The 144179-nt window shown below is 42.6% G+C and overlaps 1 pseudogene; it reads left to right on the top strand.

Annotated features, from left to right (window-relative positions):
• The first annotated feature begins 47093 nt into the window (after positions 1-47093).
• On the top strand, positions 47094-117120 carry LOC127044684 (cadherin-9-like; annotated as a pseudogene).
• The last annotated feature ends 27059 nt before the right edge of the window (positions 117121-144179 follow it).

The raw sequence follows: 144179 nt of genomic DNA, 5'->3' as shown, positions 1-144179 counted from the left end.
ATAATCCACTGGCATGACAAAATCCCTATGGAATATATCGTAGGCAGGATCAGACTATGCTGAGATGGCGAGATATTTTGGGCTAAGGGAAAAATCTGCTGGCTACCTCAGGTGTGCAGCCTTGAGCAGCAAGCCCAGACTAATAAATATCAAAGAGGAAATCCCAGGGGAACAGCTGCTTTGCACACACTATCAGTGCAAAAGGAGAAAGTTTAAAAGATTAATAACACAATTTGTTAGTAATAATACCTAGCTCTTATATAGCACTTTTAATCAGTAAATCTCAAAGCCCTTTACAAAGAAGGTCAGGATTATGATCCCCCATTTCATACATGAGGAAATTGTGTCCCTAAGAGCACCTCAATGCCAGATGATACTGTTGTCATGATATTTACCTCAAAGATGGTATGTAATATATCATGTATAAACTAATAAATCACTGATTATTAATATTCTTGTGTGATGTATGTATGGTTAACCCACAAAAATCTTTACAGATGTGCTGGAAATATGAGACTAAAATGTTTTTAAACCTGGCACTTTGCAGGGGGAAGGGGGGTGATAATCAGATTTTCTCCAGCCAAATAAAAGAGGCCAATACCGCAGAAGAATACATTTTAAAGGTTTACTGGACTAGAGAGAGAGTGTGCAAGCCCTAGAACAGGGATTCCCAAATTTGGTTCATGGCTTGTTCAAGGTAAGCCCCTGTCAAGCTGCGAAACGCTTTGTTTAACTGAGCGCCCGCAGGTACGGCCGCTCGCATCTCCCAGTGGCGTGCAGTTTGCTGTTCCCGGCTAGTGGGAGCTGCAGGAAGTGGCGTGGGCTAGGCCACTGCTTCCCGCAGCTCCTATTGGCCAGGAATGGTGAACTGCAGCCACTGGGAGCCACAAGCAGCCATACCTGCGGGCGCTCAGTTAAACAAAGCCTTTCGCAGCTTGACAGGGGCTTACCCTGAATAAGCCATGAACCAAGTTTGGGAACCGCTACCCTAGAGTTAGCTACCTCTTGAGAAAACAAAGAAACCAGCACTATCATTCTGTAAGGGTGGATCCCTGCTGGAATAGCCAGCCATGCTGGAGAAGTTGCTGTAAGTAGGGAAGCCATCTTGAACAAGAACTATAGCCGATAAAGTTAAGTTTTAATCTTAGAAGCGCATTTTAGTTTCATTTGTTTGTAACCATTTTTATTTTTATTCTTTCTACATGGTATCACTTAGTCCTATGCCCTTTTGTTAATAAACTTATTTTACTTTTACGATAAACAAGCTCGGTGTTTTGTTTGAAGTGGAGGGTTTGTGAATCCCAGCTAATAAACTGCTGTATACTGTCTCTTTAAGGGTGCTGCAAATTTGATAAAGGTTTGTGAGAGAGGCTGAGTATTGCAAACTGATCTCTGGGAAATTTGTGAATTGGAGTTCCCTGACTGTTATCTGCTAGGCAAGGTTTGGATGGGCAGAGTCCTGAAGAGTTTGCTGGCAAGGCAGACAAGATGGTGTCTCAGGAAACTGATACATAGTTTAGCAACAGCAAAGCTGGCACTTGCTGGGGTGGTAACACAGTGGCTCACAGGTCTGGGAATCACTATCACAGAAACTGAGGCACAGAAAGGCAACTTGCCCCCAAAAATATAGTAGACCAAGTGCTAGAGATAGGAATAGAACCCAGTCTTCTGCCAGTCCAGTGCTGTATCCATTATGCCATACTGCTTGGTCAATAACTGAATTGAATATACCCTGACTCATCACAGCCAGCACATCATCTACTCCAACCAATAGGTTAGTTCTGAATCTTCTGTTTCTTAGAGAGGTACCAGTGACTCAAGCTCACTCTAAAGAACAATGATGCAGTATGGATATACCTGAAAAGTTTCAGAGATAAGCATCCATTAATTCTCCAATCTCATATCATCTCTGCCAAACAACAGGTGTTTGCTAACCCCTATCTGAAGAAGAGTGATTTCCTTCCACTTCATTTCCTCGAGGGGCCAGTCAGGCAATCTGGTCTTTCCTGTGATGAATGACAAATCTACTGCCTTCACCTGGGTGCATCCAGAGCCAGAAATGTCTGTGTTATTTTCTACTGAAATGCCCTTTTAAAATTTGAATGCAAGTGTTACCAAGACAATCTCTAATATTTTGTTGGTCCTGGGAAAAAAGGAGGGAGTATAGTAACCCATGCAAAGTTGTTGTTTTTTTTAATAATGTATTTTATTTTTCTCTGACTCCTCCCAATTAATTGCAATTAGATTTTTCCGTGTAATAAAAACAAGGCAGGTGACATTAATTGTGTTCCTATTTGGCAAATGTTTCCATCACAAAACACACCACTGGACTATGGGAATATCAGCAGAGATCAATACACAAATAGATCTGCTAAAACTGGTCCACAGAGGTCAAGACTGAGACATGATGAATAGTGTAGGAAGCTATTACAGCTGGTATCTGTGTTACACTATATCTTGTTCCCTGGGTAAATAGAGGATTATAGGCATTAATAATAAAAAGCTATCCACTACCATCTGCATTTACCAGTCATTTTCTTATGTGCAGCTAAAAGACAATCACACATTCCTCAGTCAACAATACAAAAAATATTTGAATGAATACAGAAGGCAGAAAACCCCCAGAAAATGAGAATCCTTCATAAGTGGTAATTAGAATTGTGCACGTATATGCACCCACCTCACAAGTCCTCAAAGCCCCTTCTTTCTTGCACACATGGCAAAACCAAAAGGGATGTCTTCAGTAGTTTCACAGAAAGTAAATTTGTTTATGATTCCACCCCAATTTTTCAGTCTTCTACATAAAAGAAGATTGTCATTTCTATAAGCAAATAAAAAGGAACAATTTTTGCTTTGAAAACCAGTGACAATTCTGTAACTATGGCAAAAATTCTCTTTGGGGGAACTGTAGCACATATAAAACTTCATAATATTTCAAAGGTAGAATCTCATTATTTCTTACTGTAAATCACCGTGCCTGATAATAGAAATGATTTCACCTATTACCATATTCATGAAATCTAGCAAAAGCTCCTGAAGCCCTCTGCTTATGTCTTTTAAAATTCAGTGAACAACAATTGTTGGTTTTCATTGCTCCATTGCTCATCACCTTTTTGTGAGCAGATGTTCATTGTTCATCTGCTTAATATTCTCTAAAACTACTTGTAAAACTAATCCAAACAAAACTCATACAAAAAATACGCACAGGTTAAACAGAAGTGCATCTGTCATGGTCTAATTCCCCACTCTGAACCTTAGCGTCTAAAAGATAGGGTACCAGCATGAATTCCTCTAAGCTCAGTTACCAGCTTGGTACTTGTAGCGCTGCCACCAACCAGGAATTCCAGTGCCTGGTACACTCCGGTCCCCCCTAAAAACCTGGCCCGGGGACCCCCAAGACCCAGTCCCTCTGGGTCTTAACACAAGGAAAGTAAACCCTTTCCCTCACTGTTGCCTCTCCCAGACTTCCCCTCCCTGGGTTACCCTGGAAGATCACTGTGATTCAAACTCCTTGAATCTTCAAACAGAGAGGAAAATTCACCTTCCTCCTCTTTCCCCCTCCCAGACTATCCCTGAGAGAGAAAGTAATCCTAACACAGAGAGAAATTAACCTCTCTCTCCCCCTTCCCTCCTTTCTCCCCACCAAGTCCCTGGTTAATCCAGACCCAGTCCCCTGGGGTCTCACCAGAATAAAATAAAAAAAAAAGAACAATCAGGTTCTTAAGAAAAGCTTTTAATTAAAGAAAGAACAAAGGTAAAAATTATCTTTGTAAATTTAAGATGGAATATGTTACAGGGTCTTTCAGCTATAGACACTGGGAATACCCTCCCAGCCTAAGTATACAAGTACAAATTCATAGAATCATAGACTATTAGGGTTGGAAGGGACCTCAGGAGGTCATCTAGTCCAACCCCCTGCTCCAAGCAGGACCAATCCCCAGATTTTTACCCCAGTTCCCTTAATGGCCCCCTCAGGGATTGAACTCACAACCCTGGGTTTAGTAGGCCAATGCTCAAACCCCTGAGCTATCCCTCCCCCCAAAATCCTTAAAATCCTTTCAGCAAAATACAAACTTGAACTCCTTCCAGCCAAATACACATTTGCAAATAAAGAAAACAAACATAAGCTTAGCTCGCCTTATCTATCCAGTACTCACTATTTTAAACTTATAAGAGCCTGTATTGGAGAGATTGGAGAGAAACCTGGTTGCACATCCGGTCACTTTGAACCCCCAGAGTGAACAACAACCAAAAACTAACAGCACACACAAACTTCCCTCCCTCAAGATTTGAAAGTATCCTGTCCCCTGATTGGTCCTCTGGTTAGGAGACAGCCTGGCTTACTGATCTTGTTAACCCTTTACAGGCAAAAGAGATATGAAGTACTTCTGTTCCATTAACTCTTAACTATCCGTTTATGACAGCATCCATACATTAAAAAACCCATTAAATGAAAATGTCAAAGAGGAGAATAAGTTGACATAAGAGTCAAGAGTCACGCTCCCTGTAGACCATACACTGTACTCAGTTTCTCACAGGATGGGTCCTTTGTATATGCTGGGAAGGGAACTGTAAGGGTCTGGTGCTGGGGCTCATCCCTTTCAGGAGCGGCGGGGAGCTAGGGCACCTCGCTACACAGCAGCAATCTGTCCAGGGCTCAGAGCCTTCAGTGGGGCTGAGCAAACAAACAGTCCCTAAGCAAGTCAGAGTCCCGGCCCTTAAAACAGGGGCTGGGTGGACATCGAGTCCGTAAGCCTGGCCCTGGAGCAGAGCGGGACAGCAAACCCCGGTAAGGGTCAGACCCTCAGGCAGGGGCTGAACAGCAAGTTAAACAGTACAGAAGGCCTCCTCAGGCCAGGGGGAGGTGGACTCTGCCACCCTCAAGGGGTGGCAGGGGGGACACAGGCCCTCCCACTCCACTGCGTCCCGACCCAGGGCCCTGGCAGCAGTAAAGATTCGCTGCAGTCAGTGGGGATCCTGGCCGCAACACACTGACATTGGTTCGAGGTCCCCTGGAGCCAGACTGGGGTCAGCTACCCCCGGGCCACATTCAGTCTCCTCCTCTCTAAGTACCTGTCTCTCGCCGGCTTCGTCCGGTGGGTCCCAGACCATGGGCTCCTCAGGATACCGGCCCTAGGGGAGCTCAGGCAGCTCCTCTGGATACCGGGCGTAGGGAAGCTCAGGCAGCTCCTCTGGATACCGGGTGTAGGGAAGCTCAGGCAGCTCCTCTGGATACCGGGCGTAGGGAAGCTCAGGCAGCTCCTCTGGATACCGGGCGTAGGGAAGCTCAGGCAGCTCCTCTGGATACTGGCCACGAGGAAGCTCAGGCCAGCGCTCTTCGGGATACCGGGCACGGTGAAGCTCAGGCCAGCACTCTTCTGGATACCGAGCACGGGTCAGGCTGGGCCTGGCGGGAGCTTGAGCACCCGCATCTGTCCCCTCCGGCGGCCTGCGCCTAACTGAGCGCTGGGGCTGGGCCTTTATACTTCCTGTCCTGCCCCTTATCTTCTGGAGGGTGGGGACTGGCAGCGGTGGCTCCGCCCATCTCGGCACCTGTTCTGGCTCGTCCCTTTCAGGCGCGGCAGGGAGCCAGGATGCCTCGCTACAGATGATAAGGCCATTGAGAAGAAACAAAATGAATTCTTTGCATCGGTCTTCTCAGCTTGGAATATGAAGGAGATTCTCAAACCTGAGATTCTTTTTAGGTGACAAATCTGAGGAATTGTCCCAGATGGAGGTGTCATTATAGGAGATTTTGGAACAAATTGATAAACTATACAGTAATAAGTCACCAGGACCAGATGATATTCACCATACAATTCTGAAGGAACTCAAATGTGAAATTGCAGAACTATTAACTGTAGTTTGTAACCTATTATTTAAATCAACTTCCATACCAAATGGTCTAAAGATAGCTAATGTGACACCGATTTTCAAAAAGGGCTCCAGAGGTGACCCCGGCAATTAGAGGCTAGTAAGCCTAACTTCAATACCAAGCAAACTTGTTGAAACTAAACCTCTACCCCAGTATAACGTGACCCGATATAACATGAATTTGGATATAACGCAGTAAAGCAGTGCTCCGGGGGGGCAGGAGGGGGCTGCACACTCCAGTGGATCAAAGCAAGTTCGATATAACACGATTTCACCTATAACATAGTAAGTTTTTTTGGCTCCCAAGGACAGCGTTATATCGGGGTAGAGGTGTATAGTAAAGAACAAAATGGTCAGACACATAGATGGACATAATTTGTTGAAGAAGAGTCACCAGGATTTTTGTAAAGGGAAATCACGCCTCACCAATCTACTAGAATTCTTTGAGCTAGTCAACAAGCATGTGGACAAGGGGATTCAGTGGATACACTGTACTTAGATTTTCAGAAAGCCTTTGACCAGATCCCTCACCAAAAGCTCTTAAGCAAAGTAAGCTGTCATGGGATAAGCAGGAAGGTCCTCTCATGGATTGGTAACTGGTTAAAAGATAGGAAACAAAGGGTAGGAATAAACAGTCAGTTTTCAGAATGGAGAGAGGTAAATAGTGGTGTCCCCCAGGATCTGTACTGGGGCCAGTCCTATTCAACATATTCATAAATTATCTGGAATAAGGGGTAAACAGTGAAGTGGTAAAATTTGCAGATGATACAAAACTTCTCAAGATAGTTAAGTCCCCAGAAGACTGTGAAGAGCTAAAAAAGAATTTCTCAAAACTGGGTGACTGGGCAATAAAATGGCATACAAAATTCCATGTTGATAAATGCAAAGTAATGCACATTGTAAAACATAATCCCAACTATGCATATAAAATGACGGGGTCTGAATTATCTGTTCCTACTCAAGAAAGAGATCTTTGAGTCATTGTGGATAGTTCTCTGAAAACATCCATTCAATGTGCCGTGGCAGTCAAAAAAGTGAACAGAACGTTGGGATTCGTTAAGAAAGGGATAGATAATAAGACAGAAAATATCATATTGCCTCTGTGTAAATCTGTGGTACGCCCACATCTTGAATACTGCATACAGATGTGGGTCACTCCATCTCCAAAAAGATATATTGGAATTGGAAAAGATTCAGAAAAGGGCAGCAAAAGTGATTAAGGGTATGGAACAGCTTCTGTATGAGGAGAGATTAATAAGACTGGGACTTTTCAGCTTGGAAAAAAGACAATTAAGGGCGGGATATGATTGAGGTCTATAAAATCATGACTGGTGTGAAGAAAGTAAATAAGTGTTATAACACTTATAACATAACATTTACTCCTTCTCATAACACAAGAACTAGGGGTCATCAAATGGAATTAATAGACAGCAAGTTATTGTTTCTTCACACAACACATAGTAAACCTGTGAAACTCTTTGCCAGAGGATGTTGTGAAGGCCAAGACTATAAGAGGGTTCAAAAAAGAACTAGATAAATTCATGGAGATAGATCCATCAATGGCTATTAGCCAGGATGGGCAAGGATGGTGTCTCTAGCCTCTGTTTTCCAGAAACTGGGAATGAGCAGCAGGAAATGGATCACTTGATGATTATTTGTTCATTCTCTCTGGGGTACCTGGCATTAGCTGCTGTCAGAAGACAGGATACTTGGCTAGATGGATATTTGGTCTGTCCCAGTATGGCCGTTCTTATGTTCTTATGTAGGCTTCATGGCAAAGGAGAGTTTTGAGGAGGGATTTCAAGATAATTAATGAAGTAGCTTTGTGGATGTTTATGAAACATGTCCCAAACTTGAGAGACATCATGGGAAAAAGCATCAAGGTACTTATTTGAAAATTTAACAAGTGGGCAATGGAGGCTGACATGGGTATAATCAGAGGCAATCGTTGATAACTGGATAGCGAATGAGAGGTGAGAGGGAGTATGGGGATTGACACTGAAGGGCGTTGAAAGTGAAAACAAGGAGGTTATGTTTGATGCAGCAGAGAAGGAGGCGCCAGTGGAGGAATTTAAAGAGAAGGGTAACATGGTCAAAGTGACTTGTATGTCCTTTAGGTGGTTGCTTCTCATCTGCAGAGCAGGAGAATATTCTTTGAGCAGTACTTGTGAAGATCCCTGCTTGCCTCTTTGTCATATTCTCACTGGGTTATTCACATCCCAAGAGGCAAATGGGTTTGCTGTCCAGTTGTAATAGCTTTTCTGCATCATCTATTTGAGGATCATGATCTGAAAGCACTTGATCAGAAATCCTGCATCACAGAGATAAATTTCACATGATGAATCATTGTTTCATTAAGAAACCTCAACACAAAGTCTTTATGGTACTTGGTGAAGATATAAAAGTCCTTTAAACTGTTGTGATCAATATGTGATATACTGAATATTTCATAGACATATCTGCAATCTGTTTGTTCATATGAACTCATTAATGTATTCCTCTGGTTCTCTCTTGCATAAGCCCACACTTAAATGGCCTTCATGGATCAGATGTGCATTCCTTTCCTTTTGCTGTGTGGAAGTTAATTTAATTAATTTTAAAATTACATTATCAACCACCATTAAGCCAATATGAAATGATGATGATCATCACTAGAAATTTTTGTTTCTTTCTTTACCACCAGCTATCCCTCAGGTATCATCGTTTTGAGAAATTCTAGTTCTCCAAGTTTTGGGGGAGGAAATAAGCAAATGCATTTTGAACAATAGCTTATCAGTGTTTATCTTCACATTGTAACTCTTATTGCATAGCAAATGTGCTTTACCTGAAACTTTTGGACGCTTTCCTCTGTTGAAAGCTGCAAATTCTTTTTGGTGCTATTTTGCTTCTTTGTATGTAGACAATTTTTTTTCCTATTATCCACTACTACGTGACCGTAGTCATTTCTTTCACTGACTGATTTAATAACTTTAAATTCACCAAATATACTTACCTCTGAAGCATCTGGTCTTTTGGTGTAACTAGTTTTTTTTTTTCTCCTTCGGGGATTAATACCTGGGATTTCCTCATGATTTAAACAAATCTAACGTGTGTCTTTGGTGCAACTGATTTAGTAAAACAAATCTTTGAATTGTTCTAGTTTATTATTTATATTTTGATTATATGAGGTAAGACCTGCAGTGTACATTTAATCACCTATAATTTTTCACAAATTTTAATCCCTAATGCAGGCTGTTACCATACTCTGAGCAGTAAAACCAAGTGGTCTCACTGTGCATTTTTATATTCACTTAACACTTGATAATGATAATCCCAGTTACTAGCAGTTTCTTTCTGATGCAAATTCCTAAAATTTTACTTTTGTTTTCTCTACCTCAGATTTATTCCTGATTTCCTGCTATACTTTCTCTGGCAACACATTATCTTGAGCCCTCTATCAAGTTTAACAGTGACAGGAGCTTCATAGAGTTCCAAACATTGTTTTCTTTCCCATATTATTGAAAAAGGATACTCTTTCAAAAAATCTATTAATTTAATGCTGCACTTGCATCATCATATTTTTTAAAATACACTTCATTTGTTTTGAACATTTTTTGCAAAATAACTTGTTCTTTTGTGTGTGCAGATTTTTCTGATATGCAGAACTTTTAGAGTCTTTTTCAAAGCCTATTAAAGTGTGTGGAAAGCCACCTATTGACATCAGAGTCTTTGAGTTGGGACATTACTGTATTTGAGTAATTTTCATTATAGTGTCTTCCTTTACCTACTGTTAAGTGCTCACTGTCTCTGTTTGTCTTTTAAGGAAATACACTGTTTCTAGGTGTTGAACTTTTTTGAATGACACTCACATCAGTGGCTTCATTGTCTGACTATACCAGTGGTGGGCAACCTGCAGCCCACAAGCTGCACGCCGCCTGTCACGGTTATCCACTGGTGGACCGTCAGACCATGTATTTACATTTGCACTGCCACCCGCAGCTCCCAGTTGCCACGGTTCGCCATTCCTGGCCAATAGGAGCTGTGGGAACTGGCAGCCAGGCCCGCACCGCTTCCCACAGCTCCCATTGGCCAGGAACGGGGAACCGCGGCCACTGGAAGCTGCAGGCAGCTGTGAAAATGTAAACAAATGGTCTGGCAGCCTGCCACTTTATTTGAGCAAGTATTGGTGGCTAACAGTGGACATATTTACTTGTATAAGCAGTCAAGATAACCATTATTTTCTATATATACATGACACAAATGAACCCCTTATTTTGTTGTGTGACCTTGGGCAAGTAACTTAATCTTCCTGGGTGAAATTCACTTCACCTGTGTAGACCCTGAATGAGTGAGTGCTTTGTGGGTGAAATGTGCAAGGATTGGAGACATAAAATCCAAACCACCTAAACAGTGCTTAATTTGTGCCTTCTAGGCTTGGCAGTTCATAGCCCTGGCACCTCTGGGCTTGCTGCATCAATTATGAAGATAAAAAGTTGCTTGGGCCCCGGCACCTAACTGCTTGAGCCCCATCATTGCTTTCAGGCTGGGCTCAAGAAATTAGGCCAGGTTTCAAGGCTGATGTGCTCTACTTTGCTACAGCTGCTATTCTATCCTGTGGGCTGTAATACCAGTCATGCATCCTCCACCTCATTTGCACATGGTCTTAAGGTTACTTCATCGACATCTGCACCAGCCTTCTGCTCCACAGGTGAATTTCACTCTTTATGTCTCAGTTTGGGCTTCATCCAAAGCCCAGGGAAATAAATGGGAGTCTTTAATTGATTTCAATAGGCTTTGGATCAGGTCCTTCATCTTCATTAGTAAAGGGAGGAGGGGAGGGGATAATATGTACCCACTGTAAACAGGTCTGATCCAAAGTTTATTGAAGTCCATGGAAAGAACTCCTTAGAAATCACTGAGCTTTGAACCGGTCTTTCAGTGCATGATTATTATTTATTGTTTGCCAGTTGCTTACACTTTACTGTGACCACAAAACACTTTTAAATGTAGCACTGTGTCATGTTACAAGTTTTTAAAGGTACCAGTTTACCTGAAGTAATGTAGCATGTACCATCTTTCAAATTTGATCACCATGGAATGAGAACATACCATTACAATGATATCCAGTACAGTGAAGTGATACTATTTTTCTAATTAAAATGATTTTTTGTTTTAAAAAATAGCCCTACAATTCCTCTCTCCAGCTGTGATTTCAATGTCCTTATTCAGTAGTTATTCATGCAAACCTCCCATTAAATTAAAAGGGTATTTTGTCTGGATAAAGCAAAATGACTTTAGAATTTATCCCTGTTTGGGCATTTCTGCTGTAACAGTGAGGAACAACAACTGTCAACATGTGATAGCAAATTTCTGTATGTCAGATTCTTGTACGGGGCCTGGACTTGTGCCAACTGAAGTCAATGGCAAAACTTCCATTTATTTTAGTGGTGCAGAGTGATGTCACGCAGAGCTAATAAAAATGGTTCTTGATCTTAACTCTTTGCACATATTGTTGATAGTTTTGGACTTCATCCTACCGTATAAATCTAAGAATTACCTGCATATGCTGTATTTGTGTTTTTCCACCTTAGAGCTTAGCTAGATGTATCAAAACCATTTTTGACAATTTCTGCTTTGAATGAAAACCTCCATTCCCAGGGCCTTTCCACACCCCACCCTCATTTGATGTTGCTAATTTTCCTACTAGTCAAATACAAGTACACTTAGGCAGCTCCATGTGTCAGACAGTAGAAGGTGTTACCTCAAATGTGTGAAAATACTAAGGGGCTAACTCTGATCTCATTGGTATCAGGTTTGCTTTCACAGATCATTCCTATTACTTTGGTGGTGTTGCACCAGATTTACACCATTCTAGCAGAAAAGGGCTCTCTGGCTTTATTTCCCAGTGTATAAAATACTTTTGATTTCAAGAAAGGGCAATGCTTTTGATATTAGAGGATTAGAGTAATATTATTTTTCACCAGCCAGTTATTCTCAGTGGGGATGAATGCCACATGGTAGAAGCTTCCTAATTTACACTTTGACATGCTCTTTATAACCAGCACAAAACACCTGGTGGTCCTCACAACCTACCCCACCCACCTCCATCTCTCAGCACAGATTTAATAGCAGATGCTGTAATTATGTTTTACATTGCTAACACGTCACTATTTTTACAAAATAGGCTTTATAACTCATATATGCCTGCTCCAGAATGGCACAATATTTAGGAAATGTATTGACCCAGAGGGAGTTCAGTAAAGATCAGTCCCTCCATGAGTTGCTGGATGTGTGTGTGTGCGGGGGGTGCAGACTGTTCCTCATTGTGTATGTGGCCTGCTGTCGAGTCAGCCGAAGAACAGGGGTATGGCATTGTTCCTGGACCTCGACACTTCTTTGGGGTGATACGGTCCTGTAGTGAGGTGCCCTGGCTCCCCGCCGCGCCTGAAAGGGATGAACCAGAACAAATGCCGAGGTGGGCAGAGCCACCACTGCCAGTCCCCGCCCCCTGGAAGTTAAGGGGCGGGACAGGAAGTATAAAGGCCCAGCCCCAGTGCTCAGTTAGGCGCAGGCCTCCCAGCCTGCCCCATGCTTGATATCCAGAAGAGCACTGGCCTGAGCTTCCCCGTGCCCGGTATCCCAAAGAGCGCTGGCCTGAGCTTCCCTACGCCCGGTATCCAGAGGAGCTGCCTGAGCTTCCCTACCCATGCTATCCAGAGGAGCTGCCTGAGCTTCCCTACGCCCGGTATCCAGAGAAGCTACCTGAGCTTCCCTACGCCCGGTATCCAGAGGAGCTGCCTGAGCTTCCCTACCCATGCTATCCAGAGGAGTCGCCTGAGCTCCCCTACGGCCGGTATCCTGAGGAGCCCATGGTCTGGGACCCACTGGATGAAGCTGGCAAGAGACAGGTACCTAGAGAGGAGGAGATTGGATGTGGCCCGGGGGTAGCTGACCCCAGTCTGGCTCCAGGGGACCTTGAACCAATGTCAGTGTGTTGTGGCCAGGATTCCCCACTGACTGCAGCAAACCCTTGCCGCTGCCAGGGCCCTGGGCCGGGATGCAGTGGAGTGGGAGGTCCTGCATCCCCCCTGCCACCCTTCTGAGGGTGGCAGAGTCCCCCTTCCTCTGGCCTGAGGAGGCCTTCTGTACTGTTTAACTTGTTGTTCAGCCCCTGCCTGAGGGTCTGACCCTTACCGGGCTTTGCTGCCCCGCCCTGCTCCACGGCCGGGCTTATAGACTCTGTATTTGCTCAGCCCTGCTGAAAGGCCTGAGCTTGAACTGTTTGTTGCCCTGCCCTGCTCCAGGGCCAGGCTTAGAGACTCTGTATTTGCTCAGCCCTGCTGAGAGGCCTGAGCCTGAACTGTTCGTTGCCCCGCCCTGCTTCAGGGCCGGGCTTATGGACTCGGTGTCCGCCCAGCCCCTGTTGAAGGGCCGGGACTCTGACTTGCTTACAGACTGTTTGTTTGGTCAGCCCCACTGAAGGGTCTGAGCCCTGGACAGATTGCTGCTGTGTAGCGAGGTGCCCTGGCTCCCCGCCGCGCCTGAAAGGGACGAGCCCCAGCACTGGACCCTTACACATGGTGCCTTCTCTGAGGAGTTCCACCCAGGATGTGGGCGCGATCTCTTGACTCCGGTGAGAGAGGGGCTGGGGAGGAGAGACCTCCCTCCCGGGAGATGGATTTGTCGCAGCTCTTCGCCCTCCTGACAGAGAATCAGGAGTGGCAGCAGGCGACTCAGACGCGGCAGCAACCAGAGCAGCAGACCGCCCAGCTTCAGCAGCAACAACAGCTCATCGAGCAGCTGGGGACTCAATAGCACCAGCTGATTCAAGACCTGGTCAAGCAGCATCAGGAGTTCCAGCAGCAATGCATCTGGCAGCTCGCGGCGGCGCAGGCCCCATGGTTGGGGGTCCCAGCTGGGAGGTACCGATGGGGGCCCACGCCCCAACCCCCCGATCTGGCTGATGAAGATGGGCCCCGGCGACGACCCCGAGGCCTTTCTCGTCATCTTCGAGTGGGTGGCGGTCTTCGCAGGGTGGGCCCCTGACCAATTGGCCTCTATACTGGCCCTGTACCTGACAGGGACAACTCAGGTGGTCTATCGAGGCCTGTCTGCTGAAGCTGCCCAGGATTATAGTCAGGTGAAGTCTGCTATCCTGGATGCCCTAGATGTGAGTCTGGAGACTTTCCATCAGTGGTTTAGAAGCGTGACCTAACCCACTGGGGCCCGGCCTCGTATGGTGGCCCAGGAGCTCCGGGAGGCCTGCCGGCGGTGGTTGCAGCCCGAACATCGAATGTCAGAGGAGTTAGCGAAAAAGGTGATCCTGGAGCAGTTCACCCACATCCTCCCATCGCGGGGAAGGGCCTGGGTCCTCTGCCATCGGCCTGCAACACTGACCGCCGCCATCACCTTGATGGAGGACTTCCTAGCCGCGGAAGCACCTGTGGGCCCAGCTGGTTGAGCAGCCCCACCAGGGACGGGATGCCCAAACCCCGAGGAGAAGGCAACACTCACCCAGGCTGCAGCACCACCCGGGCGACCGGCTCGAGCCCCGACTCCGGCCCCGCGGAAGAGGTACCAGAGCCCTGCTAGGGACACCCTTGGGGCCCGGCTCCGATCGAGATGAGCCGACCTGGGGCCCTGTTTTTCCTGCAGTGAGAAAGGCCATCTCCAGCAGGACTGCCCCAGACGGGAGTGCACCTTTGGCCAGGTCTGCTCCGGGGAGGGTCATGCCCGCTGCGCACAGACCGCCAAAATTACTGTGCCCGTGGTTGTTGTGGGGTACCCGACGGTGGCCCTCCTCGACTCAGGCTGCAGACGGCCATTGATCCGCGAACACTTAGGTCCCCAGGCCGATGTATGCCTGGGTGAAATCTGCCTGCAGTGCATCCACAGCAACGTACGACCTTACCCCAGCGCCCGGGCCCAACTGACGATAGACGGAGTTACGCGACAGATGGTAGTGGGTCTCGCACCAAGGTTGGCGTATTTGGTGATCCTGGACCGGGACTGGCCCGAGTTCCCGGCCGTCCTACGCCAACATGCCGGAGGCGGCCCGGGCCCTGTACCAGCCTTGGAGGGGGAGACCCCGGAGACTGAGGAAGACAGGTGGGAGGTCCTGGAAACTGAGGAGGATGAGCAGGAAGCACCCGACCCCACCGTCAAGATAAGGGAATGGGAGGATGTTTCCCCGGGAGGGGTGAGAGATCCCTTGACCCCCACAGACTTCTGCTGGGACCAAAGGGCCGACCCCACCCTCAGCCGGGCATATGAGCAGTTGGCTGCGGTGGACGGGACCATCCTCAATCCAGGTCAGGCGGCCCAGTGGCCGCACTTTGAATTGCGGCAAGAGCGCCTGTATCGCGTTGAGAGAGACCGCACACCAGGGAGCCCCGGACTCAACTCCTAGTGCCCCGATGTCACCGACGGGCGGTCATGAAGCTGGCCTACGATGTTCCGGCCGCTGGACACCTGGGTCCTGAGAAGACTCTAGCCAGGATACTGGGACGCTTCTTTTGGCCGGGTATACACCAGGAGGTAAAAGACGATTGCAGCTCCTGCCCGGATTGCCAGTTGGCTGCCCCAGCAAGAACTCCCAAGGCGCTGCTGGTCCCGATGCCGCTAATCGAGACCCCCTTTGAGAGCGTGGCCATGGATCTGATGGGACCCCTCCCCAAGAGCGTTGCGGGGTTCCAGTACATCCTAGTGATGCTGGACTATGCCACCCAGTTTCCCGAAGCGATTCCTCTCCGTAATGTCACAGCCCGCACCATTGCAGGCGAGCTGGTGTAGGTCTTTGCCTGGGTTGGCTTGCCCCGGAAGATCCTCATGGACCAGGGGACCAACTTTACCTCACGGCTGTTACAGCAGATGTGTGGACTCCTGAGGATCAAACAGCTGCGGACATCAGTGTATCATCCCCAGACCGATGGGTTGGTTGAAAGGTTCAATCGAACCCTGAAGGATACGTTGCGGAAGTTCCCCCCGGAGGACCTCCGCCAGTGGGACCAGCTACTCCAGCCCTTGCTCCTGGCGGTATGAGAGGTCCCCCAGTTGTCGACCAAGTTCTCACCTTTTGAACTACTGTACGGCCGCTGATCCCAGGGCCTCTTGGACCTGATGAGGGAAACCTGGGAGCAAACCCCATCACCTTCCCAGAGTCTCCTAAAATATGTGCTCCACCTACAGGAGCATCTTAAGCAGGCTGAGACCCTGGTGCGAGCAAACTGGAAAGCCGCCCAAGAAACACAGGCCCAGACTTACAACCGGGATGCAGGAACCCGCAACTTTCAACCCGGAGATCGGGTCCTACTCCTCCTTCCCTCCATTGAGTCCAAGATCCTGGCTCGGTAGCAAGGGCCGTATGAGGTGATTCGAAAGGTGGGCCCTGTTACTTATCAGAAGGATAGCCGTGTTAGTCTGGATCTGTAAAAGCAGCAAAGAATCCTGTGGCACCTTATAGACTAACAGACGTTTTGGAGCATGAACTTTCGTGGGTGAATACCCACTTCTTCAGATGCATGTGGTGGAAATATCCAGGGGCAGGTATATATATGCTAGCAAGCAAGCTAGAGATAACGAGGTCAGTCCAATCAGGGAGGATGAGGCCCTGTTCTAGTAGTTGAGGTGTGAAAACCAAGAGAGGAGAAACTGGTTCTGTAGTTGGTAAGCCATTCACAGTCTTTGTTCAATCCTGAGCTGATGGTGTCAAATTTGCAGATGAACTGAAACTCAGCAGTTTCTCTTTGAAGTCTGGTCCTGAAGTTTTTTTGCTGCAGGATGGCCACCTTAAGGTCTGCTATAGTGTGGCCAGGGAGGTTGAAGTGCTCTCCTACAGGTTTTTGTATATTGCCATTCCTAATGTCTGATTTGTGTCCATTTATCCTTTTCCGTAGAGACTGTCCAGTTTGACCGATGTACATAGCAGAGGGGCATTGCTGGCATATGCTGGCGTATATTACATTGGTGGATGTGCAGGTGAATGAACCAGTGATGGTGTGGCTGATCTGGTTAGGTCCTGTGATGGTGTCGCTGGTGTAGTCTCAAACTGGACAGTCTCTACGGAAAAGGATAAATGGACACAAATCAGACATTAGGAATGGCAATATACAAAAACCTGTAGGAGAGCACTTCAACCTCCCTGGCCACACTATAGCAGACCTTAAGGTGGCCATCCTGCAGCAAAAAAACTTCAGGACCAGACTTCAAAGAGAAACTGCTGAGCTTCAGTTCATCTGCAAATTTGACACCATCAGCTCAGGATTGAACAAAGACTGTGAATGGCTTGCCAACTACAGAACCAGTTTCTCCTCTCTTGGTTTTCACACCTCAACTACTAGAACAGGGCCTCATCCTCCCTGATTGAACTGACCTCGTTATCTCTAGCTTGCTTGCTAGCATATATATACCTGCCCCTGGATATTTCCACCACATGCATCTGAAGAAGTGGGTATTCACCCAAGAAAGCTCATGCTCCAAAACGTCTGTTAATCTATAAGGTGCCACAGGATTCTTTGCTCCTGTTACTTATGAGATCCATCAGCCTAACTGGCGAAAAAAGGTCCAGCGGTACCACGTCAACCTTCTCAAACCCTGGCGGGAACAAGAAGGTCTGTTGATCAATCCCTACCCACCGGAACCCGAGCTCGGACCCCAGGTGAGCCCTGCTGAAGACCCCGAGGGACCCCAGCTTGGGGAGACACTGATGGAGGAACAGCTCAAACAAACCCGGTGCCTCCTTCAAGCGTTCTCCCGGACTTTTACGGCTCAACTGGGGTATACCTCCCTGATATATCATCGAATTCAGACTGAGCCGGGGGTGGTGATCTGGGGCGCGACCAGGCCCCTGCCGTATCACCGGAAGCGGATCATTGATGAGGAAGTACGGGCTATGCTAGACCTGGGGGTGATGGAACCCTCGCAAAGCGAGTGGCGTAGCCCAGTCGTCCTGGTGCCAAAGCCCGATGGCTCCCAACGTTTTTGCATTGACTTTAGACACATTAATGCCGTCTCCAAGTTTGACGCCTATCCCATGCCCCGAATAGATGAGCTGTTGGCCCGATTAGGAGAGGCCCGCTATATCACAACCCTGGACCTAAGCAAGGGATATTGGCAGATCCCGCTGGAATCAGCCTCCAGGGAAAAGACCACGTTCGCCACTCCTACGGGCCTATACCAATTCACACAGATGCCTTTCGGCCTTCACGGGGCACCCGCTACATTTCAGTGTTTGATGGACTGCCTCCTCTAACCACATCAGGACTATGCGGCGGCTTACCTGGATGATGTAGTCATTTTTTGTCACCAGTGGGAAACCCACCTAGAGAGAGTCGCCGCCGTCCTGAGGTCCTTGCGGGCGGCCGGACTCATGGCCAACCCTAAGAAGTGCCGCGTCAGCTGGCCAGAGACCATCTATTTGGGGTACACCATCGGAAATGGGCAAGTGAAACCCCTCGTGAACAAGGTTCAGGCCATCGCAGCCTGTTCTCCACCGACCACGAAATATCAAGTCCGCCAGGTTTTGGTGCTGGCGGGATACTATTGACAGTTCATCCCCCAATTCGTGGTGATGGCCGCCCCCTTGACGGGGCTCCTCACCAAGGACAGCCTGCGACAGGTGCGCTGGACCCCCGAATGTGACGAAGCTTTCCAGTCGCTCAAGGCAAGCCTCTGCAGTAAGCCGGTCTTATTTAGCCCCGACTTCACTCGGCCGTTAATCCTGCAGACAGATGCTTCGGAGGTGGGGCTCGGGGCTGTCCTCTCACAGGAGGTGGATGGGGAGGAGCATCCAGTTCTCTACATCAGCCGGAAGCTGTTCCCCCATGAGAAAAACTATGCTGTGGTTGAAAAGGAAGCCCTCGCAGCAAAGTGGGCATGAGAAGCCCTGCGATACTACTTCCTTGGGGCCCCATTCACCTTGGTCACTGACCACGCGGCCCTTCAGTGGTTGGCCCGTATGAAGGACCACAATATGTGGCTCCAGCGATGGTACTTGGCCCTGCAGCCCTATGCCCTCACCGTCCGCCATAGGGCTGGGAAGGACCACGCAAACACAGACTTCCTTTCCCGCCTAGGGAGTATGGATGGGCTTGGCCCCATTGCACAGGAGCCAGCCTTGAGGGGGTGTGTATAGCGAGGCGCCCTGGCTCCCCACCGCGCCTGAAAGGGATGAGCCAGAACAGATGCTGAGGTGGGCGGAGCCACCACTGCCAGTCTCCGCCCCCTGGATGTTAAGAGGCGGGACAGGAAGTATAAAGTCCCAGCCCCAGCGCTCAGTTAGGTGCAGGCTGCTGGAGGGGACAGATGCTGGTGCTCAAGCTCCTGCTGGGCCCAGTCTGCCCCATGCCTGGTATCCCGAAGAGCGCTGGCCTGAGCATCCTCGTGGCCAGTATCCAGAGGAGCTGCCTGAGCTTCCCTACGCCCGGTATCCAGAGAAGCTGCCTGAGCTTCCCTGTGACCAGTATCCAGAGGAGTCACCTGAGCTCCCCTACGGCCGGTATCCTGAGGAGCCCATGGTCTGGGACCCACCAGACAAAGCTGGCAAGAGACAGGTACCTAGAGAGGGGGAGATTGGAAGTGGCCCGGGGGTAGCTGACCCCAGTCTGGCTCCAGGGGACCCCAAACCAATGTCAGTGTGTTGCGGCCAGGATCCCCACTGACTGCAGCGAATCTTTGCTGCTGCCAGGGCCCCGGGCCGGGACGCAGTGGAGTGGGAGGGCCTGCATCCTCCCTGCCACCCTTCCGAGGGTGGCAGACTCCTCCTCGCCCTGGCCTGAGGAGGCCTTCTGTACTGTTTGACTCGCTGTATTTGCTCAGCCCTGCTGAAAGGCCTGAGCTTGAACTGTTTGCTGCCCCGCCCTGCTCCAGGGCCGGGCTTAGAGACTCTGTATTTGCTCAGCCCTGTGGGGAGGCCTGAGCCTGAACTGTTTGTTGCCCGCCCTGCTTCAGGGCCGGGCCTACAGACTCTGTGTCTGCCCAGCCCCTGTTGAGGGGCCGGGACTCTGACTTGCTTACAGACTGTTTGCTCAGTCCCGCTGAAGGGTCTGAGCCCTGGACAGATTGCTGCTGTGTAGGGAGACACCCTGGCTCCCCGCCATGCCTGAAAGGGACTAGCCCCAGCACCGGACCCTTACATCATCCTTGAATGCTTCTTTAACATCTTTATTGTCCAGTGGCCCGACAGGTTGTTTAGCAGGCTTTCTGTTTCTGATGTACTTATAAAAAATTGCTAGTACTTATGCCTACAAAAAATAACAGTTAGGTTGCTATTGTGCAGAGACCACAGCTTATCATGCTGACCAATATTGTCGTCTTGTTCCCTTGTAATGCCCTGTCTGTCTGTACCCATCTATTGTCCTTTGTCTTATACTTGGATCATAAGTTCTTTGGAGCAGGTACTGTGGTTTTGTTCTGTGTTCGTACATCCCCAAGCACAATGGGGTCCTGTTACAGGATTAGGAGTCTTAGGTATTATAGTAATACAAATAAATAATAAGAAGGAAATGAGGAAAAAAACTTGTTTCAGTAACATATGTGAGACACGCACCTGAAATATATAATGGAATGCATTGATGTAGAAGCCACACCAGGAGAAAGATGAGACAGTGGTGTGTGTCACGATAAAACAAATCAGGTGCATTCTACTATGCTGAAACAGTTAATTCAGTGATGTAATCCACTCTATAGTGGTAAAATAATCAGGAGACCTTCCACATAGAGGTCAGAGCATCCCCTCTCAGGATAAAGGGCAGAGGAATGAGCCCAGTAAGGGAAATTTCTGTAAGTATTTCCTGATGGGGATCCCTCACATTGTCCTTTGGGGAAGAGGGGCCCGGCTTCTGTCTTCACCCAAGAAAAGGGTTGGGGTCCCCAGCCCAAACCTGAGGCATCTGTGGGAAGCCATTACCATCAATGTAAAGGCCATGTGTTTCTACACTGGTTTGAGCTCCCGGCAGGGATCTCCCACCTCCCTGGCACTGAAACTCCACCTTCAGGGACTCTTCCTAAGCTATAGCAACCTCCCCCTACAATTGAAAGGTAGTAAAATTGGGGGAGGGAGGTGCTAATATCTTTTTTAGGTGAGGTACACACATGACTAGAGGACTGACAACATGTGTCACCACTCCCAACCTCATCCCATCTACTCCTCTCCCTCCAACAATGCAGATCCCAGACATTCATTAAGGGTTTCACTAGTTTCCACATAGAAAGAAGATATGCATGTGAAGGCCCCCTCTTCATATGGATCTAGTGGGGTATGAGCCAACTCAGAGAGATGAATGGCACTGCTGGATGTGGTCAGTTTGCGGTTCTGATTTTTAAGAGGGGACTCAATATTGTATCATATTAATATTAGAGTTTCTGCCATGTGGAATGTAACTTGTTATGCTGCTCATTCTGCAATAGTCTTTCTTCTGGTAACTTGGCCTTCTGGCCAGGTCCCCATTTAGCCCACCACTTCTGGGGTTACAGAGTCCAACAAGACCACTGTCCAAATGCCATCTCCAGATAGTGGTCAGCCAAACTCTGTGCCAGTGTCTGGTAGGGGAACCCAGGTCCACCTGCTGTACTTGATTCTGGCCCAGGAACCCTATGAGCCAGCAGTCCTCTTCTGCTCAATGCCTGTCTCTCTTGCTGTTTCCCTGGGCTCCTGACTACCCAGAATCTCCCCTTTCCCTTGCCAGTTTCTGGGTTTATCAGAGGAGCTTACTTTATTGCCCATCGCTACTTCCGCCTCTTCTAGACTCTTGCTAAACCTTACTCCAAGGCAGGATCTCATGGCATGTTCTTCCCCTGGCTTTCCTTCTTGTCCTTGACAATCTCCCTCATCCTAGTATCAGAGGGGTAGCCGTGTTAGTCTGGATCTGTAAAAGCAGCAAAGAATCCTGTGGCACCTTATAGACTAACAGATGTTTTGGAGCATGAGCTTTCGTGGGTGAATACCCACTTCCTCAGATGCATGAGAGGAAGTGGGTATTCACCCACGAAAGCTCATGCTCCAAAACGTCTGTTAGTCTATGAGGTGCCACAGGATTCTTTGCTGCTTTCCCTCATCCTAGGGAGTGACAGCCGACTCCTTCTTCTACAGCTTCCTGGCTTTTTAGTACTGTCCCAGACCTTCCTCAACTGGGCTCCCCTCTCAATTAACCCTGGCTCTACCTCTGTCAGGTAAAACCAGATAATCTAATTAGCCTCTAAGTTACTCATTAACCCTATTAGGGCTGGTATTGGGTGCACAACCCAACACACTGCTCTTACCTACCCCAGCTGACAATTAGAAGCTTTGAATTAGTATTAGTGAAAAAAACTACAGGATTTGTACCATGTACTGTCTTTTTCATCATAATTTCTTATTTCAATATCTATTGCTGATTAATAACAAGGAGGGACAGTAAAAAACTACCCTTTAAAGCCCATGTCATACAGCTGTGATGTATAAATATTTAACTAGAGAGTTTGGCTTTAGGCACAAAATTTGGATTTGTACCCAGATCTTGGCCTATGTCTGTATGAAAATATCCCCTAAGATTTAAGGGTTTTATAAACTGAGGTTTTGGTTTGGACTCATTTTCTCCTTTAACATGGCTACTATGTAATACCATAGTTATACAATTCTCCTGTCTGTGTACTGTTTCAGAGTGGTAGCCGTATTAGTCTGTATCAGCAGAAACAACAGAGTCCTTGTGGCACCTTAGAGACTAACAAATTTATTTGGGCATAAGCTTTCATGAGCTAGAACCCATTTCATCAGATGAATGGAGTGGAAAATATAGGAGCAGGTATAAATGTATGAAAGGATGGAGGTTGCTTTATCAAGTGTGAGGTCAGTCTAATGAGATAAATCAATTAACAGCAGGATACCAAGGGAGGAGAAATAACTTTTGAAGTGGTAAGAGAGTGGTCCATTACAGACAGTTGACAAGAAGGAGTGAGTAACAGTAGGGATAAATTAGTATTGAGGAAATTAGGTTTAGGTTTGTTATTACCCAACCACTCCCAATCTTTATTCAGGCCTAATCTGACGGTATCCAGTTTGCAAATTAATTCCAGTTCTGCACCTTAACATTGGAGTCTGGTTTTGAAGCTTCCTACCAACACTACAAAAAGGAGGATTCTACGTGGACTCCTCCTGAAGGTTGAAACAACAGACTGGACTTCTACATAGAGTGCTTCTGCCGACGTGCATGAGCTGAAATTGTGGAAAAGCAGCATCACTTGCCCCATAACCTCAGCCGTGCAGAACACAGTGCCATCCACAGCCTTGGAAACAACTCTGACATCATAATAAAAAAGGCTGGCAAAGGAGGTGCTGTAGTCAGCATGAATAGGTCAGAATATGAACAACAGACTGCTAGACAACTCTCTGACACTACATTCTACAGGCTATTACCCTCCGACCCGCTGAGAATTACCAAAAGAAACTACATGATCTGTTTAAGAAATTCCCTAAAGAAGCACAGGAACAAATCTAGACTGACACACTCCTAGATCCCCCAACCAGAGGTATTCTACTTGGTATCCAAAATCCATAAACCTGAAAATCCTGGACAGCCCATCATCTCTGGCATTGGCACCCTGACAGAAGGATTATCTAGCTATGTAGACTCAGAGGTGAAAGTAAGCCGGTCCAGTCCAGTCCGGCGTACAGGCAAGAGCCAGTACGCCGTGCTGGACCGCATCGACTTCCACGGCGAGCACTGAAAGGGCTCTGGACTGCCTGCGGTTGCAGGCAGCCCAGAGCCCTTTAAATCCCGCCCGTGGGTCTGGTGGCTGGGCTGGAGATTTAAAGGGCTTAAAGCTCCCCGCGGCTGCGGGCAGCCCAGAGCCTTTTAAATCCCATCCGCGGCTGGGATTTAAAGGGCTCAGAGCTCTGTCACTGTGGGCAGCCCACAGCCCTTTGAATCCTGGCCGCGGCTCCAGCAGCCGGGCTGGGGCTGAGATTTAAAGGGCTCAGAGCTCCCCGCCACTGCGGACAGCCCAGGGCCCTTTGAATCCCAGCCACAACTGGGATTTAAAGGGCTCAGAGCTTCCCGGGGCTGCAGGCAGCCCAGAGCTCTTTGAATCCCGGCTGCGGCTCTGGCGGCCGGGCTGGGGCTAGGATTTAAAGGACTCTGGACTTCCCTCAGCGGCAGGACCTCTGGGCCCTTTAAATCCCTGCCCCTGCCCCTGCCCCTGCCCCTGCCCCTGCCACTGCCCCTGCCCCAGCCCCGCAAAGCTCGCGGTTCTCCCTGGCGGCAAGAGCCCCAGTCCCTTTAATTTTCCCCTAGGCCCCAGGGGACTCCCAGCCACCTCTGCAGCTGGTAGCCCCTGGTTGATTTAAAGGCTCTGGGTCTCCTAGCCACAGCTGGTTCCCCGGGGCCTTTAAATCTTGAGAGGCCACGCCTCTTCCAGATGAGGCCATGCCTCTTCCAGATGAGGCCACGCCCCCCTCAGGACTCCAGCAGTACCGGTAAGTCCTGTAAGTTACTTTCATCCCTGTGTAGATTCTCTCCTCAGGTCTTATGCTACTAGCACTCCTAGCTATCTTTGAGACACCACAGACTTCCTGAGGAAACTACAAGCCTTTGGTGATCTTCCAGAAAACACCATCCTAGCCACTATGGATGTAAAAGCCCTCTACACCAACATTCCACACAAAGATGTACTACAAGCTATCAGGAATAGCATCCCCAATACAATCACGGCAAACCTGGAGGCTGAAATTTGTGACTTTGTCCTCACCCACAACTATTTCAGATTTGAGGACATTTTGTACCTTCAAGTCAGCGGCACTGCTATGGGTACCTACATGGCCCCTCAGTATGCCAACATTTTTATGGCTGACTTAGAACAACGCTTCCTCAGCTCTGGTCCCCTTACTGCCCTACTTTACTTGTGCTACATTGATGACATCTAAATCATCTGGACCCATGGGAAGGAGGTCCTTGAGGAATTCCACCAAGAATTCAACAATTTCCACCCTACCATCAACCTCAGTCTTGACCAGTTCCCACAAGGGGTCCACTTCCTAGACACTATAGTGCTAATAAGTGATGGTCACCAAAGCACCTCCCTATACTGGAAACCTACTGATCGCTATAGTTACCTACATGCCTCCAGCTTTCATCGAGACCACATCACACGATCCATTGTCTACAGCAAAGCTCTAAGATACAACCACATTTTCTCCAATCCCTCAGACAGAGACAAACACCTATAGAATCCCTATCATGCGTTCTTAAAACTGCAATACCCACCTGGTGAAGTGAAGAAACAGATTGACCAAGGCAGAAGGGAACCGAGAAGTCACCTACTACAAGACAGGCCCAACAAAGGAAGTAACAGAACACCACTAGCTGTCACCTACAGTCCCCAACTAAAACCTCTCTAGCACATCATCAAGGATCTACAACCTATCCTGAAGGATGATCCCTCACTCTTACAGACCTTGGGAGACAGGCCAGTCCTCACTTACAGACAGCCTGAAGCAAATACTCACCAACAACTACACATCACACAACAAAAACACCAACCCTGGAACCAAACCCTGCAACAAATCCCAGTGTCATCTTTGTCTACATATCTATTCAAGGGACACCCTCATAGGACCTATCCAGATCAGCCATACCATCCAGGGCTCGTTCACATGCACATCTACCAATATGATATATGCCATCATGTGCCAGCAATGCCTCTCTGCCATATACATTGACCAAACCGGACAGTCTCTATGCAAAAGAATAAATGGACACATCTGACATCAGGAATCATAACATGCAAAAACCAGTAGGAGACACTTCAATCTATCTGGTAACTCAACAACAGACCTAAAAGTGGCAATTCTTCAACAAAAAAAACTTCAAAAACAGACTCCAACGTGAAGCTGCAGAACTGGAATTAATTTGCAAACTGGATACCATCAGATTAGGCCTGAATAAAGACTGGGAAAGGTTGGGTCAATACAAAACCTAAACCTAATTTCCCCAATACTAATTTATCCTTACTGTTACTCACGCCTTCTTGTCAACTGTCCGTAATGGACCACTCTCTTATCACTTTAAAAGTTATTTCTCCTCCCTTGGTATCCTGCTGTTAATTGATTTATCTCATTAGACTGACCTCACAGTTGATAAAGCAACCTCCATCCTTTCTGAGTCTGACAGAGTCCAGAAAACCAGAAAGATCTCCTGACTCCCAGTCCTCTGTCTTATAACAAGATAATGGATATTTTCATTGAAGTGTGCTTGACATTCAATGTGACTTTTTCACACAATTCTAGTTAAAACTACTAGATCAATTAACTGGTTAAATTATTAATGCTGTGTTGTTTGTTGTATATAAATACATAGGAACAAAAATGTCAAAGCAAATACATGTTTACACTGAAAATACAATGAAAATGGTATGCAAGTATACAGGCACATAAAATTGAAAAATAAAGCATAATGCTATGGCTCCCCCTTTTGGATAGCAGATATCTAGTATTTATTTGTAAGAAAATTCCATATATTCTCAGCACCAAAACATTATACAAGCATCTAAGTTTTCCTGAAATACTATTTGACAACTGTGGAAGATAGAGTGAATAAAACATGTGTTTTTATAACAGTTTCTTATAAAATGTAATCATAATGCACACAGAATTTGGGCACTCTATAAAAATAGACATGCTTTTGCCATTCAGTGTTTTGACTACATTTTCCATGAGATGTTTTAAAATATTAGTGCATGGTAGCAACTGTAAAAACTGAAAAGTAACAGATCCTATTTTGCGATTAGGTCTGTGTTGTATTTCAAAATAAGAGTATCAAGGGAATATATATGGGGAAACATTTTTCACTAACTTACCTTTCAGACCAATATATAAAAATCTATTTTAAAAAGGCAAATTTTCTCCTTCTCAATATTTTGTCTTCATCTACATCACTAAAACATAAATCAACTGTAGATTTTTGGGGGGTGACGGGAAGAGGGCTAATACAGGTTGATAAAATGTGGCCAGATCTAAAGGTCTCTGAAAGTTTCAAAGAGTTTTGAGTCAGTCCCTTGAAGAATTACATTAAAGGACTGCTTGCTACTTAGCACGAATACTTATTATTGTAAAATAAATAGCCATTTAGAGAGGAAAAAAAGTCAAAATGAAGTTAGAACTTAATAATTTAAACTAAGGGCCAAATTCTGGTCTCAGTGAAGTAAGAATCCAAGCTCCCATTTACTTCAAGTCTTCACCCTAATATTATGACAGAACTACCAAAGTGTGGAAATAAAAAGGCCTATATTTGATCCTTAACTTGCATTTTGGGTTCCTAGGCTTTGCAGCACACCACCAGACCCCCGCAATAAATATCTAGACACAGTTCCACATTAAGATTATTCACTAGATTTAATTTTCTAAATTTTTGACTTTCTAGTGCTGTGTGTCAACTAGGAATGTGAATTTTTTTGGCAAACATTGTATATGAAAAATTTGACCTTGTTTCTCATCAAAAGTTTCAACCAGCCTGAGTGTCAACTAAAATATTGGAGTTACTTTCTCTTTGAACTTTTCCACTTCTGCTTTCTGATTATTCTTATAGAAAATGTGTTGTGACAGACCCAGGCCAGTGTGGTACAGGAGTCTGGTAGAGGGCAAATATACTAGTCACTGGATGAGTAGTTTTCTGTTCCCTGAGTGACCAGAGCAGGGGCTGTACTAGAGTAATCAGGAACCTGCTAGAACCAATTAAGGCAGACAGGCTGATTAGAACACCTGCAGCCAATCAAGGCAGGCTAATCAGGGCACCTGGGTTTAAAAAGGAGCTCACTCCAATTGGGGGAGCAGGGAGCCAGAGGAGAGGAAGTGTGTGTGAGGAGCTGGGAGTGAGAGTGAGAGGGTGTGCTGCTGGAGGACTAAGGAGTACAAGTGTTATCAGACACCAGGAGGAAGGTCCTGTGGTGAGGATAAAGAAGGTGTTTGGAGGAGTCCCTATGGAAGTAGCCCAGGGAGTTGTAGCTGTCATGCAGCTGTTACAGGAGGCACTATAGACAGCTGCAATCCACAGGGCCCTGGGCTGGAACCCTGAGTAGAGAGTGGGCCTGGGTTTGCCCCAAACCACCCAACTCCTGATCAGACACAGGAGAAGTTGACTCAGAGTGTGGGGAAGATCATTGAGGTGAGCAAATCTGCCAATAAGCACAGGACCCACCAAGGTAGAGGAAGAACTTTGTCACAGTGTGCATGTACATAAAAAGACACACTTTCTCTACAGCATGTTAAAAGGCTTGTGTAGCACCCTTTATTATCCAGACGTTAGACCACACTACTGCTCCACTGAACATTTAAAGGTCATATTATTAAAGAATGTTATAGATTTATATCTTTTACTTTTACAACATTACATCATTATGAATGTCACTATATCATTACCTTTACTTTATTGCTTTAATAATTCATGAAATGTTAGCCAACAGGGCAATAACATTTCAATATACTTTATTATTTATTACTAATTATCTAATAGTAATATTTATTACAAAATGTCATGTCATCCACTATTGTGATCAGGCAGCTTAAGGTATTTTCTCTGCCATGAACAGCTGCCTCTAGTTAGTTCACTCAAGTCCTTTAGCCCTCAGCTTGGAGACTCCTATTTAGGAACAATTAACGCTCTTTTGGGACAGCTGCAGTAAAAGCATTTCAATAGCTTCTACTGCTTAACCCCTGCCTGAAATCATTATAGTCTATAGTGACATCAGGATTTGATGCAGTAGAAATGGTTAGGATGTCAGAGGATGGGGACATCACCCAGGTACTGCACATAAAAATATCCATTCCCATGGAAAGCAAGGAAAGAGATGCCTTAATACAATTGTCTCTAGTATTTACCTATGCATTCCCGATACTGCTATCTCTTTGTACAAGGCTAATTACTCTATGATGTTCTAGGCCTGGTCTATACTTAAAAACTCTAGCAACCGAGACACATTGGTCAGGGAAGTGAAAAATTTCACTCTCAGGTCAACCTAACCCCTGGTCTACCAAGCTATCATGTCTCAGAGCGGTGGCTTAACTACACTGATGGAAAAACCCTTCATGATGTAGGAAGAGTCCACGCTATGGTGCCACAGTGGCAGCATCGTAGCTGTGCCACGGTAGCGGCTATAGTGTAGACATGCCCTGAGAGTAGCTAAGGGGCCAAAACCACAGCTGAGGATTAGTGTGATGGAGTAGGATTCTGACATGATGCGTTTAACCTGCTATGCTGGTGATTGGTGGATGTGTGAATGCTCATAGCCTCGTGGGGATGCTGTGGTGTGTAGGTGCTCTTCATCACTGGTAGATTACTCTGACTTTGATCCTCTCTGGGTGAATTAAGAGGGTTTGGAGGCTCAATCATGCTGGTGAGATGGAGCAAAGCAGCTGCACTGCATTGGGGAATGTGGCCCTATGTTTTCCAAAGTGTGTCAGAGGAACCAAACAGGGTTTAACACAGTCATTTCCTTTGTTTTTTATTGTATTTGACTCTGGAGGGCAGTGAGAGGCAGGAAGACAGACAAATCTTGAGTGACACCACTAATTTAGTGGTGGTACTCTGGATTCATACTAGTAAAAGAGATCAGAAGTTCTATAATAGTGTAGTGGCGATCAGAACCTGAGCTGGGAGTTCAGACTGAAGTACAGAACCTTCCTCCTCTAGGTCACCAGTTCAAATCTGGTCCAGGAGGTCAACGGCCAACATTTGTTTCAGTTGTCATCTAAAGCCTATTTGGTGGTCTAGATGAAAGAGGTAATAGTCTCAGTCCCGCTGCTAGTGAGCAAATGTCCAAAGCATAAAAAAGATATCAGTGCAAGTAAATGCAGTCTCAGCAGCGAGGCCAAGGATTAAATGGATAAGACGACTGATATATTGCCTCACCCCTAGAATTAATCCCACCTGGCCAAAGTTAGAGCATAACTCTCTACACAGGTTTTTATAAGGTCATCCATCACTGTGGCATATGAGGAATTGATGGGGCAGTGTAAGAAGCTTGCACTAGTGGGACTAGTGCTATGCTGGTAGCTAAATAGAGACTTTCATTGTTCAGAGTTACCAATTTGGCACTTTTAGTAGGAACTAGATTAAACAAACATCTGAACTTGTATAGCTGAATTATAAAAGCTGGCAGCAGGGAGTGTGAGAAAAGCTGAAACAACCTGTACCACAGGAGTACAAGCAGTACTATTATTAACACTGTCTGTGATAAGGATTTGCTGAGGTACTGTAATTTTCTTTTATGAACTACTGTCGGTGATAGTTGTAGGCTATTACAAGTTTTCCTCTTTGTAACTCGCTTTTAACAAAGCAAAGAAAATGCACAAGTCATCAGAACAATTGTTACAAAGATTATTTAATTCACATTTAAATATGGAAGGGAGTTAAGATAAAGATTTAGTCCGGACAAACATAAGGACTCACAAAATCTCAACCTCATATTTATATTGACATTCCCTACACTATTGCTGTAAGTGTCAGTAAGTGTGTTGGGTTCTTGGAACTATAGGGCCAAATCTTCCACTTTGGCTGATGTCTATTAGCATACATGAGGCAACTGGGAACAAAGGTAGCTTTAAACACATGGGACTGCCTGAGGCCAAGTCAGCTCCAGGCACAGCTTAGAGCAACCTCATGTAAGAATTTATAGACTATGAACAAGTCATCTCTTTAATTTCTCTTTGTTAAGCTAAATATATTGAGCTCCTTACATCTTTCATAATAAGGCAAGATTTCCATCCTTTAATCATTCTCAGGGCTCTTTTCTGATTCTTCCCTAATTTATTAAAAATATTCTTGAATTGTGGACACCGGAACTGGATACACAATTTCAGTAAAGGTGACAACAGTTTGAAATACAGAGGTAACATAACCTCCTTATTCCTGCTCAAGACTACCCTGTTTATACTTCCAATAATCACATTAGCCCCTTTGACCATAATGTTGCATCAGAAGCTCATGTTCAGCTGATGATCCAACATTGATTCCTGGGTCTTTTTCAGAGTCTTTTTCCCAGGATACAATCCATCATCCTCTAAATGTGGCCTACATTCTCTGTTCCTAGATGTATGACTTTACATTTGGTCATACTGGAAAACACATTGTTTGCTTGGGCCCAGTTTACCAAGCAACCCAGATTGCTCACTCTATATTAATGACCTGACCTCCTCATTATTTACCTCTGCCCCAATATTTGTGTCATGTGCAAACTTTATCAGTAAAGATTTACTTTTTTTCCAAGTCATTGATAATAATGTTAAACAACATAGGACAAAGAACCTTTCCCATACCACAAGGAACACACCTATTCGATGATTCCCTGTTTACAATTTAAATGTTTGAGACGTGTCATTTAGTCAGCTTTTAATCATGTAATGTGTATCATGTTGATTTTGTATAAATCTGGTTTTTCAATCAAAATGTTACGTGATCCCAAGTGCAAATGCCTTAAAAAAAGTATAAGTATGTTATGTCAGCACTATTATCAACTAAACATGTAATCTCAACCAAAAAAGATGTCAAGTGAGATTGACAAGATCTATTTTCTCCAAACCCATCCTGATTGGCATTAATTATATTACCCACCTTTAATTCTTTATTGATTTGAGTCCTTTACCAGATGTTCCATTATTTTGCTTTGGATCAATGGCAGGGTGACAGCCTATAATTACCCAGCATTATCTGGTCACACTATATGTCAGCGGAGAGGATGGCACAGCCAGCTTCACCAAATCTATATCCCAGTCTTGAAGGCAGGATATAGGGGAAATCTGAAGCTGCCTTGGTAGGGCTAATTTCCTGCACATTTGTATCACCAGATTGGTGTAAAGGGACTAGACTAAGGTGGGGAAGAACAGGTGTCAAGATCTGGACCACTATCTATTCAAATAAAACACACAATGAAATAAATTTAGTAACATTTTAACAACACTTGAGCTCTGAAAGTACAATGTTGCCATAGATTACTCTTACTGCTTCATGCATACAGGCTGACTTGGACAGACAGATCTGGAAAATAGTGCTCTGTACCTCTAGATGCTGCTTTGTTTTGTGTTCTGGCAGATAGAATGTTATGATTCAGATCATGGCACAGACACAAAATTTATATCCTCAGTTGATCTGTGATCCGCCAACATGGTCTGCGGATATCCGTGGAAATAAAGCAGACATCCACAGATTTGCAAGTCTCAAGCTATGCTATTTGTAGGCACAAAAATGCCTTACATAATGCAGGGTATCAATATCAAAGTGCAGACAACCAGCTTATGAGTGATAAGACCTGTCATGTCAAGTAAAAGTGATATTTCTAAGGAGGAAGCAATAAGAAGAGGATGGGGGAGGGAACCTCTTCTGTTGATGCAACATTTCTTTTTCCTCTTCGTTCTGAAGACTGTTCCGTAAAAACCATAAAGCTGTTGAATTTGTAAATAAAGTATGGTATACAAATGTTGGGCTGCCTAATTATATGATAAGAGTGAAATGTGTTCCCTGTGGAGTTTGATCGACACCGAAAGATCAAAGGAGGACAGTCAAAAGACCTTGCTTTAAGGGTTTAAAAGTGGTACATTTCTTATTTTCCCCTCATGTTGATGAAAAGATGACACCGTAAAAAGGATTGCTAATGGAAGTTAAGGGTCTTTTTTAAAGAAATGAGGGCCTCCCTTCTGTGATTCAGCAGGTTGCTGCCTCAAGAAAAGACGGTTACTCACCTTTGTAACTGTTGTTCTTCGAGATGTGTTGCTCATATCCATTCCAGTTAGGTGTGCGCGCCGCGCGTGCACGTCTGCCGGAAACTTTTTACCCTAGCAACTCCAGTGGGCCGGCAGGTCGCCCCCTAGAGTGGCGCCACTATGGCACTAGATATATACCCCTGCCGGCCCGCCCGCTCCTCAGTTCCTTCTTGCCGGTGACTCCGACAGTGGGGAAGGAGGGCGGGTGTGGAATGGATATGAGCAACACATCTCGAAGAACAACAGTTACAAAGGTGAGTAACCGTCTTTTCTTCTTCGAGTGCTTGCTCATATCCATTCCAGTTAGGTGATTCCCAAGCCTTACCTAGGCGATGGGGTCGGAGTGAGAGGTCGCGGCCTGGAGTACTGCAGATCCAAAAGCAGCATCATCTCTGGATTGCTGGACCAGGGCATAATGCGAAGCAAATGTATGAACGGATGACCAGGTCGCTGCCCTACAGATTTCTTGAATGGGCACTCGGGCGAGGAAGGCCAGCGAGGATGCCTGTGCTCTGGTAGAGTGAGCAGTCACTCGGCCCGACGGGAGTTGGGCCAAGTCGTAGCAGGTCCTGATGCAGGACATAACCCATGACGATAACCTCTGAGAGGAGATCGGTAGCCCCTTGACCCTGTCCGCCACTGCCACGAATAACTGAGGGGACCTGCGGAAGGGTTTTGTCCTGTCCATGTAAAAGGCTAGCGCCCGTCGGACATCTAGCGAGTGAAGCTGCTGCTCCCTGCGGGACGAATGGGGCTTAGGGAAGAAAACTGGGAGGAAAATCTCTTGGTTGACATGGAAAGCTGAGACCACCTTAGGAAGGAAAGCAAGGTGCGGCCTCAGCTGTACCTTATCCTTGTGGAAGACCGTATACGGCGGGTCCACCGTGAGGGCCCGCAGCTCTGACACCCTTCTAGCTGAGGTAATGGCCACAAGGAAGGCGGTTTTCCATGAGAGGTAAAGCAGGGAGCAGGTAGCTAAGGGCTCGAAAGGAGGGATCATGAGCCGGGACAGGACCAGGTTGAGGTCCCATGAGGGGGCCGGAGGGCGAATTTGGGGATAGAGCCTCTCCAGCCCCTTCAGGAATCTCACCACCATGGTGGTGAGAGAAAACAGAACAGCCGTCCACTCCAGGATGAAAAGCAGAGATGGCAGCGAGGTGAACTCGTAGGGACGACAATGACAACCCCTGGGTCTTAAGGGACCAGACGTAGTCCAGAAGAGTGGTGACGGGAACCTCCATAGGATGAAGAGCTTTCTCTGCACACCAGCAGGAGAAGCGCTTCCACTTGGCTGTGTAAGTCGCTCTGGTGGAAGGCTTTCTGCTGCCTAAGAGAACCTCGCGGACCGGGGTGGAGCACCGCAGCTCAGAGTCAGTCAACCATGGAGGAGCCACGCCGTGAGGTGGAGCAACGGAAGGTCCGGGTGACGGAGCCTGCCGTGGTCCTGCGTGATGAGATCCCGATGAAGAGGTAGGGTAATGGGGTTGGTCACTAAGAGGTCCAACAACACGGGGTACCAGTGCTGCCTGGCCCATGCCGGGGCTATTAGAATCAATTGGGCTTTGTCCCTGCGCACCTTGATTAGAACTCTGTGAATCAGGGGAATCGGCGGGAAAGCGTAATGGAGGTGTGTTGTCCAAGGGATCAGGAATGCATCCGCGAGAGACCCGGGCTCCCGACCCTGGAAGGAGCAGAATGTTCGACACTTCCTGTTCATCCGGGATGTGAAGAGGTCTATCCGGGGACGACCCCACCTCTGAAAGAGTGAGAGGGCGACGTCCGGACGGAGGGACCACTCGTGTGAGAGGAAGGATCTGCTCAGCTGATCCGCGAGGGTATTCCGCACTCCGGGAAGGTAGGAGGCGGACAGGTGAATAGAATGGGCTATGCAGAACTCCCAGAGACGTATCGCCTCCAGGCAGAGGGGAGAGGACCTGGTGCCGCCCTGCTTGTTGATGTAGAACATGGTCGTCGTGTTGTCGGTGAATACCGCAACACAATGACCGTGGAGGAGATGGACAAATGCTTGACAAGCAAGGCGGACCGCTCTCAACTCCCTTACGTTGATGTGGAGGTTGATCTCTTGCGGGGTCCACAAGCCCTGAGTCCTCTGGGTGCCGCAGTGAGCTCCGCAGCCCAGGTCGGAAGCGTCTGTGGTTAGGGATGCGGAAGGCTGGGGCGGATGGAACGGGAGCCCCGCACACACCACGGATCGGTCCAGCCACCAGTGTAGAGAGTCCAGCACCGCCTGAGGGACGGTGACGACTGAATCCAAGGACCGTTTGGTCGGTCGATACTGAGCAATCAGCCATGTTTGAAGAGGCCTCATGCGGAGACGGGCGTACGCTGTTACAAACGTACAGGCCGCCATGTGGCCTAATAGGGCCAGACACGTTCGGATTGAGGTCAGCAGGGCCGCTTGCAACCGGAGAATGTCTGACAATGACCGGAACCTGGGCAGGGGCAGCAAGGCCCTGGCGAGGGTAGAGTCTAGAACAGCTCCGATAAACTCTATCCGCTGCGTGGGGAGTAGAGTGGACTTGTCGGCATTGATTATGAGGCCCAAAGCTGCAAAAAGGGAGCTGATCCTGGTGACATGATCCCTGATCTGTTGCTCTGACGTACCCCTGATCAGCCAGTCGTCCAGGTAGAGGAAGACGTGGACATGGCATCGTCTGAGGTGAGCGACGACTACTGCCATACATTTTGTAAATACTCGTGGGGCCGTAGAGAGGCCAAATGGGAGGACCGCAAATTGATAGTGCTGGCGGTCGGCCACAAAGCAGAGGAAACGCCTGTGATGGGGGGCGATAGCAATGTGGAAATAGGCGTCCTGCATATCGAGGGCGGCGTACCAGTCTCCGGGATCCAGGGATGGGATGATAGTTCCGAGGGACACCATGCGGAACTTCAACTTCACGATGTACTTGTTGAGTTCCCGCAGGTCGAGGATGGGCCTGAGACCGCCCTTCGATTTGGGGATCAGGAAATAGCGGGAGTAAAACCCTTTGCCCTTCTCGTTCTCCGGAACCACCTCTATGGCTCCTTTGGTCAGGAGCATGTGCACCTCCTGAAGGAGGAATTGCTCGTGAGAGGGGTCCCTGAAGAGGGACGGGGAAGGAGGGTGGGAGGGTTGGGGTGAGGAAAACTGCTGGCGACAACCGTCCTGTATCGTGCGTAGGACCCGGCGGTCCGATGTTATTTGGGACCACGCCGGGAGGAAAGAGGAAAGGCGGTTGGAAAACTGCGGGAAAGGATCCGTAGGGGAGGCTGGTACTGCGCCCTTGGGCGCACCTTCAAAATGAAGGCTTAGGCCCTGGGGGGGCCTTAGCGGGACCCTGACTTTGTCCCGCCTGACCTCCAGACTGCCTGCGGCGGTTGTTCCTGCCCCGGCGTCACGAGGGGTCCTGTCTCAGGCGGAACGGGGGGTATGGACGCCGCTGCTGCTGCTGCTGGTTCTGTTGTCTGAAGGACCTGCGTTGGGTCGCCAGAGTATGCATTCCGAGCGACTTTATGATGACCCTATTATCTTTTAAGTCTTTCAGCCTAGGGACAGTCTTGTCGGAGAACAGACCCTGGCCTTCGAAGGGGAGGTCCTGGATCGTGTGCTGGAGTTCTGGCGGAAGGCCGGAGACCTGCAGCCACGAGAGGCGCCGCATGGTGAGCCCGGAAGCCAGGGTTCACGCGGCCGAGTCAGCGGCATCAAGGGAGGCCTGGAGTGATGTTCTCGCCACCTTCTTGCCCTCGTCCAGGATGGTGGAAAACTCCTGGCGTGCGTCCTGTGGCAAGAGCTCCGCAAACTTCTCCGTCGCTACCCAGGTGTTAAAGGAGTAGCGGCTGAGGAGAGCCTGCTGGTTGGATACGCGGAGCTGTAGAGCCCCTGCCGAATAGACCTTGCGGCCCAAAAGGTCCATGCGCCTGGCCTCCCTTGACTTAGGCGCCGGGGCCTCCTGTCCGTGGCGCTCCCTGTCGTTCACCGACTGGACCACTAGAGAGCAGGGAGTCGGGTGAACGTACAAATATTCATAGCCTTTAGATGGAGCCATGTATTTCCGCTCCACCCCCCGAGAGGTCGGGGGAATGGAGGCCGGTGACTGCCAGATGGTATTGGCATTATTTTGTATGGTCTTTATGAAGGGCAAGGCAACCCTGGTTGGTGCATCGGCTGCCAGGATGCTCACCACTGGGTCCTCCACTTCCTCTACCTCCTCCGCCTGGAGGTTTAGATTTTGAGCCACTCGGCGGAGGAGATCCTGATGTGCCCTTAAATCCAATGGCGGGGGGCTGGAGGAAGAGGTACCGGCCACCGCCTCATCCGGGGATGAAGATGAGGAGACTCCGGGCAACAGAGTATCCACGGGGGGTTGCACAAGGGGCTGCACCTCGGTATCCTGAGGGAGCTCCGGGTCCCGGGAAGTGTCCTCCGTTTGTGGAGAGAGGGGTGGCCTGGACACCGTAGCCTCTGGTGGTCTACGCTCCGCCAATGGACGGGGGGTGATCTGATGAGGACCTTGCGTCTGGGCGTATGCCCACGGGGTCCAGAATCCCCACTGCGGATGTCCTCTATCTTGCTCCGGGAAGCGGTTTTCGTGCCTGTTGAGTGCACTATCATCGAGGGAGGAGACGGAGGGCTCCGTAGCAGGCCAGGGAGGCGCTGAGCTGGAATGGTACAGCGCCGCCGGTGCCGCGACTGACGTTGCCCTCGGTGCCGGGGGTCGGTGCCGTGACTCATACCGGGACCGAGAGCGAGAGCGGCGTGATGACCTGCGCCGAGATCTCGACCTGGAGCGGGAGCGATGACGATGTCTGGAGCGAGATCGCGACCTTCTGGAGGCCCGGTGCCGAGACGGCAATGGAGACCGGGACCTACTACCAGCGCGGTGCCGGGAGGTCGACCGGGTGCGGGACCTGCCACCGGTTCGGTGCCGGGAGGTCGACCGCGGTGCCGAACGCCAAGGCGAACGACTCCTGGAGGCTCGGTGCCGATGGTGAGATGAAGCCGATCGGGACCGGCCAGATGGTGATCGGTGCCGCGAGTACGACTGGCACCGTCTAGGCGATCGGTGTCGGGACTCCGAGCGGTGCCCCGAGCGTGAGCGGTCACGCCATCAGGGTGATCGGCGTTGGGACGCGGGAGAGGATGGACGAAGCATCGGCTTGCCTGTGGATACTATGCGTCCCGTGGGTGGTTGAGTTGGCTCCGTGAGAGCAATCAAGTCCCGAGCCGAGGCGAAAGTCTCCGGCGTTGACGGGACCCTTAGCTCGACCCCTGATCGTATTGGGGAGCTAGGAGGAGCTGGACTCGACGGACCCTCCGGGCCCGGAGTCGACAGTCCTGCAGGCGGTGCCACGGCTAAGGTAGGAGCCGGGCGGTCCACTCGGGTCTGCCTGGGTGTGGAGACAGACGTCGAGGGACGTAGGTCTGTTCCCGGTGCCGGAGATGGTCAGTGCCAGGGAGTCTTGCCGGCGCGGTCCGGTGCCGGAGCCGAAGCGGTGGACTGCGCTGCCGGTGCCGGAGAGAGAGCCGCTTCCATGAGAAGGGCGCGGAGACGTTGGTATCTTTCCTTTTTTGTGCGCGGCTTAAAGGCCTTACAAATGCGGCACTTGTCACTAATGTGCGACTCCCCCAGGCACTTCAGGCACGCGTCGTGGGGGTCGCTTGTAGGCATCGGCTTCTTGCAAGTCGAGCACTGTTTAAACCCCGGCGAGCCAGGCATGGGCCCGGTGCCGGGTGCCGGGGAGGGCAACAGCCCACCCACAGGCAATGTTCAATAACTATTTACAAAAACTTAACTAACTACAACTATACTGAAAAGGTAACTATACTAACTGAGAAAAAAGGTTTTAGAAGCTAAACGACGAGGAGAGCTAGGGACGTGGAGGTCAGCGAACCGCACTCCACAGTTCCAGCAACCGACACGGCGGTAAGAAGGAACTAAGGAGCGGGCGGGCCGGCAGGGGTATATATCTAGTGCCATAGTGGCGCCACTCTAGGGGGCGACCTGCCGGCCCACTGGAGTTGTTAGGGTAAAAAGTTTCTGGCAGACGTGCACGCGCGGCGCGCACACCTAACTGGAATGGATATGAGCAAGCACTCGAAGAACAGTTACTTTAAATTATTCTTTTTAACTTAATGTAACCCCATCTCTCACACAGCAGATCTCTGTAAAGTCTGTGTCAGTAACTATTGTGGGTTTCATTCACTAACACTCTCACGGTAGGGTAAAACTGTGTCCTCCCACTCCTCAGAAGGAATTCACTGTTGGGAAGGGAAGATGGTGTTTTCACTGCCACACTCTTCTAGGGATTATGCCAGTGGACAGCAAGCCCTTGCCCATGGGAACTATTCAGATATGAATCAGCATATCCTCCTGCCATCTCTACTCACATATGGGGCTATAGTGGCTCAGTGGAGCAGGGATTGAACTGATGCAAGTTCCCTTCAGGTGGACTTTCTACCAGCAAGGGTCTGAAACCTTGGATAAGCAAAAAGAAGTCAGCATATTCTATGACTGAACATAACCCAGTATCTCCACCTAGAGTTGTCTTGAGGACTTGTGGTATTTTTAAATATAATGCTAACTCTAATTTCAGTAATAAGATAAATATTTATTTTAATAACCCCCATTCATCATAGATTTATTTGCCTATAGATGTGGCTATAGACATGAATTCAATAGACTTTAATATTTCAACACAGTGCTGCATTCACAATAGAGGACAGATTTTTCAGAAAAGAGTTTCTCCTCTCCCATTTAAGTACCAAAGTAAGGGGACGTTTATTTAAAACAGTTCAGCAGCACACTGAGTGCTGAACTCCTTTGAAAATCTGGCCCAAAGTGTCACTATTAAAGAGTGAGATATTCCGCTTACCTCAGAACAACATAGCACGTGTTAGACCCAGTGTCATATCCCTGCTCTGCGGCAGGAGCTTGAACCAGGATCTATCATATCCCAGCTGAGTGTCCTAACCAGCAGACTATCAGGGTCAGGACTCTCAGTCTTTTCTGTTGGAGCTCTTCCACTTTATATAACTAACTAAATAGCCCCTGGACCACAGAGAAGGATTGGCTCCATAGCCCAAGTCCCAGTCCCTGCATCTCCCAAGGAAGTACTTAGCTATCAAGGTAGGTCTCACACTCTTAAAACATTTTTTGTTTTTTGATGAACTGGCATTTTCTGAAGAAAAACTGTTTTGTCAGTAAATTACTGACCAGGTCTTGTCACAAAGGGTGCTACTGATGCTGATTGTTCTTAAAAATCTGGCCCTTGTTGAGGTACCTAAATAGATCAGAGCTCTTCTGAAAAGCTGGTCTCAACTGTAGGTGCTGAGCACTTGAAAATCTGGCCCTTAATTATTTGGAATCATTTGTTCATTAATCCTCTTTCCACTGAAGTAAATTGCAATATTTCCACTAAGCCCACTGGGTATAACACTAGCTCATTAATACTCACGGTCTATGATAACCACCATTAAATCTATTTAAATTCTACTTTTGTGTCTCCCTAAAGCCCCCAAAGAATTCTGCTAATGCCATTAGATTTGGCTCATGTCGGCTAGGATTCTTAGTGCACACACTTTAGTTGATTAATTTTTTTCCCTTTTTGTTCTTTTTAGTATTTTCCCCATCCTTTATATTTTGGAGGGGAAAAAAAAGATAGGACACACATTCCACATAAAATCTACAAATATCTTGCTATTTAAAAGTCATACTGATCTCAGATCTAATTCTGCAGCCTTTATTCATATTAGTAGTTTCACTGAAGTCAAAGCCAGGGACTACTCACATGAGTAAGGGCTACAAAATAAGGCCCACACTGCAGTGTATCCTGTAAAAATATGTGTTCCAGCTTTGTAGGTTCTTTGAACCTTTACAAAAAAAAAGTGTATCATTTTTATGTAAAGACTTCGGAGAGACATGTCTAGTGCTTCTATTGCAGATAAACATGCACTACTTTTAGTCAGTTGAGATAAGATGGACCATACTTATGCATCTATATTCCATTATTTTTATCTTTTCATTTGGAATGGAACTTTATTTCAGTGTCAACAAATGAAACAAGTCAGGGTCTCCTTTCACACTTTGAACTTTAGCATCCAGAAGTGGGGACCTGCTTGTTCCCTTCTGAGCTTAATTCCTAGCTTAGATCTTACCACGCTGCCATCAACCCAAAATATAGTGTTAGGGTACACTCCTTGTCCCCCAAAACCTTCCCTGGGGAACTCAAGACCCAAACTCCTTGGGTCTTAAAACAAAGGGAAATAAACCATTCCCCTCTCCTTTCTTCCTCCCAGATTCTCCCCTCCCTGGGTTCCACTGGGAGATCACTGTGATTCAAACTCCTTGAATCTTAAAACAGAGAGGAAATTCACCTTCCCCCCCTGCTCTCCCCCTCCCAGACTCTCCCTGAGAGAGAGACACTGATCCTAACACAGAGAGAAATTAACCTTCCCCTCCCTTCTCTCCCTCACCAGTCCCTGGTCTTACACAAGAATAAAAAAAATCAATCAGGTTCTTAAAAAGAAAACTTTTAATTAAAGAAAGAAAAAGTAAAAATCTCTGTAAACTCAAGATGGAAAAACGTTACAGGGTCTTTCAGCTTCACCTAGACCAGAGGGATTTCCCCTCCCAGCCTAAGTATAGAAGTTACAGCAAACAGAGTTAAAATTCCTCCAGCAAAATACACATTTGCAATAAAGAAAACAAACAAATGCCTAATCCGCCTTCTCTAGCTTATACTTACTATTTTGAACATGGAAGACTGTTTCAAACAGATTGGAGGAACCTGGATGCATGTCTGGCCTCTCTTAGCCCCAAGAGAGAACAAAAACACAAAAAAAAAAACCCCACAAACAAAGGCTTCCCTCCACCAAGATTTGAAAGTATCTTGTCTCCTAATTGGTTCTCTGGTCAGGTGTCAGCCAGGGTCACTGAGCTTGTTAACCCTTTACAGGTAAAAGTGACATTAACCCTTAACTATCTGTTTATGACACATGCATTACTTTTAGTCAGTTGAGATATGATGGACCATACTTATGCATCTATATTCCATTATTTTTATCTTTTCATTTGGAATGGAACTTTATTTCAGTGTCAACAAATGAAACAAATTATTCTGCATGCTCTATTGTAAAGTTGCCGATGGTTAGAATAGACGCTATCATGCTTGTGAGTGACTGTGCAGCACCAATTAAATACATCACCATGGTGATTGCTATAGTAACATTTAAATTGGCATCATTGCTAACAAATCCCTGCTATTGATCCCAGCAGGCCTTATTTCACAGTACGCCTCGAGAATCTAAATAGAATGTTTTACATTCAAAAGGCTTTAAGAAATACCATTTTTTTTCAATTGCTAGTGTATTAAGGAGAATTATGTCTTTCATATGAAGGTAATTCATTTACCTGGAACTCCCTTAGGACTTGATATCAGACTCATTCACTGCAGTGGAAGATTTTAATGATTTCAGGTTACTTCCACAGACCTCTCAAACAGCAAAAAGCATTCATTTTCTGCCATTCAGGATCATCAGATGTAACTCGTTTGCAACCTGAGGAAAGGATGCAGGTCACAATATGTGCATTCAAGTGTTTATATGAATAGCGTGTCCTAAATAATGTCTTTAACTCATATGTAACTAAGGAAATAATGTGTTTTCCATTGTGTAAAAGAAAGGCTAGATAGACTAGATTGACTAGATGGTGGGGAAGGTCCAAGCAACAGATGCTGGATATATGCTGTAATATAGTATCTGACCCAACACATTTCACAAGTTAGAAAGAAAACAAACACAACCTTTCCTTCCAATCTCAGTCCATGCCTCACTGCTTCTATTGAAAATCAAAGAGGGTTTTTCCATTGTTTTCAGTGGGGACAGGATTGATCCCATCATTATAACAAATTTAACTTTACAGACAATGCATACATCTACAATATTATCACACACAATGGAAAAAGTTAGATCCATGGTTCATTAGCTCCCAAAACACAAGCCTCTGTACCAATTGTGATGAAAGAGTTTGGCTACAGTACAAGACCTATTGCCCAGTAAGCAAGCCCAGTGAACCACTCACCAGAGGGCAGCACCACAAATAAAGCCAGTTCACTACAGTATTTAACTTCTGCCTTGATTGGAATAAAATGTGGGAGCAGACAGTCTTTCCAGTATATCCTCTGTTAAAGAATTACTGCTTAGCAGGACAGAACTCCTCATTGCAAAAATCCCTAGAGCTGCTGCCTTTAACCTTGCTCCTGGGTAGAGCTTGCTGTTGATTTCAACCTACACACTAGCTAGCTGAGTGGGTTAGACATGTCCATTGGCCCATGGTTCTGCCTTGGAGATAGTGTGTATTGCCTGATGCCCAGTTTCTAGTGTTTTCTTGAGCATATAGTATGTGGATTTGGGAGGAATGATTATGCAATCCTAGAAGTCTTGAACCTGCAAACAGAAAGCAGATTCTGTTGTCAGAGATGTGAATGTATGGGGATTCAATTAACAACAGGAAAAAGCCCATGTATTCCACAAATATAATAAAGTATATTGTCTTTCTCAATAAAAATAAAAAATGAAAAAATAAAGAGACAAGGTGGATGAAGCAATATATTTTATTGGATCAACTTCTGGGCCAGCTTTCAAGCTAAACAGAGCTTTCTTCAGCTCTGGGAAAGCTGAAGAAGATCTCGGTGTAGCTTAAAGGCTTGTCTCTTTCACTAAATTTTTCCAGTAAAAGATATTTCCTCAGCCACCTTGTCTCCCTAATATTCTGGGAACAACATTGCTACAACACTGCAAACAAATGAAAAAAAAAAGCATTGTAAGTAAGACATAGCAGAAGGTAAAATGTACTTCCTAGATTTTGTCAAGAACACTTTTGTTCAAAAGTTGATCAGAAACAAATTTAATGTTGTATATTGATGTTGTTGCTTAATGAAGATGCATTCAAATATGTATTTTCACTGCAGGGTATTTGGAGTTGCTCACGGAGCTAGGTGGGAAACATTTTGCCCTTCCTGAAAACATTTTTGAGATTTCAATAAATGTCCTGCTGCACATCAGGATGAAACTGAGAACTTAAAAAAATAAAAAATTGTGAAAAACAAGAGAGACCCACTCCAGACTAGCAAATAACCCAGTGACTGGAGGACTCGGTGTGATGTGAGAGACTCAGGCTTAAATCCCTGCTTCAAAACAGAAAGATGAATATGGCTTGCCCACTTCCCAGGTGAGTGCCCTATGCACTGGCCTATTGGCTAATCTGGGCTTACTTGCTGTTGTTTTGATCCCCCCAAAAAGTGCATCCTGGACCTGAGAAACCCTCCCAATTATAGTTTCAACAAAATGAAACATTTCTTGCAAAGTTTTATGGTTTCATTAAATTGGGATTTTCTGATGAGAAACAGTTTATTTAAAAAAATTCAAACCGGCTCTAGTTGCTGATAACTAAAACTAAACATAGATGAGTTTGTCATTTCAAACAAAATAAATAAACTCCATTAGATTTGAGTCAGGTGAGTCTAATTATAAGGTAACACACTTCTAATTATAAGGTAACACACTATCGATTACAGGACACATTCTTCACTTGACAAGTTGGGAATTTATAGGTGTTAAATTAACCACAGGAGAGCTCTTCCATGGTTCTCTGAACTCAACAGGAACATACTGAGAATAACAGGAGAAAAAATGAGATATTGAATATACCTAAAGAATTCAAACACAACATGTTCTCTAATTTATGCCAAGATCTATGTACATGCATGGTTTTATGCAAATCAGAGTTCATTCACTGTGTGCTTTAATTCGTCAATTAAAAAAAGAAATGAAGAAAATTAGAATTTTCTTGCATTATAGCTATAATTTTTTGCATAAATTAGACACCTATTAAAATATTTTATTTTTTGTTTTTAAAACATGATGCTAGAGAGTGATAAATATTCCAAGACTTCACTTCTTTATCAGATAAATCTCTGATTGAAGTTACTAAAATACACCAAAGCTTTGATCCTGCTTCAGGATCCCTGTGCCCGTGCAGAGCCTCACTGACATAAAGTGGACTTCTCACAGATGCAAGGATCTGTACTAGCCAGGTATGGTGAAGAATCAAGTTTAACTTTCTAATCATTAAGGTCTCCAAATTTTCCCCTGAAACTGTCTGTTGACAGAAAGTTTGTTTTCAACTAAATTCATTGTTTTGTGAAAAGTGTCTGCTTTCTGCAGAACATTTTAACTTCTCAAAAACACAGACACCTGAAAAACAAAACAAAACAAACAAAATTATGGCTGAAAACCACAACTCTGATTCAGAATTGGTGCCACTGTGCCTCACTGCAGTTCAGGTGCCTCATTCTCCTTTTTGGGGCAGGGTCTGTCATAAACAGATAGCTAACGGTTAATGTTCTTTTACCTGTAAAGGGTTAACAAAGGGAACCAAACACCTGACCACAGGACCAATCAGGAAACAAGACTTTTTCAAATCTGGGTGGAGGGAAGTTTTGGGTGTGAGTTCTTTGTTTTTTGTCTTGGTTCGGTGACCCTCTCGGCTCTGAGAGTAATTTTTCTATCTCCAGGCTTTCTAATCTTCTGTTTCCAAGTTGTAAGTACAAGGATAGTAAGACAATAGGTTTAAATTGTTTTTTTGTATTTACATGTGTGTTTTTGCTGGAATGTGTTAAATTGTATTCTGTTTGGATAAGGCTGTTTATTCATTTTTTTCTTTTAAGCAATTGACCCTGTATATTGTCACCTTGATACAGAGACCAATTTTATGTCTTTTTCTTTCTTTTTATATAAAGCTTTCTTTTTAAGACCTGTTTAAGTGTTTTTCACTGGTTAAGGCTAAGAAACGAAGGGAGGGGGAAAATCTCTTTGTGTTAGATTTACTAAGCCTGGCTTTGCATACCCTCTGGGTGAGGGGAGAGAGAGATTGATCTCTCGGTACTTGTGTTTCAAGGACTTGAAGCAGGGAATATCCTAGGGTCCCCAGGGCGGGGAAATCTGGGAGGAGGTAGAGGGGGAAGGGAAATGGGTTATTTCCCTTTGTGGTGAGACTCAGGGCATCTGAGTCTTGGGGGTTCCCCAGGGAAGGTTTTGGGGAGACCAGAGTGAGCCAGACACTGGAATTCTGGCTGGTGGCAGCGATATCAGATCCAAGCTGGTAATTAAGTTTGGACTTTTCATGCTAGCTTCTCATGTTCTGAACTCTAAGGTTCAGATCTGAATAGGAGAGTTATGACAGCGTCCCCAGCCAGACCATATCTCCCATGATGCATCATTGTCATAGAACTCTCATAATGGAGTGCAGCTGTTCAGAAAAAATAAAAACCATATAGCTGCATGGGAGTTGTGGTCTAGCTAGGGAGCCCAGCCCATGGAAGAGAATGACGCCGTGGGTCATCCGAAGGAGAACTCCCATGAGGCACCTCAGTGGTATTTGCAAATCAAACATTTTGGCCTTCAACTGAAAAATTTCAGCTTTTGGCCAGATTTTTAGGGTCTTCTGTTGAAAAATTAAACAAAAGTGACTTTTTCCTCTTTTTTTGATGTTGTTTCTCCATGGAGAGTATTGGGAGAGACACTTTCAGATCAACTTTACTCCAAATGCAAAATGACTCTAGTGAGATTTTCAGGCATAGATATCTTATAGAATTCATCTAGTAAATATAATTCATCCTAGTTCAGGGGAACTGCAGGAGGCCCTTTGCTTCATTTAGACTCTTCTGAACATATACAGCTGCAAGCAGGATATCACAGTAAGTCCCTTGGCAGAGGAACTTTATAAGCAAAGGCAGGATTTAGGCAGTGGGTACACAGGAGGCATGCATATTTGTCCACTGCAAATCTTAGCTTCTTTGGAACCACTGTGCAGAGGGGGAAGGTGGGAATAGTAGGTAGGGGCAGGCAGGGGCAAAGCCAAGGTGAGCCATGTGACTGAGTAAATTGAAATCTTTATTTCTGGGTGGCTTCTCCCTCAGCATCATAGTAGCAGCTAGGGACTGGCTCTGTGATTTAGAACTCGGCTAAACGTTGTACCTAAATAACCAGAGACTGATTAAGTTTTAAGATCAAGAAACATATCACCTGATTCAATAATTATTTGTGCATGAAATCATATACCGAGGAAAAAGAGGGAGAGGAAGGAGGATGGAGAAGACTTCAAGAACCTGATATTAAAATTAGATTAATCTGTGTGTGTGATTACCTCAGTAACAAACTAAAATCCAGTGATTGTGCAGATGATTGGCCTGTTTGCTGTGCTGGCCTTGCGTGTGTGCAGTTTTCTGATTTACAAGCACAGATGTGGCAACTGCACGTGCAAGTTAGGAATGCAGTTTTAACAACCAGGCTGTAAATATATTCTAACACAGTATATTGACCCAGATATGATTACAATTCACCCAGAAAGTTTTGTCCATTTCACAGGTCCTTTAAAATAGAAATACAACCTTTCAAGAGTTTTGTTCTGGTGAAACAGAAGAGACGTCGACTCCAGCAGCATCCTTTCTAAAGCCGCAAACAATGAGGACTTGCTACAGCTTGTCATTTCTGTACTGGACCTGTATGCTTCATGTGGTTCACATGACACCATCCCCTAAAGGACTATCAAGTATTCACAAAATGGAAGGATACTGGGGTTGTCACAGGATGATGGGAAAACCCTGCACTGCAGCAAACGTGGCTGGATGTGTAATCAGTTTTTCTTGCTGGAGGAGTACACAGGTTCAGATACTCTCAGTATGTGGGCAAAGTAAGCTTTGCATTTAAAAGACCCCAGACGGTTCACAAAGCTGACAAATGAGTTCTAGGGAACTTATATCTGCGCACAGATATAAGTTGCCTAGAAGCTGCCTATTTCTTCCCCTGATATTGGTTACCAATGGGCCAGACTTCCAGGCCACTATTCAGTTGAGCCAACACCAACGTAATCACACTTATCAAGCTTATAGTTTAGAAAATGTTTAAAGATTTAAAAACACAATTCAATCTCATGAAGACTTCCTGGTGAAAGTTCCTAACATGTTTAACCTAACGTGCACTATAATCCAATGGCATCTTTTTACACAGAAGTTGTCAAAAAGTTTTTAAACAATGTTTTTTTAATTGAAAAATAGCCTTTTTTCCTAAAAAAAAAAAATAAAATAAAATTAAAAATAAATAAAAATTCATAATTCTAAGGAAATAATTCAGGGCTTTTTAAATTAAACCAGAAATGAAAAAAGTTAATCATAGAATATCAGGGTGGGAAGGGACCTCAGGAGGTCATCTAGTCCAACCCCCTGCTCAAAGCAGGACCAATTCCCAACTAAATCATCCCAACCAGGGCTTTGTCAAGCCTGACTTTAAAAACCTCTAAGGAAGGAGATTCCACCACCTCCCCAGGTAACCCATTCCAGTGCTTCACCGCTCTCTGAGTGAAAAAGTTTTTCCTAATAGCCAACCTAAACCTCCCCCACTGCAACTTGAGACCATTACTCCTTGTTCTGTCATCAGGTACCACTGAGAATAGTCTAGATCCATTCTCTTTGGAACCCCCTTTCAGGTAGTTGAAAGCAGCTATCAAATCCCCCCTCATTCTTCTCTTCTGCAGACTAAACAATCCCAGTTCCCTCAGCCTCTCATAAGTCATGTGCTCCAGCCCCCTAATCATTTTTGTTGCCCACTGCTGGACTTTCCAATTTTTCCACATCCTTCTTGTAGTGTGGGGCCCAAAACTGGACACAGTACTCCAGATGAGGCCTCACCAATGTCGAATAGAGGGGAATGATCACATCCCTCGATCTGCTGGCAATGCCCCAATGGCTAGGCTGGCAAGGCTAAATGCTGTTAGCCTTCTTGGCAACAAGGGCACACTGTTGACTCATATCCAGCTTCTCGTCCACTGTAACCCCTAGGTCCTTTTCTGCAGAACTGCTGCCTAGCCATTAGATCCCTAGTCTGTAACAGTGAATGGGATTCTTCCGTCCTAAGTGCAGGACTCTGCATTGTCCTTGTTGAACCTCATCAGGTTTCTTTTGGCCCAGTCCTCTAATTTGTCTAGGTCCCTCTGTATCCTATCCCTATCCTCCAGCATATCTACCAATCCTCCAAGTTTAGTGTCATCTGCAAACTTGCTGAGGGGGCAATCCACGCCATCCTCCAGATCATTAATGAAGATATTGAACAAAACCAGCCCCAGGACCAACCCTTGGGGCACTCCACTTGAAACTGGCTGCCAACTAGACATGGAGCCATTGATCACTACCCGTTGAGCCTGACGATCTAGCCAGCTTTCTATCCACCTTATAGTCAATCATCCAGCCCATACGCTTTTAACTTGCTGGCAAGAATACTGTGGGAGACCATATCAAAAGCTTTGCTAAAGTCAAGGAATAACACATCCACTGCTTTCCCCTCATCCACAGACCCAGTTATCTCTTCATGGAAGGCAATTAGGTTAGTCAGGCATGACTTGCCCTTGATGAATCCATGCTGACTGTTCCTGATCACTTTCCTCTCCGCTAAGTGCTTCAGAATTGTTTCTTGAGGACCTGCTCCATAATAGTCCCCCTAGTCCTCTTCCATTGCCATCCTCCATTTTTCCCCCACCTGCAACTGAATACAATAGAGCATTTTTTTTTGGTGTTTGTATGTTTTATGTATGTTTAGTGCTTGTATGTTTTGTTTTGTTTCGTTTCTGCGGTTTTCCTTTTACAACTGTGCAACCTTTCACAAGTTCCAGAATGGCCAAACAAGCAAAGTATAATTCATGCTATATTGCATGCAGTGGCAAAACAGGAAAAAGAAATAAAAGGCATGGGTGGAAGAAAAAAAGTGAGGAAAAAGCAGGGGAATAGGCACAGGGAAAAGGATGAAAATGAAAATTGTCACTGTTTTTCATAAAAAATAAAAATTAAAACATAGTGCTATTTAAAAAGCTGCAGTACAAATATGTCTTCAAAAGTATTTGAATTTTTTATTTTCTTTTTCAACATGTTCTGTTCTTAAGTGAGCAGTTAGCCTCACCATAACTAGCCAGATCAATAGCCTGCTGGTAATTACCTCCCAAATGGTGCTACACTGGAATTTGGAAATATTTACCTTAACAACTGATAAGGAAAAAGGTAGACCATGAACAAAGGAATGTTAGTTTGCAACATTCTCCTCCTCAAATACTTTATTAGCTAAACTCAAGAAACCATGAACAGGTTTGCTCATTTGAGAATCATGATTGCTCAAGAATCTTAGAACATATGTATTTATTTATTGACAGCGAGCTGGGTTTTCTACAGACAATACTTCATTGAAACATTTTCTGGAAGCAAGGTCTTTAAAACCACAGCTGTGCTCCAAATCTTAGGGCTTTCATTCAAAAGTGGTGGCTTTCTCTGACTGCCAGAAGGGCCAGGAGTTGAAAACTAAAAACCAGATAAGAGCTGGTTGATTTAAAAAAAAAATAGAACATTTTATGAAAATTGCAATCCCTTGATAAGGATGTTAAAAACAAACCAAATAAACATTTATTATTATTATTGTTTTGCAAAAGTAAATTTATCTACATTTCAAAAAACCTGAAAATGGTTGAAGTGATTTAGTCCCTACCATTCACGTATTTATGCAGGTTCTTAACTCCATACTCATGAGTAATCTCATTGCCTCAATGAGACTATTCACATGCATAAAGATGAACATGTCCATTGGCTAGGGAACCAGGCTAGAATTAGGGAGACTTGAGTTCAATTTCCTGCTCTGCCACAGACTTTCCAGGTGACCTTGGATAAGTAGTTTAGACTCTCTGTGACTCAGTTCCCCATCTGTACAATGGGGTTAATAGTGCTTCCCTACATCATCAGGGTATTGTGAGGATAAATACATTAAATAGCAGGAGATGTTCAATTACTGCAGTGTTGGGGTGATAAGTATGTAAGTTAGAGAGATACCTATGTGTTTGCAAGATTGGAAGCAAAGTCCACTAAACCACACATGGGAAACAAAAGAAACCCCAAAAATATTATAGAAGAAAAAATGTAATTAAACAAATGTACAGCAAAAGAAAAGAAAAGCAGAAGACAACTCAATTGTTGCTCAACCCAGCCTCCTTCTCAAACACTTTCATATTCCAAAGCAAGACTGGGATATTTTACTTAAATTATAAGACCCAGGCAGATACCAATTTTTTCTTACTTGTTTGTACTGCACCTAGCACAATGAGTTCCTGACCCATGGCTGGGGCTCCTGGGTACTACTGCAATAGAAATAAGAAATGATAATAATGTAAATGTGTATGTGTATGAGAGAAACCCAGGGATATGTGTCTGTATGCACAGTTGTATAGATATCTGGGTGGTGTGGGGAAGGAAGATGTGTGTCTGATCTGGTAAGTTTTCTTAAGAATTTTGCAAGACTGATATCACTATCTTTATCCACGTACATGAGATAAACTGCACGTGTAACAAACAAATTTATCATGCAACTTTGATGTCCCTCCTGTCCTCTGCCCACCATTCCATCTCCCCTGGGCTTATTCTAATAGCCCAAGTCCCTGGGCAGCTATAGCCAGCCACCTTTAAAGAAAACAAATCAATAAATCCCAGAAAAGTTTCCCCCTTTCCACTCAAAAAATGTGGATTTTCTCCTAAATAATTACACTCACCAGAGGCCTTATATGGGTCACACTCTGTTGTAGACCAGATTTTCTTTCCATAAAAATGCCCCAGCTTTATCACTTATTCCTGCAAGTTTAAGCCACTGGAAATGAGAGTTAGACTGCGGAAATTTGCAGATGTATCATTTGCCTCTTATCGGGCACTCATATGCCATGTATAAAAAAGGGGGGCAAAAGGCATTTCCTGAGATGCTTTCCACATTGCATTATATTTAATCACATTGATTACAGCATCGTAGAGATGCTGAAAGCGGGAAGCATTTTGACTGTATTGTGGTTTCCTAGTAACTGCCAATCTAGTGATAAAATGAGTGTGAAACCTATCGGAGCAAATCAATATGTAACTACCTAGAAAGGGCAATTTAACTGTATCAGCTGGTGGTATTGTGCAACTTTTTGTCTCTCCCACGAAGGCTTTATGTATAGTCACCTTGAAGGGAAAAAAGCTGAGCTGTCAACAAGCAACTGTCAAGAACATAAAATCTTTTTCTTTGCCTCCCTGTACACATTTGATACAGGGAGGCAAATCCTGTCCATTGTATGAAGCAGTGCACTAAAAACAGAAATGTAGTGAGGCTCAAGGAGAGATATGATATGTCTAGCCAAGATAATCTGCCAATTTAACACTATACTGTACACCAATCAGCAGAGTAATCTGTAATCAATTCTTATAGGTATGCATTGCTACAGTCAAAGGGTCGCTTTATATGTAGACTTGGGAGAATTTTTTTTTAAATAATTTCAACAGATAAAAACGATGTTTATTTTTAAGCTTTTTTGTTTATTGATTTAAATTTTCACAGTTATGCAACATTGCGGATTTTAAGCTTTTTATTTTTTATTGATGTAAATTTCCATAGTAGGGGAAGTTATGGAGTAAATCAGACAACAGGGGAAGTAAGACAATAATTATTTAATGACAGTAGACAAAGCTTTATAGTCATTACAACACAAACTATTAACCACACACCTATAAATATATACCAAGTAAATATCCTTAAATCCAAATCTAATAAATTCTCAAGCAGCATTTTTCTTACTTTGCCTATCTGGTAATTTTCGATTATCACTGATAGGGGAAAAAAATGTATTTTTTTAGTGGGAGAAGATTTACAGTGAAATTGACATTTACCGACATTTACCACAAAAAATCTAATCCTCCGAAGCCTATTCATATGTATTGCAATGGCAAACAGATTTAGTGTGAGCAAAATTATATTCTCAGTTACACCAGTCCAAATTGAAGAAAATGCTGAAGTCTCTCCTTTCTGTTTTCATACTACATAGTGGCAAAATGAGTTAGAAAACTCTTTAACCTCTCATAAAAGCTATATTATTAATATGCCATGAGTTATGAGCCCCTTCCTTGATTAATTTATTTCAGATCTCGTGGAAAAATTCAACCTCAAAATTAGAGCTCATATACTAATATGGAAGCAAAGATTCCTTTTCGTGTGTGTGTGATTTGAGAGAGGGGGCTAATGTCAGAATTATAATGGAAACTGAGTTTCAGCCTTAACTCTGCATCAACTTTCTTTACATGTTCTCCATTTACATGCATGAATTTCAACTGTAGGGCGAATGGCATCAACTTATAGATTTATATTGTCTAACACTTTCCATTAAAAAAAAACTTTGAAACTTATTTGGAAAAGCTCTTACAGATCCATAACTTTAAAGACAATTTTGAAATTTGGCATCAGGGTAGTCCTGGGGTCAAAGAGCTGCCTTTTACTGGACTCCTATAAATCCTGTGTTTGAGCTCAGTTACATAAAGTTAGTCCTTTAGCTCAAGCAGAGGCTTATGCTGCAGTGTTCAGATTTAGGGTTCAAACCCTTTAGGGTTCCTGATGCATATTGATTGTAAGGAGGGGTGTATTAGTGTTGCACATAATCCAATTTGGTTTTGACTTTTTTTCTTTTACAAAAAAAGAACCCTAAGAGATTACAAACAAAAATTATGTTAAAATAAAATTATTCAAATTGTAAAACTAAGCACTCAAAATTTAGGAAATGAAGGATTTAAGGTTGTCTGTGAAATCTTATGTTGGCCTCTTTCTGCATACGCCTCATGATACATCATCACAAATGACTTTTTCCACAGGATCCTTCCCTCATTCAGTGCTTAGGAAATGAATCAAGTTTGTGCAGTGAATGAAGCTGTTATCTTTAGGATCAATTCCTTATTCATGCTAGAAATTGAGGTAGTTTTATAAAGAAAGAGACTGCAGCAACAGCAGGGATGATCTTGTGGTTAAGGCAGGTGAATGCCACTGAAGATAATGCATTTCTATTCCTCCCTGTATCACACAGTTCCTCTGTGATGCTGAACAAGTCACCAAAGTTTTCAACACGAATTGCATGTTCCTCATTTTCAGGGTGCCCAACTTGAGATCCTTGGGCCCTAAATTTTAGAAACTGTGAGCCCTTGCAATGGCAGCTGAAGTGAATGAGACCTGTGAATGGATACTCAGCCCTTCTAGCAGTAAGTCAGTGTAATCTGGAGAAATGTGCGCTGTCTTGGGAGTCAAGATGTCCAGAGTTCTAATTTTAGCTCTACCACTGATTCAATGTCTGACATCAGACAAGTCACTATCTCTCTGTTTCAGTTTTCTCACCAGTAAACTGAGGATACTACTACTTACTCATTCGCCTCAATGGAATATGACAGGTTTCAGAGTAGCAGCCGTGTTAGTCGGTATCTGCAATGATGTGTGTACCTACAAGATGCTAAGTACTCAAGAAATCAGGCTCTAGGTTTCTCAACATGGGGCAAAATCAATAAGTCACTGAAAATTAAAGTGTTCTTCCCCCAGTATTGCCCTTCACTCAGCTCTGAGCTATCCTCCCTCTACCCCCTCTACATCCACCCTCAATCCCAAGCTCTTACCCAAAGAGGTGGTCAGGCTGAAGAGCACCATACCTGCCAGGGGCCAGGCAGTTTTGGGAGCCCCAGACCACCTCCTCCTTTTCCTGCATCTTCATTTCTCTAGGAAACATCATAAGCTTGGATTCAATCCTCCAACCCTCCCAGGGACTGGGGTTTTCTGGTGCCTCATGCTTTGCTTCTCCCTAGAGGATGGGGCTGCCCAGTTCCCATGGGCATCAGAAGGAATGCAAAGGTGTGGGGAGTAGACGGGGGTCAAGCAAGTGCATGGGCTCACAACACCCATGACGGTGAGGCAGCTAGGCCAAATATATAGGTCCACTCAGGGGCCAAGTGGGGTCCCCTACCTTCCCCACATTGTACCCTTGCTAATAGAGGCAGCAAGATATGTCTGTAAAGCACGGAGGTTCTCCTGGGTAGCATGTCTTTATGAGATATTCCGAGACCGTATATCCCTAAATACCCATCTGTCAAAGAATTCTTAAGTTGTTCCATATACTAACACTGCTCTGTGAAAGGCAAAGTCATCTAACAGAACCTGTTAAAGAAACTGAATCCCAGACAAAAGTCATAATTAGCACGCAGTTATGGTTGAAAGAATCTGAGACTCGCTTCAGCTGGAAAATCCCTAAGAACAATGTAAATGTTTGAAAGACTGCAAATTCAACACACCAGTCTCCATGACATGTTCATGGCTTTAGATTTAGTGGGCTGTCTTGCCCAAGCTTCTAACGGTAGTCCAGCTAGAGAGGGGTTCTAAGAGGAGAATAAAGAAAGAGAGTGCATCTGAGATGGTGTGGCTGCAGTGTCTGATTCCCTACAGTGTGCTGAGAGCACTGAGGGAAAAAGTAGGCAGTCAGAGTAGCGAATCTTTTACGCAGTTCTATTTGCAAAGCACTATTTAAAAAATCTTTAGTGAACAATACTTCAAAATGTTTTGAGGGTTTGTCTATTGCATGGGGAACACCGAATAACACCCTTACTCTGGGCTTGGTGAGTGACTGGGAAACTGTGGTTTTTCTAATGCTTTCTCTGTTTTCTTCATTCAGTTGATAGTCTGTTCCTGTGCAAACCTATTATTGGCATCTGTTTTGGGAAATTATTATTTCCCATTGTTTTTTATGATATCATTATAGTCAATAAGTAGAGGATTCAATAAAAAAAAATACCAACACCACATATCAAGTGCTCTCTCTCTCTCTCTCTCTTCCACTAGCACTGGTGAGCTGTCCCAGATATTATAGTGGAACTTTGTTTTCATTGGTTTTTTAAAGCAATCACTGTATTTTTCACTCAGAAACTCTTGTACAATATATGTTCTGTTAACTAGGACTATATAAATATGGCATATTCTTAACTATCGGGTCTGCTGCTGTTAAAGCAGTTTAATCTAGATTTTATTCCTCCTTATGCATCTTTGATGGAGCTGTTTACTGTGTTTCAATCAGTTACACCTGTGCAAACCTATTATTGGCAGTCAGCTTACATGAGTGACACTGAAGGCCAAATATGACCTGCAGAACCTTTAGTACTGGTTCTGAAGAACAGGGAAGAAAGAACTCAGTTTGGTTAAGCCTTCAGTGCCAATAATAGATTTGAAAAGTAAAACTCATTGAAACACAGTAAACAAGTCTGCTGATGATGCTCAAGAAAAAACAGAATCCAGTTCACTCTCTTGGGTGTTTTGGCTCTGCAAGGATAATTGGATTAAACTATGTTTGTCATGGTATAATTCCCCACTCTGAACCTTAGCGTCCAAAGGATGGGGTACCAGCATGAATTCCTCTAAGCTTAATTACCAGCTTAGAACCTGTAGCGCTGCCACCAACCAGGAATTCCAGTGCCTGGTACACTCTGGTCCCCCCAAAACCTTGCCCGGGGACCCCCAAGAGCCAGACCCTCTGGATCTTAACACAAGGAAAGTAAACCCTTTCCCTCACTGTTGCCTCTCCCAGACTTCCCCTCCCTGGGTTACCCTGGAAGATCACTGTGATTCAAACTCCTTGAATCTTAAACAGAGAGGAAAATTCACCTTCCCCCGTCCTTCTCAATCCCCCTCCCAGACTCTCCCTGAGAGAGAAAGTAATCCTAACACAGAGAGAAATTAACCTTTCTCTCCCCCCTTCCCTCCTTTCTCCCCAACAATTCCCTGGTGGATCCAGACTCAGTCCCCTGGGATCTCACACCAGAATAAAAAAAAATCAGGTTCTTAAACAAGAAAAGCTTTTAATTAAAGAAAAAAAAAACAGTAAAAATTATCTTTGTAAATTTAAATTGGAATATGTTACAGGGTCTTTCAGCTATAAGACACTGGGAATACCCTCCCAGCCTAAGTATACAAGTACAAATTAAAATCCTTTCAGCAAAATACAAATTTGAACTCCTTCCAGCCAAATACACATTTGCAAATAAAGAAAACAAACATAAGCCTAACTCGCTTTATCTACCTAATACTCACTATTCTGAACTTATAAGAGCCTGTATCAGAGAGATTGGAGAGAAACCTGGTTGCACATCTGGTCCCTCTGAGCCCCCAGAGTGAACAACAACCAAAAACTAACAGCACACACAAAAACTTCCCTCCCTCAAGATTTGAAAGTATCCTGTCCCCTGATTGGTCCTCTGGTCAGGTGACAGCCAGGCTTACTGAACTTGTTAACCCTTTACAGGCAAAAGAGACATGAAGTACTCCTGTTCTACTAACCCTTAACTATCTGTTTATGACAATGTTAAAAACTTATTTTCAGTTTGCAGAGCGAGCAGTTCAGGAAAAAAAATCTCCTTAGTTATCAATTAAGCATGTTTGATATGGAAATAATTGAGAATCAATAAATATAGAGTGCATCACCTTTGAGGCCGGTTTTCAGGATAGAGCCAGGCTGGAAGAAAAATACATCAAAATATTTCATGGCTGACTAACTGCTAGAGCTCTGTGACATTTTTTGGATGACTAGTTTATTTGCCAAAAACTGCAATTTGATCAACCTGAAGCTATTTGTGAAATAGATGCAAATTCACCAAATAGTTTCAACCATTTTTTCCTCAGCTAGATTCCAAGGGGATTTTGGCACTGTTCACATAATGGAGGGAAGAGGGAGTGGCAATGGAGGGAAGAGGGAGTTGTACAGCATGGAAGATTGAGAGAAGCTCTCACCAGACTATGCACATCAGTGTCCTATAGTCCGGTGTTAGCACACTTTTAAATGGGAGACTCAAGTTCAAATCACTTCTTCACAGCAGGAAGAGGTGAGAATTAAACATAGGTCTCCCAAATCCTGGGTGAGTACCCTAATCACTTGTCTAAAAGTTATAAGGAGGCCACTCCCTCTTCCCTCCATTATGTGAACAGTGCCAAAATCCCCTTAGAATCTATCTGAGGAAAAAATAGTTGAAACTATTTGGTGAATTTGCATCTATTTCACAAATATTTCAGGTCGACCAAATTGCAGTTTTTGGCAAATAAACTAGTCATCCAAAAAATGTCACAGAGCTCTAGCAGTTAGTCAGCCATGAAATATTTTGATGTATTTTTCTTCCAGCCTGGCTCTATCCTGAAAACCGGCCTCAAAGGTGATGCGCTCTATATTTATTGATTCTCAATTATTTCCATATCAAACATGCTTAATTGATAACTAAGGAGATTTTTTTTCCTGAACTGCTCGCTCTGCAAACTGAAAATAAGTTTTTAACATAGTTTAATCCAATTATCCTTGCAGAGCCAAAACACCCAAGAGAGTGAACTGGATTCTGTTTTTTCTTGAGCATCATCTAGAGAATTTGTAACAATAGAATGCTGTACACAAGAACCATATGCTGGAAAACAGAAGATAAGAAAAGTAAATGTCATTTCCTTTTTTTAATATACAGTCACTTAGGTTACTATCACACACAGACTAGAGATGTTTAATTAAGAAGTTAGTGCTGATGTCACTAATTCAGATCAGGTAAATATATTACCATTTAGCACATACATAAAACTTTTGCTTAAACACATAGGAATAGGAAATTAAACCAAACCAGATATTGCTGCTGTAATCCAGACTGAAGACATACTGCAGTTATTAAGCTGCCTTTGGACTTTTAAATTAGTTAAAATGTTAATGTAGTAGAATATTGGCTGCTGCTGCAGTATTATTGTCTGCTTTAAATTTCAAGGGCAGTTATAAAATCTTACAATGGGAACATTGGCTTATTTCCTACCTGTCACTAGATCTCAAGCTATTTTCTGTGAGGTCTCTGGATTGGCTGTGGGATCACAAACTATTATTTCAACTGTATGTTATCTGTATTTGTGATAGCAATTGAATTAGTTTCTCATGATTTGTGGACCATGTCTCTCTCCTTTTCTATCACCACCTTCTCCGTCACGTTCATGTGCAGATTTACCCTGAAATAAGAATGTGAACAACCAGAGAGGAGTATTGGGTAGTGGTTATGTCACCGGCCTGAGAGTTGTGATCCTTGGGGACCACCTAGTCTCTCTACCAATGCAAAAATATATGAACTTGTTTGAAAATCTGTGCTAGGGAGCATCCACACTAAACTCGTTGACCACACCACTTGATTGCAAACAATCCCCTTGTGGTTTGAATATGAAGATGCTATAGAGTCCATGGCTTTAGGGATATCCTGGACTGGTGAACACTAAATGCAGTCTGCTTAGCTACCTTTTTCCCCCTACATCCACAACACTAAATGTCTTGGCTTTCAGATGATCTAATATAATTTCATATTAAGTGAATTTCTAAATCTTAACTGTACTAAACAAAGTTTAAAATCTGGAACTATATACTTATCATACCTTTTTTGCCCAAAACCACAAGGAAAGCAGCATTATAAAGGTAGACTAAGGGTATGCCTACACAATGGAGACGACACTGGCATAGCTAGATATGCATATCTATACCCGCTTAGCCATGTGATGCAGAAGGTTTTTTTTCCCTCTCTCTCTCTCTCTGTGTAGGAACACCACATCCTTGAATGAAATTAGCTATGTCAAAGGAAACCCTCTTATGTTAAAATAGCTGCATCTACACTGTGAGTTATGTTGACATAGTTACACGTCACACACAGAGATGCAGGTGGTGTGACCTAGTGATTAGAACAAGAGACTGGCCTAGCAGCAGAGCAAAATAAAAAGGCAGAACCAGAGGCACGGTCAGGAGAGAAGCCAGTGGTAGGAGTCAGAAGTTCTGAGGAAGGTAGGGATGATGGCTAGAGCACAGCAGACAAGGGTTGGAGCAAGAGCTGGTCAGGAAGCAGGTCTGACACAGCTATGGTCATAGGATGAATTAAGTAGACACTGTGCTACTGTTGCTACAATGCTTAAATCGTGGGGTTTTTTTGGCCCTTCTGTTAAATCAAGGAGCATAGCCTCATAGTAGGGATTTAATGGGGCCACCTGAGTTCATTGTGTTGCTAGGCAACCAGACCTGGAGCCTACTGACTTCATGACATTACACTGGTCAGGAGTGTATTTTTCACACTCCTGACTGACATAGCTATGCCAATATAATTGTTCAGTGTAGACCACGCCTAAAACATCCTCTACAGCAATGCAGAAAAGTTTGTATGCTAAAAATTTGATTTATGGACTGAACTTTAAATGTACCGGGAGCTAGGAGGCTGAATACAATGCGTTTGTGGGGGGGGGGGAAAGAAATAGTTTTTCATCTGAATTGCCTGGCCTCTTTCAAATATATAAATTGTACATGAAGTATAAATGAGCAGAGATGTGCTGAGATGACTGAGTTGAGGGTTCAGCAATAACTAAATTACTGGCATACTTTGTATGAAAAGACAAAACTAAATCCATCGCTGGTTTGGGCTTTAGCTTCATTTTTCACAGTCTATTTTTCAGTTTCCAAGTTTCCCCTACTGACATGTGATAGATTCAACCCAAAATAATAATTTCCTTTTATGTTTCAATTATTTATTGCTCTGCTTCCATGACCAAGAAGAGAATAAAATAAACTGCATGCAAACCCCAAGCTCCTTTTCACAAATGATCTTATCAGAGCACACAATGAAACACACCGAGAACTGCCAGAATTCATAAAAAGACCATCCAAGCCAGCCCTTATGTTAAACTATACGTCAGAACACACAGAATCTTACCCTCCGCATTGGGCAAATAAGGGTAAAATCATACAGCAAACCAGATTTTATGGTAAAATACAGTGGAACGTAACAGAGGTGAAAGTAATAAGTCTCCATTGCAATTACTCTACAAAACTAAGGAATTCAATAGGGAGTGATGCCCTCCTGAAAGGATCTCGTAATACTCCTGTAGAGCACTACAGAAGGGTTATAGTTCCCTCAATAATTTTGTACAATAAATAAAAACTGTGGAAAAGTTGTAGCTTTCCATTACAAGCTATTGAATTTTTTTTCATAGGAAGCATTACCGTTATACATTGAGAGGCAGGTGGCAAAGGTAGACGAGCCCTAACCATTGCTGAAACACAAAAAGGATTATCCAGGAAATGTAGGATCACACAGAAAACCAGTCCACAGTACTAACAATATAAAGAGAGGAAAAGGTGATAAACCATCTGCCCATATTAACAAAAATGCATTTTTGGACATGTAGTAAACTGGCATTATTTCTAGCTTATTCTTATATCACCCTGGATCCCTAAAAGCACCTTCACATGCACTCAGATCTGTATCTAACCCAGTACTCTCTCCAGTCCAACCTAAGCCCAGAATCCTCTAAGTATCTTCCCTCCCTGCCAACAAAGTTCCCCAGACTGACTCACCACTCATCATCTTTGGAAAGAGAATCATGGCGGTTTTCAACCTCTTGATCCCTCTTTGGGAGCTTCCTCCTAATGTATCGTAGGGAAATGAAAGGGATCATACTCTTCCCCAACCATAAAGTTGAGCAGAGGGGATCATAGGCTCCTCCTTTCCCCCTAAGGCAGCACAGTCTTCTCTCAGTTGCACCCATCACTGCTCTACAGTGAACATTGCTAAAGAAATCAACATGTTCATGACAGAACCGTATGGGTTCAGCAAATCCCACAGAGCCTGGGAGCATGGAGAGAGTGAAGGCCACCATAACACCTTCTAAAAAGTATCTAATAGCAAATAGGGGCAGAGTGTGAATGGAGTGGGACAGCCTGGGAGGTCGGGCAGTGGGGGAGAGCTGTATGGGTGGAAGCAAATGAGGTGGGACCTGGAGGATCCAAAATTAGGGCCTGGGATGAAGACAGTGCAAGAATAGCATATTTTAAAATCATTACTGCATGCAGGCAGAGTGAAAAGCTTTCAAAACCAGTTGTATACTTTACTGCAATATCTGCCACCATCCAGGATATGTCTACTGCTCTCTTTGTGCACCCTCTTCCCCCTTCTCTCTTTTCTTCAGCAGCATCAATATTTCTCCTTCTCACCTCATTTCACAAAAGAGCAGGTCTCTCTTATAAACTCCCATGACTAAATCAAGGTTTTCTCTCTCTCTATTTGTGCATGACAATGTCTTTAGCCACAAGTGGCTCCTTTGGATGGGTTGAGTCCTTCTTTCCTTTTTCAGCTATGACAGGAGTTGAACAGAAATTAACTGCAGATGACATGTTCAGATTCAGGTGAAGTGTGGCAATTTTGGATTCAGGTACGTATTTGTACATCTAGCTATACAATTTGTCTGTATCTAGTAGAAACCTAGATTGTGGTTCTCCTGTCACTTGCCTTGATTTTATGCCAGCATAACTCCATGAGTTACTCCTCAGTTACACAGACATAAATGAGCTGATAATCAGGTCCTTACTGTACAGTTTAGATACCTCTGAAATATGGAGGGTGAAATTTCAGTAAGGGGAAAACAGACAGAATACCTCCATGCTCTCCTCTAATTGTTTCCTTTTCAACAGCAACCTTCTGTAGCCATATTGCTGTCTTTTACTTTCTACACCCTGACTTCTCCTTCTGCCATATCATGCCTACAGCACACTAGGATTACTTCTCCTCCTTCAACAGTGTCAACACCCTTTTTTATCCACCTATTGTAAGAAAAGTATTTTTTTTAATTCTTGCATACTAATATTGCATACATAACCACAAATATTGCTGGTGTCCAGACTCTTAAAGGCCACATAACTAATGCAATTAGCAGTTGTTAGAGAGGGAATGTGGCATTAATATGAGGCGAACTGCTGAGATCTTTCTGCTCAAATTTATATTAGAAATAGTAATATCCCTAGTAAGATGATACTGACTGGGGTCAGCTACATATGGATTTTTCTGGAAGCAACACCTTTTTTATATATGAGAATGGCACATGAATTTCCCATGTTGCAGAAACAGATAGAATAGAAAATATAATTTGAAGTGTATGCTTATTCCATTTAAGTGGGAATGGGGTATAGTTTCAGGGGGGATTTCCATTTCCATATTTTCAAAGCATGCTCAATTATTCTCTCAGCTAATTCCCACCACCACAAATGTTTTTGTGTCTAACAGTCAGCAAGAGAAATCGCATTGAGGATGCCTCCAAGTAGCCATGTAGGAGACCTGCAGAAAAATATTTGTATAAGAGTAAGAATAATATTAATAGACACAGAACAGGATCCTTAAAGTGCATTGTCTGAGCTATGTCTTGATTTGAATATATTTCAGATTCAGACATATTTCTGACAGTGTGTTGCATATTACACAAACTGGGAAAAACATTTGATATCAGGAGTGAATGTTATCTACTCTGCAATTCGACTTATCTGTTTTCTTTTTAAGTATTTTGAAGCTCCCTGCAGAACTGAAAGTTTAAGTTAGTCACAGAGATTCTAAAACCTACAGTTTATGTCATTAAAAGTTAGATCCCTGGCAATTAAATTATTAGTCAATATGATGTTTTCAATTACTAGAAACATTGACTAGTGAAAAGGAGCATGTAGAAGTAAATAAAGCTATATATTCCTACAGGGAGGAATTTCTACTGCTGATAAATGGCAGAGCTGAATATTTTATGAAATGTTAGTTACTTTAAATATAATATATAATATAAATATAGTTTGTATGTATAAGGGGCCCTTTTTTGTTTGTTTTTTATGAACATCCCACACACCTCCAAATTTGCAAAAGTTTCTGAATTATACATATGTATATATGGGATGACATTTGTCTTGAGCTCAACACTATTCTTGTTGACATAAATGGGAGCAGGATTGGGCTAATTATTTTCTTATTATTATTACTTGGTTTTAGTAATAAATGAATATCTTAATAATAGCTTGACAATATATTGTGTCTGTAACACATACATATTTCAAATCATATTTGTTTGTGACCCACTGTGGGCTTCCTTTGGCGTAACTGAATATTGAAATGTTGTAGAAGTATTTTCAATTTCAAATTTTAAATATCTAAATATTTTTGTAGAAGAGAAGCAATAGTGTGATAGTGGATCAGTGAAAATTAAATTATAGGACATTGGTGTAATTGTATTTATAACTAGATTCATTTGGCTATAAAGATGTACAATACTATATGCAACCACTCTAACAAAAATAATGCAGCACATTTTGCATTTAGATGATAATGGTGCCACTGCTCCATTTTACAAAGTAAGTATTTTATTTCAGCGAGGAAACCAGAAAACTGCTAAATAAAAGCAACACAATGGCAATGTCTAAAACTATCATACTGCAAGTTTCCTATGCATTATATCATAGGCAAATGAATTTTCCTGCAGTTTTTAATACAAGTAGAAAGATTTGTACATTTGCTAGAAAACAAGGATGCACTATGTTGTGACAAGTATCAGAGGGGTAGCCGTGTTAGTCTGGATCTGTAAAAGCAGCAAAGAATCCTGTGGCACCTTATAGACTAACAGACGTTTTGGAGCATGAGCTTTTAGGTGTGAATACCCACTTCGTCAGATGCACCCACGAAAGCTCATGCTCCAAAACGTCTGTTAGTCTATAAGGTGCCACAGGATTCTTTGCTGCTTATGTTATGACAGTGGTGCATATTATACTTCCAATAGTGTTATTGACAGAGCAATGACAATGGGATATGGAACCTTTTATCACTGGCTGCCAGTTCAAACATAGCTCACAATCAGTAATGTCTGGACATCAAATACTGCCTGGTAGTCGACATGAAATGCACAGATTGTCTCCACACAATTCCTAGTGGACAGGTGGTCTCTAAAACCAAAATCACTATTGAAACTGATTGACAGCTTTGTGACCAGTTTCAGATGAGAGGTCAAGGATACTTAACTGTTATGGAGAGGTGAAAGTACATTGAAGAGGCAGCATGAGCAAACTTTAAAAGTCACTGTTAATTCTATAAGTGATAAAAGAATAGATAGAGGGCTTTATCATCCAGGATGGCTGAAATTTTCATGAACATTGTACTAGGTTTAAAAAGGAAAAAAAATTGCAATGTTCCAGTTGTTGTTGTTTTAAGATGGGCTTTCTGCAAAGGAATAGTTAATTTCATTTAATCTTTCCTTAAATAATGTTTTTGACTATTGAAAAGTTTAGTTTGTTGTAAATACTTCATGTGATATTTCTAAGAGCTGAATCATAAAATAAACAGAGCTGGTTGAAATCTGGAATTTCTATTCTGTCGGAAATTCTGACATTTCCAAATTTGTTTTCATTTGCAATTATAATGAAAACAAAAACAAGCAAAAACAAACAAACAAACAAAAAATCCTGCAAAATATATTGTTCAAATTGTGTGTCTGTTTGTTTCAGGTCAAAACATTCTAATTCAGTAAAATCAAAATGTTTCATTCAGATTTCAGATAGTATAATATAAAATAAAAAGTACTGATTATTCAACAATATTTTATAACATTCAAAATTAGAATGAAACATTTTGATTGTATTGAAATGCAACATTTAAATAAAAATTTCAAAAAAAATCTCATTTGAAATGAAAAAATCAAAACATTCCATTCTGATAAGGTTGAAATAGAACATTTTCATCTTATTCAAATTATTTTTTTCTAAACAAAATCATTGAAGTTAACACATTCCCACAAAAAATATATATTTCAAGAAAATGGTATTTTCCAATGGAAAAATATGTTGTTGGAAAATTGTGGAACTACTATAAAAATAACATCATAACTCATAATTAGAGCTATAAGAAACATAAAAAAGAAAATGTACAACCAGGTAAAACTGTTTTGCTTTTGGGGCTTTGTATGGAAAATAAAACTATCTTACTGTTTCCTAGAAATATTTCACTGAGTTTCTGAATTTTAGCATCAAGTTTCTATGCTCCATAAGAAAAGTGTAAATAAGTGATGAGCATTCCTCAAAAATGTTCTCAGTTGAGGTGTAACGTAATCATCCAAGAGTCTATAGATTTTTATACAAAGTATATACAAACTATCTAAATTTCTTCCTTCTCTATCAGTAGGCTAGCATTCTCACAATAATGATCTATACAGAGCACCTGAAGATTGAGAAACTAATATTTTGCCTGCATATTACCTTCTGCTGTGACCCTCTTTAGATTTTATCTACTTAGGAAGGTTCAAGAGCGGAATTGGAGACCCCTAAAAAAATACTTTGTTGCTCCCTGATGTGGTGATACTGTTGCAGAGTCCAGTGTTACTGGATGTGCTGTATTTTATGCAAGGTGTAAGGCAGAGATTCAGATCACATCAGGCCATTAAAAACTCCATGATACTTTTTACAAGAAGAGGAATATTAAATAAATAAAATCTGCAATTGGGTAATTGCACTCTCTCTATTTAAATATCCCCATTCAGTCTCACAGGGATGTTTTATTTGTAGAGCTGCCTGGGAAAGAGACTTCCAGGTCCACAAAAAAAGTCATGTTTTTGGAAAATTTGTTTTTCCAAATTGGTACAAATCTCTAAAAACTTTTTTTTGTGTGGACCTGTAAGTCCATAATATTTTATTTTAGGAACACCAAAACCTTCCCATAGCAGAAACATTTTGATGTTTCCAAAATGACACATGTTCTCTGGGTTTCCAGGCTCCTCAGGATCCTAGTAACTGAAGCTCCCAGACTTTTCAACTTCTCAGTTTCCTGCCAGGCAGGTAGCCGAGAAGATAAGGACCCTGGAAGCACAGGAACCACCAGCTTCCAACCTCCACACCACAAGGTCTGCCAAGAAGCTAAATAGGTGGACTAGTGGATCAGAATCCATGCAGGTGTCCATCAGTTTCAGTTTGGCAAATTGGCATTTATTGAGTGTGAACAATGTGTTGAGCTTTATGCAAAAATACAGGAAGACAATCTCTTCTCCTGGGGCCTTACAGTCTCAATTAGATACAGGCAAAGCAGTGCAATATACGTTCTACAAAGACTGATGGTCAAAACATCAAGTGGGCTCTAAACACTGTCTCTTCTATTCTGTTTTTTGTTTTTAATTAAAAATTAATTTACCACTGGTGAATCATCAAAGAAAGGAGTCATGAAAGAAATATATGTCAAGAAGGGATGTGAATGAGGAGAGGAAAGTCACATGGAGAACAATGGGCCAAATCCAACTCTGACTTTCCATTGACTTTAGAGGGAGTTGGATGGTGCCCAGGCAAAAGGAGTGGATTCCCAGAGTAGAGAACAACATAGAAGTTATGAAGATGAAAGTGAGCATTCTCTAGTTCATATGCTGTTATACAGTGTCATTGTCCACTAATTTAACAGCTGCAGATAGTCAGTGCAGAAGGTGGGTGAAGCAATCTTTCGGTATCAAGATTGTATATCACATCCTGTTTGAAAAGGACTGTAATGACATGGTGGTATAATTGCCAGATGCAGCTGGGCAGTACAGAAGATTGAAATGACTTCAGTGACTTTATTGACTTCAGTAGAATTGCATTCAGTTATATCAAGGTTGAATTTGTCCCTAAAGATCTTGAGGATTCATCAGTGATGTAATTAAAATAATTGTCCTTAACTAAAAAAATAACAGTGAAAATAATAATTTGAAAAGCACAAAGCATGTAAGCTTAATGAAAGCCTAGGGTGAAATACTGTCTCCACTGAATTCAACAGCAAAACTTGCATTGACTTTAATAGGGCCAGGATTTCATCCCTGACTTGAAAGCCTTCCACAGGCAGAACTCCTTTTGAAGTCAGTGGGAGCTCCAGAGTTGAAAGTAAGCCGGTCCGGTCCAACATACTGGCAAGAGCTGGTACGCCATGCCAGACTGGACTGGCAGGAGCACTGGGCCCTTTAAATCCCCACCTGAACCCTGCCACCCTGGGCTCCTGTGGTGATTTAAAGGGCACGGAGCTCTGCAGCAGCCAGACCCCGGGCCCTTTAATTTGCCCCTGAGACCTGAGGCTCCCAGCCTCCTCTGCAGCTGGGAGCTCTGGTGTGATTTAAAGGCCCTGGGCTTCCAGCCACAGCCGGAGCCCCAGGGCCTTTAAATCTTGAAAGGCCCCGTCTCTTCCAGTTAAGGCCATGCCTCTTCCAGTTGAGGCCATGCCCCCACTCAGGACTCCAATGTATCAGGAAGTCCTTGAACTTACTTTCACCCCTGGGGAGCTCCACATACAGAATGCTTTTAGAATCAGGCCCAACGTGTATTGTATACAGTCAGATGCAAGATCAGGCCCCAGATAGATAGATAAGTAATCCTACTAGGTCTGAACTAATGTACATATGTTCTATAGCCTGGGAATTCCAAACAAATCCAATTAAACATCTACCAGGAAAAAAATCACTAAACAAGTTACATGGATTTAAGTCAGTAGTTATATACTTTGGACAATGCACAGATACAAGAAAGAGAAGAAGAAACAAGGGACAATGACAGAAATTATATCCAAAATATACAAAGTATGTTAATTTATTAATGCATGAAAACTGAGTGTGCAAGTTCCACATATGTAGCCGTGATCAACATTACGGACAAAATAAGATGACAGTGCCCATGGAAATAGCACTTGATGACCTGTTCGTTATCAATGTCTCTGATTTATTTAACACCAACCTGCTTTACTTTAACCTAGGCATTCAGATAAATCCATTTTCTTCTAGAAATAAAATTGATCATGACCAATGTTTTTAAATTATCTTTATGCATGACATTTCTTTATACTCCACATGCAGTGGATACCAAAATACCAAAACAGCATTTGGAGTGTGTGTGTGTGTGTGTGTGTGTGTGTGTGTGTGTGTGTGTGTGTGTGTGTGTGTGTGTGTGTGTGTACAAAGACCAAATACCATATCAGTATTTTGAGATACTGTATGTTGTGTATATAAATGTTTCACCATTGAGCCAATGCTACGTTTATACTGTAGCTCTTATCCTGCTTTATTTGCTCATGTAAGATGTTCCATTATACAGACCAAATCGTACTTCCCTTGATGTAGTTGCAGGATCAGGCACTATGGGTGTAATCCTGGCCCCCTGGATGTCAATGGTAAAACTTCCATTGATTTTAGTTGGGTGAAGATTTCACTCTATCCCACGTAAACCTTAGGAATGTTAGTAGCCATTAACTACAGTAGTACAACCAATGGTTTGAAGTATAGTATAGGTCAGCTACAGGTGGCATTAACATTGTCCTCACACCATAACTATTTCATCTAGTTGTCCTACAGTAAACAAGGACACCCTGATAGTATGAGTAAAATGAACAGGTTTGGGCCCTTGGAAGAGGGGGGAAAAATAGGTACTTAATGCAGAATTCAGTACAGTGACCCTTTATAACAGTAACTCCATCTTTTAGCATTTTATTCCTCATTTTGGCAAGCCAGTCAGAGTATTAAGAGTATTAATAAGTATTAAGAGTATTAAAAAGATGTAACAGCACAATATGCAGAGATAGAAACTGTTAGAGCAAGCGTGGTAGCATGAACATATCAGCAGAAAAATAAATGGTATTGAGGAAATTTTCTGGAACTAAATCTTGAAGAACACCTACTTGAAGAACACCAACTTATAACATATAGTGTTTTTTTAGGCTGATGAGTGCCTGTTTAAAAATGGACAGAAGGAATCTTTCTTTTAATGTGGCTTTGTCTAGCCAAATAATATCATGGTGCATCAAGTTATCAAATCCTGGTCAGATGCCAATAGGATGGAACATAGTTGGGATTTCTTGATGATGAAAACTGTGCTGATTACACATCACAGGTGTCCTTAAAAAGGAAATGTATTTCCATGTATGATGAATTATGAGGATGAGAAGAATAAGAATAAAAAATTTAGCCATGTGGCATCCCTTTAATTTTAACAGGAAGAGAGCTGCTAAACTCCATGCAATGCTCTGAAAGTTTATCCCCTAGTGTTCTTGAAAATTGTTTCTTGTATATAGAAGGGACCAGAGGGCAGGAGGACAGAGTAAATCATTAACTGAGACAGATGAACCTAAGAAAAAATTGGAATAGAACTGTAAGGTTCTTCAGTTAGAACTTCTACATGTGCTTTCGGGAATTTCAGAAAGCTCTCATCCTTAAAGCCGATCTGTTCATCACTGGTATAAAGCAACTGGTTCTATTCTACACGTAAATACTTATTTTATCTTACAAAAAGGATTTGAGATTTTTAGATGCCTCTTATCTTCAATAAGGAGACTTCTCTGGGTTTCTGGACAGACTGTTGAAAGACACATTATTTTTATTATCATTGAGTTATTATAAATGTTACAATATTATCTTCTGTTGTCAGTGCTACCAGTGTGGTGCTCTGCTCTGTTCAATGTTGATATCATTCAGCTGCGTGCGTGTGTTCCCTCTGTGTGCTGTCCCAGCTCTTCGAAGATAGCTGACACAGTAGACCCAAAGAGAACCCCCAATGACCACAAAGTCTAGTAAGGTACGAAGGCACTTCGGCCAGGTTTATTGCCGTATTGGACACAATAATAGTTCCCTGTAGATTTCTTAGTCTAATTCAGGGCATACTACGAGTATGTCCCCCAGTCAATGGACTCGGCTCAGTCAGTGACGGGACTTTCCACTGCCCCCTCGGCCAGACAAAGACACCGCCCCAGGGATACATTCTTATACACAGGTACAAACAAGTTACACATCACTCCTGACGTATTGAGGTGCAACCCTTCTACGTAGCAAGGTACAACCCCTCTACGTAGTAAGGTGCCGCCTCTCACCTTGTACATGTTGGTTTGAACAAAACAAGTCTATCCATCATATTACCCTTTTGCTCCTGACATTGGGATAGGTCAGTCTGTTCCTTGTTATCTGTGTGGAATGTACAAGTATGTGAATGTTCTGATATCTAGTGTTCAGTACCTTTTAGGTACGTATCTTCTTGCAGCATCAGCCTTTCCTTGCCAGCTTCTGTGAGCAGGGCCTGCCTCTGGCTCACAGCTTAACTTTGCTTTATGTTAGCAAAGTCTTGACCATTACTTTAGTTCAGGCCTTAGGCCTCATACCAGGCCTCTGATACCAAGGTTTATATCTGAGGGCCTCCTCTTACTATATCTTCTACATCCCCTTGTGTCCTTATGAATTTGTTTAGAGATATTTTATGTGTGACTGAGTCTCAGATTTGTAATTTTTCCAACAGTGAGACAGAAGATAACCATTGCTGACCCCAATTACAATCAAGTTTTGTACAGACTTATTCGTATATGCTGAATGATTTGGTCTGTAATAACAGTACATATATTTGTAAAATTCTTCTTTTCTACCTCCCTGAAGCTACACAATGACCAAGATAAAGGAGATGGAAATTTAAAATACATGTTAACAGGAGATGGGGCTGGCAGTCTGTTCATTATAGATGAAAATACAGGAGATATTCATGTTGCAAAGAAATTGGACCGAGAAGAAAAGTCCCTGTATGTGCTACATGCCACGGCTATAGACAGAAAGACAGGAAGACAAGTGGAGCCGGAATCTGAATTTATCATTAAAATCTATGATATCAATGACAATGAACCAAAATTTACAAAGGACATATACACTGCCAGTGTTCCTGAAATGTCTGGAGTTGGTAGGTATAACTTATCCTTATATAAACTATAAAAGGGCTCTTCGGGATTCAAGAATAAAAGTCACTCCTCCTGAGGAGAACTGAGAGGTTATTATTTGGTATATTTAAATAGTAGTACAAGCTTCTGTGACTATCCATTCAATAACTCTTGTGGCCAGGAACATATCACTACTGATCAGAAACCTGGTTTTACTTATTTGTTTCATTTTCATCCACTTTTTATGCCTTATTCCACACCACTGGCTTCTGTATGGCTGTTTTAAACTCGTCACAGCCAAATGGGAATGTATACACAATGGTCTTATCAGTTACTACCAGCTACTTTTGCAACACTTCAAAATACCACTTCTGTAACATGTCCATCTAGTGTTTGTATAGGAATATTAGTATTTCAATCAATTGGACATTTCTGCATCTTTACGCACAACAATCTGTAAATATATAAGTAAAGAAATCATTTATGTATCAAAATATGTTCTTATTAATATCTCAACCTTATTTTGCTCATTCCCACGCTCACAAAAACATTCTACCTGGCTCTCTCTGTCAAGATATAAAACATATGGGAGGGGAGAGGGAGAAAGGAAAGCATGACCATTTCAGTCTAAGGAGATTTTTCTAAATACAATAAATGTTTTACAGCTATTCATAATGGCAGACCTGAAAAGTAAAACATGAAGTGCTTGTAAGTAGTAGGGTGAGAAATATGTTCTCAAAGGAAAATAATTCTCTGTTCTTTGTTTGTGTAATGTAACGTTTTAGCTATTATCGACCAGCATGTCACTGTAAGTATTCATCAGAAGCTGTCATAATTACCTAAGAGTCTAACTGTTTCTCGAATAGATATGTTCTCTCCAACAGAGATGGGTGGATATAAAGCACACATGCAAAGTGGGGCAACTGGTTGTTGTGGATTTATCTGTTGCTTAATCACTGTGATTTAACGTTATGATCTGCTGTATCAGCTCTGCAAAAGGCATTGGTGAGAGTGACAATAAAGTACCAATACGCATTTCTGACAGATACATATGTTCTCAAAATAACTTCAAGAAACTCACCATTGTCCTTGGCAGCAGTAGCACAAGTATGAAAACATTACACCAAACTTCATTTTGTTAACATGAAAGACGAATTCCTGCATTAGTTTATGAGCTATAAAGAACACAAATAAGGTTCTCTTAAAGAGATATGGAGAATAGGGATTAAACAGAATTATTTAAAATTATGAGGTGAAGTTTATTTTGATAAAAGTCTATAAAGAAAAAAGTTTTGGGAATGTATCTATAGTTTTTCATTTAAAGTTTATTTCTAAAGAAAGAGCTGCACTGGAATAGTTTGGCATCAAAAACAAAGTGCCCAGTTCTGATCTCATGTACATCAGTGCAGCCCCATTAGAATGAATAGGGAATATTAGAGAACAGAATTGGATCCAGTTTCTTGGCAGTGGAGGCTGCTGCCTATGAAATGTCCAGAGACTATGGTGGTGATGGTAATATAAATTTATATGGCTACAGTAGCTAGAGCTCAGAGAATGGCTCTGACAGAACGAGCACAGAGGAGTTTGGCAGTAAGGGTAGTAGGTTGCTTAATTAGATGTTTGTAGATAGAAGTAAAATCAGTTGAAAACAGACAAACAGTTTATTATGCAGAATGCCTGACCACTTGACTTGTGTCCGAATGACATATGTGTATGACTGGTGTAAGCAGACCCTGGCCCTTAGAGCCCCACTATTGTACGGCATCTTTAGGCCAGAGCTGATTGAAGGGATGTACATACAGAGACCAGATTCTGAAGAAACTAAACAGAAACACCCTAGGAAAGGCACAACTTAGAACAGTTTTCTCTATTCCTCTTGCTCAGAAAGCAGATGGCAGATTGAGAAAGGACTTGTGTGGGTTGAATGGGTAAACTTCCTTAGATAGGATATGTTTTCCAGGAGACTGGAGTACACTTGTGAGATTTAGACAGGCTGTGACAGTATGGAATTTGATCATTCAAAATACTGTCAGCGGGCTATGTGGTGATCATGAAAACCATTCAGTGAATAGCATATTAGGTGTGAAAGTCATGGATCTTTTGAAAGAACTTGGGTTGTTTAGCTTACCAAAAACAAGGCTGAAAGGGATGATGTTTGCTTTCCATAAAGAATGTCATGGGGGTAGGCACCGGGGAGGGAAAGGAACTATTTAAGCTAAAGGACTAAAATGGCATAAGAACAAATGAGTATAAACTGTCCATGAATACATTTAGGCTGGAAATTAGAAGGTTCTAACCATCAGAGGAGTGAGATTCTGGAACAGCCTCCTGGTAGCTGTAGTGGGGGCAAACAGCATAACTTGTTTTAAGATGGAGCTTAATAAATTTATGAATGGGATTATATGAGGTGGTTATCTGAGATGGCAGGAGACTGATCTTGAGGACCCCAGAAGTCCCTCCCAGTCCTATGTTCTCATCTAGTTAAATCAAGTTACATAAATTTAACCCAATTAATAGCTCACAGACAGAAAAGGCATAAGAAAAAACAAACAAACAAGGGATAATGAAAGAAAGCATAGCCAAAATATAGAAGGTATGTTAATACACGAATACATGAAAACTGACTGTGCAGCTAGAAATGGCACAGATCCCACCTATATGGCGAGGGTCTATATTGCATGTGAGGTGAACTGAGTAACCAGTGCATTATGGAAATGCCATTTAAGTAGGAATGACCTCTTTGCAATTCAATGTCTAGGATTTACTGGTGACCTATATTCTTTCCTTTTTATCTCTCTGTGGATACCAATCCATTTTTTTCTTGAAATAACATTTGTCATATTCACATCAAAACACTATTTGTATTATTCATATACATCTGAGTTAATTTATTCCTCACATTTAATATCTCAACTAGCTGTGGTACATCCTGGGTATCAGTGAATTAGAGAAGTATAGAAGAGAAATCTTGAAAGCTAAATTTAGATTAGAAAGTAGGCTGAACTCCAGGGCCTCTGCTGTAGCTTTCTTTGAAATGTGTCTGGTTCCAAGTATACAGCCAGATTCAAAGTCACAGTGTGTTGGTAAGAAAACCTTTGAATTTATCAGGCACTGATCTGGGAACTTTGTGGCAGAGATAATGCTAAAGTTTTGAGAGAAAATGGTGGTGTAAGCTAGGAAGTGGGAAGAAAACACCAACTATCAAGGAACACTCAAGTCAGACAGAGATCAGTTAGGGATGCCACTATTACTAAGATAACTTTGCCTCAGATAGTAAAGAGGAGGATAGGAAATATAGCTGATATGGAGGAGGAACAAGATGAGATCATCACAGAGGTACATTTTATAAATGAGTAAGTTAGTCAAAAACAAACTCAAAGAGCAATTTCTCATTGAAATCAACTTCTATACTGAAGGACTGGTGGGCAATAAGTGTTGTAACTATATTTTTAAATAGTATTTGGATGGAGTATAGGAATTACAGACCAGTGAGTCTTCCTTCAGTACTTCCTTCAGCATATGCGTTCAAATAAGAATTTAAAAGAGTTATAAAACACCTAGTCTAATATGATGCAATAGGGACAAGCTAGCCAGTTTCGGTAAAGGCAAATCAAAACAAAATGCTTGGATACCTAAGTAATGGGACAGAAAATGAAAACTGAAGCTCTGAAAAATGTATCATAATCACACTATAAATCAACGGTTGTCAAAACAATGAGGATTAATTTTTGGTCCCAAGGAAGTCAAAGGGAGTTTTTCCATTGATTTCAATAGGGCCATGATTTCATCCCTTCAATATTCTATTCTGATCAGCCAGTCTCAGTAGAGACTACTGCAGAAAGAAGAATGCAGAGATGGGTGATGAAAATGATCAGAGGCTTGGAGCTAATTCTACATGTAGAGAAACTGAAAAGATTGTATCTCCAATGGGGACAGGACTTCACACTAAGAGTGTTCAGTTTATATAGTAGATGCTGAATGTATATGAAATAATGAATGATTTAGAGGAGACAAATGAGTGATGCTATTTAAATTTCCTCATAATACAAAAGCAAAGAGAAACATACATTGAAAGGAAGAAATGTAAAGTATAAGATGAATATATATTTATTTGAACAGACTAGAAATTAAACTGTGGAATCCACTGGGCACTAGTGCCTTCTACGTGCTGAAAAGAAACTTCCCCTAAGGACATGTATTCCGTAGTTGTCCATTATGGGGATTTTTGCACCTTGCTCTGAACCACTGACTACTGGCTGCTGTCAGAGATAGTACACCAGATTGGAAGGAACAATTGCCTGATCTCGTATGGCAATTCCTATATTTCAAAGGACGCAAAGGACTGATATTGTCCTTTTTAGGATGGAGTATTCAGCTCCTACATAGAAGAAGATGATTATTCTTAGCACTACATTGGAAAGTGGAAATATTACAAGAAAAGTATCATGTGAAGCACCCAAATGTTTAAAAAAAACCTGTAGTACCTTCCAACCTGAATAATCAAAGGGTTTATTAAATACACATTGATAAACTGAAAATAAACTCAGCAACATCATTTGAACAGAGGCTTTTCAGGAGCAATCTATAAAGGAAAAGGTAAAATGTATGTTATACTGGTGTATATATTTATATCTAGTCTACTATCTCCTTACCTTTCACCATCACAGATAAAAGTTATGTTTATTAAAGGAAAGGCCAGCATGAAAGTGACTTTTCTGAAGTTTTAAAAGAAAGTGTTAAATTTGAAGGAAGTTGTGAAAAGACAAGTGTCATAAACAGATAAGTAAAAGTTAATAGAACAGAAGTACTTCATATCTCTTTTGACTGTAAAGGGTTAACAAGTTCAGTGAGCCTGGATGTCACCTGACCAGAGGACCAATCAGGGGACAGGATACTTTCAAATCTTGAGGGAGGGAAGTCTTTGTGTGTGCTGTTAGTTTTTGGTTGTTGTTCACTCTGGGGGCTCAGAGGGACCAGACGTGCAACCAGGTTTCTCTCCAATCTCTTTGATACAGTCTCTTATATGTCCAGAATAGTGAGTACTAGGTAGATAAGGCGAGTTAGTCTTATGTTTGTTTTCTTTATTTGCAAATGTATATTTGGCTGGGAGGAGTTCAAATGTGTATTTGGCTGGAAGGAGTTCAAATTCGTATTTTGCTGAAAGGATTTTAATTTGTACTTGTATACTTAGGCTGGGAGGGTATTCCCAGTGCCTATAGCTGAAAGACCCTGTAACATATTCCATCTTAAATTTACAAAGATAATTTTTACTGTTTTTTCTTTCTTTAATTAAAAGCTTTTCTTGTTTAAGAACCTGATTGTTGTTTTTATTCTGGTGAGACCCCAGGGGACTGGGACTGGATCCACCAAGGAATTGGTGTGGAGAAAGGAGGGAAGGGGGAGAGAAAAGTTAATTTTCTCTCTGTGTTAGGATTACTTTCTCTCTCAGGGAGAGTCTGGGAGGGGGAGAGAGAAGGAGAGGGGAAGGTGAATTTTTCTCTGTTTTAAGATTCAAGGAGTTTGAATCACAGTGATCTTCCAGGGTAACCCAGGGAGGGGAAGTCTGGGAGAGGCAACAGTGAGGGAAAGGGTTTACTTTCCTTGTGTTAAAATCCAGAGGGACTGGGTCTTGGGGGTCCTCGGGCGAGGTTTTGGGGGGACCAGAGTCTACCAGACACTGGAATTCCTGGTTGGTGGCAGTGCTACAAGTACTAAGCTGGTAATTGAGCTTAGAGGAATTCATGCTGGTACCCCATCTTTTGGACGCTAAGGTTCAGAGTGGGGAATTATACCATGACAACAAGTTAGTAGTAGAAGTGGTTGGAAACAAATCTGTCTTGAACTAGGTCAATATTACACACTTCTCTACCTGCCCTCTTAATGTCAGCAGGAAAGGTTTTCTAGACTTCCCTCACTCACCAATTTCCAATATACAGTTGGTAAACATCCTTCACAATATATTTTTTAATCTTCCAATTGACTTCATTTTCATAGTAAGAATAGGTGTAATATAAAGTCAAACTGCATTAATTTATCTGTAAACTCCTAGTTTCAGTCAGATTGAACAGATGCAGCTAAGGGCTGTGTGCTCTCTCTTTTTACACGCATGTAGCCACACCCACACTCAGATAAACAGGAGGGATGATTGTTTTTTAAAAATAGTATTATCACTGTTCACCACTTCATAACCTCCTTGGAAAGACAGACTTTATGTCTACACTATGAAGCTTTTAGCGACACGGCTGTGACGCTACAGCGATGCTTCTAAAAGGTGTACAGTGTAGCTCCTGTTTGTTGGCAGGAGGGAACTCTCCTGCCAACAAAAAATTCTATCCTCAACAAGAGGCGTTAGCTTTGTTGGTAGGAGAGCGCTCCTGTGGACAAAGCACTGTTTACACCGGTGCTTTTTGTAGGCAAACCTTTTGTCTTTCGGGGGATGGTTTTTTAACCCCTCTGAATGACAAACGTTTTGTTTTTCACTTGCCAGTGTAGACAAAGCCTAAGTACCATACACCCTAATAGCTTTCAATGAGACTACACTGAAATGTTTGCTTCAGAGTATTCTCATCAGCTTTCTTCTGCATTGTATCATCATACCTACCAATAACTCAGGGGACACTGATTATTTCACATCTGAAACTCTTACAGGAAAAGCTACAGTGACAACAGACTTTGCATATGATAAACCTCATGTTTTCTATTTCTGAGTTTGCTTAATAGTCAATAAGAATGAATTTAAGGATTTGTGTAAAATTTAGCATAGGAATGCATCTCATCTTTGAAATTCCATCAAGGAATATTTATATTTTTATGCTACATGGAACCGTTTTTCCCAGTCTCAGGTGCAAAAGAGCAAGGAATAAGGATGAGCCTCATAGTCTTGTTATGCTCTACAAAACCCATTTCTATTAGATTAAGAATCTGGGAGTGTTAGTTGACAAAATATGTTCTGGTTAAAGGGGAAAATAAAGTGCGCTTAGCTTTGAGTTAGCATGAAAAGAAAAGCAACAGGAGAGCCAACAAACAATGATTTTTTCATACAGTGATATACCACGTTCTGTGGTAAGAGATAGCCTTTGCACTCCAAACACTCACACCGCATAGTATAGATACCATGGATAAAATATTTGGTACAGTACAATGACTCATTTTGTGAGAATTAGGTTTCAGTTGGTATTTGCAACTTTAAATGAGTTTCAAATCCACTATATAGTGTCAAAATCTGTAGTTTCCTCAATTATGTGAATGTAATATATGTATATTTAAATTGTTTCCATTTTTTTAATTAAGGAATCTTTAGTATTCATTATACAAATCTTTCTTAGAGACAAATTTTAACACTTTCACAGAAAAATATTTGAAGCAAAATGACAGTTCTGTGCTCAATATTTTTTTAAAAATATCAAGGTAAGAAAGCAAAATATTTCCATTTTCATAAATGTGCAAAACAAGTAAAAGTGTTTTTTTTCCAGGGCTCTGAGTACTTTTTGATATTGATACAGTTCTAGGAGTAACTCTTTCTACACAATAGCCTAATACTTCATGTTCATCAGTAATTTATATGGGACTCATTGCTAATATTATGTACTAAATTTGATGAAGAATATTCTTAGTTGGGGAAATCTCCATTTTTCAGGTTATGGGTTTTTTTTTATATTACTGGGAAAAATCCACTGAGGCCTTGTTATTCACTTCTCTAGTCCCATTTGTATTCTAAATTATGCTTATTTCTTCCTGAATTATAATTATTTTAAATAATTTATACAATGACATATGCAGTGTGAATAGCACTTTATTGACAAAATGACATGTCTCTGCCATAAGGAGCTTATAGCCTTGGGCTTTGATCTTGTAGGTTCTGTGCAGACAGACTCTTTTCCACTGAATTTAGTGGGATTTTGTTTAGGCGCAAAGATCCTCCTGCATGGATTTGATTGTACAGACAAGGTCTTAATTCTTTGTACAGATTTTATGTACACTTATGCCTATCTTTTTTTCCTGCTGAAACACCAAAAGGGCTTTTGAGCAACAATAATTAGACACACTAAATGATATCAAAATGGAGGATTTGGGGACATTAGGAGATAGATCATGTAACACATGGGTAAATCCACAAGAAGGTAGATTTACAATTCCCAAATTATCCCATCCCAAGGAACTATTGACACATGGAAGGGCCTGAGGTCATGGCTCTCAAATTATAAAACACTTACATTCACAGACAAATCACATAACTGTCTGGACATATATAGATAGCTTGGGAAGACAAAGAAGCTCAAATTGGTTGAGCACGGACTATGCATTTTTCACATACAGGAACTTTTGCAGGTTTTGGGAGTAGAGACCTAGGCTTGTCTTCACTACAGTGGTAAATTGACCCAAGTTACGCTACTCTGACTATGTGAATAATGTAGCTGGACTCGACTTAGGTTAGGTTGACTTACCCCAGTGTCTTCACTGAGCTCCATTGACAGAAGACCTGCTAAATCAATATCTGCTGCATCTATTGCATCAGCGTTGATCTCCCCGCGGTGAAGACAAGCCCTTATACAATAAATGCTTCTTCACCCATTTCTTGTACTTATCCCTATAACTAGTATTTACATTCCCAAAAGGAAACTGGAGCATTTAGCTTAAAGTGATTAATTTCTATCAATTTTCTTTGATTTTTATGTACATCTTTGATATTTATTTAATATATTTGCTATTTTCTTTGATTAACCTTTACCACCATTGTGCAAGAGACACTCCCTCTCCTGCCAGCGATCCTTCATTTTAGTAAAGATCTCTGTGTAAGATTTGGATTGAGACCGAGTGGCAGAAGAAGTTACAGTATGTTCAAATCTGACCTTTACTTGATAGACATACAGATAGGAGCTTTAGAAAGTGAAAAAAAATGGCAATTGCCTATTTTCTGTCTGAAAACTGATGTTCCTTGAAGGTAAAATTGACCAAAAATGACCCAAGTATTTTTTTTTCTATCTGGTACCAAAGAGTACTAGTAATAATTTTACCAGTTTCTTTTGGGGTATGATTATTATTGCATAGCTCTACTTCTTACAAATATATATATACACACACACCAACATATAACACATATATAATATTAAAATAATATATTTCATTCTTGTGGCACCTTTCTTCTTGTAGAACTTTACTAATTTTATATAAACATGAATCATTTCACCCACCATTGGATTCTAAGCATCTCTGATGTAGAAGGACAGCAACCATATGGAAAACTAGTGCAGCAGAGGAGGGGGGATGGAACTTGGCTAGTAATATTGGAGTAAGTCCTCATCTCCCCAAAATAATATGGGAACTTTAATGTGCACACAAGTACAGGACCTTAGTTTTTATAATGTCTTATTTGAAAGAACACAGTGCACTCAGTGCCCATTCTATATCCCTTAGAGAGATAAAGGGCCAAGCCAACACTCCTGAGATTCAGATCACTGGTTCTAACTAATTCAAGTCATTCAGACCTGAAACGCAGAATCTCTTAGCCACCTGTGGGAGGGAATGCTAACAGCTTAGCAGGTGAGGGGACACAGGAGGTGAAGTATGGTAACTAATAACCAGATGTCATTCCCATAAAGCAGGGTAGATTTCAAAGAAGTGCCCAGGGAGTTAGGTGCTCATCAGCACATTTGAGCTGATACTAGTGAGAGGCACTTTAGTTACATCACCTTGTGCCATGATGAAAACTTTCCCCTAATAACTTATTCCATGGAACCGGAAGGATGAGAGAAAAATATATAACTTTGTAACCTTCCTTTCCAGTGTGTTTAAATGGCATTTGTAATCTGTTCCAAAGGTCAGGGAACTAGCTTAGAATTTGGGAGACTAGAGTTCAAGTCCCTGCTTCACTACAGATGCCCTGTGTAAACTTGGGCAAGTCACTTACCCTCTCTGTGCCTCAGCTTCTGATAGAACTTCCCTAAATCACAGCAGTGTTTGTGAGGATTAATACATTGCAGACTGTGAGGTCCTCACATACTAAGATAGATTCAATTCTAGCAAGTGTACAAATTTCCAACCATTATTGATGACAAATGTGTGGTTTCTCTCTTTATCTCCCCCATATAATATATTGTAATACCATTTGTGTGGATATCTTATTGGGTCCATTTTATTTCCAATTATTTCTGCATATAAAAGAGTAAGTGTTTCTGCAGCTGACTAGCTCAGATCTTTACATTCATGTTAAAAGTGCTTTTATCATACTTATACTCAGAAATTGTTTGATGTATCCATTTTCCTCCCTTTTACTTGAGTATTTTTTCAAATATAGAACTCTAACTTCTGGACAAAAGTATGATTGGCTTGAATTCCACACATTAGCACTTTTCACTCACACCTAATGCTGACCCTGCAGGGGGATACCAGGGGATACATTCCGCACTGTTAGCAATGCCATCCTTTGGATAAGATGTTAAATCAAGGTTTCTTCTCTCCCTTTCTGATTGATACACAGGAAATAATCCCATAGGTACTCTGAAAATAGTAAGGGACAGATTCCTGGTTCTGGCCAATATTTTCTCTTGCACTATAGACACGTTTTAAGTCCAAGACTGTGACCTATTATCAGCACCATAACAAATATGGTTTTCCTTATATAATAACTGCACTTCAACTAGCTAACTCCAGTGAAGCTTTTTCATGGGAAGATATATGCCAGAGGTGTGAGAGTGTAAGGAGCAATTTACCTTCCGCCAATGCAATGTAACCATGCAGGGAACAGCCGTTACTGGGCTGCAGATGCAGGAGACTGCAATTGTTGGGATCATTTACCACTGCCTGCAGTGCTAATTACTCCTGTTTGGTGTGGAGGGATAGCTCAGTGGTTTGAACATTGGCCTGCTAAACCCAGGGTTGTGAATTCAATCCTTGAGGGGTTCACCTAGGGATCTGGGGCAAAAAATCAGTATTTGGTTCTGCTAGTGAAGGCAGGGGGCTAGACTCAATGACCTTCCAAGGTCTGTTTCCATTCTAGGAGATTAGTATATCTTCAATTATTAGTCATGTCTGAGAGAGGCATAGGTGAGTCATTCCCCATCCAACAGGACCATTCAAGAAATACCTTTGCAACAAGATAGAAAGACACAACGCTGTCTAGGGGCACTTGGAAATATTACACCAATAACAAAATGTCTCCCTCTCTGCTGTATTGGAGCAGAGAGTCCTCTCCTTTCCTAGTACTCCGCACCACATAAATTCATAATTTAGCCCTAGAGGACAGAAAAACACTTTATGAAACTAAATTCTAACCTGCTTCAGAGTTTACTTTGGAAACATTCCTTTCAACATTTTATTCTCCATTATTCAAAGCATGGGGCAAATCTTGCAGTCCTTACTTAGGCAAAACTTCCACTGGAGTCAAATGGAAACTAAAGTTGCTCAGCCATTTTGAAAAATAATGTCACTTATTTTGGGTGCCTGAGTATGAATTTCAGTGGCTAACTTTAGGTATCCAAGTTTGAAAATGTCAGGCCTATTGTCTAACAGCATGTTAAAATGAAGCATATCAAATGGGTCTGTTTTGTAAGCAGAATACAAATGCAATCTCCTTCCACCAGACTTCGCCTACAATTAGAATATTTCCAAAGTGTGCAAATAAGATCTATTTTTTAGTGCAGTGCAAAACAATATGCTGCAACTTATTTGAATACAATATAAATTAACATAATGAAGCATCACACACAACACAGCATAGACAGATGCTTTGAACACAATGTTCAGTGTTCAGTGATGATAAAGGACACATCATATAGACTAATCACAGCATAGAAACAAAGAGCCAAGATTCTGACAACCTCACTTAAGTTGAGTAGAATGTTTTTTTCAATAGCAGTCTCATTGATTGCTACTCGGAGAGTAAGGTGCTATGTGGTTTTAGTGATGGTGTCAGAATCTGGCAGCAGGTCTGCTGCAACAAAACCATGCTGACCTAACAGTACTAAGCATCAGAAAGGAAAATCTCTCCCCATAGTCCATCTTGCTCTTTCTTCCTAATGCAGACATTAAAATGGCTTTGAAAGTAATGGGAAAATCTGAAAGTCTGTACATTGCTGGGTTTTCTGTTGCTAGACTAGCATGTTTTCATTTTAAAAACAGTTTTAGTTTAGCACACTGTTTAATTTTATTTAATATAATAGTTTCCACAATGAAGCGCGCAGGGACAAAACCAATAATAGGAGTAAATTTAGTAAATAGACTGTAGGAACACAGCAAAATAATTATTGCACGACTATGCATCTATGGTGTGTTAGTGATGGTGATTCAGCATGCGTTCCATAAAACAGTGAAATTTCCCCCTTGTCTATAGTATGGTGCACTGTCTTCCTAGAATCAGAGACAGAAAGGTAAAAAAGGGCTCACTTGGATCATCTGGTCTGACCCCACCCCCAGTTTATTTGAAGGAGTACTTGCTATATTATTCCCAATAATGTTTTATCTATCCTATTCCTGAGTATCTGCAGTAAGAGTGCTTCCGCCATTTCTTTTGGCAGTTCATTCAAGGGGCCTGTATCTTTCACACTTAACAGGGCAGACACAGAGGTGCTGGGCATCTGAAACTCCCTATAAAATCTGTAGGAAATTCAAGCACTCAATACTAAATCCGAGTAAAACTTTTTGCCCAAAACATTTTCCCCCAAAAAAGCAGATTTGATTCATCTGAGTCACTTTTGCTGAATTTTACAATCAAAAAATGTCCTTCCCCCAAAAAAATCTAAATGTTTTGTTTTGACATTTTTAAAATGAAGCATTTGATTTTCCAACTCAAAGTAACTTTTCATTCAAAAATTTACTGCAAATCTGTCTTCAAAATAAAAATGGAACATTTTGGTTTGTGTCAAACACATTTCATTCAACCTGAAATGCATCTCTTCTCCCCCTTCCCCCCAGTTTTGGGGTCAACACAAAATAATTTTTTTATTATTAATTATTATTATTATTTGGAAAGGCCCACAATCCGAAAAATGCAATCTCTACTCAAAACATCTCAGGATTTAGTCCAAAAACCACTAGTTTGCACAGCTTAATGTTCCCATCTCTTACAGCTCTGAATAAATTCTATTCCTTCATTTATATTGTTTACACTCTATAATCATGTTCTCCCTTGAGTTTTCTCTTTTTGAGACCATGTGTCAAATTCATCCCAACTCCATTGATATTTATATAGTCACATCAGGAATGAATCTGATCCTGAATAATTAGTGTCTGCAATTTCATCCTTGTATCTACTTTGTTGGCAGAAATTTTATTTTCTTTAGTTTTTCTATACTGTTCTTATGACATGAGACCTAAATGGCTCATATTTTATAATAGCACTACATGACCAAAAGTCCAGCTGAGGTTGCATCAAGCCTATCTAGAGCAGCATTATTACTAGAGCTGAGTAAAAATAAAAAAGTCAAAAACCTAACAAAATGTTTTGATTTTCTCAAAACTAAATATTTCAATTGACCCAAAATAAACACAAAAAATTTATTTTGCAGAAAATTTCAAAATTCTTTTATTTGTTCCAATTCAGAATTAACACAAATTTCAAAATTGTGGAAAGCCTTCAAAATGAAAATTCCTGTTCCCATACAGCTCTGATTGTGACATTGCTGGCTTCATGTGCTCACCCTAGCTCTGAATCCAAGAATAGTCATGGCTTTTTTCACAACGATGGCAATCTCCAAGCTCATATTTAGTTTACTATGTGACCTCATATCAAAATATTTCTCAAATCGATTTTCAGCCAGCTGTCTCTATTAACCTCCTATCTATATATATAAAAGGTGCTTCGAGATTAAGAACAAGTGCGATCAAGCCCTTTGGGAGTAAGAATATTGCTCATTGTACAATAGTTGTCTGTGTATAAAAACATTTAAAATACCTGCCACCCACATCTAATTAGTTTTGTCAAAATACCTTCCAAATTGTTGTTCACTGAAGCATTCATGGATGCATGCAAATACAGTGCATAAAATATCAAGGTTGCCAGTAATTCACAGATTTTCAAGACCTTCCTGTCACAAGGCTGTCCCAAACTACTTCACTCAGCCCCACGGCAAATGTTAAATAGTACATGACAAATAGTGCAATGTACTGGAGAAGCAAATCAGAAAGTTTATTGCCTCATAACACCAAACCTCTTTAATATAACAGATTGGGTGAGGGCAGTGCAGCACAGGAAGAGTCTTTATAGTTCAAGCATGGGACTGGGAATCAGGAACTCCTGAACTCATGGATGACATTTTCAAAAGAGCTTAAATGATTTAAGGGACTAAGTCCTATTTTCAAAGTGACTAAGGCACTAAAAGTCTCACAGACGTACAATGAGACTTACTGTATGTCTACACAGGAGCTGTAAGTGTAATTTCCAACTTGGGTAGACAGACCAGTGCTAGCTTTAACCAAGCAAATGTACTAAAAATAGCAGTGCAGCCCATTTGAAACCCTAAGTATGTATTCAGGGCAGCTATTCTGTCCCTGCTGCCCATGCAACCATGGCTATGCTGCAATTTTTAGCATGCTAGCTTGATTGGAGCTAGCTCTGATATGTCTATCCAGGCTGGAAATTACACTGCCAGCTCTAGTCTAGACATACTGTTAGACTATGTCTACAGTATGAGTTGCGATGTGATTCCCAGCTCTCGTACATACCCTTACATTAACTCAATGACAGCTAGTGCGAGTATGTGTACATGAGCTGGGCATCACATTCCTGCCTCATAGCGCACACGTAACATTAGACTCCTGAGTTTAAAAGTAACTGTTAAAAATTACATTTAGGCACTTTTGAAAAATGTTATCCAGCTCTTGATTCTGACACTGATTCACTATGTGCCCTTTGTGGGTATTCACCCACGAAAGCTCATGCTCCAATACTTCTGTTAGTCTATAAGGTGCCACAGGACTCTGTTGCTTTTTATGTGCCCTTCGGTAAGTCTGTTAGACCCACATTTTCAAATGTTAGTACCTAAACAAGATTTTCCTTATTTATAATATGGTAGTGCCTAGAGGCCACAACCAATACTGGGCCCCTATTGTGCTAGACACTGTAGAAGCACAAAGGGAGAGAGATCTTTGCCTCAAAGAGCTTATAGCCTAAATAAACAAGACAGATGAATGATGGGATGGGAAACAGAGATGAAATAATGTGTTCAAGCCCATTCAGCAGTTTTATGGCAGGATTGCCTGTCCCACAATCAATAGGTGGCTTGATTTGCTTTTGCACTGAGTACCCTCATCTCTTAGTGGGACATAATATATGTGGACCATCAGCAGGACTGAAGCCAAAGTTTGTAAAGACTTTTGATGATAAAATGTCTAAATTTAATAGTAGAGTGAGTTCTTAGAGTGATTGCTTACTTAAAATTCTATTCCAATCATCTAGGCTCAATAGTAGCTAACTATTTTGTTCTTTTGAAAAAACAAACCTTAGTGTGACTGGTATAATTTCACAATGCAGATGACCAGGATAACCATGGAATTTGCTGCATCACCTTCTGCTTCAGACTTTGGATTTCTCTTTCAAATTACAGCTCTTTATTATCTTTTCCACAGACAAAGCCCACAGTATCTAACTACTACAGCAGCAAAATGCTTTCATGAATCACACATTAAATTAATGTACATTTTAGTTCCCAATAACATCTTTATTTACAGCAGTCACATAGAAAATCACTATTTGCAGAGTTATATTAATGTTTACAGAACCAGGCTTTATCAACACACAAACATGAGTTTTCTCAGCTGACTAAAATGTCCTCACATCAAACAAATGTAAGGCCAGTCTGGTGTCCTAATAATAGTGCACTATATTTGCACTGTCATGTTAGAGATTCAGGGCTGATTTCTGATTACAGTGTGTCATATCGTGGGTTGCTAAAGGCATGAGGCACTGCAGAGATCATTATTTATTCTTATGATAGTAGAATCTAGAGGCTACAATGAAGATTGAGGCCCTATTGTACTAGCTGCTTTTCAAACACATAGAAGGAGTCGACAATCTGTCAGTCTTCACAGTCTAAACAGAGGAATAAGACAAAGGATAAGAGGAGCAACAGGCATACAGAGGAAAACTGTCTTTCCCAAGATCATACAACAGGTCTTAGAGGAGAGGAAAGTGATCAGGAACAGTCAGCATGGATTCACCAAGGGCAAGTCATGCCTGACTAACCTAATTGCCTTCTATGAGGAGATAACTGGGTCTGTGGATGAGGGGAAAGCAGTGGATGTTTTATTCCTTGACTTTAGCAAAGCTTTTGATATGGTCTCCCACAGTATTCTTGCCAGCAAGTTAAAGACGTATGGGCTGGATGATTGAACTATAAGGTGGCTAGAAAGCTGGCTAGATCATCAGGCTCAACGGGTAGTGATCAACGGCTCCATGTCTAGTTGGCAACTGGTTTCAAGTGGAGTGCCCCAAGGGTTGGTCCTGGGGCTGGTTATGTTCAATATCTTCATTAATGATCTGGAGGATGGTGTGGATTGCACTCTCAGCAAGTTTGCAGATGACACTAAACTGGGAGGAGGAGTAGATACGCTGGAGGGTAGGGACAGGATACAGAGGGACCTAGACAAATTAGAGGACTGGGCCAAAAGAAAACTGATGAGGTTCAACAAGGACAAGTGCAGAGTCCTGCACTTAGGACGGAAGAATCCCACTCACTGTTACAGACTAGGGACCGAATGGCTAGGAAGCAGTTCTGCAGAAAAGGACCTAGGGGTTACAGTGGACGAGAAGCTGGATATGAGTCAACAGTGTGCCCTTGTTGCCAAGAAAGCTAATGGCATTTTGGGCTGTATAAGTAGGGGCATTGCCAGCAGATTGAGGGATGTGATCATTCCCCTCTGTTCAGCATTGGAAAGGCCTCATCTGGAGTACTGTGTCCAGTTTTGGGCCCCACACTACAAGAAAGATGTGGAAAAATTGGAAAGAGTCCAGCAGAGGGCAACAAAAATGATTAGGGGGCTGGAGCACATGACTTATGAGGAGAGGATGAGGGAACTGGGATTGTTTAGTCTGCAGAAGAATGAGGGGGGATTTGATAACTGCTTTCAACTACCTGAAAGGGGGTTCCAAAGAGGATGGTTCTAGACTGTTCTCAGTGGTACCTGATGACAGAATAAGGAGTAATGGTCTCAAGTTGCAGTGGGGAAGGTTTAGGTTGGATATTAGGAAAAACTTTTTCACTCAGAGAGTGGTGAAGTACTGGAATGGGTTACTTAGGGAGGTGGTGGAATCTCCTTCCTTAGAGGTTTTTAAGGTCAGGCTTGACAAAACCCTGGCTGGGACGATTCAGTTGGGGATTGGTCCTGCTTTGAGCAGGGGATTGGACTAGATACCTCCTGAGGTCCCTTCCAACCCTGATATTCTATGATTCTATGATTCTATGATAGAATCAGGAGTAGAACACAGTCCCCGTCTAGGGCACAGCCCCAGCCTGGACTATGTTACTTTCTTTCTCAGGGACTAAGCATCCAAGTCCTGAGATGGAAAGGGTTTTCTGCATCCTATTTCTCTCAACAGTGACCCTTTTGGTTGATGTAAGTGAAGGAACTATGGGTCACCCAATAGTTTCCATCTTGTCTTTGTTAATCAAACAAACTGGACCAGGGGCGGCTCCAGGCACCAGCGCAGCAAGCACGTGCCTGAGGCGGCAAGCCACGGGGGGCAGCATGCCGGTCATCGTGAGGGTGGCAGTCAGGGAGCCTTCAGTGGCATTTCTGTGGGAGGTCCACCAGCAATTCGGCGGCAGGTACACTGTAGGCGTGGGACCAGTAGATCACCTGCAGAACCGCCGCTGAATCCACATGACCTCCCGCAAAAATGCCACCGAAGGCTCCCTGACTGACATGCTTGGGGCAGCAAAAAACAGAGAGCCACCCCTGAACTGGACACAATGGGGAGCTTTGAAGATGAGGAGAAGCAACTGTGCAAAAAAGAGATATCCTGAGGGCTCTGTCAGAGACACAAAAAAATGTGGTGTTGTGGGATTGTCTAGATATTACACAGCTATGACTGCTGCTCTTGGCTTGAGCATTTTCTTGAAAACTATAATTTCTCCTAAAAACATAGTTGAAATTAGATTTGGATACTCTCCCTTTTATGAATCAGAATTGTTATTGATAAAGAGCCATATGGTAGCAGTTAGGCACTTTCCCACATTAAGGGCTTGCATACAACTGCATCTCATCAAGAATAGTCAAGAAGGAACAATTCCTTCTCAAGTTCCCCAGCGCATAAGGAGTAGCCTACTCCCACACTGCATCAGGCCCATTCTTTGGGCTAGAATGGGGAAGGAAGGGGTTATAATTAGAACTGTGTTTTTGCTTTGCTGGCATTTTCAAAAACATTGAAAGAAATTGTTTTGGGCAGACCCAAAGGGAAACTTTTCAGCAAACTGAAAAGTACAAAAAATAATTTTGTGACAAATGAAACACGGTGTTTGATCAAAAATGCTTCATTATTATTTTGATCTTTTAAAGATTTAATTAAAAAAATAAAACAGAAGGAAATTTTCAACACAAAATTTCATTTCAAATTAAAAAAGAGAAATATTTTCTTTAGAACATGTCAAAATGGAACATTTTGATTATTTTTCTTTAAAGGTTTTGTTTTGCATTTAGTTTTTGTTTTGTTTTATTATTCTATTGAAATAATTTGGACAAAAAATATTTTGTCTAAACATTTTTATCTAGTCATAATCTCATCCTCTTGGCTCCTTTTGAGGCTATCTGCACCCTCAAGAATATACAAAGGATATAGTCACTGCACTTCATGCGGGGCAGCTCCAGACACCAGTGCACCAATCATGTGCCTGGGGCAGCAAGCCGCAGGGGGGCAGCCTGCCGGTCACTGTGACGGCGGCAGTCAGGCTGCCTTTGGCAGCATGCCTGTGGGAGGTCCACTGGTCCCGCGGTTTCAGCAGCAATTTGGCGGCAGGTACGCCAAAGGCGCAGGACCGGCAGACCTCCCACAGGCATGCCGCCAAATCCGCGTTACCAGCGGACCTCTCACAGGCATGCCGCTGAAAGCTGCCTGACTGCCATGCTTGGGGCGGCAAAATACACAGAGCCGCCCCTGACTTCATGCCCCATCGATGGCAGATTTTGGCAACAGACCATGAGTATCCCTATGGGCTCCAGAGGGTGCAGCCAGAGTAAAGATGACATATACAAGAAACCCATCATTGTGCTGATTGCGAGTTTCTACTTCAGTCCATTGGGACCATTGGCAGCTAGTGTAACTTAGAGCTGCATCTCGTCTGCTTGTAAATATTTACAGCACATTGAACAAAAATGAAAAACAAATACTCATATAGTTATAGTTAATTTTTTTATGGAAGACTCATCATTTTATATTGTCTCTCTTTAATTACTGAAAAAAAGGCACAAATGTGATGCTTTAATTTGACCATTTTCCTTCTCTGATTGTCTCATCATTGGTATGGTATGGGTTATACTAGAAGTGCTTCCTAGGCTGTACCTATTGGGAGGACAAGGGATGAGGAGCCAGTCTCCAAAAAGGATAAACACACATGGACATGTACGCACACCGATTCAAACTACATCACTCTGCTTTTTTCAGCTCTTTGTTTCCTCCATAATGTTTTTCAAATTCTCCAGCAGAGCATCAGATGCATAATTAACACCAAACGAAAACTAAAGTTATTGTAGCAAATTACTGAACAGCAGGAAGGCAAGGGTTAGGAGTGTTATTCAGTTTTTGCCATTCTTTCTCAGTTAGACTTTATTATTCTACCATTGTAAATTCATTATATTTCATGGCAAGAGCATTTACTCCACACAGTATTTCAGACAGATTAAATATAGAACAGCTTAGTCATATTACATCCGTCTATGTGGTAGGATTGCCTTATGGCCCTTTAGTACAAGTCCTAGTAATGCAATCGAGGATAGCATTTCATTTCACCATACAAAAGAAAGCTTTGGGGAGAAAATAAGAAAAGTGAAAACATCTAGCATATGCTAGAAAGGATGAGAATTATATCATCCTTACATTTACAAAATATATGTATATATACACAATACTGCCTCCATAGTAGTGGTGGGAGATTTATGCTATTAGAATGAATTATAGGTTTTGTGGGGGAAAGTGGGTTGCTTTTGTTACAGGAGGCAGGGTTGTATTGTGCACTAGTTACTTATGTTTTGCATGTGGGTCCTGATTAGAGCTGACCCAAAAAAGGGGAATCCCTTTTTGCCACATAACGTGCACTTTTGAATGGAAGAAATGTCCCAAAATGGGTCAAAATGTCAAAGATACAAAATTTTTCACAAGAAAGGTTTTATTCTGTTTTAGGATTTTTATTTTATTTGTTTGCTTTCTGGCTGCTATAGGGCCACTCAGCCCTCCAGTCTGGTATACTGTAACTCACTTTTCCTAATTAGACAATTAGTTCACAAGGAAGCAACAGCTGATACATTGAGCAGCAGCCAGTTTACACAATGGTACAAGTCAAAGAAAGCATATTTCACCAGTATTCCACAAACTGAACTAGAACCCCATTCTGTGTCAGATCCGAGTCTGCAAAGCTCTGAGAAGAATAAGGTTACAGTTCCTTCTGCAACTTCCCCCTGTCTGGTTGTGACTGTCCCAATGACCAAGACAGCAAAAATAAACTCAAAAGAGATATAAGGTCAAGGTTTCTCAACACAAGCCAGACTTCACCTCTGGATCACCTTCCCTAAGGAAATCATCTTCAAGCTTATCATAACCTTAGTCCCAGATTTGGACCTTAGCGTCCAAAATATGGGGGTTAGCATGAAAACCTCCAAGCTTAGTTACCAGCTTGGACCTGGTACTTGCTGCCACCACCCAAAAAATTAGAGTGTTTTGGGGCACTCTGGTCCCCCTGAAAAACCTTCCCTGGGGACCCCAAGACCCAAATCCCTTGAGTCTCACAACAAAGGGAAATAATCCTTTTTCCCTTCCCCCCTCCAGGTGCTCCTGGAGAGATACACAGACACAAGCTCTGTGAAACTACACAGAGTGACTCCCCCTCTCTGTTTCCAGTCCTGGAAACAAAAAGTACTTTCCTATTCCCCCAGAGGGAATGCAAAATCAGGCTAGCAAATCCAACACACAGATCTCCCCGATTTCTTCCTCCCACCAATTCCCTGGTGAGTACAGACTCAATTTCCCTGAAGTAAAGAAAAACTCCAACAGGTCTTAAAAGAAAGCTTTATATAAAAAGAAAGAAAAATACATACAAATGTTCTCTCTGTATTAAGATGATACAATACAGGGTCAATTGCTTAAAAGAATATTGAATAAACAGCCTTATTCAAAAAGAATACAAATCAAAGCACTCCAGCACTTATATTCATGCAAATACCAAAGAAAAGAAACCATAGAACTTACTATCTGATCTCTTTGTCCTTACACTTAGAAACAGAAGACTAGAAAGTAGAAACTACTTCTCCAAAGCTCAGAGAAAGCAGGAAGACAGACAAAAGACTCAGACACAAACTCCCTCCACCCAGAGTTGAAAAAATCCGGTTTCCTGATTGGTCCTCTGGTCAGGTGCTTCAGGTGGAAGAGACATTAACCCTTAGCTATCTGTTTATGACACGCCCCCCAAATTGCAGACAGTGGGGAAGCTCACTGGCGGCGATTTCCTTCTAGAACTTTAAAATAAACAGATTAATACAACACATGCACCTTTACATATACCCCTAAGTATATAACTAACAGACTTCTACATTTTAAGAACACTTTTTAACTACTGAATTCTGGGAAACTCACGGGAGAGTGCATCAGCTACTTTGTTAGAAGCTCCTGTGATGTGCTGAATTTCAAAATCAAAATCTTGGAGAGCTAAACTCCAACGAAGAAGTTTCTTGTTGTTCCCCTTGGCAGTATGAAGCCACTGTAGTGCAGCATGGTCAGTTTGTAGTTGGAACCGCCGTCCCCAAACATATGGGCGTAGCTTTTCCAGGGCGTACACAATGGCATAGCATTCCTTTTCACTGACTGACCAGTGACTTTCCCTCTCAGACAGTTTCTTGCTGAGAAACACGACAGGATGGAAGTTGTGATCTGTTGCTTCCTGCATGAGCACTGCTCCTATACCACGCTCAGATGCATCCGTGGTTACTAGGAATGGCTTGTCAAAGTCCGGGGCCCTGAGCACAGGGTCAGACGTGAGCATCGCCTTAAGCTGGGTAAAGGCCTTTTGACACTCATCAGTCCACTTAACTGCATTTGGCTGGGTCTTTTTGGTCAGGTCGGTCAGTGGGGCAGCGATTTGGCTGTAGTGTGGTACAAATCGCCTGTAGTATCCGGCCAAGCCTAAGAAGGATTGGACCTGCTTTTTGGACCGTGGGACAGGCCACTTTTGGATAGCATCCACCTTGGCCTGTAGGGGGTTTATGGTTCCTCGACCCACCTGGTGCCCCAGGTAAGTCACTCTGTTTTGGCCTATTTGACACTTTTTGGCCTTAACAGTTAGTCCTGCCTGCCTGATGCGCTCAAAGACCTTTTCCAGGTGTAGTAGGTGTTCAGGCCAGGAGTCTGAAAAAATGGCCACATCATCGAGGTAGGCAACTGCAAATTCTCCCAGTCCAGCTAGTAGACCATCTACCAGCCTCTGGAAGGTGGCGGGTGCATTTCGAAGGCCGAAAGGAAGGACATTGAATTCATACACCCCCGCATGGGTGACGAATGCTGACCTCTCCTTGGCAGGTTCATCTAGCGGTACTTGCCAGTACCCCTTGGTTAAGTCTATTGTAGAGATGAACTGGGCACGTCCCAACTTTTCCAATAGCTCATCGGTACGTGGCATTGGATAGTTGTCCGGACGAGTTACAGCATTTAGCTTACGGTAGTCCACGCAAAAGCGTATTTCCCCATCTGGTTTGGGTACCAGAACCACTGGAGATGCCCATGCACTGGTAGATGGGCGGATTATACCCATCTGTAGCATGTTCTGGATCTCCTTAGTCCTTAGTCCCAGATTTGGACCTTAGCGTCCAAAATATGGGGGTTAGCATGAAAACCTCCAAGCTTAGTTACCAGCTTGGACCTGGTACTTGCTGCCACCACCCAAAAAATTAGAGTGTTTTGGGGCACTCTGGTCCCCCTGAAAAACCTTCCCTGGGGACCCCAAGACCCAAATCCCTTGAGTCTCACAACAAAGGGAAATAATCCTTTTTCCCTTCCCCCCTCCAGGTGCTCCTGGAGAGATACACAGACACAAGCTCTGTGAAACTACACAGAGTGACTCCCCCTCTCTGTTTCCAGTCCTGGAAATAAAAAGTACTTTCCTATTCCCCCAGAGGGAATGCAAAATCAGGCTAGCAAATCCAACACACAGATCTCCCCGATTTCTTCCTCCCACCAATTCCCTGGTGAGTACAGACTCAATTTCCCTGAAGTAAAGAAAAACTCCAACAGGTCTTAAAAGAAAGCTTTATATAAAAAGAAAGAAAAATACATACAAATGTTCTCTCTGTATTAAGATGATACAATACAGGGTCAATTGCTTAAAAGAATATTGAATAAACAGCCTTATTCAAAAAGAATACAAATCAAAGCACTCCAGCACTTATATTCATGCAAATACCAAAGAAAAGAAACCATAGAACTTACTATCTGATCTCTTTGTCCTTACACTTAGAAACAGAAGACTAGAAAGTAGAAACTACTTCTCCAAAGCTCAGAGAAAGCAGGAAGACAGACAAAAGACTCAGACACAAACTCCCTCCACCCAGAGTTGAAAAAATCCGGTTTCCTGATTGGTCCTCTGGTCAGGTGCTTCAGGTGGAAGAGACATTAACCCTTAGCTATCTGTTTATGACAAAGCTATACTTCTTTTCACCAAAGATTCCCCAATACCCAAATCTGATGAACAAGGTAAATATATGTTTAAAGTTTCTGACTACAATTTAACACAAAGTACATCAGAGAGTTATTCATCCTCCTGAAAAGGCTTTTTGTTTTCGCAGTTCTTATTTCACTCCTAGATGCCATAGTAGAAAGCATACAGGGATGCAAATCAGTTGATAGCTGGGAATGTGTTCTATCCACACAGCCTGAACAGACATCTGGATCTTACCTTGTAACTGGTAAGCAGGTAAAAAGAAATCTAAAGAGTGTGGGGCAGAAAATCTCCTCAGAATTTCCCTGATTGTGACATAAAGCATTTTCATAATTTTACTACTTGGTTTTGTTGCAGAGGAAGAAATATCCCTTGTCTTCTACCATGTCACCCACAATGCCCTAACCAGTAGGTAATGTTGTCAAATCACAAATGGTAAACAGGATTGCACCTTACAAGACCCAGTAGTAGTATCTGTCCTGCTTGCCTTCCCATATGGGGGTACCATAGAGTTCTGCTCTGTCATTCCCTTTGCTTAATGCATATGTGAAGCCCTGAAGGGAATTATAAAACACCTCTGTTCCATCAATCCCAGATAATGTGGACAAACGTTTTCCCAGTGTCTAGTCAAGATGAGTGCTTTGCTGGAAGGTAGCTGACTAAAACTCAATCTAGATGAGACAGAAGATGGGGAAAAACAAGTAAAGGAAATGAGAGAGGTGATATCTCCCCTTTTATGGATGGAGTGTGCCCACACCTTTTCTTATTGAGGATCTGGAGACCATACAGGATATCCAGAAAGATGATGTGGCCAAAACGGTGTTTTTCTCCATCTGCAGTTGGCAAAGAGTTAATGATTTACTTAATGATTTTGGACTCACTGCATTTATCCAGGCATTTGTCACCACCACCACCCTTCCCACCCCGACACTCCCTACCCCGAACACCGAAAAGGATTACTGATCTGCTCAAAAACAACAGCTAGTGCCAAACATTATGTCCCTTTTATAGTACTTAGCAGTGCTTTGCACAGAAGGCACTGTATACCTGGGTTTCACAGGCTTTTAAATCTTAATCTGTGTCCAGTTCAATGTATTGGTTGTACAAAGCTATTTATGGCATGGGTCCTCTGTATCTCAGAGACCACCTCATCATTGTAGCCAGCACTTGAGATCAGCTGAGATTTTCCATTTGAGAGTTGAGAGCATAGGGTTTTCAGAGGACAATCCTCAGATTGTGGATTTGCTGCCCCCTTGATCAATAAACTCATGATGTGTTGGTCTTTCAGATAATTCATCAAGGCCAATCTGTTTACCCAGGCTTTTTCTGAAGGATGGGCTTAAGGGAGACTTGTTTTGTTTTAATTCTGAGTAAAATGTGTTGTTTTGAATTTTATTTTAATTTTGCATGGTGAAGAAATTATTTTGCTGGCAACAGTTAACACTGGATTAGTCTGATGTATTCTGTGCAGGTTTTGACTGTTCTATGCATCTGGTCATTAAATATATTTTATAAATAGAAAAAAATGTGTACATCAGTCTTATGATCTAAATTATCTCTTTTCAAATGATAGATTCTTTGTTTTGTTCCTATTCAGGAACTTCTGTTATCCAAGTGACAGCTACAGATGCTGATGTGCCAACTATGGAAACAGTGCCAAAGTAGTGTATAGCATCCTCCAGGGACAACCATATTTCTCAGTGGACCCGGAGACAGGTCAGCAACCCTTTCTGTCTTACTTGTCATAATTACAGAAATACACATAGAGATCAAGATCCTTCTCACTCAAGTATTTATACCCAGTTTTATAAAAATGTTAATTAAATTGTTCAAGTACTGTTTAATATTTGTCCAGAACTCAGAATGAACATGGACTATCTATCTGGTTTTAAGCAGAAGACCCCCTTGATTTCTGCTTGAAAACTGATGGTGTGATATGGCCCCATATTATTAAGGAAGTGAACCTGCAGCATCATAAAATGTAAGTTTTATTTTCTTGAAGTAGTAGGAATAGGGAGGTTATTTTATATCTGTTTTTGGCACAGGTGACACCACTACTGGAATACTGTGTCCAGTTCTGGGGTCCATGTTGATACAATGGAGAGGGTTTAGAGAAGAGCCCTGCAAACGACTATAAGATTGGGAAACGTAACTTATAGTGAAAGACTCAAGGAGCTCAATGTATTTAGCTTAACAGACAGAAGGTTAAGGGGTGACTTGAGCACAGTCTATACCAGAGCTCGGCAACCTTTCAGAAGTGGTGTGCTGAGTTTTCATTTATTCACTTTAATTTAAGGTTTCGCGTGCCGGTAATACATTTTAATGTTTTTTAGAAGGTCTCTCTCTATAAGTCTATATATTATATAACTAAACTAGTGTTGTATTGTAAAATAAACAAGGTTCTCTAAATGCTTAAGAAGCTTCATTTAAAATTAAATTAAAATGTTGATCTTATGCCGCCGGCCCGCTCAGCCCACTGCCGGCCTGGGGTTCTATTCACCTAGGCTGGCAGTGGGCTGAGCGAGGCCTGCAGCCAGGATCCCGGCTGGCAAGGCTCTGGCAGCCAGAACACCAGACCGGCAGCAGGCTGTGTGGGGCCAGTGGATGGGACCCCAGACCGGCAGGGGGCTAAGCCGCTCAGCCCACTGCTGCTCAGGGGTTCCATCTGCTGGCTCCTCAGCCAGCTACCAGTCTGGGGTTCCAGCCCTGCCCACATACAGTGGGTACCTACCTTCTCCCTGGTTCTGGCCCATTCTCTTCCCCTCTCTGCACTGAGCTGAGGGTGGGAGTGGACTGAGCACAGGACTGGGGGTGAAGGGTCAGACCAGGAGCTAGAATGAGGGAGGGGGCTCAGGTTTGGGGCAGGAGATTTGCATGTGGGGCACTTACCTGGGCAGCTCCCATTTGGTGCGAAGGGTGCAGGTGGGAATGGGGGGAGAGTGCAGGAGCTCCCATTTGGTGCTTAGGGTGGGGATGTGGGGCGTACAAGAGTCAGAATGTGGGGGGTGCATGGGAGGTGGGGGGACTGGGTATGTGGGGGGGTGCAAGAGTCAGGGCAGAGGGCTGGGGGCATGAGAGGGGGTTGGAGGTGTCAGGGCGGGGGGGCTGGGTATGTGTGGGGGTGCCAGAGTCAGGGCTGGGGTTGTGGGGGGGTGAAGGAGTCAAGGAGAGGGCTGGGTGCATATGAGGGGGGTACTGGGCTCAGGGCAGGGGCCTGGGGTGTGTGCGGGGCTGTGGGGCTCAGGGCAGAGGGCTGGGTGTGCGTGGGGGGGGTCAGGGCAGAGTCCCCCCCACTCCTGCGGCCCCCAGCCAGCTCACCCACTTGGGGCCTGCAGTGCACCGCACCGCATGAGTGCAACTAGCACCCCCTGGCAAGAGAGTCCCCTCTGGCTGTGTCTGGAGGAACCGCTCCAGGCAGCGCATGACCCCGCAGCATGCGAGCTCCTCGCCCCAGGGCTCTCTGGCCACCACCAATTCCCGCTCGCCTGCACCTGCTACATGCTCAGCGCTGCCGGGCCATGGGGCTCTCCGCTCCTCCTAGCTCACGAACAGCAGGTCATCCATTGCCGTGGCCAGGCGCCTCCTCCCGGGGACGCTCAGCAGCCAGCGCTGCTACTGTCACCGGCCTTTCCCGCCTCCACTGCCCTCGCTTCCTGCCGCTGGGAGTCGGGATCAGGTCACACAGTGAACCCACTCCCCCAGCGCGCTGCCAGTCTGCCATGGCCAGCTATACCAAGGCAGCCCAGGTGAGCAGGACCTTCTGTGCCCCCTGGCAGGTGTCCTCACCGGGTTAGGGGACGCAGGAGCCCATGGGCAGGCCACTGAGGTGGCTCTTCTCTCGGGGGGCCGGGCTCTGCCCCTCACTGGCTGTGTGTCCTCGGGACTCCGGCAGGCAGCAGTGTGCCATTAAAAATTGGTTCGCGTGCCATCATTGGCACGCGTGCCATAGGTTGCTGACCCCTGGTCTCTACTAATCTACTTGGGTTCAGAAATCTGACAATATAGGGCTCATCAATCTATCAGACAAAGGTATAATAGGATCCAGTGGCTGGAAGTTGAAGCTAAACAAATTCAGACTGGAAACATGGCATAAAAATTAATACTGAAGGTAATTTACTAACAGAACAATTTATCAAGAGTTGTGGTGAGTTCTTCCTCAAAAAAATCTTTAACTAGAAGATTCTAGAAGTTATGTTCTAGTTCTGCCACAGCTAGTGGACCCAAAATGGGAATTAATTTATAGAAATCCAGTGACATGTGTTATGCAGGAGGTCAAACTAGATGACCTCAGTGGTCCCTTCTGAAGTTATAACCTGTGAATCTATTGAAGTTTGAAATAGTGAATCCAGGATAACTCAGAATTCTGCCCTGTTAATGAAAAAGTGGTATAATGCAGAGACCACTCCAGGGTTGGAGCTAATAACTTTATCAATATAACAGCCAGGGAAACTAGCTGAATAGCTTTCATTAAAGTGACAAAACTAACATTTTTTGTCATCAAAAGGATAATTATATGGATTTAGCACAGTCCAAACACTGAATCATTGCACTACAATATTTCTCTCTTTTCTTGCAATCACATTAAATCAGTCATTGATTAAAAGCCTTAGTTGAATACACCTTCAATTTTATTTGTTTGCCTGGGATTAACATCTGTACAATATATTTTGCATAAATCCATTTTAAAACTCAAGGATTAAAGTGGTTTTTTTTCTCCCCTCTTATTCTTTTATCCAAGGAATAATCAAAACTGCTTTACCAGACATTAGCAGAGAAAATAGAGAGCAGTTATCCAGACCAAGGACATGGGAGGCCAGATGGGAGGATTGTCAGGGACCACTACGGTGAACGTCACACTGACTGATGTCAACAACAATCCGCCTCGATTCCCCCAGAGTATGAAGCCTTTAATAGTTTTGCTGTGTTTCAAAAAGCTTCTTAAAAATTATTTAACCATCACCAACTGGGATACTTTTTTTCACATCTACAGCTGCACTGCTGTGTCTGCTTATGCTGCAGCTTTGTCAAAGCACATGGGAGTCTACTTTAAAAAAAAATACAAACTTCCTTAGCAGAATAAACCTACTTCTCAAATCCTTAAAATAATTTCAACAGGAGCCAATAACCCATAGTAATTGCAATGTTATACTTGAAACAATTTATAGTTACAGCAAATATATTGTAAAATACAAGGTCAGCTTTTCAGAATAGCTCAGTATCAAATCCACTTTGGCAACTAAATAAGTGGCCTCGTTTTCCAATCCTCATAATGGGCATTCCAAAAATCTGGCCCTACTTGCATGTGCTGAGTAATTTTGATAATCTGGCCCATATTTTAGATGATTATATTTTTGAAAGAAAACCCTTTAGGCTGCAAAACTGGCAACCAAGGAAAAGTGGGATGGTGCAGGGGATGTGCAATGTGATGTCCCTTTAATCCTAGACTACTTGTTTAAATCTGATCCCAAACTGATTAGCAATCAAAAGTTGTTAAAAGCAGCACTTAATGACTGCTTGGTAGCCTATATGAAAAGAATTCACAGTTTCAGTTCAGTATCTGCTAGGAAAATATCCACATTATTCAATTACTACTGCCTTTGGCTCTGATTGGGATCCTTGCTAGCCCTCTCATCAGACATACCAAAGACTGAACAAACATCAAGACTGATTTAGAGACCATCTTTCTGGATTTATGGAAACTTGTAAGGCACTCAGATACCATGATGATGAATACAAGCAAAATAACTAGTCACCCAATCCAGAATGGATTATTATCTTGTGAGTTTGCTTACCTAATGACCAGCTTCACAGAGCAAGCTCAGGCCACTTCTTTCTAAACAGAATGCTCCCATTTGATTTCAACAGGGAGTTCTGATAAAAAAAAAACCAACAACACACAATAGTGTAATATGGTCCATGATGTTTGATCAGACTGGAGGTGTTGAACCCAAAGATGAGGTATAGTTCTTTTCACTGAATTACACACTTGGACATGGAGTTGCAATCTAAAAATAAAGGTTAAGTAATAGTAAATAGCTGTAATGTAACTTTGACATCTGAAATCCTGGAGCCTTTGTTCCTGCTAGTAGTCTGCAAGGTTAGTAAAGGACCAGTCCAAAGTCTATTGAAATCAGTCTTTATGCTTACTTGAATGGGCTTTGGATCAGGCTCTTAATTAGAATGAAAGTCAGACCAGTGAAGAGGCCACATATAAGGCCCTATGCAGTGCACTGCTTAAACTTCACTGAAACACAGAAGGTGATATGGAAGGCCTTATCTGGGCTGGACACACTGGGGTGATTGTAACCTTGCTAATGACCAGTCCCCTTTCTTGCCTTGCTTCCCAGGATACTGGTTTCCTGCTCCTCCTACAAAGCAAGACATGAATGGAAAATCTACTGGTTTTCATTCCTTCTCACACAGTCATGAATTGCAGCACATTTCCAAGGAGACTGATTCTGAAAATCTGTGCCTAGCCTCCTCCTGTACCCAATTACCTCCCTTTATGTGAGGCTATAGGATACGGGAAAATTAGGCCCAAAGGGGAGGAAGAAGTTGCATGTGAAAGAGACAGGAACGAACTCCAAAATATTGAAGAATAATTTGATTTATTGAAGGGGCTAGAAAGAAGGGAAACTGACAGACTCTAGCTGGAAGCCACTGTGACTTAGACTAAGTATGTAAGGATTGGTTTTTAAAAGGTACAGTTGCCCCCAAACAACTAGTAGACCTGAGCCATGAACAATATAAATGATAGGAAGGGCAAGAGCCTTACAGAATTGTACCATGTGCTCATGAAAAAATGGACACTTCGGGAACTGAATTATACCCTAAACCAAGCTGATTAGCCTATATGCTGACAATATGCAGGTCACTGACATCATATCAATTACAGTGACGGCTTTCAGAATAAAACTCACCCAAAGGAAGTGTTCTCCTGGTATTTCTGGACTTCCCATATCAGGGAAAAATTGAAGTGTCATGACAAAGTTTGTGCTTATAGGATTTCTGGCTCAATTGCCAGGATGAAAAGTTTAGATAAGCCTACAAACGGAAAAGGTCAGCCTTTGGAAGGCTGGTTGTCATAAGGTCTAACTTCTTAACAGTTTTCAGCCTGTTGTAAGAGAGTAACATGAATTTTGCAGCCTCACTGGTTTGCAGCCCACAGCTAATTTTTCAATTATAGGGTTGACTTTCCAACAGCCAATACAATTCACCATCATACTATATCACTCATTTTTTTCACAAATCTCTAAAGATAAGACATTTCCATTAGTCAGAGACCATGATTTAGGTGCATGACACTGGGCATAGAGACTCACTCAACCTACTTTAGCCCACACAAGGATCTGTTATGATCAGTGTACTTGGGAAAACTCAGAAACTGCTCTCTCACTGTGCCCCAAAATGGATGAGAGGGTAGAGAAATGCTATGGATACATGAGGGAAGAACTAGTCACATCAAGTGACATAGGCTGTACCTGCTATAGGCTGGTGTAGCTTATACAGTTTGTCTGTATTAAACCACTCAAATAGGGATTGTACCTTCTTCAGGCACACTGTCTTCCCCAAGGCTGTGTTGGTCAGGCAAGGCTTCACAATATATCCTACCTGGGTACCAGTTTATAATTGCTACAAGTGGTATGATGCTAGTAACTAAGTGAGCTGTACAAATGACAGATAACAAATATTCAACAAATTGGCATGCAAAATGTCTGAAAACTTCTCAGACCTACTTGTTACCAGTAAGGATTTGCCAACACTGTTTTAAGAACTATTTTAACCCCGCATCTTGTGACTTGAAGTTCACGTTATATTTCCTGATTGTGATTGGTCAAGAGACTCATACAATATTATTCCTGTTCGGCAGGAGCATAACTTTATAGTTAGTCTTTTGGTGCACATGCTGGGAAGAGAGACATTTAAAATTTACCTTCTGTACTAAGATGTGCAATGTTAAAATTCCTTTGTCAATAGCATCCAGGCTAGTAAAACCTGATTCCACAAGCATTAACAGAAATCAGGCATGAAAACAAATGGGTTCAAAGTGAATTAATTAAAAAATCTGAACATATTTGTACAACTTTCATGCAGTTCAATCAGTTAGAAGGAATATTTAAATATTACATATCTGAAATGCTTTTTGCAATATATTGTATTATGTGTTTCCATGGAAAAACTTCTATCTCACATAAAACACACTTAAAGCTGTTCAAGGCAATTTCAAAATAGAAAACCTTGTCTATTGTATTTTAGTTTCTTCCTCAGATCTATTCTGTTTTATAAACTGTGGTTCCTAGAGAAAAAAATAATAACTGTAGGTATCACTGAAAAAGATCTGAACAAGATAGACAAAATAAATAAAGCCATTAACTACTCAGGGTCATAATCACTGCTGTATTATTGTGCTTCTATCTGCGTTCTTTGCATCTGAAGTACAAAAGAAAAAGTTTATAAAGAACACAGTACTAAGTGCCTTTGAAGTGTCACACTTTCATTAAAAAAAACCAGAAAACTTTTCACTGACAGTCAAGTTGTCTTTGTTTTAAAGTTTATTCCTGATGACTAAGAGCAGTTTTCTTAGAATATTTCAACTTTCAAGACAAGTTTTAAAAAAATCTAGGGGAAACAAATGGCATTTATTATTTAGAAAGATGAATGACTAAAAAAAAGTTTGATTTAACTTTTCCAGGTACTTACCAATTCAGCTCTCCTGAGTCTGTATCACTTGGGACTCCTCTCAGCAGAATAAAAGCCAAAGACCTCAATGTGGGTGAAAATGCTGCGACTGAGTATAGCATTTCCAACAGGGATGGATCAGATATGTTTGCTATCATCACTGACGAGGACACACAGGAAGGGATTATAACCATCAAAAAGGTTTATTTTTGCTCCCTCTCTTTTTACTACACTTAACACTCCAGGTGGTTTTTTTCTTTCCTCAAGCGGGAGGGCAAAGGAAAGTCTCACCTGCGGTCACCTGCTGAGAAGCTGTATTGGTTTTGTTGTCCTCTTTCTTCATCAGCTATTGTTGTTCCCAAGGCTTGGGGGAATTTACTTGGCATGTTACTTCACATGAAGCAATATTCTCAATAGCTGCTGTCTATCAAAGATACACTCTCACAAACAATAGTTTTGAAGTAGAACCATGAAAACCTGGAGGGTTTTATCATCTGAACTCTGCAGTGTGGTCCACAAGGGGTTGAGGTGGACAAAATGTTGTAGGTATGCCTGAAGGTCTGAGTTTGATGAACTCACACTTCTAAAGAGAACTAACTCACTACAGATAGCCTATCCTCCTGTAGCCTTCCTGTCCCTCCACTGGGGAATCTCTTTTCTAGAGTTGCAAGAAAGGTTCAACTCAAACCTACAGCCTACTTAAAATCTGCCCTATTTCCATCATACCTTGACAATTACATAACGTGTCAGTAGGTGCCCTCGGATTAAAGGAATATCCAAAACTTGAATTCATAGACAATCTGTGATTCTTTAGGGCTTAAAATTGGCCAGATAAGCATATTGAAAACTATTCTGATGTTATCTGAATACCCATTTTAGGCTATACAGTTCGCATTTGGGGGGGCAATAATGTCATCGAGCAAATTGTGCATACGCTCTTCATTCATCTGGTTTGTGGTTAATGGTCACTAGCTCACTGATCAGAGGATGACTACTCTTTTCGGAAGCAAAAGAGAGATCAACAAATGCAATTATCATTAATCCTGGGTTATAGACTTGTTGCATTTTCAGATCTAAAAGCCATTTAAAAAAATATTTTCTAGTGATTTTCTGCCCATCCTGAGAAAAATCAAAGGTGCCTGATCTTCAGCAAGCAGATGCTCAATGGTTACTTAAATTAAGTCCCTATGATGATGTCTGAGGTTGAGCACCCAAAAAACTGAAGTATCCAAAATCTCTAATCATTCATGAAAATCTTAACAAAGACAATTCAGTCCAAGTTAACTTTATTATATTTCTAGGCTAAAATATATTTTGTAAAATGACTCATACTGAATAACTTCCTATACAGGTGTGTTACCCTTCTATCCTATTTAAGACCAGTGCCATGAAACTGACATTGTACAGGCTATGCTAAGCATATGGAGTTTACACTCCATCTTTCAGAAAGAGCCAAAGTCTTAAATAACTTTGACTTGGTATTTACAGTACTCTGCACTAGTTATTCCCTATAGTAAGTACAGGGAAGCTTACCGTACTACACATTTTAAGGTAGCCTTATCTAAGGTAAAACTGGAAGCATTTAATGGTGGTTACTACGCAAAACTGGAAAATATAAAAGAAGAAAGTGATACACACTTGTATTATATCTTGACAGATATTCTGTGGATCGACACATTGACCTCGAGAGAATATTCAACATCCACTCAGGAAATGGATCTATATTCATCTCAAAGCCATTTGATCGGGAAGAATCCCCTGGCACAATATCACTGCTATAGCAACTGAAATCAGTGAGTTGGAGATGGCTTATCTGAAGAGAATGTTAGAACACAGAAATTTTGAAATTCTATAACAAATTTCTGTTTTAAATGTTTTTACCAGATTCACCCTTGTCTGTCTTTAAAAATTACAGCCAAGCACATCATTTGCTAACTACAAACCAGAAAACTCAACAGGGGTAACTTTTAATAAAAATCTTATTATTTTGTGGTTTACTTACTTTTTTCCCATAGTTTAAAAAAAAAATCCCAGGTTCACTTCAGCTGTATAGAACAGAAGAAAGCTAACATAATTGGCTTCCTGAGGATTTCCCTTGCATAAATTGGTACAGAGCTAACACAGTGATTCTACATTGCTCCCTCAGGCTCTAGGAGAGGGGAAATTTATAAGAAAATGAGGGCATGGTTAGAGCATTCCAGCAATCCCAGACTGTCAGAATGGTCCTTTGGGGCCATGGGCAGACATTAGATTGGCCTTCAGGCTGCTCTAATTTACGCCAGGGATCAATCCAGCTGCAGTCACAACCAGAGGCCTGTAAAGTTAGTATATTACCCTTCCCCCCAGGCAGAAAAGAAAATTTGACCTTGTATCTTCCATAGGGGCACACCACAGTTGACTTTGTATCTTCCATAGGGGCACCCATAAGCAATGGGCTCTATGACACTATTTTTCTCCTCCTTACAACTTCTTCCTTCACTTTGGGAAGCAGTGAGATTAACATTGTGTGGGCTGTGATGAGCATATAGGATACCCAGATCATCTTTTAGAAAGAGTGACACCATTTTTTCTTTAAGAAAGCTATTTTCTCCAAACACTGACCCAACTGCCAATATTTCCTTCACTTTATTCATCCCATTGGCTATGATTTGGCCTAGGAGGTTACTTGCAGTGGCACATTAACGATGAAGGTGTCAGATACATTCTTCCTGCCTTTGTAGTTAGACAGGGCTTTGAATTGATTCAGAAAATTTATCTATCCCTCCTGGATTACCTTCAGCAACTCCATTTTAGGACACAGATCACAGAAAATAAGCACATATACACTCACTGCTGATTGGAATACATTGACAAACCAGACACCTTGGATAATTTAAAATTCTGTTTTCAACTGCAAATCAATTTAGATTGAAATAGTTTTGCCTTAATATAACATTTTTCTTTTTAAAATAATGTAATGGGTTTCAAATGTAAATATGAGTCTTCTCTTCTGCAGACTAAACAATCCCAGTTCCCTCAGCCTTTCCTCATGAGTCATGTGCTCCAGCCCCCTAATTATTTTTGTTGCCCTCCGCTGGACTCTTTCCAATTTTTCCACATCCTCCTTGTAATGTGGGGCCCAAAACTGGACACAGTACTCCAGATGAGGCCTCACCAAAGTCGAATAGAGGGGGATGATCACGTCCCTCAATCTGCTGACAATGCTCCTACTTATACAGCCCAAAATGCCGTTTGTCTTCTCAGCAACAAGGGCACACTGTTGACTCATATCCAGCTTCTCATCCACTGTAACCCCTAGGTCCTTTTCTTCAGAACTGCTGCCTAGCAATTCGGTCTCTAGTCTGTAGCAGTGCCTGGGATTCTTCTATCCTAAGCGCAGGACTCTGCGCTTGTCCTTGTTGAACCTCATCAGATTTCTTTTGGCCCAATCCTCTAATCTGTCAAGGTCCCTCTGTATCGTATCCCTACCCTCCAGCGTATCTACCACTTCTCCCAGTTTAGTCACATCTGCAAACTTGTTGAGGGTGCAGTCCACGCCATCATTAATGAAGATATTGAACAAAACCAGCCCCAGGACCGACCCTTGGGGCACTCTGCTTGATACCGGCTGCCAACTAGACATGGAGCCATTGATCACTACCCATTGAGCCCAACAATCTAGCCAGCTTTCTATCCACCTTATAGTCCATTCATCCAGCCCACACTTCTTTAACTAGCTTGCAGGAATACTGTGGGAGACCATATCAAAATCTTTGCTAAAGTCAAGGAAGAACACATCCACTGCTTTCCCCTCATCCACAGAGCCAGTTATCTCATAATATATATTAATTATAATTAAGATACAATGTCTTCATCTCTGTGACATAAATTTTCATGTGTGACTAAGGTTTGAGACCTATGTAATGAGCTTAGAAATTTCATCCAATTACTGTTTATTGTACTCTGGTAGTTTTATTTTAGAGTTTATTAATTACTTTTTCAACAGAAATACATTCAGATAATTCTGGCCAGCAAGTCTGGATTGCTGGTATATGACCAAATTTCTGTCTATGCACCAAAACCTCTTTGCATAGTACAAGATTGTGGACAAATAATTTTTAGAATCTCAGTGATTGATATCAAAGTGAGTCATGGTAAAACTTTAATAGAATTGGGCAAAGCAAGATTAAGCATGTGTAATATTTTGAGTGAGGGAACTCAAATTTGGGGGTATGATCACGAACAAGTTCCACCCAGACTGGCGACTTGTCATCTCCTCTTAAATGATATCTTTCCAAACTCTGGGTAGTCCTAGATATTCTGTGGAATTTCAATTATATGGAATTCTCATTAATGCACAAATTACAATTTAGCTTCCCAACTAACTGTGTATGTGTAATTCACGACGTCTTCCCATTCTTTGGGTGTAAATTAGGGCTGGGATCTTCAAAGCAACCTATAAGACTTAGGTGTCCAACTCCTACTGACTTTCCATGGGAGTTAGTTGACTAACTGCCTACATTTTCATTTGCCTTTTGATTCTTCAAGTTCATATTCTGCAATAATACTTTAGAGACAAATATTTTGCATTTCACAGTTGATTTATCTACTTGATCACTCCTCTTCAGAAACCTTAGATAAACTGGAGTAAAGGTTGAAAATAATTTATCACTTAACAAAAAGTTTAAGCCTTCAAAGAGAAGGCTGGTTTTAAATTGCTGTTGTGTCCACAAACACAAGTGTTAGAAAATCTAGATATTCTAATTTGAGACACTACTTATCTTGCTCCCCCCCGCAAAAAAATAATATGTTCAGTCTATTAGAAAGTACAATAAAGCTCATTTAATATCATTAAAACAATCTTAACTCTGCCACTGCATCACCTACCTGATTGACAAGAATGAGAAATTTTGAGACAATGTGATTCTCAAGGAGCATAAAGGACTAAAGCAGTGTCACCCAAGATGTATCTACATAGATACTTTTATCCCTTGTATATACTTTTGTTTTATTATTTTATTATTTTCTCCATTTTGTTTTTGGCCCTCAGATCTTTCTATATTATTTATATTTAAGTGCTCAAAGATTTGACTTGGCTTTGGGTAACATCTGTGTGGATTCCAGTTAGTCAACATTCTTCCCATTACATCCCCACCAAATTTTACTTTGCTAAAAATGAAGAGAGCAGGTTTAGAGAAAACGTGCATTTAAAAAAAGTAGCTGACAGAGGCCCATTAGTTAGTCTGGTATTTAGCTATTCAGATGCTCCTTCCAAATAGCATGAGCTCAGCAATTATGATATAATTCCAGAAATTATTTTCCCCAAATGGCAAATTCAGTACTAATGCTACAGACATTAGCTGCATCAAATATCATTCCCTGAAGTACTGCCTCCTACTCGTTACATATGCAGGGATGTGATATTTGCAGGTTTCCGTGGCTGCAGGCAAGTAGGAGATTCAAGTGAAAAATTTCAAACATGGATATCTAAAGTTTGGCACCCAAATTCATATTTAGGCACTTATGTAAAGTTGGCTTCATTGGGAGTTGCAAGTGCTCAACACCTTTAAAAATCAAGTCACTTTTAATTAGATGTCTGAATATAATTATGGATTTAAATGCACATATGTGAACATTTTGGACATAGTATTTATATTCCAAATAGGCTCCAGTTTCGTCACTTATTTTAATGTACTGTACAATACAATTATTGTACAATAGTGCATGATGTACAATATATTATACTATTACTCATTTCATACTATTCCACCTTATTTTAGAGCTCACTGAAAGCAGTTAGAATTATAATTGCTTCCCGTTGCGTCACATCAGTGCATTTAACGCTGATGATCACAGCATGAGGGCTAGACGGAGAAGATAAATATATTTAGTTAAATTTAAGATTTTCTTTTAATTGAGCTTAGCTATTAATCACACCACTTTCTAAATCTCATTCATATCAGGAAGCAGCCAGAAATATCAATTATTCCTTCTCATTGCCAGCTTACAATACCCGTGTTCAATGTCAGCCAATATTAAAGGGTAGATTGTGGCATTTATGATGCAGCTGTGTGGAGAGATGGGGAGAGCAGTACCGAGTTGCAACATCCCAGGGGCAGCAGTGATGAGAGAGTCTATTGAGGAAGGGCATCATCTCTATAAATGTTTTTTTTACATGGAAATATACCCTCTGCTTCATCGTTAGGTTGAGTCCCAGATCTATTCCACAGACTTGTAATGTGGGCTAAGGTGGGAGCAGCAGGGTCCTGGCCCCAACTCATCTTTGTCCTCTTTTAAGTGTCGCTTTCTCTGTGATGGAGCTCCAGAAGCACAAGGACTGCTATTGTGGAAGGCTCTTGTGCAAGGGTCTCTCACAACCTTGTTCTATGAGCTCATTAAGAGCAGTGCATGATCCTGACCTGAACTAGGGGCAGAGTCAGGTGATTCTCTCCATGGAAGCCAGGGAGTTTTACCTTAGTAGAGCATGAATCAATGACCGCAAAATTCATTTCTAGGATATCAACTCATCCAAAGCCCTATATTTGCTGAGGCCACATTAACAATAATGATCAACAACTAGACTGTTTTGCTCATTGGTGTTATATTCTCTCTTGCCATTTATGAGTTCCCAAATATCAGAGCATGGCTAGAGCTCACCTTATTTGGGAAAATGATAATTTTTCCCTTTCATTTTTCTGTATTTTCTCCACAGGCTGGGAAGGAGCAGGGACAGGCATAACTGTCATGACATCATTGCTAAACATTCATCATGCATTGTTGTACAGACCTGTAGCTGAATTATGGGTAGGCATCCACTGACTTTTTAGAGTGATATATTAAAATTCTGCAATCCTTTTAAACAGAGGGAGAGAGGAAAGATTTTTTGACCTCTGACATGCTGGTAATTATCTCTGGGGTAAGAGCCAACTTCTGATGAGTAAATCATTTGCCTTCAGAATGCCTCAAACAACAGATATTTTAGAAAGATTTCCTAAGAAGGACAGTCCCTCCCAGATTCTTATACATCTTCATCTTTCCGACCTACCATTCTGATTGATCACTGATATACTCAGATTGTTCCTTTAACACTTACCCCTTTGTAGGGGATAGTGGAGTCACATCATCCCAAGGGGAGCATGGTAGGAAAGTCTCTTTGTGCTCTCCTTCCTATGCATTCAGCAAAGTCCAATGACAATCTCCCCCTCAGCATATTTTTCATAGTTTATCATGGATTTAGGGGAGGATTTTTGTGGAAGCCCCTTGATAAAATATGTGCAGCACATAACTAGACTAACAGATTTCAGAAAGTGATAATACAGTGATCTAAGGTTTGTGATTTGTGATATTCACTCCAAGGCCTTGTCTACACTAGTGGTGACATCCATGGTACATGTAACCACATGACACAATGAAAAGCAGGCTGTGTGCACATTGCACTCTGTAGTGACAACATGCCAGTGAAACGCTCTGGTGGTGGTAGTGGGAGACAGCAGGGAAAATCTTTGTTAACAGGATGGTAGTGGGACCCTACATTGCTAAAAATAACACTGTAGATGTGGAAGGCGCTGCTTGGGCATGCAGAGAGCCATGTCGGTTATATACCCTATGGTTCTGGCATGTATTTACTCATCTAAGCCATGACAGTTAAGCATCCCCAGGTTAAGAATACATTATCATTATTGCAAAGTACAAAATTTATGCTGTAAGTTAATTGTATTGTTTGAAAACTCCAAGGAAGGGACTGTTTAAACAAATTAGCCTCCCTGAACTTCTCAGGAATCTTCCTGGTTTCATAGCAAGTGACATCACAGCTGCCTTATGCAAAGGGAATGAAAACTGCCATTTTCAAAGACAGGTGTCGTTTCATAATGACAATCAATATATACTGACAGTGACATATTGAAAAGGAGTGTGTGTGGCAGATTGCCAAGCTTCTCATGGACGTGTTGGTTGTTTCAAGTTTCTGTTAAAATATCATGGTAAATATATTTTTCACAAACATTTTGCAATATCTTCTGTCCCATCCCATTCCCTTCATAAAGATTCATACAAAAGACTTACTTGGATTTTTATAAAGAAACTTTCAGTTCTGCCTTTAAGAGAATCTTCTAAAGCATGCTGAGAGACTTACAAATCAGCAGTCTGGAGCAATGAGGAGAAAACACCATAGCATCCAAATCATCTGCAGTATCTGAGAAAGAGATGGCACTCTGTGAAAGATATATAAACAGGGGCTGAATGTACAGGGGTGATGGAAGGATCTGCATAGTTGGGGTGCTGAGCACCATTGAAACAAACTCTAAATCCTGTATATAATGGAAACCACTTCAAGGCAGGGTGTGGTGCAGCACCCCCAGTACCCCTAATTCCAGCACCTACGCAACTGTGGAACCCCACCTCACGTCTGCGAGCATTTACTCACGGGGTGTCCCTCTGACTTCAATGGGAGTAAGACCCAGATCATCAAAGTTATGAAATCACATAGAGACCTAAATACCTTCAAGGATCTGGGCCTAAGTGCTCACCCACATGAAAAAGGTTGCACTGCTCGGCCTACATTGTTTAAACAGCTATAAAGCTATTCTGTGTTGGATATAAAAATAAAGTGTTTGTATGGACACTCCGGGTTTACATTATCAGCACTTGAAAAGCTGAGTGATCCCCTCAAGAATGGGAATTTATCCTATAAATCCCAATGAGCTGTCTCACACTGATTCTCCTAAGAAAGGTAGAATTACTGACAGTAATGCTGAATTTTTCAATCCGAGTTCATTCACAAGGGCATCTAAACGAATAGCAATGTATTTTTCAATAGGTCTGATATGCTTGAAATCACATTTGATTTGAGTAAAGGTCACTTTCTTGAAAAAAAAATCTCTCATAAATCTTACAATGTCAGGCATCTCTCTGAAGTCTCTGTGAAGCGTGAGTACAACTCCAAATTCAGAACTGTTTCAAAATGGAAAAGCTTGTATTTCATTTGACACCACAAACTTTAAATAGCAAAACATTGTGCCCTAGTTTTCACAGTATCCCTACCACACAAAAATCAGAATGGCTAAGTCTCTTTAATTTCTACATCTAGGATTGACTTTAGTTTCTTTTATTCATGATTTTGAGATCTACAAAAACTAACCATAATATTTCAATTTTTTTTCTTTGTTTGTTTTTGTTTTGATTTATTCACCCTTTGGAAAACTTTGCCAGCAATTTTTTTTTCCCCTTTATTCTTCCATCTTTTCAAGAAGCCAATACCTTTAACAGGTTTGTTTGGTTTTTTTTCATTTCTGCAGCCTTATTCTCACAAAAAAAATTTCAGTGTAATTAGGTTCCTCTGTTTCTGCCACAATTGTCCACTCTTCATATTATTTGCACTTGAAAGGAATCATATGTGGATCTTACAAACATCTCACTGATTACATCTCGAAAAGCCACAGGATACTCAGCTACAATGCTTTGGTAGCTATTCTAGCTGGGTATTTTCTCCCTGGATGTTTCCGAGCAATTTTTGGACAAATATCCACACGTATTCTAATTCTCTCTCTTCTACCTGATGTTCTTATTCTCACATTGTCCTTCAGATCTCTACAAAAATGCAGGAGGAAATTTTTTTCCCAGTTGATTTGATGCTCTGCTAGCCTTCCACCATAAGGCATTTCTGCTATAATGGCACTGGAATTGTAGACTTTGGCAACATGGGGCTTAAATGTTGTAGCTATCTAAATCCATGCCTATACTATCACATCCACCATTGCTACTGCCAGTGGTAGTGGTACCAACACTGGGAATATTTAGAGAAAAAAGTGCCAGTGGAATTACAAATTCAGTGACATGCCAACAGAGCTCCTTTGCAAAGAGTGTGAACTTGGCCAAATGTATTTTAAAAGTTTTCCAAGTGTCAGGATCCTACTTGCTTTCAAAATGTAAAGATCTTAATGTGTACTTGAGAGCCTCATTCAATTTAAGAAATATTGCATAATCCTGCTTTAACTATATTCTGTTCATCATGAAGGAAGACGACATTCATGAATTCCCTCACAGATTCTGCTCTGATGACAGGAAACCATAAAGACCTAATATTCAGAAAGGTGTTTCAAGGGAACTGTGCTTAACTCAATTGCTACAAAAGCTTAAGATAGTGTTATTTAGCAGTTACTGCTTTTGCTTGGACAGTTAATGCAATGCATGTGCTCTGGAAATCTCAGTGAAACAAGCTGCATGCATAAACCTTTTGATAACAAACCCCTTTGAAGTCAGGGAAGTGGAAGATGCCCAGGACAGTGGAGACATTTAGCACCTCAAATGAGGCACTCAGCACACAGCAATATCATAAAAAGCAGGTCCATCTTCACAGCAGGTGCTAGAGGAGCTCTCTGCTCATGAGTAAAGTGGTAAGGAGAGTTCTCTGCTGAGACTTATTCTGGATTCCAGCCACAAATCCTTTCTCTGGGAAACCCACCCACTTACTCATGCCACTGAGCTATCCTGACACCTGATTAAGCCCAAAGCTTCTACTTTTGGATAGAGCCACAACTCCGGCAGCAGCACAGTGCAAAACATGCTGGATTTTTGTGGCACTACAATAGTTAGTGAATGTGAACAATCCAGTAGTCATTTTTACTGTACATATGAATTATCACAGTTTATAGCATAGTAAATGTAATGAACACTTTATAACTGCACAATGCTTAATATAATATCGGTACTGAACTCACTCTTCCTTACTGTGTTTGCTTTCCCAGTTTTAGCAACTTTACCTTCTTTAGCCATATCAATGCAATCAACATCTTAAATTAGTCTGAAAAATACTAGAGTACTTACTTGTTTTCTTTTTTAAAAATTATTTTTAATGTGGCAGGGGAGCGGAGCCGGTGCTAGGCATAAACAGACTAAGCAATTTCTTAGAGCCCCGAGCAGCTCAAGGGGCCCCCTTTTTGCTTTTTATTATAAGAACTTTCCTATTTTAGTATGGGCGGGGGGCAAAATATTCCTGTTTAGGGCCTCCAGTGCGATAGCACCAGCTCTGCAGGGGAATCTTCTGCATTCCAGAAGGAACCCTTAACCTTTCCTCCCCTTTATGCATGCTGGCTCCCATGGCCCTATGACAGTGCTACTATCTTCCCCTCACAACTGGACTTGACTGCCCTCCATTTTCCACCAGTGCCATTCCATAACCAGAGGTGTCCATTTAGAGTGATGCAAGGCATTTCTCCCGCTCTCCTCCCCCCAGCCCCAACAGCTGGGAATTCTGCTTCTGCAATATTCTAACTGTGTCTCCAGGAGAAAAGGACGTGGACCGGGAACTGAACCTACATTTCCCACTTGCAGAGCACAGTGTGTGAAGTAGCTGCTAATGTTGTGTAAGGGCATGGGAGGAGGCTGGATTGGTCAGGGGGGCACTCTTCACACAGCAACACAGGGCACTGAGAACTAATCAGAATAGAGAGCTGCCTGCAGCAGCGAGGAGCAAGCCCTTGTTTGTGTGCGAGGAGCAAGCCCTTGTTTGTGTGTTATTAGGTGGATGTGAAGTTAAACATGAAAGAGCTGATTTGTTTAACAGAAGCTCTCCTTGTGTTGACATGAGAGCACCACATAGCACACTAACCCTTGGGCACTGGGTGGCTTCTTCAAATAAATTGTATTGGGTATTTTACAATATGCTATCAGAAAATGCTGTCTTATTTAAAAAAGAATAACAATAAAACATGTTTTCCTTATAGCTGGTAAAGACTGTTAGTGCTGTGGACAAAGATGAACCTCCTCAAGGCCCCAAATTCTTCTTTGAGTTGGTGCCAGAATTTGCAGTTCATCCCAACTTCTCTGTTGTCGACAACAAAGGTAACCAACTCTGTTCCTGCATGTCATAGGCTTACCAACTTTGGCTGGATGAATTCCTGGAGGTTTCACCACATGATATTATCTTTAATTAAAGATTAATCTTTAATTCCTGGAGACTACAGGGCAATCCTGGAGGGTTGGTAACTCCAGCATGCCATCTCACTGTTTACCCCCCATGCCAGAGACCACATCACACTGTCACACACAGTTATTCTGCTCCTCCATTTCAGATAACACAGCAGGGATTCTGACTATAGGAAATGGATATAGCCGCAGTAAAATGAGTACCTATCTCCTGCCAGTCTTAATATTCGACAATGACTATCCAATCCAGAGTAGCACCGGCACGCTGACAATTCGAGTGTGTGCCTGCGATAGCCGGGGGAATATGCAGTCCTGTAATGCTGAGGCTTTGCTCCTTTCAGCTGGCCTCAGCACAGGTGCTTTGATTGCCATTCTCCTCTGCATCATTATACTGTTAGGTAAGTGATCCTTGTGACCTATATGTAATTTAATACACATGTGCTAGTCACTGCTTTATTGCCTGCTGTCACTCTACAAAGCCCTTGATTCAGGTGACTAGAAAAAAGCCTTAATATGGACATTTTCCACACTAACTACCATGTAATAGGGGAGTTTGAATGTGGACTGTAAGTCATTACAACTACTCAAAAGAAAGCTGAAAACCAGGATAAGAATGTCACTATTTTACTAAGATGTGATATGAGGCAAATAGTAACGTAGGTCTAGATTATGTTACCCCTACTCAGGCAGAGTATTATCTTACTTGACAAGTAGTCCCCATTTAACGAAGTTGAGTAATGTACCACTCAACAGGAGTACAGATGACAGAATCTGGCTCTTAATAATTAAAAATTAACAATTACACCAGTTATTAAGTCATTTATGATTTCTATATTTTAAAAACATCTGGATAGAAAATATAACAGAGGAGCTATATATACTAACTTTCAAACATTTGCAAGTGGAAGAGGTGGGGCAGGTGACTGGTGGGCATGGAAGGGAGAAGAACAGGGAGAGAGTGAAGGGACAACCTCAAGGACGTCGGGAGATATGCAGGGATTTAGGATGAAGACTTGTGAGGTGGGGTTGGGGAGATGAAGATGGCAGTTGCCAGGTTTGACAACTGGAGAAAGTGCTGAGGGAGTAGGCACAGGAAGCTGGTAAATCAGCATGAATGCCATGAGAAAGTTACTCACCTTGCAGTAACTGATGTTCTTCGAGATGTGTGTCCCTGTGGGTGCTCCACTCTAGGTGACGGTGCGTCCCAGCGCCGTTGAGCAGAGATTTTCGGTAGCAGTGCCTGGTTGGGGCGCACGCACCCAGATGGTATCTCCCGTCTAGTTGGAATCTTCCTGAGTGCGTGCACCCCACAACCTCCTTAGTTCCTTCTCTACCGTGGAGCATCATACTAGTACTCCAAAGCAGAGGGGAGGAGGGCGGGGAGTGGAGCACCCACAGGGACACACATCTCGAAGAACCTCAGTTACTGCAAGGTGAGTAACTTTCTCTTCTTCTTCGAGTGGTGTCCCTGTGGGTGCTCCACTCTAGGTGAATGTGTAGCACTAAAGTTGGTGGGACTTCGGAGATGAGGCAGGGAGTACTGAAGATAGTACTGTATGGCCTACTATTGCGTCTGCCATGGTGTCTTGTGTGAGAGCATAGTGTTTTGCAAACGTGTGTTCAGATGACTATGTAGCCGCCTTGCAGATATCAGGAATGGGAACGTTGTGTAAGAAGGCAACGGATGCCTACATGGCTCTAGTGGAATGAGTTCTAATGTTATCGGGCGGTTGAAGGTTCTTCGCACGGTAGCAGGATCTGATGCAGTCAGAGATCCACTTGGATAGATGTTGTTTAGAGATAGCCGTGCCCCTTGATCTTTCAGCAATGGAAACGAAGAGTCGTGGAGACTTGCGAAATGGTTTAGTCCATTCTAAATAAAGGACCATTGCTCTCCTCACATCGAGAGTATGCAGGGTGGCTTCCTGCGGAGTTTTGTGAGGTTTGGGATAGAAAGTAGGTAAGTATATAGGTTGGTTGAGGTGGAAGGTTGACACCACCTTAGGAAGAAATTTAGGATGTGGTCTCAAAGTTATTTTATCTTTGGAGAAGATTGTGTAGGGAGGGTGGGCCATGAGGGCACTCATTTCACCAACTCTCCTCGCTGACGTTATGGCAACTAGGAAAGCCACCTTCATGGACATATGGAGGTGAGAGGAGGTAGCTAACGGCTCAAATGGAGGTTTCATGAGGGCGTGAAGTACGAGGTTAAGATTCCATGTAGCCACTGTTGGATGAATTTCAGGGTAAAGATTTTGCAGGCCAGCGAGAAAGCGTTTAATGGTGGGGTGTGTAAAGAGTGAGTACCCATCCAATAGGTCGTGGAAGGTAGTAAGCGCCGCCAGGTGCACTTTGATGGAGCTGATCGAGAGTTCGTCTTGTTTTAGTTTCAGGAGATAGTCTAGAATATTAGGGAGGGTCACATTATTGGGTGCTAAATGGTTATGCGAGCACCAAAGAGCGAAATGTCTCCACTTCTGAAGGTAGGTTTTACGAGTTGAGTCTCTCCTACTGTGCAAGAGGACATGTTGGACCTGCTCGGAACAGGCTAGTTCATGGGTTTGGAACCATGAAGGAACCAGGCTGTGAGGTGTAACTTCTGGAGCTGGGGGTGAAGGACTTGTCCGTTGTCCTGGTAAAGGAGGTCTGGTCTGTTGGGGAGAGCCCATGGGTGACGGGAAGACATGCAGAGAAGGTAGGGGTACCATGTCTGTCTTGGCCAGGCCGGGGCAATAAGGATGACCTGGGCCTTTTCGTCCGCGATCTTCCGAAGAACCCTGTGTAGTAGAGGGATAGGTGGGAAGGCGTACAGGAGATAGTTGTTCCATGGGATGAGGAATGCATCCCCTAAGGATGCAATCCCGAGTCTCGCCCTGGAGCAAAACAGAGGGCATTTCCGATTTCGAGTCGTGGCAAAGAGATCTATGGACGGCGTGCCCCAGTGGGAGAAGAGCTGTTGGAGTACTGCGGGGTGCAGTTCCCATTCGTGTTCCATCGAGAAGTGTCTGCTGAGTGCGTCGGCAGTTGTGTTGTGACAGCCTGGTAGATAGGAAGCGATGATCTGTATTCGATGTCGTATGCACCAATTCCATAGTCGAATAGCTTCCATGCAGAGGGAATGTGATCGTGCTCCCCCTTGTCTGTTTATGTAATACATACATGCTATGTTGTCTGTTAAGACTCACAGGTATTTGTTCTTTATAAGGGGAAGAAAGTGAAGGCACGCTCTCCTCACTGCTCTGAGCTCTAAGAGATGTATGTGTAGATGTGTCTCTGATGCAGACCACCGGCCTTGTGCCCTGTGTTCCCCTAGATGCACTCCCCAACCAATCAGGGAAGCGTCCGTGGTGAGCATGAGCGTTGGGGATCGTTGCTGGAAGGGAACCCCTGTGCAGAGGTTTTCTGGACTTGTCCACCATTGTAGGGAAGTTATAACGTGAGGTGGAGGAGTTAGCAGCATCCCTAAGGGATGTCTGCTGGGTTTGAAACTGGAGTTGAGCCAGCCCTGGAGTCATCGCATATGTAGCCTGGCGTGTTGAACCACAAAGGTGGTAGCTGCCATGTGACCAAGGAGTTGTAGGCAGATTCTTGCTTGCGTCCTGGGACGAATAGAGAGTGTACGTATGAGCTGCGTGATAGCGAGGAATCTGTTGTATGGGAGCGAGGCCCTGCTCCGGGTTGAGTCGAGATGAGCTCCAATAAATTCGATCTGTTGCGTAGGTATCAGGGTAGATTTTTGAATGTTTATTTGGAGGCCTAGGCTGTGAAAAATGGAAGTGGCGAAGTGCGTGGCTTGAAGTGTCTCGCCATAGGAGTCGCCCCTGATGAGGCAATCGTCCAGGTAGGGGAAAAGTGTGACCCCGTGTTTGCAGAGGTGAGCCACAACCATGGCTAGGGTCTTGGAAAAAACTCTTGGAGCTGTAGAGAGTCCGAAAGGGAGAACCCTGTATTGGAAGTGATCATGACCGATTGTGAATCGTAGGAAGCGTCTGTGAGCTGGATGTATTGATATATGGAAGTAAGCATCTTGTAGGTCGAAGGCTGTGAACCAGTCCCCTTGATTCAATGCAGGAATTATTGTGCCCAATGTGACCATCTTGAATCTTTGTGTCCTCACAAATTTGTTCAGTCGGCGTAGGTCTAGTATAGGCCTCCATCCCCCGGTTTTCTTCTGCGTTAGAAAGTAATGGGAGTAGAACCCCCTTGGTGTTGCGTCGGCACAGGTTCCACTGCGCCTAGTTGCAGAAGGTGTGCCACTTCTGTGCAAAGTAACTGTTCGTGAGAGGGGTCCCTGAAAAGGGATGGGGAAGGGGAAAGGGTAGGAGGGTAGGATATGAACGGGATGGAGTAACCGGTCCGAACTATTTCGAGGACCCAACGGTCCTGTGTAATCCGCTGCCAGGCATGTTGGAAATACTGGAGGCGGTGGCCAAATGGACAAGTAAGTGGTGGAATCAAAGGGTGGTCGTGCAGACCCTCGACCAAAGCTTCAAAACTGTTGTTTATTGCCTGGTGGACGGAAGGTGGTGGCTTGATTTTGATTTTGTCTGCATTTGGGAGGTCTAGTACGATTCCTAGTTGCAGCATATGGTCTGGATTGAGGGTGATAGTACTGATGTGTGCGTGGTCTTTGGTATGGTTGGTATCGTTGTCTCCTGGGAAGTGATGGGTGAATGCCCAGGGTGCGCAGTGTCACTCTCGAATCTTTCATGGTGTGGAGGAGTTCGTCAGTTTTTTTCGAAAAGAGTTTGTCCTTATCAAAGGGGAGGTCCTCCACTTTGGTCTGGAGTTCTTTAGGAATGCCTGACGCAGAGAGCCATGAGAATCTGCGCATAACCACAGCAGTTGCAGTGGTACGGGCTGCTGTGTCTGTCGTGTCTAAGGATGCTTGTAGGGCCGTTCTGGAGATCAGTTGTCCCTCAGACAGGATTGATTTGAAGTCTGCTCTTCTGTCCTCTGGGATGTATGAGGCAAATTCGAGAAGCTTATTATAACTGTCAAAATCATAGCTGGCGAGGAGAGCACAATAGTTTGCAATCCTGAACTGTAGTGTAGAGGATGTATAAACCTTGCGGCCCAGGACATCAAGGCGTCTAAGGTCCTTGTCTTATGGGGTTGGTCAATATTGTGACTGTTTAGTTCGCTGTGTAACTGCATCAATGACCAGAGAGTTCGGTGGTGGATGAGAAAATAGGAAGTCTGCGTCCTTTGCAGGAACGTAATATTTATGTTCGATCTTCTTACAAGTTGGTACTAGAGAAGCTGGGGTTTGCCAGAGGGTGTCAGCTGGCTCCATGAGTGCTTCATTTATAGGGAGCGCGATTTTCGAGGGCACAGACGGTTGAAGAATTTTGAGCAGTTTGTGCTGCTTCTCCTGAACCTCTTCTAAGGGGATGTCCTGACTGATTGCAACTCTCCTGAAAAGTTCTTGAAATTGTTTGCAGTCGTCCACGGATTGTGGAGGTGGAGGGAGGATGGCTTCATCTGAGGCTAATGGAGAGTTAGGGTTAGGAGAGTCAGGATATGGTGCATAGCTCCCAGACTCTGGAGGGGGCTCAGGCACCCTGGAAGTGGATGAATCAGGAGATTGAGGCACCGAAGGAAGCTGATGGGTCGGAGGATTCTGCCATGGGTACCACTGAGGCCAAGGCATAGAGTATGAGAACCCAGCCATCGCCCACGGGAGGGCAACATAGGGAAACTGAGGCTGCTGGGCTTGAGCTGTGACCTGAGGTGGTAAATTTAGGTGCTTGTGGAGGAGGAGCAGGAGGGGAGAACTCCGCTTGCTGTTGTAGCTCAAGGTCACGGTCGGTGAAAGCCAGTTCAGGTGGAAAAAGTGGCAGGTCAGGAAAGGAGTCCTCTGTGTCTAGGAGCGGAGAGTGAGGCTCAGGTGGCACTAGAAGGTCACTTTGAGTGAGAAGCTGTTGTTCTTGCTCCCTAGGCTGATCTAAGCTTGCTCTCTGCCCTAAGTCTTTAGTAGGAGAGAGTGGTAGAGAGTGTCCTGCTGTGTTGAGCCTGGACGTGCCCTGCAGGGGGTCTGCTGCTGGTGCGCGGGCAGAAGAGTGGCTGGGTGCGGACCCTCTTCGTGGTGCCAAGGCTGATCGCGCTGTCGGCACCGCAGCTATTTTCGTGGTTGAAGCAGAGCGCGCCTGCTGCACCGCAGCCGCTTTTAGTGCTGTAATTGACCAGGCTGTCAGTGCCGCGGCCGTTCTGGGTGTCGGAGCTGAACGCGCTGCCGGCACCGCGGCCGGTGCAGGTGCTGAGGAGGAACGTGGTGCCTGTGCCGTAGCCTTCCTCGATGCCGAAGAGGAGTGAGGTGTCAGCGCCGCAGTTGTTTGGGGCGCTGAGGGGACCGAGTCAGTAGGTGCCTTCCCCGCGCGGGAGGTCTGGTCCCTGCCTCTAAGCTCTGTCAGAGCGGTTCCTGAGGCATTAGGAGAGACTGAAACAGCTGCTTTCGGGCTGTCAGCACAGGGGGTAGGGATCTCGCCGGAGACCCCCTACCCTTGTTAGATTCTCGTCTGTGAGACTGTTGAGCTTCTTGCCTCCGCTCCAGGGAGGGTGAAGCAACGCTCCCCACCGGTTCCGATCTGGCTGGGGAGCGTGTGGGAGAGGGTTCTACCTTTCCCATCTCCGAGGTGGCTGCAGGGATTTCTCCATCATGATGATCTTGAGGCGCAGATCCCTGTCACAGCGAGCTCTTGACTTGAGGCTCGCACAATGGAGGCACTTCGCGGGGATGTGGGTGTCCCCGAGGCACTTCACACAGTGAGAGTGGCCATCTGAGCGTGGCATAGATTCCTGACAGGAGATACATCTTTTGAAGCCTGAAGGTCCTGGCATTATGAGTTAGAGAAGAGAGTCTCAATGGGAGACAAGCCTGAGGGTTTTTTTTTTGTTTTGTTTTTTTTTTAAACAAAATAGCCTATGTAACTATACTAAAGGAAGGGAAACAACTGGGAAGTAATTAATAATTATTTCTATGTTCTTTGTTAGTGTTTCCTATAGAGATCAGGGAAGAGGATCAGCACTGCCCCGAGTCCCGTCTTCAGCCGAGGACAGTTGAGAAGAAACTGAGGAGGGTGTGGGGCGCACGCACTCAGGAAGATTCCAACTAGATGGGAGATACCATCTGGGTGCGCGCGCCCCAACCAGGCACTGCTACTGAAAATCTCCGATCAACGGTGCCGGGATGCACCGTCACCTAGAGTGGAGCACCCACAGGGACAGCACTCGAAGAAGAAGCACAGCTTATGTAAGAGGCACTGAGCACCTGACTGTGAAAGTTACTAATTCATGGCAGCCTACACAAGCGGCGGCCCAAGTTTGACAAACACTGGGCAAGAGCAATGGCACATCCTGGTGCTACACAATAAAAGCATAGGTTATTGTGCCCTTGCCACTCCTTTTCTTCCAGGGTCAAGCATCAGTGGCCCAAATTAACCTGCATTGGTTCATGGTGTGGCCCTGGGGATTTTGGTGTAGAGTGTGGGTGAAACAGTGGCAGGATGCCCCTCCTCTCCTCCTTTCACTCACACAGACAGTTGTCAGTGCAGAAGAGAAGTTAGTGAAAGCATCCAAGTGGGTCAGGGTCTCAGTGAGGGCTAGCTCATCCCTTACTTCCTCACTGAGTCCACATCAAAAATGATGCAGTTAGGCTGCCTCATTCCATTCAGTGTCATCCATGAGTCGACAGAACTGGGCAGTGTATGAGGCAGCTGGCCATTGTCCTTGCTGGACCCTTCGTAATGTGGCTTCCACTGAACAGGCACAATGAGGGTCATAAAAAAATTGTGGAAAATGCTTTCAGGAAGACGTTCCAGTCCACTAACACTGGGCTGTCCTAGTCCAGCCTGGAGGAGGCCCAGTCCAGCTCTCCTTCAGCTAGCAAACTGCTCACTAGTTCCACCATGGACCCTGGTCGGTGGGATGCATTTGAGGGCAGAGCAGGAAAAGGAGATTGGTTCAGGAACCCCCTGAACTTCTGGTGGTTCTCATCAAAACATTCAGATTGTGAGGGTACTATGAGGCCCAGTTCAGAGGACAGTGGCCCAACTCAATCCTGGAGCATGGAATTCTCTTCCTGGGACCGTGGTAGCTGCAAGCTTAGTATCTGGTTTTCTGTTAGGAGTTGCAACATTTGGGACCTCAGCACATGACTGTTGGTTTGGAGTTGTGCAATCCACTCCTACAGATCTGGTGCCCCATTGGGTCCAGTGGGTGATGGCGACACTTCTTTTCCATATCCCTGTTAAGATGTGCCCGAGGAGGGGTTCAGAACTGGAGCTGCACAAACTGTAAGGGACTGGGGAGTGGGCAGTCTGGCCTAGCAGTCACAGCTGGATTGGGGTCCACACATCAGGGACAGCAGTCTTTGAGCAGGGGTCTGAGGAATTGCTAGACACTGATTAAATAAGAAAGAGTCAGGGTCATAATCAAGCTGGGGTCAGAGACTGGAGATAAGAGATAGTACCAGGCTGGAATCAGGGTCAGAGTCATTCGAAAGGTAGAGACTGGAGATCAGGCAAGAGTCAGGCTAGGATTGGAGATCAAAGCTCAGGACACGAGGTGAGGTCTGGAGTCACAGCAGACTCAAAGTCTGTTGTTGGCCAGGAAACTTCCTGGAGCATCCTCCAGGGTTAAGTAGGATGGTTGGCCTCAGGGTACCGTCACTCTGAGTTCCTGAGAAAGTATTTCTTCCTGTGGAAAATATCAGCTGGTCCAGGCTCTGAAGTTTCAGGTTTTAGTTCCCATGTCCATACGTAGATGTTGCCATTGACCTTAATGTCACTTACTTAAATGGAGAGAAAGGAAATTGGTGGAAGAGACAGACTGATTGTCTGTTAGAGGAGAGAAGTGGATTAGACAACTCTGGTAAGACATCTCTTCTTCCATGATAGGTGCTGCTGCCCCACCTACAATACCTTGGGAAGACTAGGAACCCCATAAACTCCTAAATCAGGCACCAGCTTTTCCTGTTGTGTCTTTAGATTCCCTTGCCTCATATGTCCTCACCATATCAGCCAAGGAGAGGGATCTCTACACTCTATTTTTACCAGAGGAGTGAAGCTATGTTGTCCCATGCTTTCCCCTTATTTTAACCCCCAACTTCAGGATGCATCCTAACCAACACAGGACTTGGATGGATGGGCCCAGTCCTGTGCCACTGAAATCAATGGGGGGGTTTAACATTGATTGGAACAGAGCAAAACTGAGACCTACAAGAACTACATAAAGAAGCTTCTCTTAGCAGTTTTCTTCTCCTTTGGGGCGGGGAACTGAGAGACTGCACTAAAGGATATATGTGTGTGGAAATCAGAAACAATTCAATTTTCCCCCTTTTCTTGAAATTTCAAAGTATGAAATAATTCAGCCAACTCTTAAAAGAAGAATAAAAAGGCAGTTGTGTATTCTGGATAGGAGGGTGGCACCAGCAATTTTTCAGAGAATAAAGTAAGTTAGTTGTTTGTGTGTGCGTATATTTTATATGCAATAGTTAATCAAAAGGAAATATTGGGGTCACTATTGGGGAAAGATGATTTCTAGGCCCAAAGGAACAGCAAAACACAACATATGTTCAGCTAAGTACATACTAGAGATGTGAGGAAGGGAGGTGGTTCCATGTTTGGTTATTGAATAATGGCCTGTCAGTATATGGAATATATTACGCTCTCCAAGTTTCCTCTGATTAATTGTGTCTTAAACTAGAGATGGGTTTGAAACCAGAACCTCCAGCTATGGGCAAGTTGGGATTTGCATCTTCACTACAATTTCACAAAAATCCAAAGAGGAAAAAAGCTTCTTGTCCAGCTTCAATTATGTTTCTGTAAATGTGCCACTCTTCAGCAGCAAATAGATTTTCATGATAGCCCCATGGACTCAAAAATAGGTACATTCCCAGTTATTGTTCATTTTGCCTTGAAATTCTGCACAGCTCTAGTCATAATATATTAATTTACCCTATTCATTCTCCAAATGCACTTACTTTTAGAGCTGATGTGCCAAGTATTTCTTTTCCTCTTACAGCAGAATGACAAGCTGTGTAAAGTGAGCCTGCATGAACCCCAATTTGCGGATTTTCTGGTGGGTGTAAAATGATAATAGTGCTGTTTCATTAGGGTTTTGTCTTTCAATTTTCTGTTAGATTTACTCACAGCCACTTAGATTGCATTTGAATCACTTTATTATCCCTTACAGCAGAACAAGAATTGCTACTGACCATAGATTCATAGATTCCAGGGCTGGAAGGGACCTCGAGAGGTCATCAAGTCCAGTCCCCTGCCCTCATGGCAGGACCAAATACTGTCTAGACCATCCCTGACAGACATTTATCTAACCAACTCTTAAATATCTCCAGACATGAAGATTCCACAACCTCCCTAGGCAGTTTATTCCAGTGTTTAACCACCCTGACATTAGGAACTTTTTCCTAATGTCCAACCTAAACCTCCCTTGCTGCAGTTTAAGCCCATTGCTTCTTTCTATCCTTAGAGGCTAAGGTGAACAAGTTTTCTCCCTCCTCCTGATGACACCCTTTTAGATACCTGAAAACTGCTATCATTTCCCCTCTCAGTCTTCTCTTTTCCAAACTAAACAAACCCAATTCTTTCAGCCTTCATTTACAGGATATGTTCTCAAGACCTTTAATCATTCTTGTTGCTCTTCTCTGGACCCTCTCCAATGCCTCCACATCTTTCTTGAAATGCGGTGCTCAGAACTGGACACAATGCTCCAGCTGAGGCCTAACCAGCACAGAGTAGAACAGAAGAATGACTTCTTGTGTCTTGCTCACAACACACCTGTTAATGCATCCCAGAATCATGTTTGCTTTTTTGCAACAGCATCACACTGTTGACTCATATTTACCCTGTGGTCCACTATAACCCCTAGATTCCTTTGTGCCGTACTCCTTCCTAGACAGTCTCTTCCCATTCTGTATGTGTGAAACTGATTGTTCCTTCCTAAGTGGAGCACTTTGCATTTGTCTTTGTTAAACTTCATCCTGTTTACCTCAGACCATTTCTCCAATTTGTCTAGATCATTTTGAATTATGACCCTATCCTCCAAAGCAGTTGCAATCCCTCCCAGTTTGGTATCATCTGCAAACTTAATAAGCACACTTTCTATGCCAATATCTAAGTCGTTGATGAAGATATTGAACAGAGCCTGTCCCAAAATAGACCCTGCGGAACCCAACTTGTTATACCTTTCCAGCAGGATTGGGAACCATTAATAACTACTCTCTGAGTATGGTTATCCAACCAGTTATGCACCCACCTTATAGTAGCCCCATCTAAGTTGTGTTTGCCAAGTTTATTGATAAGAATATCATGAGAGACCATATCAAATGCCTTACTATAGTCTAGGTATACCACATCCACCGCTTCTCCCTTATCTACAAGGCTCGTTATCCTATCAAAGAAAGCTATCAGATTGGTTTGACATGATTTGTTCTTTACAAATCCATGATGGGTATTCCCTATCACCTTACTACCTTCCAAGTATTTGCAGGTGATTTCCTTAATTACTTGCTCCATTATCTTCCCTGGCACAGAAGTTAAACTAACTAGTCTGTAATTTCCTGGGTTGTTTTTATTTCCCTTTTTATAGATGGGGACTTGTAGCAGGGTGGTTACCCGCTCTTGCCCTGAGAGGTTTAAAAAGCAGCCTGGGAGGGCATGAAAGCTGCAGTTCTAAAAGCTGGGCTGACTGGGGAAGCGTCCGCAGCTGGGACACACCCTAATCAGGCCACAGATGGCCTGTATAAAAAGGCCAGGGAAGCCAGGAGCAAACAGTCCCCCTCTCTCTCTCCCGGGAGAAAGGCCTGGCTGCAGGGTGCTAGACACAGGGTACCTGAGTGGCGCAGGGGAGCTCCTGCCTGGAAAGCCCCAGGCTGTGGCCTAGCATAAGGCCAAGAGGTACTGGGGATTGCAGGGGGTAGCCCAAGGGGTAGGCAAAGGCAGCATGTCCAAACCCGTTTGCCTCTGATGAGTGGCTGATACTGCAGTCTGCCCCAGTGAATAGGGGCTAGATGGAGACTGAGCAGTAGCCGATAGTGGGTTGGGGGTTCCCCAGGGAGGAGAGACCCAGATTGGTGAGGTACTGTCAGGGGGAAGCATCCCAGTTAAAAGGGCACTGGGGTCCAGGGAGGAACATGGGGGCCAAGAGGACAGGCAAATCACTGGCCTGCAGAGGGCACTCCTGGTTGGAAAAAGAGCTAATTCCCAGAAGGCACCAGCAGGAGGTGCCGTAGGGGTGAGTCCACTTGTCTGCAGCACTATATTTTCCCTTTTCCAGTCTTCTGGAATCGCTCCTGTCTCCCATGATTTTCCTAAGATAATAGCTAGAGGCTCAGATACCTCCTCTATTAGCTCCTTGAGTATTCTAGGATGCGTTTCATCAGGCCCTAGTGACTTGCAGGCATCTAACTTTTCTAAATGACTTTTAACTTGTTCTTTTTTTTTTATTTTATCCTCTAAACCTACCCCCTTCCTATTAGCATTCACTGTTAGGCATTCCTTCAGACTTCTTGGTGAAGTCTGAAACAAAGAAGTCATTAAGCATCTCTGCCATTTCCAAGTTTCCTGTTATAGTATAGAATCCAATTATTTTTTAAAAAAATATTGTCCAGGACTGCAACCAAAAATAAGCTTAGAGGAGGAATTAGACGTGGGAGGATTTTCATGGAGAATGCAGTCAATGGTTTTGGTAGCTAGAAGTATGATGTTAGAGGTTCTTATCACTGGAAAAGAATGCAGTGGAGAATATGGCAAATGAAAGAGGGTGTGTTGGGGGTCATGTTATTCATTTTTGTTACTAAGGGGCATGGAACATTATTTCAGCTGTTGGGAGGTGGGCACAGACTGCTTGTTGCTAGGACCAAGCCTGATACTTTGCTATCTGGGAAAGTGTTAGTTTAGGGATGCCCATCCCTTCCTCCCCTAACTACTAACTTTACTTCCAGCCAATTTCTAGTTGCCCCACAGCTTCCAGACATCCCACACCTATCATCAGCCCCATGATGCTTCTGAGTTTAGCCTTATTTTGGTGCTTTGCAACTGAACTGATATGTGCTTTAATGCCCATCCAGAAACTTTTAATTCCAGAGAGAGTGTGTGAGAGACAGAGATGGGCAGTTTTTCAGATATCTCTCAGAATATAGCAACTCAGCAGCAACGATGAGGCACTATGCTGCAACTCACTCAGAAGCAGCTTGGTCCTGAGTTAATCTTTAAGACAGAGGATCACATTGGGGCAGAAGGGGAACATAGTGGAACAATAACAGGTTGTGGAACCCCACATCAGCTGGTCCTCAATCCATAACAAAAAGGACTATTTTTACAAGATTTCTTCCCTCTTTTCACTAACTTCCAGATGAGAAATTATCTTCTCATTGTAGAACAAATACTAAGTTCCTGAGGGTGCGAAGCTGGTAATTTTATAACAAACCTACAGGACTAAACCTCTGCTGTACAGAGAGAAAACAGCACATGAAGAGACTTCTCCCACATTTCTCCCATACAACTGAAAGGCCTTGTTTCAACTCAGTACTCAAGAAGGAGTATAGAATGTGTATCTGTCAGTGTACCATCATCCTCAGGGGCTGGCCTGCCAGCTAAAGGGCAAGAACAAGCTCCTTCACCTAGTAGTGCATATTCTGTCCTCTACCACATGCTAAGAAGGAACTTTGATCTCTTCCAAAGGAATAGCTGTGTGCTTTTCTCTGCATGGTATGGCTGACTGCCCTCAGCCATTCTGTCCTGTGGTGCCAGAACACTTGACACTGATGTGCAACCAGCACTGCACTGTTTTACAGACAACCTTTATGTAGCACTGCCAGTAAGGGGGAGATTTTACCTACAGTAATTAACTTCCAAGTTCACTGACTTGCTGATGTAGCCCATCATACCAACACAGAGCATTATATGTGATTTTTGTCATAAAATTTTGCAATGCAGTTTGTTACAGGAAGCAATAACCTCCTCCTAATGCAATTATGTCCAAGCCCCAGTTTGTATAAACCCTCTTTCAGAAGGGTCTTAAGTTTGGTTGTAAATATTAACTCAGGTCTGGAAATTTGGCACAAGGTTTCTTAATTCACTTTAGGTATGTATTATGCCATATTAAAGAAATAAAGTTTTGTGGTATTTAAACTGGATGGACATACAAATTAGAAGTTGATTTCATCAACCCCATATGGAAGATTTCTATAAAATTGAGTTGGTTCTGCAGATACTTAATAATCTGTATTCTATAGAAATTTTGTTACAGAATTTAAGTGATCCTTTTTATAGTTTTTATGATTGTACCAGAGTACTATGCTTCTATATTAAATTATATATGCTAATTCAAAGCACCTATGGAAAGTTTATATATTTCTACAAAGTATTCTTTGTAGAATTATTTTCCATACAGGATGTAACATACTTTTAGATCCAAGTGTCAGTATAATTCAAAAATATTTTGATATTTAATATAAAATAATATAATCTAAAATATTAAGTATTTAATAAATAAAACATTTACAATGGTCTGTATCTTCTTTTAGAAGCTGAATCTTTCTCATTCACCTTTACTATGAAAGCCACAGAGGAAAATAGTTACATTTAGGAGAATGCACTCTTGATTTGAAACTGATCTCCATCAGGGGCAAGAAGGTGCACACAAACTTTGCTGGTAGAAACCATAAATGTGCATGGAAAAAGAGAAATAATTAAATCTAATGAAAAGGGTGACTGCTAAATGAAGAGAGAAGGTATTTTATGCCAAAAAGAGGCTAATACATATTTATTAAACCAATAATGTATATCTATTCTAAATACATTTTATTATCTAATTGAATGATACTTAACCTGTAGCTCTAAGGTCATGCTCAGTTCTTTAGAGCACCACACATAGCTCTTGTGAAGTCAGTAGGTTTGATCATAGCAATCTGATGTCTTATCACAGGAGAACTCTCATCACTGTATGGCAAGGAAGAAGAGAGGGGAATCTTGAATTTACAGGCCTGTTCCCCCAGGCATCCAAAGAGAAAGGGAGCGGGCAAGAACCTTCCCCTCTGTGACCAGTAAGTAAGAAAGAGGTAAGAAGAAACACACATTCCCCACTGAGTCAAAGTCAAGGTGCAAACTTCACCATTATAGAAGTGCCTGACCTGCAGTGTTTGAGCCTGTATCTATACTGTCCCAAAGTCAGGTTTAACTCAATCTTGGATTTCAGTCCAGCTATCAGGAAAACTTGGATGTGAATCCAGACTCATGATTTTTCAAAGTTCAGAGATGCTCAGATCTGGAGTCCTGGTGTGGGCAATTTTCTAATTACAGCCATGTCAAGAAATCATGCCATAATGATCATGTAGCTCTCTGCAACTCCATTCAATAACAATATAATTTTTAGCATTACAAAGCAGAGCATGGCACAACTGAACTATACTAATATGAATATGATTTTTTCAGCAAATAAAATTTCCTCTATTACCTACTTAGTTTCTATTATAAGAAAAATGATGGTCCAGTAATTAGGCACTAGCTTGAGACTTGGGAGATCCATGTTCAACTCCTGGCTCCACCCCAGACTTCCTGTGGGACTCTGGGCAAGTTGTTTAGCCTCTCTGTGCCTCAGTTCCCCATCTGTAAAGTGAGTGAGGATAGTAGCACTGCACTACCTCACCGGGGCTGGTTGAAGAGAAATACATGAGAGATTATAAAGTGCTCAGATACTATGAGGCCACGCAAGTATCTAAGATAAATAATCCATTTTTATTTCTAAAAGGTCAATATATCATTGTATGGTTTGTACCTAAAACATTTAACTCTCTCATGGTGTATCTAAGTAGCACCACAGTATCACATCGGAGCAACACTGTCACCTCTCTGCCCACACCTTCAAAGCTGGCAATATGCCTGGAATCTCTGAATGTACAGGATGTGATTCACCATCAGTGTGTACCTTGTGCAGTCATTTACATCTGTATAAAGCAGGTGCAAAGTGCTATTGTTCTGATTTGGTAGGACATTACTCTTGCTTTCCACAGGATTCAGGGTGATGGGCAGTCAAGCCTACAGTCATGTTGTGGCAGCACCATGAAGCTTGTTGCTTGTGGACTTTGCTACTGCTTTTGCTTTTAATCCTTCTTTGTTCAAGTGAATAACAAACGATGTATACATTAGACTAGGCAAGCAAATGTCCTCTCATTTCTTTCCTGACATGGAAATAGTGGACTCTGGCAGTCCAAACTTTTCTGCTCTGCTTAGAAGTCAGGGCAGTATTATGCTACATAAAGTATCACCATAGGATACTCCTATGACAATTACATTATCTCATTGCTCTATACCAGAGTGTAACATTGCACTCTTATTAAACATGTAACAGTCCTCTTTATTGCTGTTCTTATAAGAGAAAATGAGTCCAATTTGCTTCTGTGTAAAACCTGCAAGAAATAATACCACTGAGGTCTAGGGTGTCATGTTAATACATGTGAGAGGAGAGCCAAGCCCAATACTTTTTAATACATATATGTACATTACTACACTCTTCTAACTCAAACACGTTGCTTGTTTTATTTTAGAATTTGCTGGATTGTTTCCCTCTCTGAGCTCAGGAACAGCTGGCATGGAAGTGGAAAGAGCAGTGTCTTATAGCAAATATTACCCAGGAAACAGAACATGTAACTCCTCTAGAGAGGCTCTTTCTCCAGCTGTGGAACTAACATGGCCTGCCAGAGAGTTGCCTAGATGCGCATAACTTAGCAGGTAAACAGAATAGGACTCCCTCTAGCGAATTTCATATGTCTAAGGAGCCTGGGGGATTGGAGTCTGTGGGAAAGAAGGCAGTAGACAGGAAAGGCATAGTGGGAGCTGGATTGAGGGGCTGGCTGGGGAAATCTAGTTATTGATTGGAGCTATGACAATAAGCTAGAGTGCCTCCGCCTCCCTTATTTGCAGTTCTATCTATACATACAATTTTATGATAGACTTAAAAAAATGTTGATGATGGAGTAGAATAAGTGGATATGTTCTAAATTTAAAAAAAAACTAGTGAAAAATAAAGGATTAACTAGGTATAGATATTGCACATTATTGGTATCTGGGTAACATGCACAATATACACTATTACAGTAACAGCAGAAAGGTTTGCTCAGTCAAAGGTATTCCCAATGTGTTTAATATATGGTATTTTATACTTCCCTCATTACTTTGGAGGGTCACCAAGGGAAGTGATGAATTCTCCATCTCTTGAAGTCTTCATTTCAAAAAATGGATGTCTTTCTGGAAGATATGCTTTATCCAAACACAAGTCAGACTAGATGAGCAAATTATCCCTTCTGGCCTCAAAATCTAGAAAAAAACAGATTTTTTCCCCCTGATATGGAGGCTTTATTCTTTTGTATTTCTAATTGACCCATGTCTCTCTAGTCAGACAAATGTTTCAATCAAAGGGATGTATTTATTAAATTAGGGAGTACAATTTAACCTCAGAACTCTCATTGATCTTGCTAAACTTATTATGTAAAGTAACCCAGTAGATATATATGATCTATGTGGAAGTTATATAAATCAGAATCCACTAACATACTTTATTTGGTTGTTAATGTAGCCCTTGAATAAGATGAGATGAGCAGAAGAAGGAATTATTGCAAACCTAATAAAACAGTCCACAAGTATATAGCCTGGCTTTTTGGACTGTTTACTAGCTCCAGGATTTGGCCCCTGGAAATTTCCTTAGGGTCAGATTCTGCCTGATCCTTGCATGGGTGCAGTGTGTGTGCATGTGGGGAGATGGAAGGAAGCGATGAGGAGAAGATTGAAAGAAACACCTTCTCTTCACCTTCCTTTCAAGGCTTGCAAAAGGGCCAAGCAGAACTGCAGGCCCTACACTTGGGAAAGTTAAAGATTGCTGTGTCTCTGCTCCACCAGGGACCCACAGCACCTCAAAGGATTGGAAAGAAGAAAGAATCATGTTCCTTCTCTCCCCTCTGCACAAAGCAGAACCCACAAAGCAGAACAGTGCACAGTGAGGCTGAAACTACAGTGACTACTACAAAAGGAAGCAGCGCTAGGCAAGGTTCCTCTAAATGTCAGGGAACTCAATGGTGCTTTCTTTTTGGCCGTGCACAGTACCTTTTAACTCTGGATTTTGCCTGAACCTAATTATTAGTTAGCAGCAGAGGCAAATTCCTTAATGAAATATATCTAAATCAATTGCAGAGGCAAGTAGAAATTTTGAACCTTTGAGCAGTTGGCAAATTATTATTAAATGTACTTTGGTGAGCTGATTATTCTGATAGCCAGGTGGAGATCTGTTTAGAATTTTCCTGGGAAGCTGGGGATGAGGAAGGGACTAATGTTATCCGCAGGTGGTTTGTGAGTGAGAGCAAATGAAGTGGTGGAGCTGAGGCAGGTATAATAGCCAAGATTCAGCAATCCCAGCAAGAGAGACTAAGAGGAGAGAGCTAACAAAATACCCAGAACAAGACACAGAGCAGCTACTGGTTAAACCACAGCATAGCTGAGAGATCATCTATACGTTGCATTTTGCCTTTTTCTCTTTTTTCCCAAATAGCGCATGAATACTTAATTGCAAATATTCAATATTTGAACTTTTACATTAGTGCTGTGTTGGGCACTTACCACAACCGAATGTATTCTTTCTGATTGGATGACTTACGCAATGGTATTTCATATGCCAATTTTAGATAATAAAGTATCCCTGTAACAACAAATTGCTTATATAGAAAAATAATATTAGCAAACTATATATTTATTCCTGGGGGAATTCTGCATCACTGCATGTGCACAGAATTCATTTCCCCTGCAGATTTCTTTGCTTCCCCACTGAAAAATGACTTCTGATGGGGAAGAAAGGGAAGCCAAAAAAGCAGTTGTGCATCTCCCCAGCAGCTCAGGCAGGTCAGTTCAGCCGCCGAGGGCAGCCAGTAGAAACATAAATCATGGCTGGGTGGGGGATGGAGTTGGGCAATCATGCGTGTGAGAGAGACACTCTATCTCTCTCATTCACTATTGCGGCATGCTAGGCATGGAGGGGAGGGCTTCGAGGTGTTTCTGAGGAGGCATGAGTGGGGCAAGCTCTGTTCCCTTAGGCAGAGAAGAATGTAGCAGCCTGCATGCTTAGTGAATTGTTCCCATTGTCTTTGTGAATTCCCCCAGGAGTATAAAACAGGTGTAAAAGTTTTAAGGCTCCTTTACATTGCCAGAGTGGTATAAAGGACAGTATGGCCTTATATATACTTATAAATAGGTGCTTTAGTGATTAGAACTGGTCTAAATGTTTGGGCTGAAAGGAAATTTCCTATCAAAATATGCTCCATGACCTGTCTGCTACTAACCTTTCTGGAGAGAGTCAGTAGCCACTATATATTGTGAGTTTGATTTCCCCAGCCCTCATTTGATCTTCAGTTGCCTCTGATGTAACACTGAGCATATGGATACATATATTTGTTGACTAATAATTAGAAATAAAAGGTCAAACCTAGCTATGATATATTAGGCAAGGGGTTTGGGGATTTTCTCCAATGCTCCCCACTCCCATTCTCCATCCACTGTACTGTAGTTTCAATAAATTACCAAAATAATTGAAACCAGTGTGATTATACTGATTATTCAGACAATTAAAAATGCAGAATTTTAAAATATTGTCATAAGAATTTTTAATTTTTTGGCACAGAATTCCCTCAGGAATATATATTGCATTTTAAATACAATAAGTTGGCACTTACAGAAGCAGCTGGAAATAAGAGCCAGTAGCATATGACATGCCAGTTCTCTACAAATCTTCAAGTAGCACTAATCACTGTTCTGTAGACCTGTGACAGCGTGCTGGCTAGGAAACCCTAAGCCAGACCTCTGTCATGTCAGCTCCAATCAGAAAAGCTACAAAGTGGTGGGAATTTCCACTGTAAATAAAAAACAGGGATGATTGCACCAAAGCAGAGGTCTCTGGCTCATTTGTGGGCGCAGAAGCAGCAGAAGATTGTGAAGCCCATCTGCGCCCTGTTACAAGACCACACATTAGAAACCATTGGAATAAATCACAAAGGGAGGATACAGCGAGACAAAAATGGAAGAATCAAATGGACTAGATATTGATAAGGATGAAAAGATAATAGAAGAAGCTGGCAACAGAAAAAAAGGAAGAAATGAAACATTCATCAAACTGTAAATTAATATTCTGGCCTTCAGGAGAGAGGATGATCAGACTAAGGAAAAGGGCAAAGATAGACAGTTGTCTGCCCAATCAAAAGCGGATCCTTGTATCTGAATCCCTCCCAATGATTTTGTTCCAGGTAAGATCCAAAACTGAAAGGGATAAATTTCAGGATCTGGTTTCATGGCTCACAAGATGGTAGAAGTCTCGTAAAACCAGCTAATCTTGTAAGATCTGTATCACCCATAGTCAAAATATGATTATACTGCCTCCCAAGATGGAAGAACCTAAACACTCTTTTTGACTAGCTTACACCTATTTTAAAAATCCGTCACTAGAATCACACCAAGCTGCTTTTTGGTATAATTCCTTCTCCCCATATGCTGATCTTATTATATTGTTGTCACTACTGGAAATTCATTCTAAGGCTGATATGTAACTGTAAAAAATGGTGGTTCTATATTTTTAATCTGTCAATAACTTCAAGTTCATATCAGTTCGGTTTATTAGTAAAAGGATTGTTTTGATTTTTACCAGTGCTCAAGCTCAGCATGGAATCAGAAAGTCAAGCTGTGGTGGTGTTGGGTTTTGGTTTTTTTTGGTGTTTTTTTCTGGGGGCTGGGGGAGTGAGAGGTAGTTTGTTTTTTGGCTTTTGGAGTTTTTTTGCTCATGCATTACCAACAGTATTTCTGAAATTATAATTTAGTTTTATTTATTCTTTATTTCAATGTATTAATAAGTTTAAAAATAAAACTCCTAGAACTTCAGTTCAGTATGTGAACTCCAAAATAATCTAGTTTGTGCTCTCTGTATGGGCTCTGAAAGGCTAAGAGCAGTAAAAACAAGTATCATTTTTAGTCACTTTTCACAGTAGAACTGTATTTTCAAGTGCACTAAGAACATTACAAAGGACCAGACAAAGACACTCCAAATAAAAGAGTAGTCTTCGAGAGGTCCCATCAAAATTTGTGAAAGATGTAGGATTATCCATGAATGCAAAAGGAAAACTTCTATTAAGTATTGGGGGGGAGAGGGAAAACAACATCCTATCAGTGAGATCTGTTAGATAGTAGAATAGTCCCTAAGGAACAAGAGTGGAAATCCCATTACAATTAAACTAGGGAATCTCTAATACAATTAAAACTAAATTGGACAGGGCACTAGCAACCACATAGTACAGAAAAGTCCTGATAAGGCAGGAGGGGAATACAGAGCTCCCAGAAGGCCTTTTCAACAACTAATATTAATGATACCACATAGTTCTAAAAGGAGATGAAATGCTATCGAGGGACAAGTTTCTGATCCTGCCTGGATTCTGTGCAGACAGACGCCTACACTAGTATGAAGCCACAGTGAATTTCTCTTTGAAAAGCCCAGGTTTACTGCTACTACTACATAAGCAAAAGCTGTGTGTAAATGCCAGATTTACAATCTTGCTGTGCTTTTTATGCATTTGTTTTCAAAAAGAAATGTTTATGCTAATATAGTGAAATGCTTGAATCAGCCCAGCATGTGGTATTTGTATGTTTTCCTGCATTTCCAAGAAACATAAAAATACGGTATTTCATAGGCCCTAATTTCAACATTATGCTGCAGAAATTACAAGAAAATATAAAACAATTTGCTTATCTTTGACCATTATTAGACAATAAATCAACTGTTAACAATGTACATTTAATGTGCTGTTTCTGGATGTAATAAGAGGAAAATAAATCACTGATATGTCAGATACGGAAATTTAAATCTCAGTGTACACAATCTGTCTTAAGCACATATATATCAATATTAGCATTCCCTGGTGGACCTTCACTTTATTCATTCTGAATTTCTTTATATCATGAACTTTTGATGTATTTTGATATGTTGCTATTATTGTACCAGGAAACTTAGATAAAAACAAAAATAATATGAAAAAAATAGCACTTTGTACTATGTAGGCAAAGACCTATTAGGGTATTGGCCCCTGTGACTGGCTTCCAGCACTTCGGCCTGCTCTGGTTCCCTGAGTGGGACCTCTGCCATCTTGCCCAACACATTGAACAAGGGACCTCCAGAGCTAAAAGTGTGTGAACTGCTACAGCTTGAGGTAAAGAGTCATGGATCCCTAACTAGGGCTGTAGCCAATGGTGAGCTTGAGCCGGTTCGCACCAGTTCGCAGGAACCAGTTGTTAAATTTAGAAGGCCTTTTAGAACCGGTTGTTCCAGGACAACGGTTCTATAACGGTGTCAAGGTCTTTTCCTCCACTTTGAACTTTAGCGTCCAAAAAGTGGGGACCTGCATGGACCCTTCTAAGCTTAATTCCTTGCTTAGATTTGATAACGCTGCCACCAGCCAAAATATAGTGTTTGGCACACTTCCTGTTCCCCCAAAACCTTCCCTGGGGAACCCAAGACCCAAACCCCTGGGGTCTTAAAACAAGGAGAAATAAACCATCCCCCCTCCTTCCCCCTCCCAGACTTTTTCCTCCCTGGGTTACCCTGAGAGGCTACACTGATCCAAACTTCTTGGATCTTAAAACAAAGAGAAATTAACCTTCTCCCCCGCTCCATCCTTTTCCCCCACCAATTCCTGGTGACTTCAGACCCAATCCCCTTGGGTCTTAGGAAAAAAACTCAATCAGATTCTTAAAAAAGAAAGCTTTTAATTAAAGAAAGAAAAAGTAATAATTATCTCTGTAAAATCAGGATGGTAAATGTTTACAGGGTATTCACATTCATATAGACTAGAGGGACTCTCCCCACCCCCAGCCTGAGATTCAAACTTACAGCAAATAGAGGTAAAAATCCTTCCAGCAAAATACACATTTACAAGTTAAGAAAACAAACATAAGACTAATTCGCCTTTTCTAGCTAGTACTTACTATTTTGAAACATGAGAGACTGATTCAGAAAGATTGGAGAAAACCTGGGTGCATGTCTGGTCCCGCTTAGCCCCAAGAGCGAACAACCCCCAAAACAAAAAGCACAAACAAAGACTTCCCTCCACTGAGATTTGAAAGTATCTTGTCCCCCGATTGGTCCTCTAGTCAGGTGTCAGCCAGGTTTACTGAGCTTCTTAACCCTTTACAGGTAAAAGAGACATTAACCCTTAACCATCTGTTTATGACAAGGGTTTTATTTAACAAAAGCTCCGGCGCTCCGGCACTCCGCCCCAGCCCAAGCTCACTTCCCCGTCCTCTCCTGAATGCTCCACTCCCCTTCTCCTCCCCCTCCCCTGCTTCCCGCGAATCAAATGTTCGTGGGACACCTGAACAAGCAGCAGGCACCCAGGTAAGCTGGGGCACGGGGGGAGGGGAGGTGTGGCCGGCTCAGCGACTCCCTCCAGCCCAGCTCCTGGTCCCGGCGAGTGGCTCCCTCCAGCCTGGCACCCCCAGCCCCAGCCCGGTCCCGGCCCCAGCCGAGTGCCCCTGGCTCCGGCCCCGTGGCTCCCTCCAGCCTGGCTCCTGGGCCCAGCCAAGCAGCCCCATCCCGGGCCCGGCTGAGCACCCCAGCCCCGTCCTGGCCCCCGCCGAGCGCCCCCAGCTTCTGCCCTGCGGCTCCAGCCCCGAGACTCCAGCCCGGCCCAGCCTGGCCTCTGTGGTGCTGGTGCTGGTCCTGGCCCCGCAGCTCCGGCCTGGCTCGGCAGCTCCGGCCTGGCTTGGCAGCTCCAGGCAGCGCGGTAAGGGGGCAGGGAGTAGGGAGGGGGTGTTGGAGGAGGGCAGGGGAGTTTGAGGGAGTTGTGGGGGGCTGGATAGGGGTGGGGCGGTCAGATGGCAGGGAACGGGGATTGAATAGGGGCAAGGCTCCTGGGGGGGCAGTCAGGAAGAAGCAGGGAATTTGGATGGGGTGGCAGGGGGCAGTCAGGGGACATGGAAGGAGGGTGGATGGGGCAGGGGTCCCGGGGGGGGCATCAAGGAATGTGGGGTTTGGATGGGCTGGAGTCCTGGAGGGGGGCCGCCACGACCCCCTTGTGGGGTGAGGAGGAGGGAACCTGTTGTTAATATTTTGGCAGCTCATCACTGGCTGTAGCAGATTCATATCCTCTGTCAACTGGGCATAGTGCGGGAACTGTAGTTATACAGGCATAGGTCTTGTCTCCACTGCCACCCAGTAATGGTCCCATACTGAAAACTGGCGGGGGAAGGAATAAGAGAACATCTATAGGATCATTTATAAAAGCTCCATGAGGATGTGGGGTAAAATCCTCCCCCTGTTGTCTTGACCCTGGCTACATCCTTTAGCGGCTCCTTACTTACTTGTGAATCCCCAAATTCATAATGCCACCACCTTCCATAGTGTAGGAAAGGAGGAGAAACAGGTATGGCCCTATGTTGTTTGCTGGTCAGGCAGAAAATGTTTTCAGGACCCCATGAGTGCATCGGGGGGAGGGACGGGAGGGGGATGACTAGCTAATCAGCAGAGAGGAAAAAAACCAAAAAACTATGGGTGAGCAACTGAACAGCACAAGCATGTGTCCTCCTGCTCCAATAACAGGACCAGAGGAAGAAGCAATTTCCAGCAGTTTCCTCTTCTAACCAGCCCAAGGCATAGATCAGCTGGATACTAACCCTCTTGCTCATTAAAGAGGAGGGTCTGATCTGACTTTTGACATAGATAGCATTCAGTGTTGTCCTTCCTCATGATTTTATCAGAAGTCTCATGATACTTGATTTTTTTTAAATCCTCATCTCTTGTAGAGCTGTGATTATGTCTTAGCTTTTTATTTCAAAGATTACATTTTTATTGAAATTCATAAAAAATTGACAATAAAAGTAAAGAAAGATAAATAACTTACAGTTTGTTTATATTTCCAAATCACTCATGCTTCACAGAATTGTCAATAGAATTTAAGGAAAGCATACATTTCTAGGTTTCATGGTGCACAAGACAGCTTGAAAATACAAACCCGTAAAGGCTCAAAAAGCAGAAGAACTCAACTTTCACTGTTTTTAAATTCTCATAATTTCTATGCTAAACACATGATTGGGGGGGAGGGGCAGACTCAAGATTTTGAAAGCTGAGAGAGGCAGTATTCAGTAAGCATAAATAATAAAGTTATGAGATGAGTTAATTGAACATTTTCTAATAGAACATTTTTCTACAGAAAATTGCATTTTGTCAAAATCTCAATTTTTGAAGGAACATGTCAATTTTGATAAAATTTCATTTTCAATAATATTTGTAATGTCAAAACAATATCTTTGGAGTGGAGTGTTTGGATTTTTCATTCGGAAATGACTTCTCACTGCAAAATTTATTTCATATGATAAAAATATTTAAATTTTAAGTCAAATTAAAATGAAACATTTTTCCTTTAAACAAAACATTTTAATGGACTCCAAATGATTTTTATTTTCAAAAACCATTTTGTTTCATTGGAAATTTCCATATTGTCATTTTGTTCTGATCTGGAACTAATTTATTTTTAAACAGTCAGAATTTTCCATGGAATTGAAATTCCAGTTCCCAACCAGCTCTAGTTATAAGTAAGACTAAGATTTTGTCATGGATATTTTTTGTAAAAGTCACAGACAGATCATGGGCAAAAATGAGAAATTAATGGAAGCTGTGACCCGTCTGTAACTTTTACTAAAAATATCCATGACAAAATGGGGATCTGCAGATCCCCACACCATCTGAGGCAGGACAGCTGCACAGGGGCTAGGAGCCACCTCCAGCAACTGGGAGCTCGCAAGGTACCTCTGCTACCTGCAGCTCCAGGGGTCCCCCTGCTGCCTGTGGAGGCCGGGAGCTGTGGGGTGCCTGTGGTGGCTTAGAGGTCTGGGGGTTGCTAGAGACAGCTGGGGTACCCTGCAGCTTCCTGCTCCCACAGGTGGCTGGGAATCCTGCAGCTCCTGACCACCACAGGCTGAAGTCATGGAGGTCGCTGGAAGTCACGGATTCTGTGACTAAATCGTAGCCTTAGTTATAAGTAACTGGGAAATCATTTTCAAGCATTATTTTTTAGTTGAGTCTAATGAAGCTGGGTCCCGTTTTTTACATCCCAGTGCAAAATCCATCTGTTCATCTGAATGGCATGGGATACTGCTGGAAAAACTTGTATGGAGGAGATTATATGGTCTCATTGAAATACTGGGCATATTTCTTTAAGAAAGAAATATTGTACTTATATCAGGAACAGGACAAAAATGTGGGTGGGGAAATATTGTTCATTTTATGATTTCATCATTTTCCCCACAATTTTTACTACATTCTGCAAATTGTAACCTGTTATTAAAAAATATCCACCCTAAGGAAGAAATACGTATCAACATTTTGAAAAATGCTACTGCCCTGTTACCTTGTCCTGCCAGTAAACTCTGTAGCCAAACAATAAAAATAGTAAATAGGAATTTGCCCCTCCTAACCCATGTCACTCCAAAAAAGGAACTTCAAAGCTACCTGTACTTTGGATCATTGCTAAGAGAACACTAGAACCACTACTTGTCACCTGACATCAATGGAAAACAAGAGTGCTGTTTTTCACACGTGAGAAAGACAGAGAAAAATGAGGAATAAAAACAAGTTTGCAAGAATATATCAATTAGATTGACAAAACAGGCTGCCAGAAAGATAACAAAAGTGGCATTATTTCTGACATCACTAGCAGAGGAAAATGGAGACATAGTGAACATATTGACCAGTTGTTCCGAGGAAAAGGTTCAGAAATAGAAGAGAAATTGAAATGTTAGTTGATATCATTACTAAAAAAGAAAATTGCTATCCTTCTTTACTGAACTAGTGATGATAACACCAATGGCTGTGTTAATGCAGAAACTTAATTTAATAATGGCAGGGGGACAATAAAAAAATCTACAAAGGTAAATGAAGTAGTGGAAGAAGAGACAGCTGCTGTTGAACAAACTAAAATCACAGAGCATTCCAAAATTGAGATGTATCACTTAAAAGTTACAGGGGAGCTTGTGGTGTATGGAGCTTTAAAAAAAAATTTTGATTGTGTGCAGTAGCTGCATCCCTAAGGTTTAGAAGCTTCTGTGTGACCGAATTAAAAGGACTTAGCAGCTGATGCAGCTAGATTTGGAAGTTGGAGAGTGAACATAGGACTGGGAGAGGAAGGCTGGATGCAATTTGTAATAAAAATACTTTCTTACGGTGCTAATATGATGCACTTTTGCAGTTACTTTATTTTTCTTGTTCTAATCCAAATAAAATCACTGTATTTGTTAAAAAGGCATATTCGGCTTAGTGGATTTTGGAAGATATAACAGTCTTCCTTCCACATGGCCCTATAGAGAATAGGGAGTGGCAACTTCCATACTGCCACATCATAAGGCAGCAAACTGAGTGATCAATTCTCAACTCTTTTTAGAAGTGAAGCACAGAATAGGCCCCATTATCCTCTCATATTGGTATAAATCAGAAGTAGCTGTTTTGGATCCAGTGGAGGAAATCTTAGGAGCATTAGTTCCAACATTTGAGTGCTGATACAATGCAGTTAACTTGCTTTGGTTAGCATGTGGTAGATGGACAAAGTAGGGAAATAGTCCTCTGAGGTGGCGTCATGCCAGCTGAGGGTAAATTCCACAGCCATTTCTACAGCTGTATAATTATGGAAGGTTTAGTGAAAATGCGATGGGCAGATTGTCTGTGGTCTGACTCTGAAAGTGATTTATATTTGCCCATGCACGGTTGATGCAGTATAAATTTTGACTCAAATAGATTAATTGGGGTAAGATTTTGAATGGGCACATATGAATGCAATGAGTTGGATCTTCATAAGATTTTGTAAGCTTACTTTGCTTTCCAGTAAATATGGACCATAGTTGTGTGCCCCTGCAGGTACTAGCATCTTTTCTAAAATAGAACACACTGAACTTTACATTTTTAAGTCTGTTACTTTAGACCAGGAGACACAGTGTATACATTTCTAAATCTTAACTGTCTGTACATCTCTAGTAATACAGATAATGTAATGTGGTAACACTAATTCAATGTTTACTTGTTAGAATAAGATTATTCATGCTAACATCATTTAATATCAGTGTGAGTATTGTATTATCATAGTGGTTAGATGACAATGATTGTAGTTTGAAAAATGTGGGTTGATCCCACTATTGGACTTCTGAAGAGCTGTTTTTATTTCTCAGTCTCTAAAATTTCTTCACAAGTATAAAGTAAGATGGTATTCTACATTTTTTCTTTATTAATCTACTGTCATTTCTCATTATTAAGTTACATTAAAATATGCACAACCTTTTGTCATTCAAACATCAGTGTAATAATGATCAGCTGTGCTCATTGAATAACTAATTATTTAGAAATAATGTTAAGATATTTAAATGTAAATAATATATCATTTGGAGGGGTTATCTGAATCCTTGCAAAACTTTACTATAAAATTCTGTCATCATTCAGCTAGAAGTAATTGTGCTACATAGCTTGTTGTTAATTCATATGTGAGAAATATGATGAATTAATGAAGGAAGATTTATTAAAGATGTGTTCTGTGAAGTCTTCATACTGTCATTTGAGAAGAATATAAATGTGTTACTAAAACTATTTTCTTTTATACACATGTTCTATAATGTCAAAACACTATGTAATAAAGGTCAGTGTTTATATTAATATCAGTTAATGGTAGACAAATCTGAATTCAAGCACTCTGTGGA

The sequence above is a fragment of the Gopherus flavomarginatus genome, chromosome 2, assembly GCF_025201925.1.
Source record: "Gopherus flavomarginatus isolate rGopFla2 chromosome 2, rGopFla2.mat.asm, whole genome shotgun sequence".
Taxonomy (NCBI): Eukaryota; Metazoa; Chordata; order Testudines; family Testudinidae; genus Gopherus; species Gopherus flavomarginatus.
The sequence above is the reverse complement of the archived record's forward strand: the minus strand, read 5'-3'. Positions and strand labels throughout refer to the sequence as shown.